The sequence below is a fragment of the Chenopodium quinoa genome, unplaced genomic scaffold (genome assembly GCF_001683475.1).
Source record: "Chenopodium quinoa cultivar QQ74 unplaced genomic scaffold, ASM168347v1, whole genome shotgun sequence".
In the NCBI taxonomy this organism is placed as follows: Eukaryota; Viridiplantae; Streptophyta; class Magnoliopsida; order Caryophyllales; family Amaranthaceae; genus Chenopodium; species Chenopodium quinoa.
The window spans coordinates 7,097,544-7,241,004 of NW_018742205.1; the positions used below are offsets into that span (position 1 = coordinate 7,097,544).

Here is a 143,461-nt window from a genome sequence, read left to right on the forward strand (position 1 = left end):
TAATTAACTATATTGTTAGTCAAATTTTTGCATTGGAATACATAGCAGTCAATCTGGACATTTATTTTGAAAACAGAGGGAGTATGCTATTGGAAAAGGGATTGAATACTCAGAGTATTCATCAAATTAAAATTCCGGGTTTTTTTTTTTTTTTTTAACTTCCTTTCATTAAACTAGAATATTAAATGTGTTTTATTGAAGCATAGTTTCTAGAAACACCACATAATTACCTAATCATTAGGTATGTCCGGATCTCTTGTGATTTCTATATTTCAATATAAGTGTCCCTTCTAGTTTCTCTTATCTCGCTTTTTTTAAGTTGACGTGATAGAGTAGTGGCATCGCTCTCATCTCGTATCCCTGAAATCTAGGATTTAAACCTTATGGGACTCATTTGAGGGATTTCCCTTATCATTAAAAAAAAAATTATATACATTTCCAACATGCATGATGTTTCTTTTAATGATTTGTATTGATAATGGGAAGATTTAATGTGTTAAGGTATGTTGGTTATGGATCCATGTATCTTCATTGAAAAGAATGTTCATTCGTATCGAAGTAAATTATTTTTGTTTTATTTTGCTTACTAATTCATGTGTCCGCTCTTTACATGTATCCTTTTCATTCAACACTACAGTTCAATGTCTTTCCACGTTCCTTTTTTCAACTAGTTTCCTTTCCCTTTCTAGGTAAGTAACAAGTTAAACTAAATCACACATGTATTTTGTCCATCAAATTAATCTTATTGTAATTTTTCAAAATTAATATTTATAAAAGAAAACAAAAATAGACCAAGTACTAATTCACCACACCAGTCATCAACTCATCACATACATTTTTTGATGTATACTCATGCATAGTTCGAGCCAAAAACTAGTAGTAATTGTTGTTTTGCTTTGAGTTTTATTAACAAAAACAACAAAATAAAGTATCAAAATGTACATTGGTTTAACACTTTGTTACTCAACCTAAGAAGTGGATTTCAAAGAGATACATATCATGCACTAGGCACGTAAATCTTGAGGAGGAGGACCTTCAACAGTCATGGCAACTCTTCACCTCTAAGGATGACAAGGCCAAGGGTACGGCGTTCTTCTCTCTCTTTGTCAGGGTTGGTTTTGCTATCTTTCGCGGGAGGCAGCTTTCAAAACTCCTCACAATCGCCAAGGATAACGTTCATGTGACGATCAAAGGCCATGAGTTTCCCGACGAGTTGACGCCCATCTTCCGTAGTGACCCGCATGCGATAATTGATACTCTGGAGCATCTTCGAACCCTTAGCCTTAGACATCGTCATGTTGATTGATTTTCTAAGCTCTAAACACCAATTATATGACCTGCACATATGCGTCATATCCTTAGAAATTTATACAAAATAAAGAACATTTCCTTCAAAGTAATTTCATTGACACATTGACACAAGAATTCACAAATAACAACAAACTTACAAAACCAAATTTATTTATCTCAAGTGATTGACAAGAATGACAACCTTATCATACATAACAAGAAATCAAACTTCAACAAGAAGTATAACATATATATTATCTAGTTATCTACATAATACTAAGTGAGTAAGTGCACTATCATATTCAACAAAGTAAACGAGGAAATAAAATGCAAACAATTAAGAGAGGTTTAGGGTTTTAGGCAGCTCGACTCGAGTTTGAAGCTCTACGAGCCTCGAATAGCCTTAAAATCTTCCTCAAAGCTCGTAGGCTCAATTAGGGTCGAAAAATGCAACTCATTAACAACCAAATTTGACTCAATCATCAAATTATCTCGAAATATCACATAAAATTTTCTAGCTTAAGAATATCAACGTAATTGCACACATCAAAATTGCGGCGACAAATTTGCAGGTTATAATATTTCATAGCTTTAGTAATAATGAGCGATAGTTCAAGAATCCTCCTAATATATATGAACCCTAATATTTTTTTGTTTTGATAACAAACTGACAATTAGATAAAATAATGGTATGAAACTAAACCCTAGATTGTGAAAAAACAACTTACCACAGAATCTGGATCAATGGAATAGAGAAAGCTCAAAAGCCGCTTCAATGGCTGTACGGCAGTACGAAAAAAAATATTCCTTTCTTTTAAAATGGGAATAAATAATCCCACTTTGCTCTATCTTTCGAAAATAATCCCACCTTTTAAAAACATTTTAGTCTTACAATTTTCTTTGCCGTGGCTTTTTTATTGGTACACTTTTTTTTTTTTTTTTTTGCAACATACTACATGTCTACTTTTTTTTTTTTTTGAATGAGAAGTAATAATTTCATTAAATAATAGTCATACGACATCTACAATAATAAAGATCTGTAAAACACAAATCTAAAGAAAATACCATAACTTTACAATAAAAATCATAACTAAATTGCATATTTGGCATAGCTCATACTCCACCGCTTCAAACTTGACGCGAGCAATGATTTTCGATGTCTTTGCAATCTTTCCAAATAGAGACCTTCGCAATTTGCGCTGACATTTTGATCAAAAAGTTGATGACAAACCCCAAACCCATAAGAATCCAAATCACCTTTCCAATTATTATAAGAACCCTAAAAATAAAATTCTCATCCATGGATGAAATCAAAATCCCAGAAAATTGGGGCAAACTGTCACAGATGGAGAGAACAAAACAAACTAAAATGTAAAACAAAGCAAAAAAACTAAATTGAAAAAATTAGACTATTTCCGGCCTAAACAACCAAGAAAACTAAAACCCTAGAAGAGAGAGGAGAGAGCGAAAAAGAAAAGTGGGGCGAGAAGAGTGGTTTGTTGTTATACTACCTGTCTACCTTCGTTTGAATCGTTTCTAAATAATTAACACAGTCAAACTTATGAAAAATTAGTAATATATATATATTCTATTTTTTTACAATATATATATTTTTCATGATAGAATTTATATTTTTAATACGTTACTAAAACGATGGTCAAAGTTAGTATATGAATAGTGAAAAAAAAAATTCAAACGTGTCAATTATTTGGGAACAAAGGGAGTTACTCCGTAAATGTTAGAACAATCTTGAGCGTCTCCTTTGTTTTTATAAACCGGGAGTGCTCTTCCTCCAATCTTGCGAGATCCTTGTAACCCTCCATATCTTGTGAAGAGAGGTCTATTAACCAATCAATACCAATCTTACCCAAAATCCTCCACACCTCTATCAGTATAAATACCATCAGGGTCAACCGCCTTCTTAGGCTTCATCTTCTTCAGTGTAATCTCCACCTCTACTCTTCTAATCCTCTGCACATACTCCACGTTGATTTCTTCATCAATCACAAGGGTATCTCCTGTCACAACTCTATGACTTCCATTAAACAATTCATCGAAATACCCCTTCCACCTGTCCTTGATGTCCTTGTAATAGAACAATTTGGTTCTTATCTTTGACACACTTTATCGTGTCAATATCCTTCTTTGCCTACCTCTTGTCTTCTCTTCACCATCTTATAAATGATCTTTTCTCCCTCCCTGGAGTCAAGCTCTTCATAAACCTCCTGATAAGCCTTTTCTTTCGCTTGGCGAACAACCAATGGCAGATCTTGAAAAAAATTCTTTTGGGGGCGGAATAAAACTTAATATGTGACATATGTATAAAAGTACACAACTAATTTATGAAAGTATTGAAAGAAAAATGAGAAAATTGCCTAATTTATTATAATGAATTAAGCCAAATACGAAGCCAAAACCCTTAAAAAAAACAAGTGTCACAATCTCATTCTTAAAAAACAATTAAATTTTGTAGTGTGTATAAAAGCGTTACTTCGTAAAACTTATCTATGAGTACTTGATAAAAGAGAAAATCTTTTGATACAAAAGTATTGTTCATAGCTCCCCAAAAAGCTCAATTCCCAAATTGATGGTAAAATGACTAAAATCCAATTAAATATTGTAGTTTTAACTTGCAAGTTACAAGCCTCATATTTGCTACATCCTACGTTTCAATATAAAAATAAAACAATATTAAAGGAAGCTAGGTGGGTATTAGACTTGTAGGCTATAAAAGCACGGTAGAATTGTTTTAATATGGGAAACTCTATAAAGTTGGGCTACATGTGTTTCTTTTTGCTGGGCTTGTCTAACACCTACCCTAATTTATTTTGGGCTTGTACCAAGGGTCGTGTCCCATATGGGCCCCCTAATGGTCCGCCATTGCGTACAGCTACCTTTGCCTTACTCTTAGCCTCCTTATACGCTGCAAATGTTTTGTCACTCCTACATTTTCCCAAGGCTTGATATATAGCATTCCCTTTTTTGCTTAATTACTGCTTTCACCTCTTCAATCCACCACGAAGTAACTCTCTGCATCGAAGTTCTCTCACTTAATTCCCCGACCTCCTTGGCCACTCTCTAGAAACAACTCTTCATTCGTAACCAAGTCATGTCTGAATCCATCCCTCCATCCTAATCTGCCTCCTTGATTACTTTTAGTGTAAAAACCTTATTTTTTGCATCCCTTATAATCCACCATCTTATCCTTGTCTCCTCTTGTTTTCCTGTTTTCTTCGCCTTCTCTTTCAAGCGAATAGTCATAACCAAAAGTTAGTATATGAATAGTGAAAAAAAAAAAAATTCAAACGTGTCAATTATTTTATTTACTCCCTTAATGTTAATTCTCTCATGGTTGTCCCCATTAGAATCCATTACTTTTTTCTTTTTTCGTAAAAAAAAAAAAAAAAAAAAAAAAAAAAAAAAAAAAAAAACTATATTCTTTCCTTCTCATATCCCTAACTTTTCAATAAAATATTAACTCTACTGTACTATTTTTTCAATTATGTTCCGGTCGAAATGTAACACTTAAAAAAAAACCAGGGGGAGTGAAAAAAAAAAAACAAAACAAAAAGGCTATGTAGAATCATAGACGTTCAAAACCATAGACGCTTGTCCAAAACTATACACTCTTATTAATTTTTATTTTTTTTTATAAAGGTAAGAAAAATAGAGGACATTAGGAGACCCTCCTCACGAGGGGAATTCCTAATGCATCAAAGGAGAGAATAGTAGAAAGACTAGAGTTATTATAAGGAGTAATGTCCATACTATGACTAACTAGATGACCTACATGCTATCCAATTAGCTACCCGATTTGCCTCTCGAAAAATTTGTCGTATGCTCCAATCATCAAATTTGGTGAAAAGAGTGCAAATGTCTTTAATGATGCGCTGAATCTGCCAGGAAATTGACCAAGTGCCCTTGAGAGAGTTGATGGCCAGGAGATTATCGCCATCGATTTGAATATTTTTTATCCCAAGCTCAAGGGCCAAAAGAATACCTTTGTGAAAAGTTGTCGCCTCAGCAATGAAAACTTTGGTGTGCCGAGATTGAAGGTCTCGAAAAAACTATACACTCTTATTGACTACTCGGTTGTATTAACATAGCGGTCCATACATGACCTATACGTCTCCTTATCAATGGTGAATGGTCACAATTAAACTCACAACTCCCGAATTTATCAACATCCAAACAAAACTTCCATTCATAATACGTTAGCAATAGATTCAGAATTAGTTATGTGTACAACGTTAATTACAATAAAATCTGCAAAAATTGACACGTAAATGCCCACTAATTTAGCAAAAATAATCCCTTAGCATTAAATTATAGCTTAGCAACGTCCAACTACCTAGATCAACTCTATAAAACCATGCACGTATTTACACTCATACTACACAACTTCATAGAAAAAATATATATATATATATATAAATATATATACAAAACAATCAACAAGAAAATTAAAAAAAAAAAAAAAAAGATTTGTGAAAATGGCAAGTGTAATGCTAAAGAAGTTAGTATGTTTCGTGGTGGTTTGCATGGTGGTGCAAGCCCTTGTCATGCCGAATGGAGTCGAGGCGGCCTTGACAACATGTGGTGCGGTGACCAAGTACCTAGGACAATGCATGCCGTTCTTGAGGGGCACGGCTGGGGGTGTACCATCGCCTAAGTGCTGTGCCGGGGTTGGAGGTCTTAAGGCCGCGGCTCAAACCACGGCTGACCGTAGGATGGCTTGTAATTGTATGAAATCAACAGCATCTAAGACTAAAGGTCTAAATTATAACTTTGCTTCTAGACTTGCTTCTCTGTGTAGGGTTCCCGTCAGCTACTCCTTTAACCCTAAAATCAACTGCAACAGGTAATATACTTCGTATTACTGTTTTTTTGCAATTTGATTTGTACACCCAACTTATTGTTTTATTGGAATATTATATATTTAAAAAGTAAAGTAAGCTATATTTAGAATTACATCGATTTCAATTTACTAGTAGTTCAATTTCAAATATTAATCCATTAAAATAGACACTAATTAAAATAATTAACTTGCAGATATTACTTTAAAAATCTAACAAAATAAACACTATTAGATGATATGAAGTAGATATTACTTGTGTCATAGGTAGGGTGGACAATTGTAAAATACAACGAGATTTTAAACATACTCTACATAGATTGATACTTTAATTAAGTTTTCAATCAATATCTTAAAAATGACCCCTAATCAAAGTCGTCTTATTATTTTCTAACGAAAGGAGTAATCAATATTTATATTTCAATACGTCTTTAATTTTATAACGGAAGAAAGCGAAATAATTTAATGAGTATGTACCATTTGTTTTGGCGTTTTGCAGCATACAGTGAAGCCTTGTGGAAGTATAACCAGGAACGAATTATGCGGGAATAAGAAAAATAAAGCAGTCTTCAGATCATATGTAGTTACATCTTTCTGAGATGTCTCATCAGTCATCATAGTGTTGCTCTAGTTGTTACTCTAGATATGCAATCATGTATGAATGATGCATGTCTTGCTTATATGTATTTTCAATAAGCCTTTTTTTTTTTTTTTTTTTTTTTTTTTTGGCGAAGATTTTCAATAAGTTATAATGTTGTGAAATCCTTATGAACTCACCTATATGTGACGCTATATTTCACTTATTGACATGGTTCAAAATACCTCTCCATGAGTTATGATTCTAGTGACTATTATACGTGAACACGTATCACTATATGAGATACGGAAGTACTTAATATTCATGAAGACAATAATTCAATTTTAGGTTTAATATGGGAATTCAACTTATGACTTTAAGTAGCACTGTCAAGGGGACTCGACTTGTGGGATGGACAAAGACTGTATTGCAATCTTAACTTCTGTTGCACATCAAATTCGGAGATTATGTTGATGCACTGCTGTACAGAGGCAAAAGTTGGCTACAGACGGGTATGCCTAAGAACAATAATGCCAAAATAACATCATCAGAGAACCATGATCACATTGTTATTATGACAATTACCCTACAAAGTTCAAAGCATATGCCCCTTAGGCCCTCACAGAAACTTTCCTCCGGTCTCAGATACACATACACTGATACACTGCAGGTCTGCAGCCTCCCATATATTTTGATGCACCAGTTGATACAGTGCAACCACGCAATTAACATCTGTATGATTCTCTTTGCTACAACTGACGTGATTCAAATCTATTCTGTGAAACATACGCTACATCCAAGATGTACCATCATGGCAGGTATATTATCGACTCAAATATAGAGCTCCGGCCTTCCTAGCCAAACATTAACACAAAACCATGCACGCAAACTGCAATTAATTCTTCCTAAACTATATACTCATTAATGACTATAATGGCATTAATTAGATGATTATATACCTAAAATATTCATCAATACACACTCTCTAATTTACCATGGACTAGACCACTAGACCCAAATCCTTTTCCTAGACAGGACTTCCTCTGCACCATAGAGGCTTTTGATCATGCATCACGACATACCTGTGCTTTGGCATACTCATTAACAACGGCTATAATCTTCTAACTCTTTGTCTACTCATAGACTCCAAAAAATGGCCAAGACCCTAAGACAAAATGTAAAGATTTGATAAGTGCTATGTACGTTGAATGTCTTTTACTCATCAGGGTTAACAATCTTAATTACTTCTCTTTTCTTTTCTTTTTTTCCTTTACTTTTTAGTTTATGTATTCTCATATTTACATTTAATGTTATGAAAGTTAAAATTAAGACGGATCTAATAAAATCACACGTAACACAAGAAGTATACGCTTGTGTTTATCTTTATAGCTATATACCAATGTTTCAACACTTGGGATCATAAATCTACAGTTTTTACTTTTACAAATTTTTACTTAATTGAAATAAGAAATTACTACCGAAATTGGAAAACAAACAGAAATGGTGACACCATCAATATTAGAAATTTTGTAAAATTTCCATTAAAGATTTAAAGGGATTTTGACACCAAGCTTGCATTTCAAATTTTGTGATGCGTCTTCTCAGTATTTTTTTATCTAGAAATCAGCTGAGAATGCCGACTTTAAGATGTTGTCTCAAGTTTCCAACATTAATGTTCATCCAAAAAGTTGTATTTGACAGACAGGACACCGAAATGGATACACACAAAAAAAAACATACTTCTCAGCATTAAATCTGATCAACCCTCAAGTCCCCAACCATATCAACCTAAGCCAATTCCTTCTCACGCTTCTCATGCTGATGTATATATACACATACATTTCTAGCAGCAATTCCTTAAACCAGTTCCAACAGCAAAAATGTGTACACTGACCAGGAAATGGCAGCTATCTCACTTCTCAAGCTAGCTCGTGTTGTTGCGGCCATCTGTATGGTATTGGGAGCCTCCTCATGTGCAACAGAGGCAGCCATATCATGCAGCGGTGTCAGTGACACTCTGTCACCCTGCGTGCCGCACCTGAAGAGCAGTGGCCCTACCCAGGCAACTCCACCAGAAAACTGCTGCGCTGGGGTAAGGTCACTCAAGGCCACAGCCCAACAAACAGGCTAGCATAGGGCCCTCTGTGAGTGTATGAAATCAACTGCAGCTAGCACCAAAGGACTCAACTATGACCTTGCAGCTAAGCTTCCTGCACATTGTGGGGTTAGCATGTCTTACACCTTCAGCCTCAGCACTGACTGCACCAACGTGTATGCTTTTATGTCTCTAAACTCAAAGATTTCTTAAAATTTGTTGCTTGATTAGCTTGTACAAGACATCTAATTTCTTTTGTTTTCTTATGTTAATGCAGAACAGGTTAGACCTTCAAGAAAGATGGAAATAGGTTCACTAATAAAGTTTGCGGATGAGACTCTACCAAAGAGTCTCCTTGTTTCATTGCAGTGAAGTTTATATTTCTCTGTACTGGAGTTGGATGTCATGTTTGTAAAATTTATACCTATCAATAAATTGCAGTTTGATGAAATCTTAATGATAATTTGACAACTTCACACAAATAAACCTTCCAAATCCCTAGCTGATGAAATTGTTTCACTTTATAAAAAAATGTAGTGAGATTTTAGCCTTAAAAAATGGATTTCCTCAACTCTAAAACTACATATCATGTTATCAAGACCAAATAAGCATCCTAGTCCTTTTCAACTAACAAAGAGGCGAAGAGACTTAACAGTGTAAATCCGATATAAAAAATGGCCCCAATTATTCTCCATAAAGACCCCAAATGGTGACACAATTACAAATACACACATGTATATTAGAAAATTTTCTTCAAATTATATACACTACGCTCTGCTACTGCAGCTTATACAGACTAGGCTATGTAAGTATGTAACAGAGTTTTGCCAGACTTTCATGCCTCAAGTTTATTTTACTATAGATAATGTGGGGATAAAGGAATTGCCTATAAGGACTATAACAATCTCCAATTGTTACACTCGTAAGTTGGATCAAACTATGAACTAGTACTTACAGCATGGGACTACAGTCACTATATAATGCAATCATACCAGTACACATAATTACTTATACCAGAGAGCAGAAATCAGATGTTGAATATATGCACGCTTATCCAATGATAAACAATCAGCTGATGCCGCTTCTATGGTGAAGGAAGTGAATTCATCTGCCAAAACACAGTGATAATATAATGAGGGGAAATGGTGCACATTGCTAAGAAGATGACAAAAAACTGACTACACTAACTTTTATCAATTAATAACGCCATAGCAGTTCTAAATATCAATGCACATCTTATCTTGTTCCCATAAATATTTTTTTATGCTTAATCGCACTATAATATAACCAAGTCAATCAACCTAAACCTTCTGCTGTATTCATATATGCAAGGAGAAGGAAAATAAGGAAATTACTTCTGATAAATGGAGAAGATTTAAGGAGTTTGTCGTGCGAGGGGAGGAGATTTCATAATTTGTTATGCTTTTTACTAGAAGAATCTTTAGTAGCACTATTAGAAGTGGTTTAGTGGTTTAGTCTGTGTAACAAGGTATTCAGAAAGATAGAGAGGAAATACTCTGGGAGAGACTTTTAGTGAGTATAATTTGGGAGAGACTTCCTACCTCTGAGAGACTTCCTACGTCTTGGAGTAGGGAATTGTGTTGATTGGATTATCCTGATTTGATCAATTCTACAATCAGTTGCCTTAATTGTGTGCTTTTTATTTGATTTAGTGCCTAATCTATCCGTTTCACAGCATAATGAACTACTATTAACTAATTGATGAAGATTAGCTGGTTATGGCATCAAAAAAAAAAAAAAAAGCCTGGGACTCAACATTAGACACACAAGGATAGGGAGTCTGATAAGTGCATGACTTCATGATCTTACCGAAAACAAACAGCTTCCGAAGCATCCTAAACTCCATCAAAGTATTCATCAATAAGCCTTTCTATATTATCAGCAAGTGTAGGAGGAGCCCTCAAGCGTTGGATATCTTCTTTCAGCTCAGCATTTTCCTTTCTTAGGTTTTCTACTATCTTCCTCATAACAGCATTTTCTCTCTTGAGTTTAATAACATCATCGTTTGCTTCTGATTTCTCATTCTCCAAAACATACTCTTCCTGTACAGTATTATGATTGTCAACTAGAAGTTCGAAAAGTACCACATTAATTTGTTTTAAATTTACTTTTTTAGAAACATATTTCCAATCTCTAACCTACTCCTTCAAAAGATGACAAATAAGATCATAGTACCAATATATATAAATCGACAACTTAACAGTAATCACCTTAACATTATGGGATGTCTCTGCACTCTGGTCCTCTTGCAAACCATACAATGAGGAACATTCCGCATAATCTTCGGTTACCACTGACACGTCCATTGACTGCCTAGAATCCTCTGGTAAGTCTTGATTATCATGCTTGCTTCTTCCCGTACCTTTGTCTGGTTTATCCAATATAGCATGTCGGCTTAAACTCTATTTAGCAGACAAATAAAAGATTAAAATTTAGCAACATAAGTCATTTCAGTAGAGCTAAGAACCTAACATCACAATTGTCCACTAGCTGCCAAAATCAGAATTTCTCTACAATTCTCAAACACATGGAAGTTTGTGCATGCTTAACAACCTTAGGTGGGAGCCCAATAGCCGCAGAAGTTGTGGCTCTTGCTCTAGTTGACAGAACCTCTTCTCTCTCGAATTCTTCTGATGATATTTCTGATATTCCAGAATACTCTGGAATATCAACTCGCTGATCATGCTCAGGTGGGAGCCCAATAGCCGCAGATGCTGTGGCTCTTGTTCTAGTTGATAGAACCTCTTCTCTCTCGAATTCTTCTAATGATATTTCTGATATTCCAGAATTCTCTGGAATATCAGCTTGCTGCTCATGCTTAGGTGGGAGAATAGCCGCAGATGTTGTGGCTCTTGTTCTAGTCTTCATAACCTCTTCTCTCTCGAATTCTTCTGATGATATTTCTGATGTTCCAGAATTCTCTGGAATATCTGCTCGTTGATCATGCTTGCCTCTTGCCACCCCTCCCTCTGGTTTCTCATTAAATACAGCCTTCTGGCTAAAACTCTGCAGAGCAATTGACAAAAGAATCAAATTTCCGTCCAAAGAAATGACTTTAATCCCATACCCTGTCAGTATTGATCAGTAACATGATAGTATGTTTCCTTTACTTGTACACATAAGCAGATAATATGCCAGAAAAATGTGGCTTTGCATGCCAATCAAGTTCCACTCTAAGTTGCAGGCTAGTTTCATTATGTCTAACCTTAGATGGGACCTCTTTTGTCATGGATGTTGTGATGTTTGTACTAGTTGAAAGAATCTTTTCTCCTCCCGCAGCTTCTTCCATTAGTAACTCTCGTATGTAATCATTATTCTTCTCAGTTGCTGTTGGTTGCAGCTTCCATATTACCTGAAGGTACAATGTTAACACCAATATGCCATCGAAGGTAAAATACCAAAATTTTCACATTGCTCAACATATTGATGGTACTAGTTCATGGAAGATTGAAACTTCTAAATAGTAGATATATTACAACTACTAATGGCATAAAGGCAATAGAATTTCCTCACCTGATTCTCTTCAACCTCATTGAACTTGGAAGTGAACCAATGCCTTGGGCTGTTACACCTACTACTTTCCCAATGGCAAGCTCGAGGGAAGTCCACCGAGCAACTTATCAGAATTGGACGCCCAATGTCTATATGTTCGTAGGACCAAATCTGCTTACATCAGAAAGTTGAAAACCAAATCCTATCATTAGAACAGAAAGTATATGTGGTCGATATGTAAAATGCAACTGCAAGTCAAATAATTCATACTTTGAAAAGTCCAGTAGTTTGTAAAGCATATGATAACGTGTATGATTAGAGCTTAAGGGCAATATCACTAAAAGCATATAAATTCAAGCTGGCTATCCAGCATAAAGATGACAAGAACTTACTTGGAGAAGAATAAGGCAACCTTCCATGCTTTTTATTTGTTCCTCTTTCCTTTTAGATAACCAATTGAATAGGTCCTTAACAACAGCCCTACCCCAAGCATACTTGGACACTCCCCCAAGGTCTTGAAGAAAGGAAAGATAGCGCGAGTCTAGTTTAGCATTTGAACTTGGGAATAGAATTGTCCCAAACATAAATAGCAAGAAATTCCTTACAAAATCTTCACTAGCATCATCACCAAGGGATTGTAACCTTCCCTCAATTGCAGACATACTGATCTTTCGATTACTTTTGGTAGCTCCATACTCCTTTTCCATTTCAGATAATGGATCTTCTTCACTCAAACTTACAGGGTTACCAACAGTACGCAACCCCAAGATCAATGCAGCATCCATATCAGTAATGGTAAGCTCCTTATCATGAAGTACAAATGCCCTTTTCTCACAGTCCCAGCGCTCCATCCATTCAACTAAAAGATTTTTTCGTAGGGTATGATGAGGAACTCGAAGCAAGTTTCCAAACCCGACTTTTTCAATAGCAGTTCTCTGATCATGTGTGAGCTCTTCCACTTTCTTTACAAACGAGGACATTGAAAATTTGGTGGTAAAGTTTCCAACCTGCCAACAATAATAAGAAGGATCTTGTTAAAAATATACAAAAAAAAATTCAACACATCCAATCTCTAGTTCTCAATCTATCTCAGTACTTAAAACTACACATTTCCTCTTATAATATAACTAAGACTAGTTTAACATAGCCGTACACTCAAATTATTTGTTCCAACCTTCTAGGAGTTCTTCCTATTTTTTTAACAAAACCCACAAATCCTTAAGAATAAAACCTTTTTATTTTTTTCTTTGACATGCATCCTTTGACCTACAAACCATTGAACTGACTCAGCCTTTTCACATAACCCGATTTTCATCCTACACCCAGGTGTAATTTTAAGTCTAAACATCATTCACATACTCATATCCCATTTAAAATTAAGTAAAAGGCAACAAATCCCTTTGTTTTTTTTTAACAATTTCCCCTTTCAATAACCTTTCTTAGTACCTAATAACTTTATTTTTTAACAAAAAGAAAAAACTTTTTTGAATTTTACTCATTCTGAGTTTATCACATTGTTACATGAACTACTACATTTCAGCAAATTAATTTTTTTCTAAAAAAAAAAAAAATAAGCAACATTCAAGACAAACTACTACTCGGTGAAAGTTCATAGGCCGCTTCCGGGGAGAAACTCAAAACCCGTGTTCAAATCCCGTCTACATCATTACCCTTTATCCGAATTCAAAGTTCAGAAACCAATTTCTAAACAGGACACCATGAAATTAAAACCCGAAGCAACAAACAAATCAGTAAATCACATTACTGAATTACAATGCAAGATTAAATTAATGCTTCAAAAAAAAATGCAAGATTAAATTAACAACATATTCTGCATTATAAAATGGAAGAACTGGTGTACCGGATTACGGGTTTCTTCGGATTGAGGAAGAATGGAGGAAGATCTTCTGGTACTTATTCTGTTAGAGTCGAAATCGAGAGAACTGTGAATAGAAACCGCCATTGTTGACCTCCTTGTGCTGCGTCTCATGATTGCGAAGATATATTGTAAAGAAAAATGGAGGAGAGAGAAAATTTGTGAAGATGAAAGAGGAGAGAGAATGAAGAAAGGGAAGAGGATGAAGAAGAGTTAAGCTTGCGAGGGAAGCTTTGAGTGTCTGTGTGAGTGAAGGTAAAGAGGCGTCAAACGTTTTTTAAAAAATAAATAAATAAATTATTGGGGAAATTAAATAAATAAATGGGTAAAGCGGGAAATGGATAATATACTTCGGATTACGGTTTTGAATTTACTGTCTTAAATGAGTGTTTATCATTATCTTAACTTTTTTTTTTTTCTTTTTCTTTTAATACATTTATCTAAGACCACTATCAGCAGTGAGGAAAAAAAAAAAACCTCTCAATCTCTCTCTACCCACTTTCTCACTCCTCCCATACAATTTCTCTCATCAAATGTTTTTTTCACTACATCAATGAGGAGAAAAAAAAACCTCTCATCACTTTTTCCTCCACTATTTACTATACCCCACCATAATACACATCATCTTTTTATTTTATCGTTATTTTGAAATAATGTTTATACTACATATTTAATTTTCCAATACAATTAAAATATGTGAAAATAATTTATTTTTTAATTACGTTTAAAAATAATTTAATAAAAATGTATAATTTAATAACAATTTATAAGTTTTTTTTACGAATAATAATAATAATAAAAATGATGAAAATAACTCAAAGAAATTGGGAAAAGAAGGAAATTTGTAGTATTTATGGGTTTTTTGAAAGTATATCAAAATATATCAAAATGCATGTCTATTTATAGAGAAAAAAAAATCTATCCGTTGGTGAATTTTGTTTTTTTTTTTTTTATAATTACAACGGTTATATTTACCTTACAAAAATATAAACGTTGTAATAAAAGCAAAAAAATCTGATTGGTTGGAAGGACAAAGCCTGACGCGTGTCGCATCCCCATTGGCTGGGTCTGACGCGCGTCAGGCCAGCTGCCCCCTTATTTTTTTTCCCTTTTTGCCCCTCAAAACGGCGTCGTTTCGCCCTTCTTTAAGGCAAAACGACGTCGTTTTGCAAGCCAGAAAGGAAAAAAAAAGGAAAGCAGCGTGTACATGTGGGGCCCACCGGTTACTGTTCACGAGTATTTCCCCTCAACTCTTGTGTGTTTTCCATAGCTCTCAACGGTGAGGGTTTTTTCCCTCACTAACGTAATGCTCGGGTATTTTTTTTACACCTTTATTTTTACTCGTGAGGGCTTTTTTCCTCACTGCCGGGAGTGCTCTAAAGTCCTTAATTTTGATTAAACATAGCCACGTGGGTATTTGTTACTGTAATGTTGATATATAGTTTTTAAAATTTAAATTTTTATAATTTTCAATTAAAGATTTCATAAGTCAAAGTTTCGCACTAATAAATATGTTGATCTAAGAGCATCTACATTCATTTACCTCCCCTTCACTTCTCTCTCCTCACCTCATTAGTCTTAATTACTTCCCACTAACTTTATCATATATCTTTCTCTTCTATAACGTTATTTATTAACCTCCCCAATTAGCTTCTATCTCTTACTTATCCATACCTCACCACCTTTTCTCCCTCTTACTTCTGTCAAGGGCTCACTCCTTGCTTTTGCTGACTTGTTTTCGAATTAGTGCAGAACTTGGCCGAAAATATTAGAGGGATCGGGATTTAAATATTTAAACTCTTGCTCAAAACTAATCACTATACCCCAAATATTTTATAAGGATCTTGCTAACGAACGCTCACCGAGGCATTAGATAACCTTTTAATATAGTTTTTAAAATGGTGTTAATTTGGGAATGCATGTCAAAATCACGCGTCAATCGGTGTAATTAATGCTTATTTCAAATGAATCTTACTACTTTTAGGTAACTTATCCAATGTTCCGGGGGCATTCGTTAGCTTTTGCCTATAAGTAATTAATTAGTACTCCCTCCATCCCCGAAACTTCGACCCTTATGGCCTAATTTTAGTCCCAAAATGTTCATCCCATTTGCATTTTAATACCCTTTAATTTGCAATAATATTTGTGCAAAATTAGCTTCCCCATGCAAATTTTGCTTTTTCTATATACTTTTATTACTTTTTCTCTCTACTTTTTTTGCAATTCCAATGTAAATTTCCCTTTTCAATGTACTTTTCTTAGTTTCCCCATACACTCTTACACTTCCAATTTAACTTCTTAATACCCGCGAAATCAAGCCAAAAGGGTCGAAGTTTCGGGGGCGGAGGGAGTATTTTAGTTTATAAACTAATTAATTACAATAATTTACGAGGAGTTGGGCCCCAAATGACCCCGGTAGAAGTTCCCGTCTGTTTGGGATGGTTTCTTATTTATTTACCTCCTCAACTAAATTAAACTAAATTAATTATATGAGAAGGCAAAAATATTGGTGGGAAGGTTCCCTTTTTTCTCAAATGAGGAACCATAATTCCCACCAATGTGGATGCTCTAACTTGTTAAGATTAAGCTCAAAGTATGTACTCCCTCCATCACTTTAATCTTTACACTTGGATCACAAATTAATTCCAAATGTAAAGATTAAAAAAGTGACAAAGGGGGTGTTATTATTTGAGAACTGTCAAAGTAAATGTCAATGAAAACAAGGAACAATATATTTTTTTTCTTTAAATTAAAATCTCGGTAAAACAAATATGCTGATAAAGAAGAATTCTACATTCACAATTTAAACAATTTCTATAAACAGAATTTTACGTATTGGTTTTCAAGCATCCCCTCTACAACAAAAGCAATCGTAAATTCGTAATCAGCTACATGTATATATACTCGTATATGCAACAACATCCCTCTAACGACTCAATCGTGTGGATCAGTCACCCATATTCATTGTCCTAAAAAAAATTGAAAAAATTGAAAGAAAAACATTACAAAACCCCTCCCTTTACAGAAAAATGTGAAAATAATAAGACATAATATCAAATGATGGACACAGACACAAGGCATTTACATATGTACACCGTCATTGCCTATATAGCAAGCTTATTAACTAGCCAAAGCCTCCCTGGAATTAATGGACTCTATTCCATCCGGCTTGAAATTTACATGGGGGCTAATGAATGTGCAGCAGAAAAACCGAACTCCAAAAGCCAACCTCCACAGCTCCATTATACTCGGTATGAGATCATAGTGGCATGACTAATGCATCACCACTACCAGCATCTTCAACATAGATTTCAATCAAGTCCCCATGTTTTGTCTTGTACACATGTTCATCTTGTGGGATTATTGTCAGCGGCATATAAGGAAACAAAAGGATTGGCAGCTCCAGCAGCAAGTAGCACTTGATAGGGATGGAAAGTAAGACAGCTTATAGATCCACTCCTCTGAGCCATGAATGTTGGATGACATCGAATGGTGCCTAGTTGCTCACCTTCTAAACTGAAGATTTTAATAAGCTGCTTTGCAGAAGCACTGGCTATAATTGGAGCATGCCGATGAACAGCTAAGGCTGTGAGTGTGCCCCTGTGGGCATTAATTGTGAGGTATGCATCGCTGTGATTTCTAATATCTAAGAACTGAATATCACCAGCCTGAGATGCACTGACAATCTGGAAAGAAGAAGAGTGAAAAACACATGGTTAGGCAGCACTGTTTAATCTAATTTACAGAGTTTTTTCCCCAAAATAAACTCGGATTTACAACAGTATATATTACTACCCCCGTTCCATATTGTGCTTTACACTTCTACTTAATACCTTTTTCCGCAATAATTTTTTAAAAATTAATCCTTCCTTACCCTACTTAATCATCACTTGCCATTAATTGGCCAAATTTTTATGTTTTGTCACATGTTTCCCACTTCGTTAATCTCTCTTCTTAGTTCTTACCTTTACATGCAAATAGCAACTATTAGGAATAGAAGTAGTACTAATTTTCACATTTATCTAATTTATTTATTCTATTTGCAGCTACATAAACAATTATTTGGCAAGTACTCACCTTGCCCACATCTAGCCCTGGTTGAAAGTCGATTCCCACAACTCTTTCAATTCTCTGGATATGCGGGCGGGCAGCACAAACAAGCCTAGAAAGGAGAAAAACAACAATTAGAAAAAAGTCGAAGAAGGTTACATATATCCCTAGACATTAGCCATGAAAAGAGGTTTGGGAGAAGAGAGACTTAATCTCACCAAACATATGTAGAGTAAAGAATATCAAGAGCAGCAGAAAATAAATGTTTAGTATTCTCATGCTTGAAATTTGTATCTAGCTTCTAATATTACATTTCATTTAATCATCTATTGGATTTGATCATTAATATTTGTCATTGTCAATCATAGATATGAGTGTAGTATGCAAGGAAAAGCTTTAAAATTAGTGAAATAATCGATATAGAGATAAGATTCAACCAGTCCCTACCATGGCTCTAGTGAATATCTAAACCTTGATGTACTCGTTTTTTCCACTATAAAACCCCTTCAGTCATTCATACGTCTTTTTTTAGTTCTTAACACATGTAGTAAAAAATATAGTATTCCTCAAAAAAATAATATAGTAACACATAATACAGTTATCCAAACTAAATTTCAAGGGCCAATCTTCAAGACTGCAATCAGTATTATTTAAGTCTTCCACAAAGTAGCAACACTATTGACATGTCAGATGCACTAATCAAGTCAATTGAAACTCCAGAAAAGCACAAGTATGACAAGGCAAGCTAGCAATATGTATAGCTTCGACAACATACAATGCAATTCATAAGAAATAAAAGACAAGAGAAGACCCCTATTAGCTCACATTTCAGGTGTTCTAATGTCAAAGATTCTGACTGAGCCATCAGCGAACCCAGCAGCAAATTGACCTCCATGAACTTGAGAAGCAGCCTGCAAACCCATTTTACAGTGTTAACCAGACAATAGAATCTGATCAAACAAAGAACAAAAGGACAGCAGCAAATCATAAAGAGTATGGTAGGCTAATCACAAAGAAGAAACAGCTATGCATTTGTGATTAAACAAAGAACAGATATTTAGCCTTTGGGAAATTATTTCACATGTGTTTTACTTAAATCTCCCCTTTAATGAGGTTCAAGATAATAGTTCTCGCATTTGTTTTTGGGAAGAGGTTTGGAGAGGAGAGCAACCATTCTATATGTTTTGTCTCAGGTACTCTTTGGAGAGGAGATTTAAGTTAAAAACAGCAGGTCCAGTAGTTACAACAGTAGGTCCATCTATTAAATTGATAATTAGTCTAAACTCTTAGATATTTCCAAGAACTTTATAGAATGCTAATGCAGGTTTTTTTTTTTGTGTTTTTTTTTTCCCTTTTTTCTTTTATTGTAAAATTCTCTGAAGTGCCTAGTGGCCACTCTATATGTTTGGCCACAGGTACTCTTATGGGATCGGTCAATGGGAAGTGCCAAAGTGCTAGTGAGTCATATATTCACATGTTTTCCTTCACTATGAAATGGCAAGTCACCTTTGGAGAATATATATATACTTTGTATCAAGAATTCTGGGTTTGCCCTTTAATGGAGGTGAATTGGCTACAAATTCATTCTCAGGGTTTGTTAAGGACAAGGAGAACACAGTGCATTTTTATGGCAGCTTTGTGCTGTGTTTGGTTGGATCGAAATTCCCAGGAGCTTCTTTATCTTCTGATTTGGTCGGGGACAAAGTAACTTATCTAGCATATTATGGGCTAAGGCTGCAGGGACATAAAAGAGCTAATTGATTGGAGAAATTATGATAAACTGGCATAATCTGTAATTTAAAATTTTGATTCAAGGACAGACTTCTCTCTTACTCATTTTTTCAGCAAATAATACTCCCCTGTTAATTTTAATGGTTACAATTCCAATTGGATGATCCAAAAATGGTTACACTTTACCTTTTTTTACATATCCTTACTCTTTCGGGTCGACAAGGTTTACTTTTTCACCATTGCTTCTCATTCCAAATCCCAATTTTTCCATAACTCTCTCGCAGTTCCAATATTTTTCTTGGTTTAAAAAGTGAACTAGTGAAGTGTAACCATAAAAGTGTGTATTTTTCTCATCAAAAAAAAAAAAAAAAAAAAAAAAAAAAAAAGACAGAGTAAGATAAGAATTGAATGAATAAACGAAACACTAAAGATTAGATCCTAATATCAATACAAATGCAACAGGCAACTAAAGTTTTTTGCAGGAGTAGGGATTAGAAGAGATACCAGTGCTGATATACTGTTATCAGGGGATGAAGGAATGGAATGCAAAAGTTGTTCTTTGTCAAGATCCCAGACCTTAATTGAAGGTACATCCCCAGCCACAAACTAAAGAAAAGTAGATGGAAATATTTTAGAGTTTAGACTAATTATCAACTTGTATAAAGTTCAAATGGCTTACTTAACAAGTGCTTACTAGGTATCCAGATTGTTGTTGCCAATCCACATTAGCATTCAAATTACAAACAGTAGGTCCATGAACAGGCAGAGAAGAGAAGGCAGTCACAAGCTTCTGTTTCCCCATTTCCATGTAGTCTTTCCATATTCGAACATTTCCATCACCTTCATGAGGAAGATATGAGTTAAAATCACCCTTGGTGCTAATAATTTTGGTGTGAATTTATTGCTTAATGTGTGAGTATTTTCAGACTCAGTGAAAAGTAAAGAAACATAGACGAGGAAAATTTACCAGAAGCAACAAGAAGCAAGCTATCAAGTTCATTCAAAAGGCAGAGCTTAGAAATTCCAGAGTCAGGAAATTCATGATTGTCAAAAGTATTCAAAAGGGCTGGTTCCTCGTAGTTCCAAACCCTGACAGAAACAAATAGTGAAAAGACACATGTAGGTGAGCAAATAAAACGAGCACTTCGTAAAAGATCAGCTGCCTTCAATCAGCTGATAGGATAATAATAGGTACCACATGCCAAAAAAAATAAATATAAATAATGCAAAAAGATAATTATGTTTCAATATTCAAATCAAGGTTACCTAATTTGCTAATATGAGATCCAGTACAAGTTTGTATTCCACTACTTAATTTGTTAAATTGAGCCAAAAGTTACCAATTCGCTAGTATAAATTGCCTTTGTCAGCTCACGGTAAGCAGGTGTGTGGCGAAAAAAGCCAATTGGTAACACAGGTTCAAAGTTTTTTCATCAACTTTAAATGCAAAGCCTCTCAATCTTTGCCCAATATGTCTAAAAGCCCACTTGCACAATATGTGCAGACGACCAAACCAATTGCAATAACTATAGCCCAAAAGATACAAACTAAGACACAAACCAATAGCAGAAAAGAAAATTGCCATGAACAAGCTTAAAAAATAAGCCGGCTGCTGAAAGCATAGTGTCCAGAGGTGTATTATGGTGTATTTGACATTTAAATACCAGACGTAAGCAAAACAGGCAGCATTTACAAGACAGTTCAGCTAAGTTTCCCACTTTATGCTCTAAAAACCCTCCAAATATTATAGACTATTGAATACCAACACATCAATCATCAAAAATTGAGCACAAACCCAAAAAACAATCACCTAAGAAATACTCGCTCTATTTCAAATAAGTTCATTACTTTGACTGACACACATGCCAATGCAAAATTTTGACCATTAACATCTTTAATTGCATATTACCAAAGATTATACTCCCTCCATTCCGTAATTATCGCAACACTAGGCATTGCACAAAGTTTTATAAAAATTTAAGGGTGGGGGCCAAAGGGGGAGATATAAAGTATAGTTAGTGCAGATATATTTAATTGCTAGTAGAAGAGAGAAATAATATTTAAAAAAAAAAAAGTAGTGCAAGTGGGGTTGGTAGAAGAGAGAAATAATACGAATTAAAATATTTGTAAAAGTAGGGTGAGTAGTAGAGAGATAATAAAAGTAGTTAGTCTTTACCAATATTGCAATTATTAAAAAATAAATGCAAAGGGAAAGTATTGCGATTATTACGAAATGGAGGGAGTAAAAAGACTTGATATTATGAAAATATGCATTGTGACTAATCTAATAACACTTTGCAAAATAACAATTACATCATATATATGGTCAAAGTTAGTGTAAGAGTAGTGCAAAAGGCAAAGTGATACACTCAATCTGAAATAGAGGAGGTACATTTTGCAAAAAAAAACTTTCAGAAAGCAATTGTTCCATTCGTATACGCCCTCCGTTTTTTTTTAAGTCTTGCACTTTGACCAACATAGAGTTTTAAGGTAACTTAATTGATAATAATATATTACTTTCTCCGTTCTAGTAATATTGCAACAACTGGAATTTTACACTATATATCACGCTTGTTTGACCACATATTATGATTTATACGTAAAGTAAAATATAGTCATGTCGGGTCTTGTTAGATTCGTCTCGTAAAATACTTTCACAATATCAACTTTTTATAATTTTTACTCTTATATAATTAAAGATATTTAGCATATAAAATGTGTTTTGGGATTCGTAATTTCATCCTTGTTGCAATATTTGTGAAACAGAGGAAGTAAGATGTAAGTGGGGTTGAGGTATTAAAAAATTATAAGAAAAGATAGTGGAGTTAAAAGTTTATTGAAAAGAAGGGATGTAAGAGGGAAAAAAAAACAGTTGTAGCGGGTTAGAATTGAGATCATGAGAGGAAAGAGATAAAATTAAAAATTTAGAGTGTAATAGTTTTTCAAAAATGGAAATGGAAGTTTAACACTTAAAATTATGGCCGCTATTAATAAGTGTAACACTTAAAAAAACGGAGGGAGTATGAAATGTCACTTGTACACTTAAATTGAGAGCATCACATGTATACATTACGTGCATACAGAACTGTGTCACACAGAGATGGGCAGCAAGGGCACTTAGTGCACAAAAATAGCACAATAACATTAACCCTGCGATATTGGCAACTATTTTGTCCATATCTTCCAGAAATAACCGGTATTAAACTTTCCTACAGCCAGAACTCCAGAAGTGCATTTAATGATTTACAATAAGAAGCAAACCACAACAACCCCCCTCACAGAAACCTCTACACTATTAAATATCAATATGAGGAAACTAATCACAAATTACCACTTGTTCTGCTGAGCTTTTGAAAGAGAAACACATTCAGAAGTCTCAGCAATGGAATAAACATCAGATATTTCACTACTTTACATTCTATGTACCCAGAACCTAACAAAAAATAGACTTTGAAATAGCATATATTTAAATGCAAAAACCTACAAATTATAACCTTCTAGATGTTAACCGTAAGCATTTTAATAATAAACATAAATAAATACTCCTTCCGTCCTTTTATAAGAAGCCTATATTCCTTTTTGGGATAACCAAAATTACAAGCCTATTTCTATTTATAGATTGTATTTTATGACAATATGTCCCTCTTTTTGATGATTTGTCATTCTTTTTCTTTTTTGTACTATTGACATCAATTCCCAACACTTTCTATCTCTATCTCTTCAATAATTCCCAACCACTTTTTCCTTCTCTCTCTCTCTCTCTCTCTAACCCCACATGCATATTTGTACTTCCTTAATTCCCATGAAAAAACCCAAATAGGCTTCTAATAAAAGGACGGAGGGTGTACTAAATTCTCAAGATTCAACTAAGGCATTGGAAAGTAAATAAATTAACAAACATTATCATACCTAATCTGTTCCTTCTCATCCGCTGCAATCACAACAGGAGAGAAAGGTTGTAATAAGGTGGTTTTTGTACCATTTTCAAACTTGGTATCCCAGCTTGCAATCTGATTATATAGCTTGCTAACTGCTGCAAACCAAATTTTTTAAATATAGGATCAGCATGTCAATCAATGACAATCAGAAGAAGTTCAGATCACAATCAACACAAAACAAAGCCAACTTACAATAATTCTGGCATTTCACTATGAGGTCCAAGGTTGATCTTTCCTTTGCTTCCCTCTTAGCTAACAATTCTTCAGCATCATCTGGTGGCGTAAGAAGAGGTTTTGAGAAGTGCCCACAGCTCCAATTATATATGTTTGACCGTGGAAGAAGACTGCACTCAGTATTAGCATCAGACCCACCATAACCTAATGGATCTGCCAACCCTAAATCTGGAGAGTTGAGCAAGTGTGGTCGAAACTCCGAGGAAGAAACTCTTCTTATTCTTGTCAAGCAACTCGCTCTAGGAATGCTAATAGGTGGAGTTCTGAAAGTTAATGGAAAATGACCTGTAAAGCCACCACAAAGTCAGCTCAATATAAAAAATCTTAGCAAAATACCAACTACATCTGAATACAGAAATTGTCCAAAGAAGACACTGCACTGCAGCTTCAGAGTACACAGCCAATGATACAATCAATCAACAGCACCAAATATTGTCGCTAACACATTATGAAAATTAATCAGGGTGTACGTTTGTTAGCACAACAGAAAATATCCAAGGAAGAAACTGCACTGTAGCTTCAGAGTAAACAGCCAATGATACAATCGATCAACAGCAACAAATATTGTCGATTACATTATTAAAATTAATCAGGGTGTATGTTTTTCAGCTTATAAGATGATTCATACCAGATCTCAATCAACATACCAGAATTCATATCAAACCATGATGATGATCGAGCTAGTCCAGAAAGCCGCACAGCAGCAGAAGTGATAGGCTCACTTGGCCGAGCATTGCTAGTGGAGGGCATGTTGGGTCTTGCAACCTGTTCAATGCCAATGATAGAGAGAACTCTCCGCCCAAGTCTTGCAATGCGAGGAGATGGGTCCTTTGCTAATGTACACATGGATAATATGCAATCCAAATAAACACTAGTATCAAGAGGTCTAGGTCTAACATGGTTCATTATTCCATTGCCGACACCATCATTTGATGCACCAGAATCAGAATATTGAGATGAATCATCTAAAAGAGGAGACCCGTGCATTATTCCAGTAGTAGCCAGTGGATTACTTGTGGAGACTCTCCCATCTCGAACAATTAGAGTACTGTCACCCCCAATCCTCAACATACCAATTTGAGAAGTAATGATACTTCCCGGAGTACTGACCCCAGTGTTTGGCTGTGATTTCCCATACATTGCAGCAACAGATTTGAGATGCTTGTTATGGCCAAAAGCAAACCGAGCTAGAGCTGATCAAATAGCACAGGGAAACAGTTAAAGGCAATATAAAAGTTGAAAAGGAACAAGATATTCATATTATGAGGGTGCACATGTGGCAAGGTAGACACAGCTTTCAGCAACATGAAAATTCCTGATATATCAAAATATGTTTCCTCGATTATTAGCGTAACAGACTAGTTTCAATAACGATAGTCTAATATAAAATGTCATAGAACATAGTCTTCCTACAGACCTACACCACATCTAGCTAATGAATTTTCACCTCATATATCAATAAATATCAATAAATTCAGAAGGTGTAACACGTTCACAATCCAAAAAGATGTAGAAAGTTTGATTCAGTGGTGTTAACATTAAAATAAAAACATTTGTTTTCACCTCTTTTATGTGCAGTGCATAAATGAACACCCAAACTCCATGGATCATACCAATAACTCCACCAATATAAAGGGAAATTCGAAATAGGGACCAAAAACATTTGCAAATTACACGTGGTAGCACTCTGATGAGGACTGATGCTGGTCAGTACTCAATGTGGCCTTAATGAACCATTAAACATCGGGTTGACAATAGATAATGTTGATTTGGGGTTTACTATATTAACCATGGATGCAAAATAAATATATGACGAAATAGCCCATGGTTAATTGTTCCATACAACATTGAAAGATCTTCCCTCCAACTATAGCTCAAAAAAACAATTCATCCTATCCTCTTTTTATTTTATTTTATTTATTTATTTTGCGGAGGAGCCATGGAAGGGCCGTGGGTCAAACTTAATGTTTGTTAGTACCACTCTTACCCTAAAAATTATACATTTTCCGATACAAGAAGCAACCTTAGAAGGGCATATTATAAGTGCAACATTTGCTGGTTGTTCGTGTGGTTAATGATGCTGAATACATTATTGTTGGTGTGAGAAAAAACTAAATTTTGATGATGATTATTTAAAAAAAAACGATGAACAATCACTGAAAGAGAAAAGGAATGGGTAGTGATTAATCATGGAAGAGTGAAAATTTTTAGGGGCTGTTAGTAAAGCTTCCACCAATCCAAATAGTTAAATACTTAAATTAATTTTTTTTAAAAAAATTGCCACATCAGAGAATAAATAGCAATAGATGCAAGTCTTGCAACCATTGAGATTTCCAAAACTTTTTAGTTACTAAATATTGTACAAAATTTAGGGTCACAATTGAAGCTGACATAAGTTAACCTGATACAACTACATGATAGAAACCAGACACAATGGCGTTGAAATTTTGAACAAGGAAACCGACTCACTCCAACCAAATATATAGAAATTTTTGATATATTAGCACAGTATAAAGGCATGAGCATGCATAATTTGGATGGAATCTTCGAATACTAAATATGTAGTTACAAATTAAGGGATAGCTTTTATATAGTGATATAACAAATCAGGCATACAAGTTAAGGGATAGCTTTTATATAGTGATATAACAAATCAGGCATAATAAATTAATTTATAGTTAATAAATTATTGAGATTTTAACTTAAACATTCAAGAATCAACACAATTAGTCAAAATGGGTTAGGTTAATGTCCAGGGTTTTCAGCACATTTATAATGCTAATTTGACACGACACAACCCGTTTGACACCCGTAATCATCATTCAGAATTTTCCATATTTTATATTGCCCCTGTTCTTTTGATTGCACAATTTGGACTTTTATACGATTCACCCCCCCCCCTCCCCCACAAAATTTGTGAATTATACGTAAAAAGATTATATGCCATTAGTTTTTTTTTTTTTTTTTTTTGGAATATATACTTTCACAGTATCAAATTCTTTATAATTTTCCAAATAGGTGATAAGGATATAAATGTTATAACTCCAAGTTGTGCAGTTAAAAAATGAACAGAGGAAGTGTACCACATACCTACTGCAACCTCAGCCCTGACAAGAGGACTTCCATCTGAAACAACACTTAAAAGGTTTCTGATAATAGTAATTTCAGCTTTTAGCTTTTCATCATCATCACACTCATCCCCTCCATATCTAGAAGAGTCAAATCCAACACCAAGAAAAGTTCCCAATACAAATACAGCAGAGGCTCTAACCTGAAAAGTAGGCATTGTTTGCTTTCATACATGGGAGAAGATAATATTTTATTTTTTTATAACAAAACACATTTATTGCTATGAAGTACGATAGGCAAACCTCAGATTGGGGCTTAGACAGTAGAGACGCTGATATCACAGCAGCACCTGCCTGTAAACCTAGTAACTGAGCCTCTGTAAAGCCCTCCCACATCTTTCCCAGACAGAGACAAAGCCACTGAAGAAATAAATGTTCAGACTGAGCATTGTTCGGAGTTGAATCTTGAAAGTGCTTAAGGCACACATCAAGTAAACCAGCTTCAATACAAGCCTCTTGTCCCTCTTTATGCCCATCAACAATGACGGCTAAAACAAATGCAGCCATAGCACGCTGCTCAGGAAAGGCTTTCAAGCTGTCAAGAAATCTAATAAAATATGTATGACCTCCAACTTTCACTAGATCAACCTGACATGACTGACATTCAAGCAAAAGAATATCTTTAGAAAGAATCCAATATGAATGGATAACTTCATACAGCATCTTCAAATGTGTGAAGACAAAAGCAAATTGACAGCGGACTACTGGAATAGTAGATTATTAGACACTATGTTTCGTATTTACCTTATCATGAGCAAGAATTTTACTCCAAATGAAAACAAGAGTTTGTTGTAGTTCAGGCGCTGCAGTTGGCAACAGCTTAAGAAGAGTTGGCAAGTTACCAACAGACAATGCCTACAGGAAGCAAAAACTCCTTATTGCCAAACTTGCTGTGAGCATAAGCCATAAGAGGAGCAACAGGTCCCAAAAATAAATAAGTAAAAGGAGATTCAAAAGCAAATGTGCTAGTCTCGAATAACTACCAAGTCAACAGCCCAGGGACCCATATCAAGGAATCTCGCAAGAAGCTCCAGCGCCCGGAAACGATGACATTGACTAAATAGGGCCTACATTAAACAATGAGATTAGTCACTATTGTCAAACCAAATGCGATGGTCAAAGTATAAATAAGGTTAGGACCAAAAAGGTACAGTAGTTTTAACTTGAAAGAAATGAGAACATATCTAAATAATAGACTCCACTCTCCACCTCTAGCACATCTAAGAAACCTCTTCATTTTTTTTATGGCCATAATCCGAGCAAAAATATCTAGTAAACTGTGACAGGGGGGAGGGACTTATGGAGAATTGCAAGAAAGCCACGACCGAACGCAGATATTGCAATCAAGATACAGGCTTGGCAATCAACTCTATCCATATTGTCTTTATCTAATGAAAAAAAAATATGATCTCATGGTCAAAAAGTGATTAGCCTCGTTGAACTCATTAGTACATCAATTAAGAAGACCAATATATTCACCCACTCAAACATCCATAGTTGGCCTTGAACCAACCCCAAGCCTACATCATAAGAATAATGCATAAGCTGGCTACCACTTAAATCCAAACAAATTCTTGCTTTTACTTGTCAGTTGGACCCCAACACTGCTTTTGAAAAAACAATTATGGTTTTGTAGCAGATAGCTGCACTAAATTCCTGACAATGCAGTCAAAGCTTATCCAAAAGTGTAAAAACAATAGTCCTTACTGCAGTAAATAGAGCACCAAGAGCAGAGACATTAGGTTGTATCTTCAATTTATAGACATGTTAATTTAAACCTAAAATCTCTTTTCATAAAGTCAAAAGAGGGCTTTCACTCAGAAGGTCGTTCAGTTCTGTCCCTTCACTTGCATTGTAAACCTCGGAGTACTAAGTCAAAACTGAAAACACCTCAATAACATCATATCCCACATGTTAGGGTTGCAAGCCCAACAAGAGGAATAAGTTTCGTTGGTACATGTGGATGTTTGGTAAGTTGAGTTTAAGGGAAGGTTTGTTAGGAAATAAACTAAACTTACCAAATACCAACGAGATTTGTTTTGGGAAAAGATATATTGTATCTTTTATTTATTTCTATCTTTTACGCTTTCCGAGTTTGATGAGGGTTGTAATTAGGAAACTAGATAGATTTTAGGTATGCATAATCAATGTAGGATTATTTAGGCTTGGGGAGCAAGTAAAATATCCTAATTGATGTGGGTTTCTTAGTTAGCCTGTATAAGAGGGGTTAGGCTTACTAGAAAATTAAGATGGATCATCAATGATGGTTTATTGAAGAGGAAAATCATCAAGAGGGTGAAACAATGATGGTTTGTTGAGGAGGAAAATCATCAAGAGGGTTAGTGTCTTATTTTGTAGGAACTTAATAAAACAATATTTTTGTTGAGGTGAGGAAATCTACACTTGTCTCTTTTATTATCGTATTTTGCTATTTATTCTATATTGTGTTTGAGGGTGAGTTCCCAAATCGTTCCACTGCAAACATCTATTATAACAAATTGGTATCAAGACCTAGGTTGGGGCATGGAGGATTTTGGGAACAAATACAAAGTAGAATTATTTAACGGGAAGATGAATTTCTCGTTATGGCAAAGTACAGTGAAGGTATTGGTCGGGACAATGGTTGAAAACACTGTTGGAGGAAATACAAAGTAGAATTATTTAACGGGAAGAAGAATTTCTCGTTATGGAAAAGTACGGTGAAGGTATTGGTCGGGACAATGGTTGAAGACACTATTGGAGGGTTTGTAGCTTTGTCCTTTAAAAAATTACATGTTGGAGGGTTTGTAGTTTTGTCCTTTAAAAAATTACATGTCGGAGGGTTTATAGTTTTGGCCTCAAAAACTAATGATCAGTTGGATGGTTTTCTTGTGATTTTTCCGGCACATAAAATCACTAGTTGGAGTCTCCAAAAAGGAACGCGAGAAATCACTTCATGGATGGAAGAATGTTCGAGTTCAAGGGAGGCGTTCAATCGCGGGTTGATCGAGTTGGAAGCCATGTTGGGCTTGAGGGGAGGTTTGTTAGGGTTGCAAGCCCAATAAGAGGAATAAGTTTCGTTGGTACATGTGGATGTTTGGTAAGTTGAGTTTAAGGCAAGGTTTGTTAGGAAATAAACTAAACTTACCAAATACCAATGAGATTTGTTTTGGGAAAAGATATATTGTATCTTTTATTTATTTCTATCTTTTACGCTTTCCTAGTTTGATGAGGGTTGTAATTAGGAAACTAGATAGATTTTAGGTATGTATAATCAATGTAGGACTTTTTTAGGCTTGGGGAGCAAGTAAAATATCCTAATTAAAGTGGGTTTCTTAGTTAGCCTATATAAGAGGGGTTAGGCTTACTAGAAAATTAAGATGGATCATCAATGATGATTGATTGAGGAGGAAAATCATCAAGAGGGTGAAACAATGATGGTTTGTTGAGGAGGAAAATCATCAAGAGGGTTATTGTCTTATTTTGTAGGAACTTAATAAAACAATATTTTTGTTGAGGGGAGAAAATCTAAATTTCCTCATAAACACTTTTCTCTTTTATTATCGTATTTTGCTATTTATTCTATATTGTGTTTGAGGGTGAGTTCCCAAATCGTTCCACTGCAAACATCTGTTATAACACAACACTTACCCAAAAAAAAAAAAAAAAAAAAAAAAAAAAAAGATGATGCTCGTGAGAGAGAGAGAGAGAGGGTTACATATTTTCTACACCTGAAGAACAATAGCCAACTGCTCCGGTGGCTTCTTTTGCTCAGATCCATGGTCAAGCCATACTTCAACTGCTGTCAACTGCTCGGTGAAGAAAGGGCTAGGCTGAAATAAATAATCACATTATAACTTGTGACAAATTTATTCGAAAACAGATTCCCAGAGTCCTCCAGGATACTAGGGTTATGTAACTAAACATTGTTCATCTCAGCTTAAAGTAAGAGATCCATATTAAATGGACAACAAGCACAAAAGGCACACACCTGGAACTCCACAGTTGGATCATGAATCAGTGATGGAAGTTGAGAAAGACAAATTTCAGCAGCCATGTCCCATGCATCCCTACAGTCAATTTAACAGAAAAACATTAACAAACTTGTTGCGAGGAAGAATAGCTCGAGCATGGGTTGCAATTACGTAACAAATGCCATTGTAATTTTTACAATTTTAACAAACAGAATTGTTTAGAAGGTAAGCAATAAAAGGCCAAGTAGGTACCAGTCTTTACATAAAGACTGCTTTATACAATTTTGTGGATGACTATAAGGAATAATTTCATGTAGCCAACCCCACTTATGGGATTAAGGCTTTGATTGATTGATAGGTACCAGTTTTTATGAAGAGACTACTTTATACAATTTTCCTCCCTCCATCCTTTACATTGCGCCATTTGACTTTACACGGTATTCAAGATACATCTTTGTTTGTTGACACCGACATTTTTATGCGTAAAAATAATAAAAACTTTATATTTTTAAAATATAAGTCGTATAGAAGTCTAACAAGACACCACTTGACTATTAAGTCTATAATATTTCTAATAGATTAGTGATTAGTGATTTTTTTTCCAATTAAAATATGTAATTGATTAGCAAATAAAAAAAAAATAAGGTCAAACAACAGTTAAGACTTTAAAATAGAGATATCTTTACAGACTCAACACACTAAACTATAACAAAAGTCTACTCCTCATCTATTCAGTAGCTCTAACAGAGACTCCAAACACAGTTTCTCTAAGAATCATTACTCTTAGTACCTTAAGCAAAAATAATTCTATTTCTACAACACCAAATTGAATAGATGATTTCTGTGAAAAGCAACAAGTACAAGAGAGTAAAACAAAACTACTAATATCATATTTCATCTTGATAATTCTCATTGCTCACTGTATTTCAGCATCAAAAGCCATTACATTCCTTGAAAATTCTAACAGTAGCAACTAGCAAACACTTCCTCCAAACAGCATGAAAAAATTGACAAATCAAAAACAGATGGTGAAAACTGAAAAGTCTTCCACATCACATCAGCTGCCAATTATTCTACAGTCAATATGCCATTTAGACAATCTATTTTTAGCGGTAAGATGATCTTATATTGTAAAGACAACCACAGCATAAATAAACACTCCAAGGACTAGTTTCGCTACATCAGTTCCTTGCAGACGAATGGTGCTGGAAAAAGCTCAAGTTTATATACTTACCACATATGATGCTGATGAGTTGGCGGCAACATTGGGTATGAAAATGGAGAGCAGTTGGCTGAACGCATTATTCTCTCTGCTAGTAAGAAGTTGCGGAACAGACTGGCAACTAACTGATCTTGTCTGAATAACCTCTGAAAAAGATCTGTCACATGAAAAACATATCCAAGCATCCTAAATTTTTAACCAAAACACAATCACACATCACAAATAAATCCCAAAAAAAAAAAAAAAAAAAAAAAAAAAAAAAAAAAAAAACCGAGCTTTTACCACGTGGGAGAACATTCCATGCAATTGTGTCAGTTACTGCTGTAAATATCCAATTAAGCTCACCAAGAAGTGTTTTACGATCACTTAGATGACCAGGAATATTGTCTATGAGTGAATGATCAAGAGATTCGTGAAGCAAGGATCGTTTGCAGAGCCTGATAAGCAAATTCAAACAAAACAAATGAGTAACTACAGAAATGTGACATGACAAGCAAGAATATAAGATTGTTATTAGGATTGAAGCATGAAAAACTCTATAGGCATTGTTATAATCCCAGTTATTTGAGATACATATAGCACTACATTTAAAAGCATATGAAGTTTACAAGGGAGAAGTTTTTGGACCCCAGATTATCTAGACATAGGTGACCTATTAAATACTATGAAGTTATGTTCTAAACTTCATCCATCCTACTATTTGGCCCTACATAAGCAGTCTTTTCTTCACCAAATTTGATTGACGACATTGACACGGCTTGCTTCTACACAGTTCAGTGCAGCAAGAGTCAAAAGTTTGCCCTATACCCAGCACTGTCCCTTTTCTCACACACATAAGCCCAAGTTTAAAAAAAATAATAAAATTTAAAAAAATAAATAAATAAATAAATAAAAAAAACATAAAAAGCTTCAATTAGCATGAAAAGATATCATGTTCAAGATCACATTCAGGTTTAGGACTCAATTATGTATCTAAGAATCAGACACGGTAAATTCGAAATTCAATTACACATGAACATGTTTAAGAGCCGTCCATAATTTTAAGAATGTGCTTATAAAGAGGACAATCTATATGTAAAAAAAAAAAAAAAAAAAGAAATCTGTTAAAAGTTAATCCATTGCCTTTTACAGTATCAATCTTATTTTAAAGTTTATTCAGAAAATAGTTCTTACAGGATTGACAGCCTACATATTATTTACGCTGTGTTTGGATAGAAAAGAAGGAAGGAAAGGAAGGGGAGGGAAAAAGGAGGAAGGGAAGGGAAAAGAAAGAGAGGGGGAGGTGAGCTCCATTTTCCCTCCAAATCTCTCCAATTTTGGAGAGATTATGCTTATTAAAGAGAGGGAAAATGGATCCCTCCCTCTCCTTCCCCTTCCTTCCCCCAATCCTTTACCCAAACAAGAGAATTTGTCCCCTTCCCTTTCTCTTCTCTTCTTTTCCTTCCATTTCTTTCTATCCAAACAAAGTGTCAGAGAAAGTAAACAATTAAAGATATTCAAGGCAAAGAAAAGCAAAACAGGAAGCAAGAAACACTTAGTAAAAGTTAGTCATGTACTTGATAGCCATTCTCTCCTATCTAAAACTGAAACCCCTCCCTGTTATTATTACATAGACATAGCAGAGATGCAGAGCTACCGCCACCACCCACCAAAAATCAACCACTTCTCTGATCGTTCTCAGACAACCACCCATCCACCAGCGATAAGGATACCACAATGAGGTACGCCTCTCTCCAGTGTTTCGTTCCATTTCCATGCAAAGTAATGGTTCAAGCCCTTCAAGGTTTAGTTCTACGTTGTCCATAGTAAACTCTACTATGCAAGATAGTATTGATTTTGCTTGCTGAAGTCAAAATTTAGAAACAGAAAACATGAATTAACTGAGACATCCCAGACCTCAGCATTACATGTCCACACCCGGGTGAAGTTGCACTGTCATATGACAAATCCATGCATCACAAAAGGGAAAATATGGCTTGAGTGAGCCCAATAGATTGACATATTCTTTCACCAATGTAAACGTTAACGAGGGCCAAAGAGGCATGCCAGATAAATCATTTTCTAACAAAACCAAAAATGATATTTTTTAAGTGAATCAATTAAATATCACACATATCTCTAACAAGTAAACAGGTAGGTAGTTGGCAACCTTGACTTATAAAAATAAAAAGTAAAAAAGATTATTACCATCTCAAGGCCATCTGCAAAGGTGTTGTAAGGCAAGAAGTGAAAACATCAGCAGGAAACTCAGCGCTCTGAGGAAGGGTCTCATGAGCTTCACAAGCTGCAAGCAAGATGCAATCCTTTGCAGCACCAGAGGAAATAGAAGCATCGATAAGCTGGCAATAATCAGAACTGACAATATCATCTACCAACAATTTACCTTTAGGGTCATAAGGAAAAGGGAATTTTAAGCACCAATAAAAAGGTCTATACTACTATACCTCTATGAAAGCATTAACTATATTTCCAGCAGCAGAACAATCAAACACATAGATTGAAGGTGATTTTAGCCAGGAATCCAATTCAGTGGCTCGCAAGGGGATATATTGCGTATAACTCTGCATAAGTGCAAATTGAAGCAAAGAGTCAGCTCCAAGAGTTAAAGCTAAAAGGGAAGTGGGACACTCAAGAACCAATTTACCCTATTTAAGAGCCACATTACACCATCACTCGTTGGTTTTGGTACTCCATGTCCATTGTAGTGAAACAAAATTCTCTTTTTCTTTGCAAAGCTACGATAAGTATTACAAAGTCTCTTCACTTCTTCTACAGTCGGATCAAGCTGGTACTTATACTGAGCCTGTGAAGAAACCAGAAAATTAATATCGAGCAACATCATTCCGAAAACCAGCCAGAAGAGGAAATGAATATGATGATGATAAAAAAAAAAAAAAACAAAAACAAAAGTGTGCTACGGAAAAGATAGATAGTAGTCACCTTGGGTTGCCATCTTTTATATTGCAACTTAAGGGCCATTCCAATGGCTTCCAGTGCTTTTTGACGTGGCACGGCCAATGGGTCTGACACCATAGAACACAGGCTAGAATGAGTAAAAAAAATATTATACAAGCAGCAGCAACAGAGAGGAGATAGAAGCCTCAAAACAACACAGCATAATATCACACTAAAGAAGAAGAGATCAGGAAGAATATGGAAGAACCTACTAAGAATATAAAGTCATCAAGATTCAAGAAAACACAATTCATTCACCAAAAATGCCCCCATCAATCTTTCATGGATTCTTGCTTAATAATTGTTTTTGCTTTGTTTGATTCGATTACACTTGAATTGATCTTTCAAGCTAAGTGATAGAAGCCATGTTTATACCATGATCTTTTTACTTTTAACATCACAAATCTGTAGATAAGGGCATGACTAATTATAATTGAGAAGTATTTTTTTGTTTAATTCATGTAATTGGCCAATAACATGAGTTAAATATCTACCTAAAAAGAATTAAAATTGAAAGATGATACTATTTCTAATTTCTAAAGGCTTAACTACATGGAAAATTGCATTATATAAAAAGGTGCGAGGTGCACCAAGGCACAAAAGTCCTTGGAGCCTCAGTGCAAGGCGAAGGCACACACAAGTCTAAAATAAGAATTTTAGGAAAAGGTAAAAGGGTCATGTTTCCAATAACTAGGGTTCTTCGAATGGAGTTGGGGATACACTCGATACAGCGGTTTATCTCTCCTCAAGTATCAATGTAAAACTCACCATTGCAAAGTCACATGGGTTTTTAAAACTAATCATCTTGCACTAAAGTTATTGACACCTTAAAACATAAGGCGCAAATAGCTTTGCATACCAGGAAAAAGTACACATGCACGAGCCTTTTTTAGGCATTTGTTAAATTGTAAGGGTTAATACAAGACTATAAAATTAACAAATACTTCAATTACATAGTTTAAATATAATCACGGTGCAACAACAAAGCATCACTGTTTCACATTGTATAGGATAATTTATTAACCCAGCAAATATTGTCCATATCAACAAAGGGTATTTCAAAAACCCGCGATCTTATCCGAATCAAATGTTTCCCATATCACCCAAACATTATATCTCGTATTTCAGTCAAAAGTTACTTCCTATTTAAAGATACAGTGAAAGATTCCCCAATCTCTCACCATTAATGACTCTAATCTTCTACTAATCTACTCTAATTACTCAATATAGTACAATTATTATAAATTTCAATAGCATACAATGGTGACACGGTCTGCTTTCAACTCATCATATCCGTTCTTGTGACACCGCAACAATTTCCACAATTATAACTGAGACCACATTTCGAACCAAGCTTATAATTTAACTGAATTACGCCATAGAATTGCTACAAGCATGGTACAAACACCTTAAGACTTGTACAAAAATGAATACAACTCCTTTTACTTTAAAGTTTTAGTTTAGTTAACAAATCAACCAAATCATTTATCCTACCTTTTAAAAAGTATGAGAAAACACTTATCAATAGTGTGAGAACAATTATATCCATAAAATGTTTATTTATATGATGTTCATTGCTTCTAAGCTTTTCCTTGTGTGATTTAATGATTTAACTCTTATGAATAGTGCTTGGACAATTATACCATCTAAAATGTATATTTACTTATTTGCCCTCATTAACGTTATTTACTTATTTGCCCTCATTGACGTTAATAGTCTTTTTTTTTTTTAACTCTTAAGAATAACGTGTGGACATTTATATCCCTAAAAATATTTGTTAACATATTTTCCGTCGTTATGTTATGTTGCCAGAGCTCTTAGTCTTTGCTAACAAAAGACAATGAGCACTTGTTGTATTGTATAATTTAAAATCATCATAGCCGACCCCACTTATGGAATTAAGGCTTTGATTGATTGATTGATTGATACCCCCATTCATGGATTTCAAAGGTTTTCTTTTTCCTTTGGTTAAGCACCATACATCAGTAAGACGACCTTTTCAAAGTTTGATGACATTCAGAAATGGCAGCAACTTAACAGCAATCAAACTTTTCAAACAATCTTTTACTTATTATTATCTTCATCAGATATTTCAATAGATATATTCATTCTGCCATTATCATTTAGGACTTACGATTAAATAATCAAAACTATGCCATCTTCAATATAACATTTTAAACTTAGTATCATGTAATGTTGCTAAGAAAATTACAACTACATACTAATCAAATAATCAAGGAGACTATTTTCTAATAAAAATAAAAATAAAAATTGACCATAAAGATGCTAAACAAGCTTGCTTGCCCCTAAAGGAGTTCCCAATTTTCAGTAGCGAAATTATATAGAATAAGTTCAACTTAACACAAAAACATTAGGAGCATCTCATCTCCATTTCCATTGAATCGTCATTATCAACAAAGGGAATTTAGCCTTAAGGTTCTTCAGGTGCACAATGAGCATTGTGCACCCGGGACCACAATCCAATAATTAGTCTAGCCGAATCTAAGTAACATATGTTACAATTAAATAAACATGAAAGAAGTAAGACGTACCTATCCAGCACTCCAACCTCGCACATGGAGATATCTTAATAACGTCAGGTGGGTCACAATTGATATTTAGACATAGAACAAGAGCTGCCATTTCTGTCATCGTCTGCAAAAATATATTGGTATTGTAAGAGATGGATCTACTGAGAAACACTTAAGTGGTAAGCATTGAACAACCAAATCTCATCCTAGGAAAAATCAGAGTCGTGACAGAAGAAAAAAGAATGACAGCAGTACGCATCAAAAGCCAATATACATGTATATCTGATTCAAGATCAATTTCTGAGAAATTTCTGAGACCTAAAACATTGAAAATATAATAAAAAGGTAATGTTTGAGTAAATATTCAACAGCCAACCCGATGATTGGCAACTAGGATCAATTTCAAAGTGAGGATCAATTTCTAATTACTAAATGAGCAGAAACCACATTATGAGCATAAATTTCTATTTTGATACTTCAAGATTGACATAAAACCTAAGCCATTATGAATGATAAAAACAAGCCAAGCCCCTTGTCCATAAATTCCTGAGCCAGCAGTTAAGGTCAGCCATCCTTATCCTGCCTCTTCGTTTACTTGAATCCACACAACCAATATCCAAATTACACAAAATCTAGCTTTCTCATTAGTTTCTTCACCTATATGATGTCTGCTTTCCAGAAGATATCTTCCAATGGCTAAAGCACTAGCAAATCACCTCTTCTCCAATCTTCAACCATTCTCTCAAGTCTACGTTGAATTGACCAAAAAAATGCAACTCTTTGCGATACATGGAACCAAGCATCCTAGGAAACTACTAACCAGGGAAGAATGAACTACTGGACACATTATCTTACCAACAAAAAATACCAGAGCGCAATTCCAAAGCTGATTTGTGCCTAAGACAACAGGAGAGCCCAGAGAATTTTCCAATTTCCAAATGATAAATACTTCGGAGTATTTCCAAGCTCTTTCTAGGCTAAATAGTCAATTTCTATAATTGTCTTCTTAACAGCAAATTATAGACATTTAAGTATTTAATTTAATGAGTCTAAAAGATTCAACAATCTGTGGTTTTCAAAATAGTTCATCTCTCCATTTATTTATTTATATCATTTTTCACACAAATCCATACAGCACTGTTATGCACTCCATTGTACATAGAAGTCGTACCACATTGCATACTCAATGAAAATTAATTGAAGATTGTCTCAGCACGAGTAATGTTCACTCTTCACAAATTTGATTAACTGAAGATAATCTCAACACGAACAAGGTTCACTCTTCACAAATTTGATTAATCGAAGATAATCTCAACACAAGCAAGGTTCACCATCCACAAATATGATATATGGACTTCCTAAAAGTATCACACACAAATAAGAGTATATCTTGTAATCCTCTAATTTGGAAATTCAAAGCTCAAAAACTCATTAACCAACAACAGATTTCTAAAATCTCAAAGAAATACACCCAAATTCTACTCAATATTAATACAAAATCAACATTCACAGATTTTCATACATTATACAATTACCCAATTCACATATAATATTTTTCACACAAGATAGAAGCAGCAATTACAACCAAAACAAAGCTACTCAACACTTAAGATCAAACCCCGTCCACATCATTGTCCTTGCGGCTCTCTTCACACCCAAAAATCAAATAAAAAACAGAAGCAAAGCAACTCAACACTTGAGATCAAACCCCGTCTACATCATTGTCCTTGCGGCTCTCTCTAAATAAATCAATCAAAGCAACAACCAAAACAAAGCTAATCTTGGAATATAAATAGGAATCTTACTCGGTCTTTAAGCCGCCATTTCGAAACAAACCCACTCTCAGAGGGGACGGAATCCTCGTAAAACTCAATACTTGGAGGAAAGTACATCGTACCACCGCCGCCACTGACGCTAGCGGTGTCGGAAACTTCCTCGGCACGACATCGATACAACCCGACTTCGGCAAGAGGGGTACTCGACCAGGGTGCAGACCTCATGGAGTAAAGGTCCATTTTCTTGGTTGGGTCCTAACATTTAAGGTTCCATTAACAAAAGCTTGCAACATATTAGCCACCAAATTTGACTCTCTTGAAAGTATGCTCGAAAATATACATTAAAATTGACTCGATAGTCAACTAATTGTAGTAGGTTGACAGGTTGTAGCTTTATTTGGTAACAGAATAACATAAGCATAATTACAATGTTTTATCAATAGTTAGGTGATAGGTTGTACACTCATCCCACAACAAAAATCACATAAAGGTCATTTTTTTCCACTTTATTTTAAAAGGTCATTTCTCACAAAATAGGTAGCATAAAATTAAAGGTAATTTTTGACAAATTTTCCAATAAACTATGCTTTGTAGCTAAAGTTGTGCATTGCATTTTGAGACAATTGGTAACATCGAAACATAGCTTAATGTCATAAAAATGTCAAATTTCCATCATGAATTGCACTTTAGTTACAAGTTGTACAATTTCTTAACATGGTTTTAAGGGAAGCTGGAAGCAAGAGTAATATGAGTAGTGTCACATTGTCACACCAATTGAATGATTTCATAACAATCTCACATGCACTCTTATTGCCACCCTACATCAAGTGCAATGGAAGCTTTGGTGTATCCTATATTAAAGGACTGAAACTTTATTTGAAGCTTGAAGGCGTTGTTTTCGAATGGTCATTTGATGCTAACCATTGTTAAGTGTTGTTGCATTACTGATGAGTTATTCTTTGTGAAGTGAGATTCAAGAACTATAATTTAATGGCGTTTAAACTGATTCTTTATTAGGAATCACATTAATGTTTAAATGGTTACATGATGGTGTATGCTTTGTTATGTAATTATGTTAGTTGAACATCTATCATATATACTTGTACCGGGTGATCTTTTTATACCTTAAATTTTGATGTTTTTGTTACATAGTACTGGCATAGTGAATGAGTTGGACAGTTGGTCATGCAACAAGCCAGCACTTTTTATTTCTAGAAAGTTAACGAATTTGCTTAATACGAGTTAGAACTTGCATCTTTCATTACATACATGAAGTTTATCATGTATACTTTATTAGGTGCTTTCCTGTAGCGCATGCTTGATAATAAGCACGTTAACTCTTGGTCTGCATTGTTTCTAGCCTTATAGGTGAAACTTTGCTTTGCTCACACAAATATGAATGAAAAAATAAAAGGTAAATATTTTGGTTAATTGTAAATAGTAGGTTCCATTCTTGTGTTAACTCTGGTTGTGTCTGTATGCTCAGTAATGTGAAAGCCTTTAGTAGTAGAGATGTAACTTATTGAATCACTAGAAACTGATGCACGGTGTATAAATACGTATATGCACCTCTCCAGATGCGTTCCTGCAGCAGTTGATTACACCTTCCTCAGCCTCAGTGAGTGTGGAATACTCATGTGTGCCGCCTGCTTGTGCTATTAGAAGAAGTTGAAATGAGTTCAGTTAATTATACCTTCCTCAGCCTCATGCGTGCTTTTGTTAAACTTACAATGTGCAGGAAGCTTTAGAACGGTTCAAAGTCTGCAGTTATTTGGTGCATCGTGGATAATTCTGTAGCACTTGTTATCCGTGACAATTGTTCTGGACTCAAGCTGTTCAGGCTGATCTCTTGTTCTTTATAGATCAATGCCTTGTCAATAATAATAGACGGCTGGATACCTACCATAGTGTTCGTGTTTCTGACTACAGACTAGTTGAAATTATGAGGAGATTCGCGACAAGGCTAGCTGCTGGTATATCAATGTGCACTTGAGATGTGATCAGCAGCATTGTGCTCAATGTGCTGGAACTTTAAGGCGCTGCTTTGCTTTGCAGAGCGGATCAATTCATACGGCACAAGAACCAGCCTATGCAAAGTAGCTAGCTCTTTGAATTTTGCCAATTTTAGTAGACTAGTTTTACTACAAGTTGGTAAGGTCAATAATATTCCCTCATATATATAGCACTTGTGAATTGCATAATTAACTTGTTAAAGTCTTTTCTTCAACTAAGTTCACTTAAATTTGGACTAGGAGCTGTCATGCATACTCATATATACCCCTTTTGACTTTTGAGAGTTAGAGACAAAAGGTAAAGGAGGTAATTCTCTTGTCAAAACGGATTAATCTCACAAACAATCCTCCTATTACACTCAAATATACATTATTTGGCACTAATGCCTAAGGATCAATGTGACCACAAGACAAGACCTGTAGATGCTCATACCATCCATCATCAAATTACCTACTAGAAGAGTTGCCGTTGTTGATCCTTCAAATCCTGAATTTCATCGCGGGTTCTTTGGAAAAGTTCTAGAACGTCCAATTTGCCCAAAACAAGAAATATTAATGGTTAAAGGTGTCTATCAAAAAGAGATGACGTATTGATTTGCCGATTCATTCTTTCTCGTTCTCCCCTAAGAAAATTCAATAAAAATTAATACGACTATTATAGAAAAATATTACAGGTAATTAAGTCAACCTTGCTATATACTGTACTTTGTATAATTGGTAGACACAGCTAGTACGAGTAGTCTGGTAGACTATCCTATAGTTTTGAAGGTAAATGTACAAAACTATGGTAACCTAAGTAGTTCTAAAACAGATAAAAAGATATGAAGATGTGATCCCATAAACTTTATATTCACTTAATTTTTTAAAATTTAACTTATTTAAAATTTACAATACATTAAGGATAATAATTAGTTTTTCTACATACATAACGAACTAACGATGATGGGTTGATAGCCATGAGTTATGCAATGTCTTCTCGATTTTAAGGATATATAGTGTAGACGTGTATCTTTTTATTTCACTTACTTTTTTTTTTTGTTCTCTCTTTATTATTTTAAATCTAATATGATATGATGTGAACGAAATTTAATTGCCAATATTGAATTCAACCCCCAAAATTTTACCAATCATGCATCAAAGCCACTCAAAATCTCAATATACTACGTATATTACAAACATCCTGAAAATAATAATATAGGACACATCATTTGAAGTGTCCGATACCGTATTGAACACGTGTCAAGTCTGATTATCGGGTACAACATACACCACCAGGAGCCACCACCTATTGGAAGTACACCGTAGTACTCTTACACCAAACGAAGGCACACATGAAAGGGCGCAATGCCGGAATTAAACCCCTATAGGACGTGGGTCTGATGAGTCACGGGCAGATGCGTCTTATGTCTCATGGCTCGATCACATGACTTATAATAGTAGGGGTTAATAAAGGTCGGACCCATTGCAATGAATTCTCCCTTTTATCACTGACTAAACCATTTTTGTAACTTAGTAATAACTAGTTTGCCTATGTCACATGGACCTTCTTAAATCTTCTCAACATCATTGTTTATCATCTATATTTGTATGCAATTATATGTTATGATTGGCCTCATGATTCTTGTTTTTGGTACTCTTCTACTCCATGATTTCTTCATCTATTTTTGTATGACACACTTTTTGTTCCTTAATTATTATATTATCTTTAAGTATTTGGGTACAGATAAGTAGACTTTATTAATCTAAACATACTACTTCGTATTAAATTAAACAAGAAATTAAAGGCATTGACTCTCTTCTCTTATATATATATTATATAAGTGCGTAATTAATAACACAATTCTTACACCAATACACTTACAATTAAAAGGCTTTTCATTTTGTTTTGAGTACATACAAGATATAACGTACTTATGAGCTCATTATTCACTCCAAGCCAATAATAGTTGGGGTACGATTACTTTTTTTTTTTTTATGTACAGGATTTACATCATATTGAAATTACACATCTTGTAATAATGATCGAACATAAACTAATTCAGCTTGATTAGAGCTACTTGACCTACTTGATGTGTGTATATTTTAACTTTATTTGTCTAATTGTGTTTAAGCTTTACCCAAAAGTTAGCTAAATTGCATATAGAAATGGACAATCCTAATTAAAAAGTTTAAATAGAAAATAATGGAGAAAGGTAGTCCGTATAACTTTTAGACTGCATTGGTTTAAAATTATATATGATTAAGATCGTGTAAAATAAACACATGATAATGCGTTACTTAGTACTTAAATTTTTTGGTAGAAGTGGTGTATCTAACATAATTGATTCTCCATATTTGTTTGGCAAAAGATAAGACCAACTAGCTAATTCCAATTTGAATTGACGTTGAAAGCCTTAATGATCACTTATGAAAACAAATTCAATTCTTTATAAAACCGTACACATTATGGTATATACTCTTTTCGTCTCAATATATAAATTAGTAAATTACGTATTGCCTATATATATATTGTTTGATTAGTAAACATTTCGTGCTCACTCTACTGTTTTTTCTGCTACTCTGCTTCTGAAACTTTGTACCACTTTACTTTTGATCGCACAAAAAATACATAAGGAGTTCATATAGATTGAAGTATTGGGTAGTAAGAAAGAATGCAAGGGGCATGCGTACTGGCATGGCTTAGAAATAGTTACTATAATGACGATCCCAATCCATGGCTCCCTACCTACTACACTATACATATATGTATATGATATATTTCCTCCGTTTCATAATGATTATATATATAAAGTTGATATTTAAAAATTTATATTGAGAAGTTTTCACAAGACTATATATACCTAAATATACAGTCAAAGTTTCTAAATTTGACCTCTAAAAAAGAGAAATGGTACGGTGCAACTTCATTATTCGAAATGTATAAGTACTATGAAATCAATAGAAAATCCAACCAAATTATGCAATAATATAAATTCACTTTAAAAGGGAAAAAAGTATACTGCTGGCGTATTTCAATTTGCTATGAAAGATCTCAAGTCTCAACAATGATAACTAAAGCAAAAAGGTTCTTGGAAGATATTTATGTAATCAATAATTTTAAACTTTCTTATAATAAAAAAATTAACTTTCTAATGATGATATTTTATATTTGTCCCTACTCGTAATACTCATCTCTAATGATGTGGCAAAAAGTCACTAATTAATCAGTCAATATGAGATAATTAAGGTAGGTTTAATTCACCTAGTTTCCCACTAAGTATTTCTTTTTGTACATTATTATTATTATTATTATCTTCTATATTATATACTTTATTACTATAGCTAGCCTAACAAGAAAGTTCTACTCTTGTTACTTCAAGAGGAACAATAATTCCAAGAGGTAGGAGTTAAGGTTTGGTATTCTAGTATTTAAAATCTAGAATAAAATAAAGTATAATTTCGATGACTAGGTTTGAAAGCAACCGAAACAAAAAGATGCTTAATCCATATCTCATACATGGAAAATGTTCTTATCAAATGATAGATCTAGAGAGCACGATCTCCTCATTTTCGTACATTCGATAATATAAAGATTTTCATCTAAGCTCAAATGCTCAATAATCAACAGAAAGGACATAATCCGTACTACACTAATAAATTATTGAAGAAAATATTGACCATCTAATAATATAGAGTATTAGAGTATGTATCTAATAATATAGAGTATTAGATTATGTTAGTTTTAATACGACGCCGATATATAGAAAATGAACCTTTGTATATATAATAATAGTGGTTGCTTCCCAATTTCATTGCATGATCTCCCCATGAACATCATAAAGAAATTTAAACTAATTATAAAAGAGCAATACATATTACATATATATAATAACATGTTATGGTTAATTATATGGTACTGTAATTAGTTGTCTCAAAAAAAAAATATGGTAATTAGTTTTGTAAGACCTTAACTGAATTGGAGCTCTAAGTTGGAAATGTAACTAAAGTTGTATAATATTTTGTGCCTTCGTTCTAAGCATATAAAATATAATCTTAGAAAAATACTTATAACCAATTATATCATTATTTTTCTTAGTTGATAGATACGGTCCAATATGGAGCTATGAAAGTTAACACTTAACAGATGTTGAAGAATCTCTTACAAAATTTCTTAAAAAGTTTTGGGATAATCTAATAAAATACTTGTAGATTCAAGCTTTTTAATTCTGATCTGAGACCCAGAATAAATTTGTGAAAATTGAATAATATCCCCCACTTAACTTTCCAAGATGTTCCCTTCTAAAAATCAAGCAAGACTCTTTGGATTTTTGTAAGTGGAAGTTTCTTTCTTTAAAACTAAATAAATAAAATTAGGAGAGTTATAAATATTGAATGTTGTCAATCTTGTCACATAGCTCCAAATCCTTCTTAGAATCATAGGCTTCAATTACAACAACTACAAACGGGAGAGATAGTCTACACGAATTTAAAATAAATTATCATGAAACATTAAAAATTATTTTACAAAAAAAACAAATGTCAGCTCCTAAAAAAAAATCATCTAAATCTCATTATACTTCTATTTTGTTAAGAGTTGGCCTTAAAAATTTATTGTCAAAAAAAAATCTAACATGCGAAGCAAAGTTACAAACAAGAATATACGTACATATATATAACTATATAAGTACACAGTTTTACAGGAATTTTATTAGTTCGACGGTTTATCATCAATTAAGAAAACAAACTCTATTAAATTGTTTTATAAATCCCAAATTTCCTATAACTTCGAATTTAAAAAGAAATAAATAAATAAATAAAAAGTTATAAAAAAAAAAAACCTTAGTATTGGTGATAAATTGTGTCAAAAATCTCAAAGTATTTTTTATGTTCTTAATCAAATTTTTTTACCCACAACTTCACATTTGTTTTTCCTCCCGCTCTTCTCTCCTTTTTTCAGCTTTGCTCTTGTGATACAAGAAATTGAATAACAAGCTATTTATTTAAGTATTGCCATAAGTCAACTTTGTCACCAATAAAGAATGTAAAAGAACATATCAGTTTAAATTCCATTTTCGTATATAACTGAAAGCATAAGAACAATTATTGTATGCCAAATTTACGCAAAATGTCTACTAATTTGCTAACAAGAATCAACGCCTATACACTTGTTATTGTCTAAACCTTTAAACTGTATCGCTTTAATTAAAATAATAAAATTGTATCACACGTTCACTTTATTCTTGCATAGTCCGTCCTTCATATGTCCTCAACTGCTTAAATCACTCCACACCTTCTCCACAAAAACAAAGAGGGACCAAAAGTTTGGTAATATTACCCCATCTAACCCGCCCTTTTCCCAGCATAAAGGAGGTCACACTCTACTTGTGTCTTTTACTAATTTCATCATCTTGATAAATAAATTGTTTTGTTAAAAATAAAAAATTAATTGACATCCATTGTTTTAATTAAAAAAGAGTAATCAATGATTCTATGGTTGATTTTAAAAGAAAAAACATTTATAATTAATTTTAACATAAAAATAAATCAAATATCAGTCAATAAAAAATTAAGTATTATGGTAGTCATTCTAAGGATGACTACCATAGAATTTTTATAAGAAAATAGAAATAAAGAAAAGATTAATACTCAAATCACTCTGTATAAGCATCCCTTACTACGATGTATAAGAAAATAGAAATAAAGAAAAAATTAATCCTCCGTATTATTAACACCGACTAATATATACGTGTTGTCATCATATTTCAGACGTCGCGTAACTATTGAAATGCATTTAATGCTTATATACAGCCTAAAGGACTACTGTTTTATACTCCAATTTGAATACATCATAATTGTTTTTTAGATAGAAAATCAATTGTCTACTACTCACAATAATTAATTAATATTGGTAGCATTCTAGCTTTCATCAACTTTTAAATATTCTAGTAACCACAAGTATAACCGTACCACTTGACATCAAAACAAACAAACGTAGGTAAACCAAAAAATCTCATACTATAAATTTAAATTATTCCTCCTATAATTTTTTTCAAGAATTTTCACTTTCTAGAGAAAATAGAACTACTACCCCAAATTTTAAGGGAATCATCTAATCATACCTACAAAAACTAGCCTCTTGGTCCCCAATTTGGATAACAATTAACCAACCTTTCAACTATACTACCTTACAAATACACATACAACCCCTTTTTTTTTGGCCTTTTTTATATTACACCTCTATTGTTATCTCCCTTTGCTTAGCTTAGCTTAGCTTATCCATTTCTCTCCTTGTTAAGTTCTCTCTTGTTAAATATGGCTATGATGATGCACCGGAAGTTGTCGGAGATGGCAGTAGCGGCACCGACTACGACGAATAACCGGACGGGAGCACCATCGAATATGGATACTCAGCTGACTCAAGCTAACTTTGACACCAACATGGTGATCATCTTGGCTGCTTTGTTGTGTGCTTTGATATGTGCTTTAGGGTTGAACTCTATGGTACGGTGTGTTTTAAGGTGTGGGCCACGGTTCGGGATGGAGACCGCGGAACAGGCTGCCGCACGGATGTCAGCCACTGGGCTTAAAAAAAGCGCGTTAAAGAAAATACCTGTTGCCGTCTATGGGGCAGACGGGAATAAAGGAGGGTCATCAAACATGAGTATGGATCCAAGCGATGACACAGAGTGCCCCATTTGTCTAGGGGAGTTTATTGATGGGGATAAAGTGAGAGTGCTCCCTAAGTGTAACCATAAGTTCCACGTGTCGTGTATTGACACGTGGCTTGGGTCCCACTCGTCGTGCCCCAACTGCCGCCACTCGTTACTAGAGACTATTGGCTCTACGTCGAAGGCAGCAGGAGGGGACATAATAAACGAAGGGGGTGGCCTACCAGCGCCACCGCCACGTGACGGTGGCGATAGCAGTGACAGACAGGACCACGTGGTGGTTGAGGTGAGTGGTGGGAGTTGAGTTAGTATTAATTGTGATTTTTTTTTGTTTATGTTTTGTGTATTGGTGGAAAAAATTAGTGGTCCTGTAAAAAGAAAGTTAGATTGTTATGTATTACAAAAAGAGGGAGAAGCTTAGCTAAGATAGCTAAGTCAAATTGATCAATTACACCAGTCTTTTTTTTGTTGAGATGCCATTTTGGAAGGTACAACCATTTTCCTTCTTTTGACTATCATCTTTCATCTTCTATTTGGTGTTTCATTTCCTTTTGTGTTTTATTTTTTTTTAGCTTTGTTACTCCTTGAGAATTTTGGATGCTTGATATAAGCAACACTAAATTTGTTTTGTACATAAAATGGAAAGTTGTAATACATGAAACAATGTATGGATTGGAGTACAATAATTGGTATGTATAACTATACTTCATATAGTAGTTTTATTTTGTAGGTCGATGACTCAATCAGAATTCTCTTGTTAGGTTATTGAGAGAATAATTGGAGAGGTGTTTTTGAAAATAGATATTATAGTTCTCTTCAATTACAATCCGGTAATGTGATGGTTCAATAATAGAAGAGAATCATCCCGACATATTACGATCACAAAAAACTTTAATAGAGTTATAACTGACTCGTTTTGGATATTTGCATTTGGGTCCATTATATATATAGAGATTCATATTCAAATTTTTGTTTACCGACGAAAATTCATAAATTTTTCTCTTTCTTGTGTAGTTTTCTCAACGTATCCCATTATTTAAATAATTTGGTTATGTTGTCACATTAGAGGGTAAAAATACATTAAATTACGCAATTTGTTAGTCTTTTAACTTCGAAGTGAACATTTGAAAAACTAACCTTTTCATAGATACAGATGGGTTGGGTGAGATAGTGACTGGTGAGAGAAGCACTCTATTATGTACAAGTACAATAATGGCTTTTCATATATTCTAAAGGAATAGTTTTGCAATAGGCATTTGATTAAAGTATATGTTCACTTTATCTCTAAATGTTTCTCTATATTATGAATTATTTTTTCCATGTTTATGTTTACAATTATGTATTCGTAAAATATACGAAGTATATGTTCTTTAATTCGCATTTTAAAAGAGTTTCATATTATTATGTTTTAGTATGTTTTTAATATTAAAGGGAATTTTATAGTGAAAAATTTATGTTCAATACTGAATGATGTACGAAATATTTATGTGAAAACACAGGAAGTCAATCAATATACCACAAACCAATATATAACTCTTTGTAGGTGTAAGGGGTGCGTTGTACCTACTTGAAATTCAAACACATAACAAGCAATTAGCATTGCAACACGCATATTCTACACAATTTTGATCTTAAACGTAAAAATTAGAGTATACAGCTTTTCAACAACTTTTATATATAGGCAAAGTATACTTCTTCCGTTTTACTCATTTTTGGGATGTGTTATTAATTAAGTTAGAGCTACTAACAATAATTGATTAAATACACATTAGTGGAGTAATTAGATAGTAGTGGGTCCATGTCCAAGCTGTTGAGATAATTGAATTTGGCAGTTGGAGATACAATTGACAACTTTGGAATATGCAAGTTTTCTGTGAGTTTGTCACATACTTGACATCTTTTGGCCCACAGAAATATGGTTTAAACTAGTGGTCACCAATTTATCTCTATTAAATTTTGATCTTTATGATTTTATATTCATTTGTAGGATTTTTAGTGTATATTGTAGAATATATAGGATACAAAAGTAGATCTGTAGTTTGACACTGATAATTTTAAAAATAAAATTATAAATCAATTTAGTAGTCATGTCATTCAAGAACAGAATTTTGTTGCACACTTGCATGCATATAGCCAATTAGCCTCACCAATGGGCTGGCTTTGACAGTTAGATCAATCTAGTCGACTCGAAGATTAGAAAATGTTTATTTCATCGATAACTGCCATTACGAGTAATTATTGCATGATCTTGAAAATCTTGTCCGTCAAGGACTTAGACAGGGCTCAAGATAGATGTGCAATTTGTTCCAATTGAGGGGAGGTAATATTGATGAGAACGAGTAGATTTTACCGCTAGCAATTGCTACTACTCAATTTTGATTGTACTTTGATATTGTTTACTATCTTATAAAGTGTACTTTAGACTTGATTGGTTCAATTGACACAATCCAAGTTTGAACTAATTAACCTAGTCACGTGATGACAAAGAAGTCCAAGTTGTTACTGATTATCAACTGAAATTAGCATGTTAGCCTCAAAAGATTTAAGACATTATATATAGTTGTTAGACGACCACATTATTGGTGAAACTTTTTTACAACCTCATTCTATTATCCGAAGAGTTTTTGAACTTTTTTCCTCAAATTATCAAACTTTATCTGAATTTATTTTCTGGAAATAAATGAATGTAAGGTGAGCAAATTAAAATAGGACCTATATACATTTATTATAAAATTATACAAGTTATTAAAATGAATTATTTGTTGCACATGGGTAATAATTAGGATTTTATCACGCGACTATCAAAATTTGATTTATTTAGAGATTATATGGACCTGCAGGAACAAAATCATTCAATAGTTTTTGTTTCAAGAAAAAATTATTTAATAATTCTATCTCTTAAAATTTCTTATGATGGCAAATGAGTCATTCGACACCAATTTGGAGCAAACTTGTAATTCTAAATTTTTAGCGATAAGTTTATTTTATTTTTGTCCATTTGAGTCACATTCAAGTTTGATGTAAACTCATTCTCTTAATCGTGTGATAAACTATTAAATTAATTATACTATTATGATACACTTGTATTAATCAAATAATAGTTGGATTAAATTTAGAGCCACATACGTTGAGATCGGGTAATTCAGATTGGATATCATGTTTAGTCAATTTTAAATTTTTAGAGGTGTACTTATGAATGACCCATACTAGACATATAAAACTCCAAAACCCTCAAGTTTAAGACATAGATTTTGATGCATCTCACCATCTTCATTAATGGATGTATGTGTCTTCTTCTCATATGCCAAAAAACTTCAACTTAATTATAGCTTGGATAGTATGTAGGCAATGTAGCATTCAGCATGGGTGTGGCCGATGCAAGGTTTCACAATTGTTCGGAGGAGAAAGATCAAGTGCCAAATTAAATAAATAGTGTACTTGTATCTATTTTTACATATTATAATAAATAAATCTACTTTTTATATTAGTTCCAGACTTCAACTATTGATATCTTTAGTTATCAACAATTTAATTATAATTATAAAATTATGAAGAGTAACCATGCATTAAAGGCAAATATATGTTTTTTTCTTAAATATAAACCATTAAAATTCAAAGATATTACAGTAAAATATGTGAAGGCAAAAGCTAATGAGCGCTCGGGGGCGTTAGATAAGAGAACTAAATGTGGAAATATTATAGTAAAATTAACATTAATTACACCCGATCGATGCGTGATTTTGTCATGCATTCCGAACTTAATATTATTTTAAGTAATATATTAATCCCTTATCTAACGCTTCGGGGCGTTTATTAGCAAGATTCATATGTGAATAGTGTTAAAAAAAGTATTTCAATGTTCTTATTTCCACTTATTTCAGGAAAAATAAATTTAAATAAGAGCTATTTCGTATTCCGTGATAAATTATTGCAACTTTAAATAAGATAAACTAGGGAAAAATAAGTTTGTGTAAGGATTAATTGATTAGTGTTTCTAAGTTTAATACAGTATACGTACAATTAGAATAAGGATATTGCTAACGAACGTTCCCGAGGCGTTAGATAAGCATTTATAATATTTTCTAAAATAGTATTAATTTGGGAATGCATGCTAAAATGACATGACAATCGGTGTAATTAATATTCATTTTAAATAATTTAATATTCTACTTTTAATTATCTTATCCAATACTCTCGAGAAGTTCGTTAGCTTTTTCCTTAGAATAATTCTACAGTGTATAAGTTTTCACTTTTAACAAATTTAAATTAGTCCAAAAAATATAAAATAAATAAAATCGGGTGAATAAATACAAGCTAAACAGAAATGAAAGAAGTACTATGAAAAGTACCCAAGGAGCTACTGGAAAGTATTCTTTCGTGTTGATATAAATACAATTCGAGTGAAAAAGGCAAAATTGGACACGTAATTCATGTCCAAAAATTAAATGAACGTTCATTAATAAATAAAATATATTATGGACCACCTCTTATTAATTCATATCTACCAGCTAAATGAATCATTTAATTGACCAAGTTAGTAATCTCAGTACATAATCATACCACGGAGCATCAATGACAATGACCTTACGTTTTAAAGCATTTCATATAGAGTAACGTAGTTTTCTTAATAAAAATGTGCGACCTACATTAATTATTTCTTAGTTGATCATCTGATACCCGTACACGTTAATGAAGGCAGAATGCTAGTACTATTAGTCACTCTTATGTCCTATCTATAGCCACGGTTTATTATGACGATAGATGTCAACTAATTTAGTTTATCAAATTTTTGGATCAGGTGTATACCGAATTGAATTGGATGTTATGTCTTAATTCTTTCCCCATGAACAAATGAACAACTTCAAAGAAAGTGAAGATTGGTTGAAAGACCTAAAATAAAGTAGAGAGAAAGTAACTTGCCATAATTAAGTAGAGAGAAAGTAACATGCCATTACAGAAATGGAACAAGTTATGCATGGGGAATAATTAATAAGAGATGGATTGGAAGAATATGTGATTTATAAAATTTATAATCCTAAGCTAGTTTGATTGACATCTTAGGTCATCCATTAAGAAGTCTTAAAAAAAAAACGTACAAGAAATCACTCAATTTATTGAGCATATACAAGTTGATCTTCATGATAAACAAAAAGTATTATCTAGTGGCATTTCTGTATAAGTTAACAACTTTTATTAAATACGGCCTACATAAATGTTGATTTATTTACGAAAATGTCATGCTGACTGTGATATTTTGTTGATTTATTATACAGTATTGTCACTAGATAAACGATTTTTGTTTATTTTGAAGATTAACTGGGGCTCCCACCACTGCTTAATCTACTATCACTAATACTACCTCCGTTTCAAATTATTTGCAACGATTAGACATTTTCTCATCACATTTTATGTCAAGTCGTTAAAATAATTTGAAACAAAGGTATCCCATCAAATTTCAAAAGGTAGATTTACAAGAGTAGCTTCTTCTTAAATGATAGTAAACCATAAACTTGGTCACACAATTAAATTATTCCTCAGCTAAAGTATCTCCAATCGTTATAGCTAGAGACTTGTTTGTAATTTGGAAAATTTAATTTCCTGGCTAATAGCTTGATCATTAGAGCTAAAAAATGAAATTAATTAGCTTGGTCGAGCTAATTTGTTTGTGTAAAAACTTGCTAAAAAGAGAGCTTGATGATATATTAATATATAAAATTAAATTTTTAAGCTAATTAAGAAATTATGGCTTAGATAAATTACAAGCTAATAACTAACCATTGGGATACAAACTAGTTACAAAGATTATATGCCATAACAAACTAATTTACTTATCAGTTTACCATTGGAGTTAGTTGCTCTAGCTAACCAATAATTACTCTGTACTTTTCTTGGGGGTAATTAATCTGTATTTAATTAGCATATTCGCTAAGAACGATATCCCTATTTTTGAGTTATTCTACTAGTCTACCATGTTGATATGTAACATATCTCGAGTTTAAAACCACTCTTGATTGTTTTATTCTAGTTACGATAGAATTTACCCTAGTTTGCGTACTAATCAACAATTAATACAAACTACCTCAAAGACTTGCAAGAAATACAATCACTAATAATTAAAGAAAATCTTAGTGAAATAGATAGAAACGCACTTATAGTGCGTGTCACAAAGTTATTTCAATGATCTTAACATTTATACTCAAGCGTGTGACTACGTGAAGGTCATTTTAATCATCAATGCATACCTTATACCTACTATTTCTTAATAATAACATCAATTTTATTTAACAATCACTACACAAAATAAATTGTCATATACTATATACTCAACTGTAAATGCTAATATCCATTCGCTTTTGGTATATTCAAATTCTTGTAATCTTGTCACTTTATTACGAGGTGATGGAGGTGGCGACATCAATATCCTGTGACTTTTAAGAAAGATTCAACACCAAGGTTCGTCCTTTCATCAATGCGGTATTTACAAGGCAGATAGACAACGCGTGCACATGGCTCACCATACTGCAGGAGAAGCAGCAACTCATTTAATTTGCTTTAATAGTAATGTGTAATTTAATTTTGGTTTGATGTTTTTAACCTTTGTCAAAAAAAAAAACAAAAAACTTAAAACTCTTAAAAATTAAATTTCTTTAATTAATTAATTATAAATTTCAAAGGTACCTACGTACATACTTAATTTGTTATGTAACTTGATCATTTAGCATTTTAGTAAGTCTAGTGTATTTCTTAATTAGGACAAAGTAAATTAAATGGTACCTGCATAATAAACGGAATTATGGAGTTCAGGAAGTCAGTCAAGGGACCTTGTCAATTGTGATGCTGCTGTTTGAAACTATGCGGCTGACCTATGGCTTCAGTCTTAAGGACCGCCCGATCACCTTTGCTGCTACTCTCTGCAAGGATTCACAGGATATGATGTTGAAACTCGGACTCATAGCAATATTCTAAGATTTCATTTGCAGCAGATGTGCATGCACAACATCCATAACAGCAGCAGCTGATCTTAATTCTTAAGAGACTTGAATTGGCATCAGTCTAGACTTCGAGATTAAATACTTGAGAGTATTGACTGTCTATCGATCTCTTTTTGGTGTCAATGTCGAACTTGGTTGTGTTGCACTGTCTGTAACTTGGTCAAGTTCAATAATCAATACGGAGTAGTAAGTAAAAATCTTTTGGTTATGTATGTTGTTTTTATTTGCCTCTCTGCCTCCAATCTGCCATTCTGATTTCTGAAACTTGTTGGTCTTTTGAAGGCGAGATTTACACAACTCTTTGATTTCCTTGTCTTTCTAAACCTTACCCATGTACTTTCATCCCACTTGACTAAATGCCCTGGATTAGGCGGATCCTGCTCTTTATTCGTTGCTAAATTGTTCAATTTCGCTGAATTTCTGAGATTGTGTTTAAATTATGTGAAGAAGCTTTGGCTTGTGCAAATCTAGAACTGTTAAAGTTTAAATTGAAAAATATAAATAAAGACTCTTAAGAGGTTAAACATGGTGATCATGTTTTAGCAAATTTGTAGCTAAAGTTTATGGCTGCAATAAATCAGCGTTCTTTGTCCCTTTAACTAATGGCCATCTATTTTTTGATGAACTTTCTAATACGAAGTAGTCTGTAAAATGATTTTGTTTTTAATAAAGACATTACGCGCATTGGGATAGCATCATAGCATCACTTTTGTTTATACTGTACTGTATTTTCAAAATAAGTGTGTTTACTCAATTGCCATAATTTTTTAGTTTGAAAGTACAACGAAGTTGAGATTGGCCATAAACCCATAATCATCTATTTTCGAAATTTAAGACCTGTATAAAAGACGTGGAAGATATTACTGTACAAAGTATTTCTGATTTCCTAGAATTTTCATTTCGTTTACAAGATCGTCCAACAAGCTAGTTCATCAGGTGCTTAAGCATGGGTGACTGGTTGAGGGTGGTCAAATGCTCAAATCTCAAGGTCCGTGTTTAGGTTGTGGGTTAAATACATAACCAATGCATTCCAAATAAAACATTCATTCCACCAAGAGCTTATATATGTATCAAGATTAGGGATGGCAACGGATTCATTTTCTTTCAATCCAGTTCATTGCATACCCATACTTTCTATTAGTCCATCATGACAGTTCACTAGTAACTTCTTTGGTAAGAGCGCAACACAAGGCAATGCATTAGAACAAATTTAAGACAGTGATCTGAACAGCAATAGAGTCTGTTTTAGTAGGAAGAAGGGTTTGGGTATTTCAATCAAAAAACAAATGCCAATAGTCAATATTACTACTAGCTCTTGTTGTAGTTACACTGAAAATAAAGACAAGGATACAAAACAAAGGCCACGCCCACTAAAAGCGCTTGAAATTGTACTCTTATAGCCTAATAAAGAAACCACTAAAACAATCCAGCCTGGGTGCCATACGTAAGCCTAGTCCTGATCCTAAGCAAAAGAACCTGAAGCACCGGGAGCACCAGGTGCACCGCCACCAAATCCTCCAGCTCCACGACCAAAGCCAGGCCTCCTGCCACCCTGCAGATTCAGATACAAGCAAGTCAATATACAACGATAGTAGATGGTCAGTGTAGTCAGGCTTAACACATAATTTAAAAAAATGGAACTAAACCTAGAGAGAAAACTTCCTAACAGTATAAAGAATGCAAGCTACAGTTTCATGAAGGATTGAAGTTAAGTATGACAATATAAACAGATGTCTTGTAGAGCTATCCTCTGGACTACAAAATATGTTCAGCTTAAAGGAAGCATACACTTTCAATCCATCATACAAACATACTCGGTATACCGCACATGACAATTGTTAATTTCACAACATTTCATCCTTCTTTCATGTGGGGAGCTCTTTCTCCTTGTGGTTTACGCAAGGGACGCATCAGCAAGTCAGAGCATTGAGGTAAAAACCAATCATATATACTCTTCATTTTGAACTCAATATAATTAATCTTCATATGGTCCAAAAATAATATACTACCTCCGTTTCATATTTTTTGCAACTTTGGGTATTATTTGTGAGATATAAAATATTCCAAAGTAGCAAAAATATGAAACGGAGGTAGTAGATAGTATAAACTAATTCAATACTTGTAGATCTAGTACAACCAAAGGCTAGGCAATTTCATATTTTCAAAACACTTACACTAAATGAAGGCTGGTAATCGGCTGGAGCTCCACCCTTCTCACCACCAAACTCACCGGGTGGACCACGGGGACCTGAACGGTATCCCTCACGGTCACCAAATCTTGGTCGGTCTCCTTCAAACCTGGGTGGTCCACTGTAAAACAGACAGCAAGCCATTAACTTAAAAAAAAAACTCACATCAAACATGAAAACCTTTTCCCGCAAAGGGCATAATACAGAAAAGCAACGAGTAATATCATACCGTGGGCGATCACCACCAGGACCCATGGGACGACCGGCAGGCTTGGTCTGCTTCTTCAAGGTAGCAGGAACAATTTCTGATGGCAAGTTGAGGTAAGTCCTCAAGAACTCAATACCGTCATTTGTCAAGTACCAGTAGTAATGCATCCAGGCAAAGGTCTCACGGACATACTCCTTTGACTTAAAGCTCTGCATGAGCTTAATCACTTGCAGATTTGGCACATCGATGTCGGGGTGTTTTGCAAGATTATAGTCCTTCTTAGCAAAGCATACACCCTCTGAATTTACAAGGCGGCAATTTCAACAAGGCATGTATACCATCAAGCATCATTTGCACATAATACTTTGTATAACACTAATTTTGAAACAGAAATCGCCATTCTAACTCTTACATTACACAAATCTCCATAATTGGCATCAAAAATCAATTAGGGGTATAGTGAAATTAACTCCTAAATGTATCCCAAAAATTCACACCACCAAGAAAGTCAATAAGCAAGTATATAAACAACTAGCAACAAAATTCAATCTCGAAACTGCTATTAGTTAATCCAATTAAGCTCAAATTCATACAAATTAAACCCAAACTGCAACATAAATATTCTATAGCCAATTAACAATTATATGCACATTTCCTGAACAAAGTTCATTTACAACCAAATCCCAATTAAATACATAATCATCAAATTTTCGGAGAAACAATAATTAACAACAAAATAATCAAGTAAAATTAAGCTATAAACACATACAAGCATACAAATTAATAGAAAATTAAGCAATAACAGGACTAAAATTAAATCAAATTGACAGAATAATTTAGATAAAATTCCATACAAAATTTAAGAAGGATAATAACACATACCTTGAAAGAGGTACTTGCAGATCTCCTTACGATTCTTCTCTGGGATAATCTGAAAAAAAAAATCAAAACCAGAAAATCAGCAATGAAAGTAAATGGAAAATGATAAGGTGATAGAAATTTGCAGAAAAATTAGGGTGAGGAGAGGGAAAGAGATGAAGAACTAACCATGGCTGCGCTTGAGATTGAAGAAGCGAGGAAGATGAAACAGAGGCGAAATAAGACTCAAGCAGCAGTGTAAAAGGATCTCCTTCAAAACCCTAATTTTGATTGCGGTTTTATTATGCCAAAATTATTCAGGGCTTTTTAGGGTTGGGCTGGGCCTAGTTGTTTTCAAACCTTTTTTTGTGTGTTGCTACTTGTACAGCTTACTTGAGCTTGTGGTCAAATATTTGGGTCCAAAGATTTTGTTGTTTTTTTTTTTTAAGGATTCCACCCAGTTTATTCTTTGGACTAATCTGGATTCAAGGTTCAATTCTGAGTGGTTAGTTTCTAGTCCCCTTTCAATTGTTGTTACAGGGGATCGAACATGCGGTCTCCCTTACCAAATGCAGCCCCAATCTCCACTGCACCAACAGCCAATTGGTTAGGTCCAAAGATTATACAATACATTATGCATGTTATGTTGGCATGTACTATGTAGCATACTATCTCCGTTACAAGAGAAAGATGTAAGTAGGGTACTTGAGAATATATGGGGTATCCCTATATATATACGTTATAAAAGTGTAAGATAACTCTTATGAATAGTGTGCTACCAACTATACCCTCAACAAATATGTATAAAAATGTGTACAAATATGTGTATTTATATTTTTAACCTCATTAATGTATTTACCTCATTAATGTATTTAATATTTTCTTTTAATAAAACATATCATCAATTAATTCAATATTTTTTTCTTCCCTAAAAAAAAATAAAAAATAAAAAAACTTCTAATGCTTTATATACTTCATAATTCATTTTTTTTTTTTTTTGGTTAAGGTTGATTAGGTTTTGAAATTTACATTGTTAGATAGCACATAAACAACATTATGGAATTATGAATGGGATTCATATTAAATAGTGATATTTGAGCAAATGTTATCAAGATAAAAAAAAAATCCTAAAAAGGGAAATCGATGATGGAAAAAAAAAATTGGTATTAATTATGGGAGAAAAAAAAAATGAAGGAATTTAAGAGGAAAAATGCAACTAAGTGGTTATTGCTTACATTATTAAGTTTTAGCTGTAACATTTCACATATTATTACTCCGCATGACCTAAGTTCACAAAAAAATCATATGTAAAAAAACGCGCTAGAAATATTATACGAATTACTAAGTATTTTTCAAACATGCAAATCAATTAAGTGTTCTAAATTGTACTAACTATTGCCCCTTAATATATGAAGGGATAATAGTGTGATATGAAATGATGCAAATTAGCTAGTTAAATATTATTTAATAATAATTTAGGAATAACACTGTCAAACTTTAGAAGGTTTTGAAATATAATTGTCATAAAAGACTTTGGTGGCTTTCAATCCCTTATACAAAGCCACCACATAAGCAAACCAAATAGTACTTACTAAAACTACAACCCAATTCAAAGATGTAAACACACGCCAATATAACTTATTCGTAAGAACTAGCCCCTCCACGCAATGCGCGCGTAGGCCACCCTGGTTATATGTAAAGATAGTAATGTTAATATTTTATTAAAAAAATGTGAGAAATGTGAAAGGAAAACAACTAACAAGAAGTAGTAGTGGATTTTGAGTGATGATTGTGAGAGGATATAGAAAATTAATACTTCGTATTTAATGAAGGACGGTTAAAATATAAAGGACGTATAATACTTAAAAAAAGGTTGTACAATAAAAGTGTAATACTAACATAATGAAGAGAGTAAAAGTAATTAATTGAAATCTTGTTAGATTTGTCTGGATTTTAATTTTAAAATCAATGCAAGATTACCTCTCAATCCCAATTACATATTTTAGTTAATTTTAAGTCTAAACTATAGAGTGATATGCTAAAAAGCCTAAATTAGGTAGGTTGTAAAATATATTTAAAATCTTTTCCTCAAAACAAAATATATCTAAAATCTTTGTTAAGAAAGAGGGTTTATTATAAACCTCGGTTTTTTTTTAACTTTTAAGGGTATAAAGCTATAAATTAGAGGTGATCAAAGTTGGCCGGCCCGACCCGATTTTAGGTGGATTTTTTGGCCCAAAATCGGGTTCGGCCGACGCGAATTTTTTTTTTTTTTTGGCGGGTTTGGGAATGCTTTTTTTGCATATTTAGTTGATTTTTTAGGCCCGGCCCGACCATTTTGGGCGGGTTTGAGCACAAAAAATTCGGCCCGAAGCTTGGCCCGGCCTGCTCTGAGACATGTGCAAATTTTTTAGCTTCAGCCCGGCCCGGCCCGCCCAATGATCACCTCTACTAGAAATCTATTTGTTTTCTTATTTTTGATTCCATATGCAAGTAAGATAAACTTAATTATCCTCAAAAAAAAATAAGATAAACTTAATTACTCATTTTTTTATTAACAGGAAACTTAGAGGGAAACCTCCACCGGGACCATTCGGGGCTCAGCCCCCCGTAAATTATTGTAATTAATTTTGTTAATGAACTAAAGTAACCTATATTTACTTATAAAATATTGGGATATAGGGATTAGTTTTGAGCAAGAGGTTAAATATTTAAATTCAGGCCCCTCTAATGTTTTCCGTTACTGGAGAAACTTAATTACTCTCTTGCCTTGCCTTTCGGTTCAAGAAATTCACAAAATAAAATTGAGGCTTTTGATTCAAGAAATTTACAAAAATAAGTTGATCAAGGCTTATAAATTTACTGAATCGTACTGATATTTCAACCGACTAGTAAACAATATCATGCATGATATCTTATCTCATCCTAATAATTAGGAAACCAAGATCTATCATAAATTTGGTAATAATTTTTTTTTTGTAAGATAAACTTCCTCCTAACTTGCTAGCCAATATTCTCACCTTTTTACTATATAAATAAGCTCTTCTCTAATCCCCTTAACAAGATACAAATAGAAGTACAACTCTCAAATTCCAAAAAGCAAAAAAAAAAAAAAAAAAAAAAAAAAAAAAGAAAAGAAAAGAGATCGAACATTATTGATCGTAATTCAACATCAATAATGGAAGGAGTAGTCGATAAGTCGTTCGAATTGCTCCATAAGTATGGCATTAAGATTTCTTGTGACCATAATAACCATGATAATGATACCATACCCTCCAAAATTATCATCGAAGCTATTCTCATCTTTGATTATTGTCATGAACCCATGATTTGTTATCGTACAAACGGTCGACGATTGGTGAGTAAGAGAAAAATACCTATAATACCTAATAACGGTCATACATACAACCCTTTTTGCTCTTCATGTAGAGCATCTCTCTCCTACAATTTGTTTGTCTCTAATAAACACGTGCCTAAGAGCCAAGTGATGAAAAAGTTGAATGACATACGCGAAAAGTTATGGAACTTAGCTACGAGCATGGAACTAACCGATGGCATATATGTGGTTGAACTTCTGAATCATGGGATGGTTCGTTTGGGTCCTGAGCGAGTTTGCAATGAAGAGGAGTTCGAGGAGTGGATTGCGGATGGAAACGATGTTGAGGAGGAGGAAATACCATTAATCAACGGGTTGGAAAGGGTTGATATTCATCATGAGGATGATAATAATGGCGAGCTCTTGGAAAGGGAGTGTGTTATATGTCTACAAAGTTTAAAAATAATGGAGATCAAGGAAGGTGACAATGAAAGTCTAAAGGTCGATGATAATGTTGCTACTGATGTTGGTACTATAACAAAGTCTCTTGTGAGGTTGCCTTGCAAACATGTGTTTCATGAGACTTGTGTACTTAGATGGCTCCATACAAATTATGTTTGCCCATTCTGCCGGTTTGACTTGTCTCAACTCGACGCTAGTGATGATTCTGACGACGATAGTGATGATGATTCTGATGATGTTAGTGATGATTCTGATGACGATAGTGATGATGATTCTGATGACGTTAGTGATGATTCTAATGTCGTTAGTGACATTCTGATGACAATAGTAGTGATGATTCTAATGACGTTAGTGGTGTTCCGATGACAATAGTAGCGATGATTCTGATGATGTTAGTGATGATGATTCTGATGAACGATAGTAGTATGATTTAAGGTGTTGATTTTTTTTTTTACACGTTATGTGGTACTTGTATGATTTAGGGTGTTTTTTATTATTTAGGAAACAATTGATAATAGTGAATGAGCTTATTTTTAAAGTGCTTTATTATTTAAATAATAATTACTCAATTGTTACAGAGTAGAGGTGATCAATTGATAAAAAAAATCGAGCCAATGTGGATGCTTTTTTTTCGTTCTTACTCTTACACCAATTTGTATACGGAGTACCAAGTACTTGCGCTATGAGTAACACACTTATGAATGCACAAAATAAAAATAAAAATTTGTATTTTTTTTTTTTTTTTTTTTTTGGAATTTTTACCCATCTACTGAACGTTAGCATAATATTGCAAGTATGCATTTTTGCAACGCACTTCACTCAACTGTTGAAACTGCAACAATGCAACAACTGCAAACTCAAAACCAAATTCATCAACAAAAAATTCCATGGAAATTAAAAATTAAAACCAAAAATTTTCTTCTGAATTTCAACCTTAATTTTAACTCACACAAATCTCCTTTTTCTCTCCTCCTTAATCTTAAATTCCCAAATTTCCATCTCTTCCTCTGCTCAGATTATCAATCTTTTTCTTCAACAAACCCTAAAATTAAACACAAATTTCTCCGATTTTTCAGTAAATTACTACCAAAGAAGTTCAAAAATACCCAAAATTATTCCCAGAAATCCTCTATTAAATCCAAATTCCTCCGATTTTTCAGTCAAGTAGTGCCAAAGAAGTTCAAAATTCCGTCAATTTCTTCCCAGAAAAGTGGCGTCAAATTGCAACCAGTTAAAAGTTTGTGTGTCGCTTTGCTTGCTGCAATGTTGGTATCTTTATTTCGTTATCCTTTGCTCAAGTTTTTAGATTTTGATGAATGTGGGATTTCTGAGTTTCTTGATAATTTTTGGAATTTAGTTGTAAATTCAATGTAGTATCCTCATTAGTGTTTGATTATGATTTGATGCTGTTCTTTAAATTGTTGGTGAATTTGGAGTAGTGTGTGATGTATATGAGAAGTTTCAATGTACCATTTTCGAGTAGGGTTTAAGCTCAATTCTTTAATATCTTAAAGACTGTTGATTTTTGTTTTTATTTTTTAATCTGAAATGTATGCTATACATGATTTTTAAACTATGGTTTTTCCATTGATCGTATGATTTGTATCCTTTGATAATCGTTGTTGCTAATTAATTGGAAACATGAACTTAAAGTGAGGATTTTAATGGAAGATTGAGGCAGGTTTTCTGGAAAAGATTGACATTGCATTTGACTTCTGAGGTTGATGAATATTGCAAAATTACTGAATGGAGTATTGCTTTGCATCACCTTTGGGTAGGGTTAGTGTTTGATGGTTAAATTCCTGAGTGTCCGAGAACGGGGTTTGGTACAAGTGTGCCACATTTGATACTGACCTACTATAGAAATTGGCCACTGCCCAGTTGGTTAAGCATTGGGTATTTGGGTTAGACACCGCTTTCTTATAACTAGGACTTAGTCGAGAATACATTAAGATATATGACACAATATTGATATGAACCTGCTTGCATTGCTGAGTACAACATGGAAATTATGATACTACAAGCCGAATAGCTGAGGATCTTCCTCAAAATTCAAGAGTTGCCTTTTGCGCCGTTGCTTCTTCACCAATAGTACCACCACAGCGCCACTTAACCCATCTCTGCCTCCATATGCTAGCATGGTTTGTGATTGCCTATCTCCTCTGCCTTCATTTTGGCCAACCACACGGCTTCCCTTCTTCCCAAAAGCCAAAAAATTTCTCATTTGCAGCAAAAGTTATGCTGTTTAGTCTTTTCTGATTTCTGACAATTAGGTTGAGTTTGGGAGCAAAAATTATGATACTGTTCCAGCATGATAGAAAGCAGAGAAAGAAATGCATTCTTTCTGCAGATTATGATCGCTTTTTCGTTGTCACTTTATGTGTCTTCTTAATCTACAAGGCCACCATTGAAAACTTCTGCATATTAAACTCCTATATTCTTGTGTTGAGGCTTTATCTGCAGCCAAATGTCAGACATAATTTTATTAAGGCTCAATGCTCTTTTATTCAAGGCTTTTGACTCTATATTTCTGTTTAATATCACTGCCTATTTATGGTCGATTAATTGTTGGTAATCTTACTTCATGGTTGAAATTGGCAGAGCCAACGAAAACATCCAAACTACTAATGCTAGTGTTTTTTCGGTTCAGTTTCTTTTTGGTTTTCCAATGATGCAGTCAAGTTTTTGGTGTGGATTGCCGCAGAATTTAGACTGTAATTGGTTTTATAATTTCAAATTGATTGGTAAAGTTACCTTCGGGTTAGGTTTAATAGTCTAACGTCTAACATATGTATGTCGACGTATCACATATTCACATATGTACTGATGTATTCATGTTATTGGGGTTGAAATGTTATCCTGTTGCTAATGACCCTTCCAATCATATCAACAAGGCCCAGCAAAGTGAATTGATTAAGGGATGGGTGACATCTTCTCCCCGTGGGTTTAAATATCAAGGCACATACACGTCGAGTTCTTCTGTCAATAATATAGTATCTTGCCATGACAGTGACCACATCTGTCATAGTGAAAGGTTCAGCCAAAGTGGTACATCAATGTCTTGACTTGTACGAGTTTGGGGTTCCAAATGTTTGTAACTACATTATATGAATGTGGTCATCAGACAAGACAATAGTTGTTATGAGCTTGATTACTTTGGATTTGTGGAGAAAGCTTTAAAGAATGACTAACCAATTGCAGCACCTTTTGGTTGAAAGTAGCAACTAGCAAGCATATGGAGCAATTATTTGTGAACCTTAAATGTATTAACTGATGATGTTTTTGACCCTTTTTGAGTGATATAACCAGTCAGATTTGAAGCTAATGAGTAATGAACTTTTCTTTTTTTTTTTTTTTTTTTTTTTTTTGGTTATGAGAAAAAGCTAATGAACTATTGAAGCGTACTGTAATCAATCAGCTGATCACCTGTCTCATACTATGTCTCATTATCTCTTATCTTACCCCCAACACCATCATCTGTGTTCAGCAATAATATTGTACTCTGTGTTCTAGACTCCTAGGTTTGTGTCTTGACTATGTCTCAAAATTAAAAGGGATACAGGACGGAATACATTCAATGTAAGTAGGGACATATAATCATGACTCCCAACGTAGAGGTGGCAATTAGGTCATTTTTATTGGTTTCGAGCCATCACCTATTGAGTTTGAGCAGTGTCCAAACGGATTGAGTCGTGCCAGGATAAGATATGTTTGGGTTGATTTTGGTTTCAACTCTAGCGTCAATATGGCTTTCAGGATTAAAAATGATTACTATTATACTAGACACTATGATTGTCGAGTCAATTATAAGTAGGTTGGATCTCTAGTCAAATGATTTCTTGTTGGGTTGGATATATCAAGTAGTGATCAATCTTACCGAGCCTACTCTTAAGACCTAAGAGTCTTAACAAGTTGTGTTTGCAGTGTGCACCTACAATCCCAAACAAAAGAGTTGGATTATACAAGTAAATTGAAAAGGCCACATGGTCCTCGAGGTTAAAAAAGGCCCAACTGTATTTGCAAAAGTTGGTTAAAGCAGAAGAAGAGAAAAAAAATGTCGTCGCCTGAGAGATTCGAACTCTCGCGGGGAAACCCCATGTACTTAGCAGGCACACGCCTTAACCACTCGGCCAAAGCGACTTCATGTTTATTTGAGTATCTTAAATTATTTATTGCTTATGAAGTACAACACTGTGTCATTCTGTGTTCGAATATGTTTGAGATTTTTCATGAATGGCACAATCAACATTCAACATTGCCTAGTAGGAACTTAGGATCTAAAACAAGTCTTTTAAAAAAGTGTAAGTTGAGGAATGAATGCATTATACTCCCTCTATTCTTATTTTTTTGCCTCATACTTTATTTTAGATGTCTCTTAAAGATTGCCCCTTTTACTAATATAGTTACACACATTTACCACTAAACCCACTTGCACAAACTCAAAAAAGTGAAAAAGACATATACACCCTAATCTACTTGTAGTCTTTTGGTTCATTTCTTAATAAAGCACATTTTGCCTATAGGGCAAACAAATAGGGATAGAGGGAGTATAAAACAAACATTAAGAGATGGAGGAAATAAGATGATACTATCTTCATCCCTTCTTGCATGCCCCATAATAGCATATTCACTTTATCACGTTATGTATGGTAACATTGATGAGAGTGAATGTTGTGGGACTAAAAATATACTTTCAAGAGTGAATGATAAAAAGGCCTAAAATAAGGTGCTAAGTCCAATTTCAATAAGCCTTGAATAATTTTTGTCTACGCTAACTTGATTTAATTTTGGCAATAATAAGTTAAAGAGAATAATAAGTCCATAGTCATACCGAGCACATTCAAAGTGAAAATCAACTAAAAAATATAGAGTCAATTTTTAAAAAGGCAAAAGCTAACGAGCGTTCTCAGAGCGTAAAATAAGAGAACTAAAAGTGAAAATATTAAAGTAAAATTAACATTAATTACATTAATCAATGCGTAATTTTATCATGCATTTCAAACTTAATATTATTTCAAGTAATATATTAAGTAGTTATCTACCCATTATCCAGAACATTTGTTAGCAAGATGCTTTAAAAACACGGTAGAAGTATTAATTTTAATGCCGAAGGTAACTAAAGATTTGAATAACTACAAGCCGTCTCAAATTCACAATGGCGTCATGCTCAAGTGAGTTGTACATAAAATCCAAAGACTATGTAAAACATCTTAAACAAATTTTGAAATTTAGCACGAAGTGGGTCCCACTTTTAGAAGAGGATCATACTACTTCAATTGGGGCCGACTAACACTTTCGTCTACAATCAGAATATACCTTGCACGCGTGCTACCGCGCGTGAGGGTACATATAATATCATTATAAAAACATTAATTTAGTAAATGTGGGTCCATCATACTTATTTTAGACCGTCGATTGATTATCTTTCTTATTCAGCGGCTGATATTAAGAGTCAAAGACCTCTTTCGATGGGTTTCTTTGACTAAATATACTGATAATGAGTGATGAAAATAGAAATAAAAAACATATGCTTTTATAATTTTTTATTTATTTTGGATTTGCCTTTTCACATACTATAGTTTATTTATTTATTAAAAAAAGAAAAAAAAAATAGTTTTTTATATCTCCGACCTTTGACTGGATTGTCACTTCAATCAAGGTGCTTTTCTTTGAAAAATTTAGACACCTACTTAATTGACATAATTGGCCATCGATCTCACTATTTTATTCTAATTTCATCCAATTTCTTTGATTGTCTAAAATGATCTTCGTGTCCTTATGATGATTACTAGATTATCATTGGTAATACTCCTTCAGTCCTATCTTAATTTTTATTAGTAACCGCTTTAATTGTATAGCCCCTTTTTTTTTATTTATTGTTTTATTTTTGTAATTAAAATTGTTAAATGCAATACGGAGCTCTTTTTATGTCTCGCTCTAAATTTTTATTAGTAAACGTTTTAATTGTATGGAATAGATCTTTGATTAGAATTGTCAAATGAAATCTCGGAAAATTTTGTGAATTTCATTTGTGAAAAGTATAACAAGTAAAGTAATGAAAAAACGATGATGTAATAGTCCGTAATTAAATAAAATTATGTTGAATTTAACAATATATGAAAGGTGAGGCGAGAGTGACATTCATGTATGAATACATGATTTTGTATAAATTTAGACTAGTAAAAACTATTTGTAAGGTGTATGGCATGTCACATGTGGCATGATACATACTTTGTATATGATTTAAGAATTAACGGCACGTACAAAGTTTTAATAATTTAGACTAGTAAAAACTAATTGTTACATGCACTTGTTGTTTCGAGGTTTTTTGTACGTACCCGAGAGGAGGGTGTGTACGTCCTGCAAGAGACAGATCTGCAATGCAATACTCGAACGGCCTGGCCACCTACAAAACAACGAACCTCCGGTGTGTCGAAGGTTCACCTCCGACGATCAAATTAGTGACCTGAAAAAAAGGTATTTTTAGAGAGAGAAAGTGTAGAGAAGGGAGAGTATTTTTGGGAGTCATTGCATTTGGAGGATATTGATTGTATCCCAACTGATGTAAATGATCAGTATTTATAGTGCATTGGGACATGTGCTTTTTAGGTTATTTAGCCTAAGTAGATAGGCTTCCCACCGTCTTACGGCTTCTAGGGTTATGGTTTTGAAGCTCGTTTTTCCTCTTCTATCATTGAGTGACACGTGTCACAGTGGCATTGGTCCACATGTCAAGGGTATTTTTACCCTAAACACTTGTCATCTTTGTATGTACACCTGCTTTTATTATTCAAATTATGAAATTATAAGTTGATGTACTCCATGATTGATAAATACTCCGTATAAGACTAAATAATATTTACACTTGTTATATTTGATTACTATTCGGATTCAAATAGAAGGGGATGAACAGTCAACATCGGGAAGTATTTGGAATAGTCGTTTTTGTAACTACATACCAAAAAAATAAAAGAGAAGGTTTGAGTTGATCATTCCAATTACAACAATATTTATACTTCAAATGACTACATTTATTACTAGACAAGGAAAATATTTGATAATGAAAGCAACTTAAATAAATAGAACTAATAGATCTTAACATTCAAATGTTAATCATGTCTTTAGACCATTCAAAATGAAACTTATTCAACTCGTTGTAAATCATTTAACCTTTCAAACTCCTTATAACTCCTTAAATGATGATGGGGATGTTACTCAAGTACAATCATCCCTTTAAGAAAAAGTCATATATTATGTGTTTCGGGGTTTTCTGATGTCCTGCGGGAGAGTTACAATTCCGAGACTGGAACCGGACGCCTGTACCTGCAAAATAACGGAGACTCCTGGGAGCTCCGCCTCCAACGGTCAAGTTAGTATCTGATTAAGGAGTAATTAATGCGGAAATTAAAGTGATTTGGTCTCTCTAGGTGAGAGTGTTTAATGTAGGTAATCTGCTTTGTTAGCGAGATCAGCCGGTTATTACTGTGTGTAATTAATGTGTTTTTTCCGTAATGTTTCTATTCTCCCCCTTAATGAGGATTAAGGGAGGTATTTATAACCTTGGAAAACGTGCCCATCCTAGGTTTAGGTTAACCTAGGGCCGGTTGGGCTTCCCTCGGAAGTTGGGCCTGGGTGGCCGGTTTCTCCATTAGGCATGGAGTATGCCACATGTCATGACATAATAGGTCCAAGGTGGACGAATAAGCGCGTGCCACGTGGCAAGCCCTGACAGTTCCAACTGGGGGACACTTGGCAGGACCTGATTGGTCCACGTGGCGCATTCCGATTGGTGGGAGCGAAATCCCCTAATCATTTGCCCCTCACAGGTGGCACGTGATTGGTCACGTGTTTCCTGTGACAGGTGTCGCACTGTAACAGGCGACGGCCTGCTACAGGTGTCAGTCGGCGAAAGGACGAGAGATTTTCCCGCCCAAATTTTGAATTCTGAAAGTGACCCTTCGCCTTCTCACTTCGCCTATATAAGGGAGAGTTGTCTTGAGTCATTTTCACACTTTGAGAACTTTTTGAGAACATTCGGACCCCTGAACTTGCTCTGACATTTTGGACCTTTTCTGCCTACCGCCTATTCTGACAAGCCGACTGCACAGGATTTTCAGAACTTCATCAACCGTCACTCGTTCAGGTAACTCAGTTCTCTTACTCTTAATTTTCTTTTTATTTTCTGAAATGGCACCACGGAAGCACACGACACGACCTAGGTTAGTGATCAGCAGGTCACCGGGGACGGCTGAATCTAGGACTAGGAGTGTCGCCTGCCCTTTTCCGGACCCATCTTTGCCCTTTATACAAAGTCCGACTGTATCTGTGTCTATGCAGAGCAGGATGGCCAGAACGAAAAAGACAGCTAGGATCTCAAATTCAGACGGCTCCTCCCACAGGGTGCCGCTTAGTGAAACATCTGACCAGGCGCCAGATGTGGAAGTGAAACAAGGCGGCCTGGATGCCGGCAATTCTGTGGGGGGAGTCATAGTGACCCCTTCCCATTTAACAGTTAACAAATCTGCTCCTTTTCAAAGAGAGGAGGCGGGCCCCTCCGGGAGAGGGGAGGAGTCATCCTCTTCGGACTCGTCGGAGGACGATTCCGAGTCAAGCTCTTCTGGCCATGCTTCTTTGGGTACAGAAGAGAAAAACAGCCGCCTGCAGGAGGCGAGACTTTCTCACGCAGTTGAGAAGGGGGACAATTGGGCGGAACCATCCGTCTCTTACCGAGAGCTAAATACCCCCTACTACTGCACGGTACCTCGGGGCCGAATCACAGCCATGCAAGAGAAAGTGGAGAGCTTTATTGCAAACCACACCATGGGCCCCGATTTTCTAGTGTTTGTGCCGGATCCAGAAGACACAGTCGTCTGGCCGGCTGGTTCCAGTTATGATAGCGCCTGCTTTGGCTGCTATGAGGCGGCCATCAAGGCAGGGCTTCGCTTCCCATTACATCCGGCTGTTCAGCGGATTTTGGATGGGTATGAGTTGGGGTTATGGCAGTTAGCCCCAAACTCCTGGGTCAACGTACTCGGCTATGTGGCCGGGTGCGAACTGCACGGGGTGGAGTCGAACTTCGAGGCTTTCGCCCACATGAACTACCTCAGCCGGACCCCTAAGGCAGGCGGTACCGGCTGGTATCAATTGACGAGCCACAGGGGCTACCTCATGACAAGAGGTAAAGCAAACAAATGGAAGGACTGGCGGAGCACCTTCCTTATCATTGAGAGTTCAGACACAGAGCTGAACAAGCGCTTCAACAGGTGGAACAGGAATCCGCCCCTTCTTGCAGGCGGCCGCAGCATGCCGCCTGTTCCCCCCAAGGCTAAGAAAGAGATCCTAGATAAAGGACTCTTCAAAGTAGAGTCGAAGGTGAACTCTACTTCAGGGGTACGAGAGCAAGTACCCCTGCACTGCGTCCCGAGCTTCAAATGGCTCTACGACGAGTACTTTTTGGCCGCCTGTGGCCTCAGCAGTTGGTGCTCAAGAGGTAGCCGACCTGTCGAATACTCTGTTGTTCCGTGCATTTCTTGTTATGACTTTTATTAACTTTGCTATTTGTTTTTGCAGCGGACGCCATGAGCAAAATTACCGCCTCCAAGACTGCGGCGGCCATGTTGCGGGCCTCCATCATGCAACAGTCTTCAACCGAATCCCCCAACAAGGGGGCACCCTTGGTGAGCTCCGAACCTTTCACCCTCTTTTTGGAGTGTTTATGCATATACTGACTTTTTTCTTCTGTTTTAGACGGGTGCTCCAAGAGCTTCATCTTCCCAACAGCCGGACCCCAAGGCCCGGAAGACGACTGTTGGGAGCTCTCCTGGTTCTGCCAGGAAACAGGTGGCGGCTGAGAAGCAGCCGGCCACTTCTTCTAAAACTCGAACTGGGCCGCCTAGAGGTATGAAGTTGTCCTTGTAAATTTTAGACTTGCTCCCTTTTTTACTAAGTCTAATCCGTTTGTTTATGCTTGATGCAGCCGGCCCCCAGGACCCTGACTTGGTAGAGATGGCCAAGTCTATGATCAGGGCAGTTCCTCCAGCTGAAAGGGAGGCGGTCAGGGGTGTCGGCACCCTTGACCTTGACGGGATTGCAGGGGTCCTTGCTGAGGTATACTTAGCATATTTTTGAGTATTTGAATTTCTGGACGCTTGTTTTATTTTTTGTTTGGAAACTGACGCCTGTTTCTTTGTACTTAGGCCCTGCTCCGAGTTAACGGCCTTCGCAAGCCGCTTGATCGGAAGAACAAAGAGGTAAAGGCTGCAAAAGCTATGGCCGCCTCTGACTGTGATAAGGCAATGTTTCAAATTGCCCAAAATGAAGTTCTGACCATTGATATTCTTTATTATCAGGCGCAGGCTACCGCCGCTGTTCGGGCTCAGTTAGAGGCGGCCCAGAAGAAGAATGACGAGCTGGAGGCGACCATCACAAATCTCAAGGCCGAGCTGAAACCTCTTCGCCTGAAAATGTACTCTTACGAAGCCATGGAGAAATCCTTGGCCAGCGTAAAGGAACGCCTGGTGACCTAGGAGAAGAGTCTTACCCAAGAGCTCTCGGAAAAGGCCGAGCAAGAGAAGAAAGAGCTCGTCCGGGAGATGATGGAAGACTCCGCTCAAATCCAGCGCATGACCTGGGGTCGCCTCTTCCCCAGTGCCGACTTTGCCTCTTGGGAAAGAACGTACCGCCAGTGTTCGGATACATATAATCAAGAGATCCTGGCGGCTGCTGAAGAAGAGGCGTTGGAGTAAGCGTTGGAGGAGGAGGAGCCGGTAGTGGCTCTTGTGCCGCTTGGGGGTAAGGCATCAAAAAAGGATGCAGCTGAAGCCGAGTCCAGCAAGAAGAGTGCTGACCAGGCGGCAGCTGCTAATACTGAACTGCCCCCTTCTTAAGCTTTATGTATTCTTTCCACGGCCTGCGTGCCGTTTGCTTTGTATTTACCCGGCCAGAGGGCCGGGGCTTTGAATATTTTGCTGGTCTTTAATGACCGGCTTATTTTTAATGAATTTTTGTTTTGCTTCAAATTTGTCTAAGTATTCCATATCTAATATCCAATTGTTCACTAGACCAACTGTTTTACATGGCCGAACGTTGCAGACAGGTACGGATAGTTAGTACGCCGCCTATGCCCCTGGACGACTGGTTGTCTGTTTCCAGGATAGACGATCAGTCGGCCATTTATCCAATCAGTATTCGAACTATTTTGTCTGGATCCTTTTTAGGCAGGTGGTCCTGTCATTTGTAAATTTAACCCAGTAGGAAAGTGGTCTGACCAAGTAAATAGAGTATTACCTAGTCGCCAAGGAACTGAGTAGTAGAGATAACAAGCGGCGGGTACCGGTTGTTTCCCTTTATTGCCAATGTTTATTGGCTTTTAACTCATAATTTGTTAACCTAGCACGAGTAGTGGTTGAGAGCCCCTGTTTGTTAAAAACTGGCGGACGACTCATACCTTTTAGGCTCCATACTAAGTTTGAGTGACTATAAGTTAACATAGGAGTTACTTAGTCTTCGTCACAATCTAGATTGAGTAGTAGAGGTACCAGGCGGCGTAGGCCGGCTGATCCCCTTGATTTGCCAATGTTTGTTGGCTATTAACTCAATAGGTTACCTAGTAGGAATAGGGGTTTGAGTGCCCCTGTTTGCCAAAAAACAGGTGGTCTACTCAAACCTTTTAGGTTCCATACCAAATTTGAGGGAGTGACTGAGTTAACGTTGGAGTTACTCAGTCGCTGTCACTTTTGCTTGAGAAGTAGAGGTACCAGGCGGCGTAGGCCGGCTAGACCCCTTGATTCGTCAATGTTTGTCGGCTATTAACTCAATAGGTACCCTTGCATTTATCCCAAGTAATACAGGCGGTCATCTGACTCAGATGTCAACTGCTACCACTGGTTTGGTTAGTGATAGAGTTATCCTTGTCTCAAAAACGGCTACGTGGTTGCCCTTGGGGATAGTCGTATAGGTGCCGTGTAATTAGTTTATAGAACAATGTTCCACCCAAAAGGGAGCTTCTCTCTGCGATGAATTTCATCCGGAGGGATGCCGTCGGACGCCTGCTATGATGTTGGGACAGGTCGTATTAGTTTTGTAGATTTGATCAGTTGGCTTGGCGCCTGGTCTGATCATTCGGCCTGTGGCCTTGGTAAGTTCTTGGTGAACGTAGGTGCTAAGTAAAAGGAGGGTAGCCGCCTGTTAGACACAGGGTCGGCCAGACCCTAATCTTTTTAGCTAAGTATTAGGGGGGTGACTATGTGTTTGGAACCAGTCGGCCATCTTCTTATGGAGAGTAGCCGACTATATGCCCAGACGACATGCCCCTATTGTGAGTAAAATACTCAATGGAGAGTAGCCGACTGTAAAGGTACAGACGACATGCCCCTCTGAAGATAGAGTGAAAAACTCAATGGAGAGTAGCCGACTGTAAAGGTACAGACGGCATGCCCCTCTGAAGAGAGTAAAAATACTCAATGGAGAGTAGCCAACTGTAAAGGTACAGACGGCATGCCCCTCTGAAGTAAGAATAAAAATTAAACATGGAGAGTAGCCGACTATTTGTTAGTAGGCGTGCCCCTCTTAGTACGAAATTGAATAGTAAGTGCAAACTTTTATTAAGTAGCTCTTGACTATTTACATCATTCAAAAGAAATATTTCTTAAGATTATCTACATTCCAAGTTCGAGGCAACGGTTGTCCGTCTGGTGTTTCCAAACGGTAGGTACCGTCCCTGACTTCCTCATAGATTCGGTAGGGTCCTTCCCAGTTGGGAGTTAGTTTGCCAGACTCATTAGCCCTACCAACTGCTTCCATTTTTCTAAGTACAAAGTCCCCTACTTTGAGTGGACGCCTGTGTACTTTTTTGTTGTATGATCTAGTCATTCTCAGGCGATAGATCTCATGGCGCAAGACAGCATGGCTTCCCAGTTTGCCTCTTCGTCATATAGCATTACTCGAAGAGTCGGCTCGTAGTGTTCTATTGGAAGAACAACTTCCGCACCGTAAGTTAGGAGGAATGAAGTTTCTCCAGTCGCCCCTTTTTCAGTCGTCCTAATGGCCCAGAGAACATGTGGTAGTTCATCCGCCCATAGGCCGCCTGCTCGTTCAATCTTTTTCTTGAGACCGTCTGAGATGATTTTATTAAAGACTTCTACCTAGCCGTTTGCTTGTGGACGGCCGACAGATGCAAAGTAGTTTGCAATTCCTTGGTCACCCAACCAGCTTTTGAGAACAGGCGTCTCAAATTGGGGACCATTATCAAAAACCATAGACATGGGAACCCCGAACCGAGTGATGACCTTTTTCCAAATGAATGAAATTACATCTTTCGTCTTGATTCCCTTTACAGCCTCCGCCTCTACCCATTTAGTGAAGTAGTCGACGGCAACAAGTATGTACCTCCTTCCGCCTGTAGCAGACGTATATGGACCCAGAATGTCCATGCCCCACTTAGCAAACGGTAGTGGGTTGTGAATGGTAGTGAGGTCAGTAGCCGGACGGTGAATTAGTTTGCCAAACCTTTGGCACTTGTCACATTTTTTTCACCATCTCCATTGCATCTGCTTCCAAAGTAGGCCAAAAGTAGCCCTGCCGCCTTGCACTTTGAGCAAGCGTCCTACCGCCTATATGAGAAGCACAGTAACCAGAGTGAAGATCGTCTAGTATCTCTCGTCCCTTTTCTGGAGTAACACACTTTAAGAAGGGTTGAAGGTACCCCTTTTTGTGAAGTTCTCCCTTTATCATTTCAAAACAGGTGGCTCGTTTTTTTCAGTGCTGCCGCCTGTTGAGGATCATCCGGCAGTGTACCGTTTGTAAGATATGCCCTGATTGAATCCATCCAGGTTGAGCTTCTGTCTAGGATTCCAATAGGGTTTTCCTCGATGCTTCTCTTCTCCATTACTTCCCAAAAAACAGTTCGAGGAGTATCAGAGGAGGCGGATGATGCTAATTTTGACAGTGCATCCGCCTGGTTGTTTTCTGATCTCGGCACTTGGATCAGATGGAAATCCTCAAGGGAGCCGACTGCTTGTCGGACCGCCTGTAAATACTTGATCATGGCCGTATGGGTTGCTTCTTATTCGCCATTGTACTGACTCACTATCAATTCGACATTTTTCAGTACGTGACTGACAAAGTAGACCGGGAGCTGACAGCCGTCTCTTTCAGCAAGGAGAACAGCGCTTAACGCATGATCAGAGACGGCCAGGTACATGTAGAGTACCTCTTTGGGCAAAGGACTGACCAGCCTCGGCAAGGAATGCAAGTGAACTTTTAATTTCTGGAAGGCGACCTCAGAATCCGGCCCCCATTCAAACCTTGCCTTTTTCTTAATTGCCTGGAAAAAGTATAGGCATTTGTCGCCTGATCGGCTTAGAAATCTTCCCAAGGCCGCCAGACAACCTGTTAACTTCTGAACCTCTCGGATGGTACGAGGCGACTGCATGTCAATGACCGCCTGGACCTTCTCAGGGTTCGCCTCTATTCCTCTCTGATTGATAAGGAATTCGAGAAATTTCCCAGAGTCAACTCCAAATACACATTTCTTGGGATTGAGCATGACATGGTGCCGCCTGAGTGTGGCGAAAGTTTCTCGGAGGTCCGACAGATGATCTTTCTGAAGTTTAGTCTTGACAATCATATCATCAATGTATGCCTCGACGTTTCTCCCAATCTGATCAAAGAACACAGTGTTTATCATTCGTTGGAAGGTAGCCGGGGCATTCTTAAGACCAAACGGCATGACCGTGTAACAGTATAACCCCTGATCAGTGACGAAGGCCGTCTTCTCCTGATCTTTCTTCCATAAAGGAATTTGATGGAAACCAGAATAGGCGTCCATAAAACTCATCAAGGCATGGCCGGCTGTTGAGTCGACCAGGTTATCAATTTTAGGCAAAGGGTAACTGTCTTTGGGGCACGCCTTGTTTAAGTCTGTGTAGTCTACACACATTCGCCAGGTGCCATTCGGCATTTTAACAAGCACCACATTTGCAACCCAGTCTGGGAAGTAACATTGCCGAATGAACCCTGCATCAAGTAATTTTTTAACTTCGGCGGCTGCCGCCTGACTTCTTTCTTCGCCATGGTTCCGCTTCTTTTGCCGTACCGGCTTCTTTTTCGGATCCATTGCCAGTTTATGTACCGCCAGATCAGGACTAATGCCTGGCATTTCATGGACTTCGAATGCAAAGATGTCCTTGTATTCTTTCAATAGTTTATGAAAGTCGTCACCAAGGTCTCTCAGTGCAGTCGTCCCAACTTTGACTGTTCGATCAGGACGTGAGTCGTCTAAGATCAGGTCCGTATGCTCACCAGCCGGCTGAGGGCGGAACTCATCCGACCGCTCTTCTACCACTGATTGATATTTTCTTTCTTTTCTTGCGGCCCCTGTTTGGGATGCCTTTCTCTTCTTGCCGCCTGCTTCTTGAACAGGCGCACTCTCCTTGACATTGTTAAGGTCTGTTTTTTTTACCGCTTGACCCAGTGGCCATAACAGTGGGCTTGACATCCGAGAGATAGCACTCTCGGGCCATCCTCTGATCTCCCCTTAGGGAGCCGACTATTCCATTATCCCTCTCAAACTTGAGCAACATAAGAGATGGGATTATAACAGCCTTGGAATTATTCAGGGTAGGTCGACCCAGAATCATGTTGTAGGCCGAGAGTTCCTCTACTACCAGGAACCGGACTACCATGTGTCGTCCTTCCCCTTTTTCGCCCAGGCGGATGGGTAAATCTACTCGTCCCAGTGGGTGGACGACTCCTCCTCCAAACCCTACTAAAGGGTGGGAGGCCGGATGTATGCAATCAGTCTGATATTTTAGTTTCGACAGACATTTGCTACTGATGAGATCTGAGGAGCTTCCGGTATCTATGAGGATTCGACCAACTCTCTGGTTGGCCACATTACATTCAATAACGAGAGGGTCGTCATGCGACCCCCTTACCCCTCCTAGATCTTCTTCAGTGATGACAATCTCAGGAAATGAATATTTGGACGGCCGTTCTTGGTGAACGGAATTTACATTTAACCGCCTGATATTGTCTTTGTTGCCCCTAATAGTGGGGCCGCCTCCTGAGAAGCCGCCTGCAATGGTGTAGACGACTGCATCATCTGTATCAGAGCTGTCGGCCTGCTGATTCTTTTTGGCCGACTGCTTTTTTGAGGAAGTGTTCCCCGTAGATTTCTTGACATAAGTGTCAAGATCACCTTGCTCAGCCAGGCGGTCTAGGTACCGCATGAGACTGATGCAGTCATTGGTGTGATGACCATCATCATCATGATAAGCACAGAATTTATCTTGGTTCCGATTGTTTGCAGAACCCTTCATGGGGACCGGCTTCTCAATTGAGATCCGTCCCTTGATTTCTTTTAGGATAAACTGGTTATCCTTGTTAAACGCATACTTTGGGGAGTATGGTTTGAATTCTTTTTTCTTTTTCTGGGCCGGCTGTTTAGAGGAATCAGCCGCCCAGACCTCTTTTCTTTTCTCAACTTTGTTTGACGACTGTTTCTGTCGTCCTTCACTTTTGTCGAACCTTTTCCCGTCCGACTGTTTTATCGTACAAAGATCAGTCGCCTGTATATAGGCTTCTGCTTCAATCAAGGCCTCTTGAAGAGTCGCCACCCTTTTTCGAACCAAATCAAATTTGAAGGTAGACCCGTCTTTGAGACCTCTGAAAAAGTCAGTATAAGCTACCTCATCCGGTAACCCTTGAATCTGTATTCTCATCAGGTTAAACCGCCTGATGTAAGAACGAAGCCCCTCCTTCTCGCCCTGCTGAATTGTTCCCAAATCAAGGGTCGTTTTCTTCGCAGGGATGTTTATGGCGAAGTTGGAGGTAAATAAGTAAGCAAGCGTCCTGAAGCTATTTACACAACCAGTCGGCAGGTTGCCGAACCATTGCTGTGCGATTCCTTTGAGAGTCGCTGGGAAACACTTGCACCAAGTGGGATCATCCAACCCTTGAAGGTACATCAGGTTGGTGAATGCCATCAGATGGTCTTCTGGGTTAGTAGTGCCGTCATAGGCACCTACTAGTACATTTTTCACTTTGGCCGGCTGAGCGGCTTCAGTAATTTCCTTGGAGAAGGCCGACGGCTGTTCACCAAGTCTAAGCAACCGTAGCTGCCAGTCCATAGGTTGGACGTTTTTTGCTGCAGGTCCACCAAACGGAGGTGGCTGCAAAAAATACTGTTGTTGCGGCACAAATGGTAAGTTTGGTACCGCCTGGTCACTATGAAAGCCGGACTGACGGGAGGTGCCGCCTGACTGACTCTCATGGTACGACTGAGTATGCCTCATCGAGGCATTTCACAAACTGTCTTGAAAGTTTGAAGTAGAGGCCGACTCTAACAATCGGTCACTCTTCTTCTGCTCTAGCAGTAGCCGATTATCTGTGAATGTTTGCTTCGACCCGTCCGCCTGAATATGACGAACATGTTTCCTATTTCCTGTAGGATAACGGAATTTTGTGAAATTAAGGGCAGGTGGCTCCCGCTTCCTAGATTTAGGATGAGGAGTCGCCTCTCGCCCTTGAACTGGCTTCCTCTTCAGTGAAGTGGAGGGTTTCTTGGCCGACTTCTCCTTGACTGGAGCAGGCGGCTTCTTGTTGATCAACTCTTGAATCTCTCCCTTGAAGTCCCTCATGAAGGTCATGAGTTCGTTCCTTGTGATGGGAGCAGACCCATCAGTCGGCTGTTGCCGAACAGGCGGTGCACCTGCTGGCTCGCTTCCTGTTTGAAGATGCTCCCGTTCCCTCCTGTCGGTATGACGGGTACGTCGGGCCCTTAGGGTCCCGTCTGAAGCTGTATGAGCTTCAACTTCAAATTCACTTTCGGTATCATGGTCCGACTGAACTTGAGGGTCGTCTAGGGGACGCCTCTCTTCAGGAGTCGGTACAGACTTGGATGCCATCTCAGAAGTACTCTCCCCACAGACGGCGCCAAATGTTTCGGGGTTTTCTGATGTCCTGCGGGAGAGTTACAATTTCGAGACTGGAACCGGACGCCTGTACCTGCAAAATAACGGAGACTCCTGGGAGCTCCGCCTCCAACGGTCAAGTTAGTACCTGATTAAGGAGTAATTAATGCGGAAATTAAAGTGATTTGGTCTCTCTAGGTGAGAGTGTTTAATGTAGGTAATCTGCTTTGTTAGCGAGATCAGCCGGTTATTACTGTGTGTAATTAATGTGTTTTTTTCCGTAATGTTTCTATTCTCCCCCTTAATGAGGATTAAGGGAGGTATTTATAACCTTGGAAAACGTGCCCATCCTAGGTTTAGGTTAACCTAGGGCCGGTTGGGCTTCCCTCGGAAGTTGGGCCTGGGTGGCCGGTTTCTCCATTAGGCATGGAGTATGCCTCATGTCATGACATAATAGGTCCAAGGTGGACGAATAAGCGCGTGCCACGTGGCAAGCCCTGACGGTTCCAACTGGGGGACACTTGGCAGGACCTGATTGGTCCACGTGGCGCATTCCGATTGGTGGGAGCAAAATCCCCTAATCATTATGTATGGGACAATTACGATCGAAACAACTAAATATGCTAATATGTTAAATTTGAACATAAATTTAGATCTTCAACTTCAATCTTGTTGCTTGTAACACTTGATAGCTTAACATATTTCGTCAAAATAGAGAATGCGACTTTCACAATCTATTTTAGTTTTTGTATAGATAAATAAAGAATGCACAAATATTGATCTTAGCTTTTCAAATCTAACTTAAATTCAATTCCAAATATAATGAATTGAATGAACTAAATAATTAAAACACTAGAGATGAGTACATAAAACCCATAAAGACAGGAATAACACCATCAAATTATAATCAGAGGAACTTACTAGTTATTATCATCAAATTTATTAATGATAAATTCCATAAAATACAACAACTATACAAAGAATAGAGATTAGAGCCAAACAACGCTAGGGTATTTGGAATTTATCGTCACAATGTTATTCATGTGCATCACCTACAATCCACTTTTGCTTATGCTACTCTCAATTTTACCCAACTCGTCTCATACACCAGCCATTACACTCAAGCTTAAGGTTGATAAGTTAGGGAAATTTATTTTTGGCACACCTCTTTGTGAGAGATGTAAACCGTGCTCTCATAACAAGTGACCCAAAATCATTTTACGTGATTTAATTTGTTATTACCGATCTAGGAATGTTACTAAAAGTAGAGTCCAAAATCCAATAATATAAGGGCAAAACCGTCATTTCACATAGGGGTAAAATCATCTAAAATCTATAATTTCTAAAAGGGAAGTACAAAAATCTGTTGTGCTTCATTTCAATATTTTGATTACTCAACCTCCCTCTTTTTACAGTATCAAATTTAATGATGCCATCACACTAAATTTATTAGATACACAATACAAATCCTTCAAAATTAATATTTAAAAATTTCTTAAAAAAAAAAATCAATTTTATAAAATAAATTAAATTAATTTGAAAAAAGTATTTAAAAATCCAAGTTCTTATGGTAGGTTTGACCACTGCCTCATTGGGTCCGCCTTTTCTCTCTCTACTTTCTCTCTCTATCTTTCCTCCACTCCGAAACTTGTTCAATTCATAGTATTACTAGTACTTGTATATTTTTCCTTTATTTTTTTCTGGCATTTGGAAAAATCTTTATGACCTTTCCTCATTTCTTCTTCAGCTTTCATTTGACTTGCTGAGTTTTTAATTTTTCATCGCATTTTCTACTTCCTCACCAATAAAGATCATAGCTTTGATTGTATAAAGTTAGCTAATTTCAGGTATATTTTTCTTCTAATTTTCCTTGTATTTTTTTGGGCTAATTTGTTCAATTAAAGTTGTGCAATTTGCTTACATCTAATTTAATTAAATTGAGCTGTTAGTTTGATCCATTATACTTATTGGGGTTTTTTTTTTTTTTTTTTTTTTTTTTTTTTTTTTTTTTTTTTTTGGGAGTTCATGTTTTTCTTATTTTTCTTTGAATTTGGGGTTTTGTAGTAGATTAATTCAATTTTGGGTTTTTGTCATTAATCTTGTTTTCCAGGATGATTTATGGGTGTATTTTGGATCTGGGTATTCTTAGTTTCCCCCTTTTTTGGTTGTACATAGAGTTGCAAAGGGCAGTGACATAGACGGGATTCGATCTCGGGTACCGGGTTAAGTGTTAATATTGATAGTGTACTTGCTGTAATAATCTACAGGTGATTCAGATTCGTTTTAACTTTTTGCTGGCGGATTTTCAGGGGGAGTTACAGTTGAATGGATAAAAACTTTCTTTGACAATTCTAATTTGGAATTAATATGCTTTTTGAAAGAGTACTTGTTTGCTTGTGATACTTTTCAATATCTATTCATGGATGCTTTTTGTACATTCAGTTCATCTTTAAATCAGAGGTGAGTGGGGCAGTATGGTGTTAAGAAATAATGGAATAATTTGGTGTTAAGCTCCTTACTTATTTCTGGATTCTGTTGTAGTTTAGTACTATAAATTTGAACCTACATGGAGTTTTAATCTGGTTGAGTGGCTGGTGCGAATGAGGTTGATCGAGTTTTTCGAATTTTAGGTTCATCTGGAGGCATAGGAATGTTTAATTGGTTCTAATTTGTTGTCTTTTAGGATAGGTGATATTATTGATTGAATGTAAGTAGTCTATTGAGATGTGAGAGGCAATGCCACTAGCTTTAGGTTCCTTGGCAGTAGTTTAGGAGCTTTGGTTATTAGATAAGGCATCATTATCAGTTTGACTTCTTATTTTACATTTGTGTAGCCGACTTCATCTGTCCATCCTATAGGGATTAAGGCTTTGATGTTATTGTTGTTTGTACCTGTATGCTGTAAAAATGCTTTCAATTATGCTGTTGTTTGGTGTGGTGAGATTTCAGTAACTGATACAGCAACGGTGTTTTTTTGGCTGATGCTCATTTTCTGATATCGCACGTGTCACAGGATTTTAGATTGAGTTACATGCTTGAAGAGTTGTGAATAAAATGGGTTGTTTCACAGTGTTAAAAGGTAAAAAGAAGAAGACTGATCATAGTGTACATATCAAACGTGTACTCCCCCAGGAAAGTACACCAACAACCCTTCCTGAACCACAAATCCGCAGTCATGCCCTGCAATCAGCCCCTCCAAGTTTTCGCACGAGAGGGCAGCCTGCTCAACCCACAGAAAAATTGACTAGTAATAGGATGCGTGCACTTTCTGCGCCATCAAGTTTTCATGGAGATAGAGAGTTGTCATCAATTGAATGTGAAGAGAGAGAAGAGCCGAGATCCCATGTACTATTACCACAAGAACAAAGATCGCCTAGTCCACAGCCTCTCCCGCTTCCTTCGCCTCATGTTTCTGGTTCCCTGAAAGGTACAGGAAGCTTCAAAGTGAGAAATTCCAGTGGCCCCTTATGTACTTCAGGTCCACTGCCTCTACCTCCATCAGGAACACTTCGAAATTTTTCCTATGAAGAAATTACATCTGCCTGCCACAGTATTTCATCAGAAACTTGTACATCCGAGAGTCTTTCTTCAACTATGTTTAAGGCTTCCTTCTGTGATGCTTCTTCTAGTGTGAGAAAGATTGAGGCCACTGTTACCCGGTTTTATCCTACAGCTCAGGTAACTTGTTTTTGCATTGTATTATATGCATGCAATGAGACTATAATCGTCAATATTTTTGAGAAATTTTACACAGCAAGTTCATTTTGAGGATTAATACTAACACAATACATGCTGTTGTTTGGGTCTTATAGGGTTTAAGGGATTTTGTGAATGAGGTGAACACACTTGCATCTCTTCAACATCCCAACCTATGTAAGCTGCTTGGTTATCATGCACGAGATGGCTCTGACCAGAGGATATTGGTCTATGAAAGGCTACACCATGGAAGCTTAGATCGGTTATTATATGGTAGATCAGATGGCCCTCCGATTGATTGGAATACCAGAATAAAAGTAGCTTTATGTGCCGCTCAAGGACTTACCTTCTTACATGAGCAAGGTCCATTCCAGGTAATTGCTATTTATATCCATGCCTTTCTGGCATTATATGAAAATAAGCAATGTTTGCTGTCTATTTGAGCTTATTATATACTCATAAAAACATCTAGCCTTGTGACAATAATGCTTTGAAACTTTCAAAGAAAAGTTTTGTATAGCACAGCCTTTGGGGTATTTGTCTCTATTTGTCTGATCGTCTCATTGTTGACAAAATCAATTGCTCTAAGTTGTGAAAGAGAGTAAAAGCTTGTATGCCTGATGAAAACTATCTTCCTACTTCTGCAGGCAATGTACAATGAGTTTACTGCAGTAAATATTCAGATTGACAAGGATTTTAGTGCAAAGCTGTCAGGATATGGCTGTGTTGGCCTCCTTCCAGAAACAGATATCTCCAATACCTCTTCGGTGAGTAATGCTGCTATTGCTCTTGGTATAATAGGTCATAATCTTGTTGTTGATGATTACAGATTTGCGTTGAAAGTGATAAACATAAAAATAACTTATTGTTTGTCTCGTAATGCTATACAAACCATTTTGAAATAGTCTCTAGAACCATGAGATTGAGTTGAGAAAATACTAAATATACTAATCATTTGCTCCCTAACCGACAACTCTTGGATGTTATTCTCCCTAATGAATACATAATCAAGATTTTATAGTGATGATTTTTTACCTATTATATTCTGCTTGCCCTCTCAATAACCCTGCGTACTAAGGATGAACACAAATAATATCCCTAAGTTTGGTTGAACCATCATCGTGTAGAGGAATGTGGTTTTTGTTTTACGAAACCAATCATCTAAAAGCGGTAACAAGTTTTGCTACCTGATTTTCAGGCACTAGGAAATCTTTCTGTGGAGACTGTGGAGAAAGGGTTACTTACACCTAAAAGCAATGTTTACAGCTTTGGAATAGTTCTCCTAGAAGTTCTCACTGGACGGAAGAATATGGATAGTCGACGATCCAAAGAGGAGAGGAACTTGGTCAAATGGAGTTGGCCATTCCTTGCCGATGAATGTAGGCTCTCCTTAATAATGGACCCTCAGCTGAAAGGGCGATTTCCCATAAAAGCAGCAAAAACAGTTGCTGATATAGCTCAAAAATGTCTTCAGAAGGACCCTTCAGAGAGACCCACAATGAGAAAAGTAGTGGAGAACCTTAAATCAATACAAGATATGAAACATTCCTGCCGGTTTCCTCTTCAAGAACCAGGAACTGTTGCTGGAAAGCAGATGTTTCGATCACCCAGTCTACCATCTCGCCAGAGTTTTTCTCACCCCTCACCATCCAGGGCCAACACCTCTTCCGTCTCTCCAACAAGGCCATTCACTTTGCCCTTATCACTTCCTCCTCGTGCTTGTTCTTCACTTCTTTCATTGGATGACATTGAACGCCAAGAGGCCCGAAAATCATCATCATCAGTGGGATTCCGAAGATCTAGTGTTGAAGGGTTCTGATTGTTAATATCTTGAATTTTCCCCCCATTTTCTTCGTCCCATATGTTTTTTTTTTTTTTTTTTTTTTTTTTTTGGGTTTTATCTTTTTTTTGAGTTATACATGATTTATTATACAGTATAAATATGGTGTTCCCCTCCTTTACCACATGCCTCATGAATAGCCTTAGAGGATAGTGGTTTTGTAGATATCGAGTTTGAGTGTAACCCCTCTACAATATGCTGCAGTTTATGAGAGAGATGTGGTTTTCTTACGATTTTTTCGCCCTCATTTGTTTCTAGCTTGATCACCCTAAGCTCTTGAGTCAGTCAAGTCGGCCTTAATAATCACACTGCAAATGTTATACTCCCTTTCAATTTTAAGTCCTTTACTTCATTTAGCAAAATTCATATGGTAAACAGTTGTTTCATACGATTTCTATAAAGCTGAGGATGACATATTTGGAGTTTCAGATAATTTAAATCAAACACATTTCTTGAACTGATCTACAAATATAGGAAAAATACATTTTAATTATCGCAACTATTTCCTTAGTTGGGATTATTAGAAGTTAATTGCCAAGTGTTGGGATTATTAAAGTGTATTTTTCCTAACTTTTATTAAGCTCATGTCAATGATTTCTCCAGCTTGATAACCCAATGGTTAAAGTGCAAAATTTGATGAAGGACTTTTTTTGCTGTTCATACTAAGTACTTTGTATAATTTAAGAGGCAACTTATATGTTTTGTAAATTTACTAAGTACAGTGTACAATATGCTGTTTTAGGGTTTGTGGTCAATACATGAACGTCACTCTAGAGGACGTTTTGTATTTGAACGGTTTGCCCAGTTAACCCCGAAAATAGTAAGGACATGATGGCTTTCACCCAGGTATTTGATATACCTCAACCAAAAATCAAATTTTTGTGTATTGCTGAAGGGTCATTGTCAATTTGTTAGGCAATTAAAGCTTTGAAGGATGTTATGGGTAATTGATGAAAATGTAATTCCTATTATGAAGAAATCACATTGGAATTTGGAAGTCACTTAGTGGTATGAGTAACAATCTGATATCTAATGTTGCTTTGTTGCGGAGTTATGGAGTCTCCATTGACTTAATTCGTAAACGCCTTTTTTATCAATCACAGTCTTTATTGAGGAAGACTGAAAAGTTAAAGGGTTTCTTGATTAGGGCTGAAAAATATATGGGTATTCCTCGTGATTCGCCGAGGTTCGTTCTTCTGTGAAACCTTCAAATGAAGGAAGAGCAGGTGACAAGCCCTGAAGATGATATCAGCTATCAATTGCTGTTGGTTGATAGGTAAAAAGCATTGTACAATATATGAAGTATGATTGATTTTTCATTTGGGCCATACCTTCTTTTTATTATCGCAGATGAAATTACAAAAATAGATGATAGAATTAGTTGTTCTTGGTAGTGATTTTTTCTGTTGAGGAGTCTTTGTTGTCAAATGCTAGATTTCTCTGTAATAGCTGATTACTAGTGTTTCTTGAATATGGATGTAATTGTTGGTACTCATAAAAGTACTCGAACTTTCAAATTACAATCTTTTATAGCATTGTCTTGGCTACAAGCCTACAATTGCTACATTCTCCTGTGCTTCATTTCTTTTTTGGTGTTTCCAACCGGTTCACTCTTTGGGCTAATCCGGATTCGGGGCTATTATAATAGTTCGTTTTTTTTATTGACATACCTATCTACTGATTTCATATTTTCTTTTTCCAGGGGAAGGGGGTGTTTACTTGGAAAGTATTGGCAGACGTATGTAGTTATGTATAGCATTTTGATCAATTAATTTGGTAACCCATATTCAAACCTGATGCAAATGAGGCTGAGAGGTGGGTGGGTGAGTTTGGGGTGGGGGGGGGGGGGGGGGGGGGGGGGGGAGGAGGGGTTAAGTATTAGCTGGCTGGGTACATAAAGTATATTCTGTTGCATGCAATTGAAAATTGGGTTGTTAAAGAAGCTTGCTTTATTGTACCCGACTTACTCTCTTTTCCTTCTAACTGGCCACGTTTCCAGTTTGGTATGTCTCAACTCTCAAAGTAATAGGCCAAATTTCCGTACTAAGTAGATTAAATTATGAACTTTCCCATATTATCCTTACTACCAGGCTCTCGTCACTCTATTCACATATGATCAGTGCCCAACAAATTACTTGGTGTGCTGACGTGATTGCTTTAAGGTTTTTTGTGCTGTATTGTTTAACTACTTGAAAAGAGGCAAGATACGATTGTTGTATACTAGTAGAGGTATTGCTGATTCTTAGTAAGTATGTGTTTTCGGAAATTTCAGCATGGAAGAGAGGCATGATCAGTTAGTATTTTGTAGAAAATGTAAGTTGAGTCTTTTTACAAGATAATCAGAAACTGTTTGTGTGTTAGTGCTGAGATCTGTTCCTGTGCTGCTGTGCATGATATATGTAATACACTGCTTATCTGACTTTGTATTTCTGATTTAACAAGGCAAATAAATATAGATGAAAGCTTGAAGTTTTGATTGATAATGGCAAAAGAGGTTACAAATGATAGGTTAATAGCTTTAGGCTATTATTACTCTCTTTGATAACTTAAGGTTATCACTCTCTTAGTTACCCGAGGTTACCATTCTCTCTCATTCCACAGACCACAATACAAGGCTCATACCTTTCTACTGCTATGCTAATTCCCTTTATATTCAAGCAAAACTACAAAATAACTTAATATTAATAATGTTTGTCCCCTACTGTTCAAGAGTATCAAAATTCAGTCCTATGTTGCCACACTCCTTAAGTCCCTAGTGCTTCCTTAATTAGTTTTGTCTCATAGTGCTGCTCCTTGTACTGGGTTTATTACAAAATATAATCAGATATACGCTTATTCTCAAATCTTCTTGAATAATCAAGAATATTGTATCTTACTACCCGATTCCTGAATAATTCCACTAACCAAATGAGCCCTATTATTATAGAGGGATGGAGGGAATGTTTAACTTTCTATTCATTCTGTTAGTCAGTTGCCTCATCAGCAAGGTGGCTGTGATTCAATTGCGTTTTACAAAGACACCATATTTTGTTTGGTTTGCTTTCCTGGAAAAGAAATGTCTGCAATTTAGTGATATTTGCTTAAAGATTTGGAAATCACTGTGGACCTGTGGCTGATCTCGCCTATTTTTGCAGATATTGGTTTCTATAATCTGTGACTGTTTTGCTGGGCTCTTCTTGCCTATTTTTCCTTTTTGGAATGTGGTATCACTGTCCTATTTCTATTAGAAAGTGTGAGCCTTTGCTGGTTTTCCCTAGTTGTTTGTAAAAGGACCAATTACGTATACTTTTAGTAAGAGTTTTTGCTAGAATAAGCTAGCTAGCAATAAATCATAGTCAAGGGAGGATTCAAAGTCTTATCCGAATGTACTGAGGAAATATTGTTTCGTTTGTGAATTTCTCCTGTTAGAAAATTCATTTGTGAAATGCTCCTGTTTGCAATCTCGTTTATGATTAGAAATTGGCAAATTGAACCTATTTTTCTCTCTCCTTATTTGCAACCCTATTCCAACCTAAGCTATCTATAAATGGCCTAATTGCTTCTTGCAGGCTGTGTTCCTGTGTAGTTCTAAACTTCTAATGTACTGCTAGATCTGCCTATTTACCATCTGTATTTAATATTTTAAAGCTGAGGGTTTATATTTTTTGTTGCATTTAGAATTCAAGTTACAATTATCAAGAACTTGAAGATTTTGTTTGATTAAGGCCTGGTGCTGAATTGCTGAATCTCTGACTGTGTTAGCTTTCTCTTTTTAAGCTTTATTGTTTTTGTGACTGTTGCTTCTTCTGCACTTTCAGTTTTATTAACCTTCTCTCTTTTTGTTTCTGTGTGATGCTGTATGTTGCTCCTTCAATTAACTTAGATTTCTCTTTCATCTCTTGTATACAGATTAAACTGATGCATATGATCTAACTGACCAGTTACAATCCAAATTTCGTCAGGGGTCAGACTGTGGGAGAAAATCATGATATGTAAGAATTTTTTTGAGAAGGCTGCTAAGGATTGAGTCGTGATCATTGATTCCTTGATTAAAGATACTTCAATGGTGCAACGATGCACCTTTAACTTGATTAGATTTCTTTGCCTAACAAGTGATGCTCCTAATTTTTTATGTTGAAGAATTTGGTAAAGTAGATGTGGGCTTTGGCGGAGAATTGTCTAAAACTTGTCTAGGAAATTTCTCCTTTAACTTGATTAGATTTCTTTGCCTAACTTAACTATGAGTATTGCAAATTATACGAAGTACTTTCTTTGTTTTTTTTTTTTAATTACACTTTTGACTCTTTCAAAACTATACCTATCGGTTAGGGGAAATCATAACTATTTCAAAACAATATCTTATCTCTTGTAAATGATCTCAACACCACATTTCTAGCAATTTGTTTTGTTTGACATGCTTATTGGTTAGGAAGATGTGTAAAACACTATTCAATTCGTTTCATAATAATCCGAACTTTTTTAACATCCATTTTTATACTTTCTCCGTTTTTTTAATTGTATCATTTTCCTTTTTAGAAGTTGCATATTATTTGTACCATTTTTCTCTTTGAAAAATTTCATATTAATTACACCATTTCTTATGACGGAGTATTTTTTTTTTCACTTTTTGGTCGTGTTAACACACGAAATTCCCTATTTATCCTTATTCACATGTTATAACAACCTCTCTTACTGTTTTATGATACTTTTATTCCACCATTTCTATCTCCCATTTGTCTTTTTTTTTTTTTGACATAAACACTTTTAACATAGTCCATCTTTTACGCTTTTTCTTAAATCCCGCCCCAAACCTAGGTAGTATTTTTTAAGAAAGTCGGGAATGTATATAAAATAACATACTACTTTCATTACATATTATATATATACTGCTTAAAAGTTACACGTAACATATAACGGATGTAATCGAAGCAATCCAGACTTCCAGAGTCCCAAAGCCCAAACTCCAGCCCTTAGGAACTACTCCCTAGTCAATACTCCAGTTACAACAAACACAGGAAGGGATGCTCAAAATTCGCAGCAACTTCAATGGCTACCAAGCTCTCAACTTCATCCATGGATTCCGTCATATTCTACTCTACTCAACTTCAACATCATCTTCATCTTCAATCTCAACAGAAGTCAACTCTGATTTCGCCATTTACTTGGTTGATTTTCTAGGGTTTTCCAAGCAACAAGCTCTTTCCACTTCCACTAAGCTCGCTCAAAATCGCTTACGTCAAGGTAGGAAAAAGGTCAGTGAATTCTATTTCGTTGAAAATGCCAATTCTGTTATCACATTCTTCAAACAAATTGGATTGGAACAATCTCATATTCGAAATGCCGTTATTTCTCAACCCCAAATTTTGCTGTGTAATGTTGATAAAAACCTAATTCCTAAGACCCAAGTTCTTCGTAATTTGGGGTTTTCTGTGTCTGATTTTTCTGAGCTTTTAAGGTTGAATCCTTCTATATATTTTATGGGTTTACATTCCAATATTGTTCCTGCAATCCAAGCTTTGAGAGAAATTATGGGTTGTGAACGCCTAGTGATTAGATTTCTGAAGAAAAAGTGTCGTTGGAGGCCTTCTAGTGTTCCCAATTTGTTGGTGCCTAATATAAATTTGTTGCGGAGTTATGGAATTTCCATTGAATCAATCCGGAAATTCCTTGTTAGGTCACCATCCCCGTTTTTTCGGAGAATTGAGGTATTGGAGAATGCAGTGATTAAGGTTGAAGAGAAATTAGGGATTTCTCGACTCTCTCCACAGTTCTTTTCCGGTGTCTATTTATTGACCTGTAATAGTGAGAAGACTATTGAGTCGAGACAAAAAGTGTTTAGAAGTTTTGGGTGGACTGAGTCTGATGTTGCAACTCTTTCATCATCAATTCCTTCTCTTTTGGCACTCTCTGAAGCTACCATCAAGAAAAAGTTGGATTTTTTTATGAACAAGCTGGGTTATGAGCCTAGTTTCTTGTCAAAGAGGTGGAACCTGTTATCTTATAGCCTGGAAAAGAGGATTTTGCCTAGACATAAGACTCTCATTGTATTGAAGGAGAAAGGTTTTATTAAGATGGATTACCTTCTTGAATCTTCCGTTTCAATGACCGAGTCTCGATTCTTGAAGAAGTTTGTACTACCATTTAAGGAAGTCCATGGAGTTTATTCCCAACACGCAGGTATTAGTTTGGAGTTGCTGACTCTAGGATCATCGAAAACAAATTCCAAAGCTGCTTGATGCTTGGTAAGCCTGCAATTTAGCATGTAGCATTTAATTTATTAAGTTCAGTAATCTCACCAAAAACACTCTAATGCATCCTCCTAGCTGCTGAAAGATTGATGGAATAACTTTGTTTTTTTTACTCGTCTTGGTGATTCTTGTTAATGTATCATGTTGAAAACTGCTATGATGGGATTTAGAGCTTAATCCTTATGTTATGGTTTCCTGAATGTACCTGTATTAACTTTTGGTCTGTGGTTGATCTTGCCCTATTTTTGCAGATGTTGGTTACTGTAATCTGTGATTGCTTTGTTGGGCTTTTCTTGCCTATTATTCCTTATTGGAATGAGGAATCACTGTCCTATTTCTCTTAGAAAGAGTGAGCCTTTGCTGGTTTTCCGTAGCAGTTTTAAAAGGATCAATTATGTATACTTAGTAAGAGTTTTTAATAGAATAAGCTAGCTAGCTATAAATCATAGTCAAGTGAGAATTCAAAGGCTTATCCGAATTTATTGAGGAAATATTGGTTCGTTTGTGAATTGCTCCTGTTAGAGGGTTCATTTGTGAATTGCTCCTGTTAGAAGGTTCATTTGTGAATTGCTCCTGTTAGCAATCTCATTTATGATTATAAACTAATTTTATTTCTCTTCTTATTTGAGACCCTAAACCTAAGCTAGATATCTATGAATTCTTACTTGCAGGCTGTGTTGTTCTAAACTTCTAATACACTGTTATATCTGCCCATTTACCATCTGTATTATAATATTTTTTAGCTGAGGATTTTGTTGCATTTAGATTTCAAGTCACAATTATCAAGAACTTGAAGATTTTGTTTGACTCCTTAAGGCCTGGTACTGAATTGCTAATACAGTCATAAAGGAAGCTGGACTTCCCTGACTTTGTTAGCTTTCTCTTATTAAGCTTTATTGTTATTGTCATAGCAAATACTGCTTAGTGTTTTTGTGACTGTTGTTTCTTCTGCACTTGCGGTTTTGTGAATCTTTTCTCTTTTTGTTTCGGTGTGATGCTGTATGTTACTCCTTTAATAAAGTTAGATTTCTCTTTAATCTCTTTTATTCAGATTAAACTTATACATATGATCTAACTGACCAGTTATGATCCAAATTTTGTCAGGGGTCAGACTGTGGGAGTAGATCATAATGAGGAAGAAGCTTTTTGAGAAGGCTGCTAAGGATTGCATGATTCGAGTCATGATAATTGATTCCTTGATTAAAGATACTTCAATGGTGCAACGATGCAATTCGTAGCAACGACTTAAGAGGCAAGATAATTATTTTAGATATGATGATGGAGACCAATAGCGAGGACAACATTTCCATTTTTGCTGGATGTGGAGATGACAGTTAGTATATCATTCCTCATGGAGATGAAGAATCTTACCATTGTAAGGAGTGAACTGTATAGAAGAGGAAATTGTCTCTTATTTGCCTTGTTTTGTAATGGAAATGGTTTTAACTATTTAAGTGTAATTAACATCTATATTAATCCAATCTCATCTGATCCAAGTGATGTTCCTAAATTTTTATGTTTTATAATTTTGTAAAGTAGAGGTGGACTTTGGTGAAGAATTAACTAAAACTTATCTAGTTATCTAGCTAATTTCTCCCTTAACTTGATTGGATTTCTATGCCCACCTAACTATCGATTATTTCTAATCTATTGTAAACAATCTCAAAACCCCAACCCCGAGCAATTTGTTTTGTTTCACATGCCCATTGGTAAGGGAATAGCTGATAAGTGTAAAACTAACCTCATCTGAAGTAATTAACACATGGCTAGCAACAATTCAAGGCGAATTCTATCATGTCTCGTCAAGTTTAACAAATTTTATTCTTCTTAAATACAGGTAATAGTTTAAATTGTTTGACCTGGTTTTAACTCTATCTTAGTTATGTAGCTTATTAAAAACATAACAATGCCTTGTTATAATTGTTTCTCTTTGTAACTATGTAGTAAATTGATTGTTTAGGTCGGTCATATGCAAAAATCTCAATACAATCTAAAAGATATGTATTGTTTTTCATAAATTACATCTTCATGAGCCAGATTCAAACTCATTAAGTGCTCGAACGAATAGTATAGAGTTCGATCTTGTCTATTTGAAGCAACTCAACTCAAATCAAATACTGCATTACGAGGTACTTAATAACACAGTATATGTTAAGGCGTCTTTTCGAGTTAAACAATTCTCCCAAATCTAACTCTAAAAGTGTAATATTTCACATTTAATCTCACAAACACTCGCACTTGAACTCATAAAATGTGCTACTCAATCACTAATCTCGTAGTTGATTTAAATCCAAACCATTCACGAACAGCTCGGTTTCAACTTTCCGGGCAATCCAGAAACCCCAGCCCTTAGGCCCTAGTCAACACTCAACACTCCCCCGAAAGAATAACAGATCATAGTTAGAACTAAACAGGGAGTTTGGAAAGGATGCTCAAAATTCGCAGCAACTTCAATGGCGTCCAATTTCTCAACTTCATCCATGGATTCCCTCATCTTCTACTCTACTCAACTTCAACATCATCTTCATCTTCATTCACAACAGAAGTCAACTCTGGTTTCACCAATTACTTGGTTGATTTTCTAGGGTTTTCCAAGCAACAAGCTCTTTCCACTTCCACTAAGCTCGCTCAAAGGCGCTTACGTCAAGGTAGGAAAAAGGGCAGTGAATTCTATTTCGTTGAAAATGCCAATTCTGTTATTACATTCTTCAAACAAATTGGATTGGAACAATCTCATATTCGAAATGTCGTAGTTTCTGAACCCCAAATTTTGTTGTGTAATGTTGATAGAACCCTAATTCCTAAGATCCAAGCTTTTCATAATATAGGGTTTTCTGGGTCTGATTTTGGTGAGCTTATAAGGGTGAATCCTTTTACATTTTTTCTGGGTTCACATTCCCGTATTGTTCCGGCAATTCAAGCTTTGAGAGAAATCATTGGATGTGAACACCTAGTGATTAGATTTCTGAAGAAATCGCGTCGATTGAGGCTTTCGTATGTACCCAAATTGTTGCAGCCTAATGTAGCTTTGTTGCGGAGTTATGGAATTTCCATTGAATCAATCCGGAAATACCTACTTAGGGATGTATCCCCGTTTCTTCAGAATGTCGAATTTTTCGAGAATGCAGTGATTAAGGTTGAAGAGGAATTGGGGATTTCTCGAGAGTCTCCACAGTTCTATGCCGGTCTCTATTTATTGACCCGTAATAGTGAGAAGACTATTGAGTCGAAACGAAAAGTGTTTAGAAGTTTTGGATGGACTGAGTCTGATATTGCAACTCTTTCATCATCAATTCCTTTTCTTTTGGCACTCTCTGAAGCTACCATCAAGAAAAAGTTGGATTTTCTTATGAACGAGCTGGGTTACGAGCCTAGTTACTTGTTAAAGAGGTGTAACCTGTTGACTTGTAGCCTGGGGAAGAGGATTTTGCCTAGACATAATACTCTCATTGTATTGAAGGAGAAAGGTTTTATTAAGATGGATTACCTTCTTGAATCTTCCCTTTCAATGACCGAGTCTCGGTTCTTGAAGAAGTTTGTACTACCATTTAAGGAAGTCCATGGAGTTTATTCCCAACACGCAGGTATAAGTTTGGAGTTGCTGACCCTAGGATCATCGAAAACAGATTCCAATGCTGCTTGATGCTTGGTAAGCCTGCAATTTAGCATGTAACATTTAATTTATTGATTTCAGTAATTTCACCAAAAACACTCTAATACATCCTCCTAGCTGCTGAAAGATCGATGGAATAACTTTGTTTTTTTCTTACTCATCTAGGTGATTCTTGGTAATGTATCGTGTTAAAATTGCTATGATAGGATTTAGAGCTTCATCCTTATGCTATGGTTTCCTGAATGTACCTGTACTTAACTTTTGGACCTCAGCTTTTTTTTTTGGTTATATTAACATTGCTCTCTAATGGCTGAATTTCTGAAAGCTTGCTTTGTGATTCATAATATATATATCAACTCATGACACACATTTCCCTCCAAATTGTACAGGTTATCAGAATTAGATTAGACATAAACTCCCACACTCTAACTAGTCTTATATTCTCCATTCATTTTGTTTTTCATTTTATATTTTTCTCTCTCAAACTATTTTGTCAATAGCTTTTCCTATGGGAGACTTCTGTTACTTTAGTTATCAGTAATCCTTTTTCTTGTTGTTGTGTCATTGTATTGTGTATGAATCCAACAGACACAAAAGATGAGGTTGTGTTGCATGTGCTAAAACCCAAAATTTCTTTAGCATCTGAGATTAACAACTCCTTTGAAGTCTGTGACTCTGTTATTAGAGTTAACTCCTAAGGAGTCTAGTCTCCACCTATAAAAATTAATATGAAGTAAATATTATGCACTCTTTTAAAATGGTTGTCATACATATTTTTTGAATTTTGAAATACGCATCCAGTGCATATAGATCTAGTTCTTTATATGTAAAGGTGGATTCATTATTGAGATTGTGTAAATACTTGCATACCTGCAAATTTCAGAAAGAAATAAATATGGGGGTCTAAGTATAAGTGTACAACCTCGCCCTTGAGTCTTAATCTTTTGTCCCACCATTTTGTATCACTATATTTTTTCATGAACAAAATTATGGCCGTATTTTCATTTTACCATATGTAGATAATCAACCCATGAAACATTGTGAATTAATTTGACCATTAATGCACACCACATAAAAGTTTTGTGAGCCTGGCAACCTATCACTCTATCTTTAGCATTTAACTTAAACAAAAAGTTTATTTTACATTTGTCAGAAAGTTTTGTGTAGCAGCCAACGAACCAGCAAAGAGCTACTGGGTGCTCAAACTCATGTATGGAATCATATTTTGTCTTATCTAAGCCCCATGGCATTAAAATGTGCAGCTATGCTTCTTAGATGCCATTCGGAAGCATTGCAAGCCTATGACTCTTAGGGAGCTAGCTGTTTCAATGTCTCTCCATCCATACAAGGCTCTTTCTCTAGGTCGATTAACGTGCCTTCTTGTTTATTCCAACTTTTTCTTATGCAAATATTATCGAGTAGTAAAGAAGCCTTTGATCTTACCGTAAATTCCCCAGTCTCAACTTTTATTGAAGGAACACCCTCTCACGCTAGCTCCTTTCATACTTATTGTTCTTGTTCCAATATATGTTGAATCGAACATAATTTCTCTAATTGGTTTCAAAATCAAGATGATACTCCTATTCTTGTTGCTAATAGAAAGACTATAGGAATATACCTCTTGTGTTCTCGAGTTTAACAAGATTTTCTACGCTGCTATGGCAAGTGATACTCAATATGTTATGAGTTTGTTGATGTCTAACAACGAGTTCAAGGGCCTATTGGAAGGTTTGAGTCATTAGTTGATGTTGGTGGCTGTAGTGGAACCATGGCTATGGCCATCACTCAGCTCTTCTCTGAGTTAAGGTGTGTTGTGCTTGGTCTCCCATATGTGGTTCAGGGATTACTAGGGTTTGCAAGAACTTAATATATATTGGAGGTGATATGCTTGAGGCTGTTCCTCCTGCTCAAGCCGTCTTACTCAAGGTAAAATCTCTAGTTTGTTGATTTCTAACAATGAGTTCAAAGGCTTATTGGAGGGGTTGCGTCATTAGTTGATGTTGATGGCGGCAGTGGAACCATGGTCCAAGGCTATGGCCATTGCTCAGCTCTTCCCTGAGTTAAGGTATGTTGTGCTTAGTCTCCCACATGTGGTTCAGGAATTAATAGGGTTTGGCAAGAACTTAATATATGTTGGAGAAGATCTGTTTGAGGCTGTTCCTCCTGCTCAAAATGTATTACTCAAGGTAAAATCACTAATTGTCATTTAGTTTTCCTTTCCTTGTTAGATAACTCCGAAGTTCTTCTGTATATAAATAATAGGTTATATAAGTTGGTTTTGTACTCAACTTCATCCTATATGATCTTATGTTTTGTATGTTATAGTATAATTTTCTAACCTTAACTGATGTGTTATACTCTTGTTTTAGAATATTTATATTAGTTTCATCGACACACCTATTACTGCATAAGTTTAACCATAATTATATGTTATTGTAACTTTTGTAAGATTACGGTGAGACCAATTAACAACATATAGTGTATTGCACAATAATATTTGATTTTTATATAGTAATTGTAAGAGTAAGACAACGTTATACTTTGAGAAAAATAAACATTATTGGAGTTATAGTATGAATAGAAAAGTCCAATTGCTGCAAGTTTTCTGTAATTATGCGTTGTAGTTTCTGTTCAACCTATTTCTACATAGTACTCCGTGTTAAGATCACCACAATTTAAAAAAGGAAAACAAATATAAGCTTTAGAATTTCCTAGCAATACGTGAATGATTTCCTACGAAATGTGAAGGAGAATAGTTTTCTAAATTTAAAAAGTCATATTTAGAAATATAGGATCTATATAAACTTAAGTTATGATTTGTTATATTCATCCTAAATCCCAAAAACAAAAGAAAACATAAAGTAGAGAGAGAAGCTTTAAGAGAATTTTTTAGAGAAAATTCTCAGGTGTGATTGAGGTGCATATGGTTGTGAGTTATAATAAGTGTTGTAAATACTTGTGTATCATTTATCTTTTTCAATAAATTTTGCAGCATAATTAGAGATACAAATATTTGTTCATTTATTTGTATTATTCATATATATTATTATTCCCACTAATCTGATTCTAAAGGGAATTTGCATAGTATTTCCTAACAACTGGTATTAGAGCCGAGTTGATATTCTGTAGAAATCGTCAGAAACGATCCTAAGAAGTCAGATTTGAGTGGGAGCAATGGTTGCAGACGAAGGAAGGTAAGACTCGAAAAATTTGATGGTGCAGATTTTGGGTTTTGGAAGATGCAGATCGAAGATTATTTATACCAGAAAAAGCTTTATGGACCTCAGGTTATGAAAGGTGAAGATTGGAATCTTCTAGATAGACAAGCCCTTGGAGTTATTCAACTAACTTTATCATGCAATGTTGCTTTTAATATAGCAAAGGAAAAGACCCCGGCAGATTCGATAAAAACTCTCTCTAGTATGTATGAGAAGCCATCAACTTCTAATAAAGTTCATATAATGAGGCGGTTATTCAGTTTGCAGATGACAAATGGCGGTTCGGTAGCTCAACATCTTAATGAACTCAATTCAATCACAACCCAATTGAGTTCAGTCAAAATTGATTTTGAAGATGAAGTTCGAGCATTGATATAGCTGGAATGCATGCTACAGTCACAGCTGTGAGTAACTCGTTAGGAAGCAATAAATTGAAATTTGACAATGTTCGTGACCTGGTTCTTAGTGAAGAGATCCGACGGAGAGAGTCGGGTGAATCATCAACCTGTTCAGTTTTACATACAGAGTTAAGAGGAAGTAATTCAACCAAAAGAAACGAACGTGGAAGATCAAGCTATCGAGGTAAATCCGGAGATAGGAGATCAAAATCAAGGACTCCCAATAATTCCCAAAACTCGAAGTCTATTGAGTGTTGGAATTGTGGGAAGACAGGGCATTATAAAAATCAGTGCAGGAGTACATCGAAAAACCAAGAAGTAAAGGCAGAGGCAAATGTTACTTTTACCGTAGAAGGAGATGATGCATTGATATGCTCTTTAGAGAGCAAGGAAGAATCTTGGGTGTTAGATTCTGGAGCATCATTCCACGCTACTTCAAAGAAAAAAATTCTTTGAGAAGCATGTCCTCATAAACCTTGAAAAAGTATACCTTGGAGATGACCAACCTTGTGATATTGTTGGTAAAGGTGTAGTGAAGATAAAAGTAAATGGGTCAGTTTGGGAGCTGAAGAATGTCAGGCATATTCCCGACCTAAGAACAACTTGATTTCAGTTGGCCGTTGGCCACCGAAGGCTACACTACAAACTTTCAAGATGACAATTGGAAGATTTCAAAGGGAGCAATGACAATTGCTCATGGTAAAAAGAGTGGCACTCTTTACATGACATCAGGGGCGTGTTGTTCAATTTCAGTTGCAGTAGAAATTGAAAATTCCAAATTGTGGCACTAAAGACTAGGCCACATGAGTGAGAAAGGGATGAAACTAATGCATTCTAAAGGGAAATTCACAAGTCTTGAACCTATTGATATGGACTTGTGTGAAGAATGCATACTTGGAAAGCAGAAGAGGGTAAGCTTTCAAATTAGTGGTAGAACCCCAAAGAAGGAAAAGTTGGAGCTTGTTCACTCTGCTTTCTCACTTTTATCGATGATCACTCCCGGAAGGTATGGGTTTACTTCCTAAAACCAAAATCTGAAGTTTTTGAGCATGGGATCAAGATGGAGAGAACAGTCGGAGACACCACAACATAATGTAGTTGAGCGTATGAACCGAACGTCGATAGAAAGAGCTAGAAGCATTCGTATAAAGTCAGGTTTACCGAAGCACTTCTAGGAAGAAGCAGTCAACACAACAGCTTACTTAATGAACTGAGGACCATCGACTCCATTAGACTATAAAATACCAGAGGAGGTATAGATTGGAAAAGATATAAATTTGTCTCACTTAAAGGTTTTTGGTTGTGTAGCATATGTGTGCATATTAGTGATCTAAGGCAGGAATAAACTTGACCATAAATCTAAGAAATGTACTTTCATTGGCTATGGCGAGGATGAGTTTGGATACCGCATATGGGATGATGGAAATAAAAAGATGATTCGTACTAGAGATGTGATTTTCAATGAAAGAGTCATGTACAATTGAAACTAGTGACTCCTTGCAGAGTGGGTCGATGTTTGTAGGTGAAGATTATATCCCCGATAGTATTGTGAAAGACTCACCTATAAGAGAACCTCAACTAGAAGAATCTGTTGGACAGATCCTTACACCACAATCCAACATGCCACAAACTTCTAGTCCAGCACCAGTATTGAGAAGGACTACTCGTCCACATGTACCAAATAAAAAATACGTGAATTATCTGTTATTGACTGATAAAGGGGAACCTGAATGCTATAATGAAGCATGTTAGGTAAGTGATGCTAGGAAGTGGGAGCTTACAATGAAAGATGAGATGAATTCTTTGATTTCAAACCAGACATGGGAATGACCGAGTTACCCTTGGGTAAAAAGGCACTTCACAACAAATGGGTATATCGAGTGAAAAAGGAGCATGATGGTTCCAAGAGATACAAAGCTCGATTAGTAGTTAAAGGATTCCAACAAAAAGGAGTGGACTACAATGAAATTTTTTCACCTGTTGTGAAACTTAATACCATTAGAACAGTGTTGAGTATTGTTGCCATTGAAAATCTTCATCTTGAGCAATAAAATGTGAAGACTGCATTTCTTCATGGAGATCTAAGAAGAGGAGATGTACATGCTTCAATCAGAAGGTTTCTTAGAAAATGGGAAAGAAAATATGGTGTGCAAACTTAAGAAAAATTTGTATGGCCTAAAACAAGCCCCGAGGCAGTGGTACAAAAAGTTTGATAACTTTATGCACGGTTGCTACATCAAGAGATATAAATCCAGTTATATCATTCTACTACTTTATGTCGATGATATGTTAGTAGCAGGTTCAAATATGGATGATAAAAGAAGGCTAAAGGAGCAGTTGTCAAAGGAATTTGACATGAAGGACTTGAGTCCAGGAAAGAAAATTCTTGGAATGCAAGTTACAAGGGATAAGCATAAAGGTACTTTGTAATTATCTTAATCAGAATACATCAAACGTGTTTTATAGAGATTTGATTTAATATGAGTGATGCCAAGCTAGTTAGTTCACCCTTAACAAGTCACTTTCGATTATCCAAGGATCAATCTCCTCGGACAGAGGAAGATAAAGATTATATGGCTAAGGTTCCATATGCCTCAGCCATTGGCAGTTTGATGTATGCAATAGTTTGTACAGATCGGATATTGGACATGCAGTGGGAGTTGTGAGCAGGTTTATGTCAATTCCAGGAAAAATTCATTGGGAAGCAGTGAAGTGGATTTCGAGGTATCTACGAGGTACTACAGAAAAGTGCTTGTACTTTGGTAAAGGTGACTTAACAGTACAAGGTTATGTCAGATGCAGACTTTGGAGTAGAAGTCGATCGTCGTAAAAGCACCACAGGTTATATATTCACGGTTGGAAATACAACGGTTAGTTGGATGTCGCAACTACAAAAGATTGTCGCTCTATCCACTACAGAGGCTGAATATGTAGCGGTAACCGAAGCTAGTAAGGAGATGATATGGCTTCAAGTTTTATTAACTGAGTTGGGATTCAAGCAAGAGAATAATGTATTGTAGAGTGACAGTCAAAGTGTAATACACTTGACAAAGAATTCAGCATTTCATTCTAGAACTAAGCATATTGGACTTCGCTATCATTTCATAAGATCTCTATTAGAAGATGAAGTATTAAAACTGGAGAAAATTAAAGGAACTGAGAATCCGACAGATATGTTAACAAAGACGGTGACTATTGACAAACTGAAGTTGTGTTCAACTTTAGTTGGCCTACATAAGTAACATACGAGAAAGTTGAGCTGAAGTAAGATGTGAAGACAAATTAAAATTAGTCTTCAAGTGGGAGATTGTTAAGATCACCACAATTTAAAAAAGGAAAACAAATATAAGTCTTAGAATTTCTTAGCAATACGTGAATGATTTCCTACGAAATGTGAAGAAGAAAATAGTTTTCTAAATTTAAGAAGTCATATTTAGAAATATAGGATCTATATAAACTTAAGTTATGATTTGTTATATTCATCCCAAAAACAAAAGAAAACATAAAGCAGAGAGAGAAGCTTTAAGAGAATTTTCTATTCTCGGGTGTGATTAGGGTCTATTTGGTTGTGAGTTATAATACGTGTTGTGAACACTTGTGGATTATTTATCTTTTTCAATAAATTTTGCAGCATTATTAGAGATACAAATATTTGTTCATTTATTTGTATTATTCATATATATTTTTTATTTCCACTAATATGATTCTAAAGGGAATTTGCATAGTATTTCCTAACACTTCGGAGTAGTAATAATGAAAGAGGAGCCCACTGTATAAACTTATCTATTGTAGATTGTACTGGTTCTATTTCTCTGCTACTTCCTGCATTTCATAATACAAAATTATTATTGTTTTTTCTACTTGGAAACTTTTTTGTGACACAAAATCGGTCAAAAACTGAGGCAAAATCTTTTTTATTTTAGTCAATTTAATCAATAAATCTATCAATTTTTTTTTAATTTTTTTTTAATTTTTATTTTTAATGAATAAACCTCATTTAGCACTTTTGTTAGTTACATACTTTTGATTAACCAAACTCCGCAATTTGCTATTACCTCTCTTAATTCAGCATACGTTGAGTATATGAAAGACTTTTATTTTAAAAAGAGAGGGAGTATTTAGTCGTTGTATCCATGCACTAAGTGAAATAATGCAGTGGATATAGCATGATTGCAGTGATGATCAAATAGGCAATTCCGAGCAAAGATGAAGGTGGCAAGGTAATTGTCATTGATACGTTGGTGTAGAACAACAATGATAACAACATTCCCAATTACTTCAATTCCCAAATTTATTGGATGTGAGATGATGAATCTTACCCTAGGGAGTATGGAAAGAACTAAAGCGAAATGGAGAAAGGTGTTTATTAGTGTTGGTTTTAATGACTAAGATTTTTTTTTCTTATACTAGGATCAATGACTGTTACTGAGGTTTATCTCTGATAATGCGCATAGTATATTTAAATAATTTCATTTTAAGTTGTTTTGTTTGTATAGTTAAAATCTTAAAATTATTAATTTGAATCCAGGTTCTATAAAACGCATGTAATTTTTAAAAGATTATTCTCCCATAAACTCTCTCCCAAGCTTGAACTCTAACTTCATCACTTGTTCACCACCTAGCTTGCTTGTTGGTGGCCTCAGCATCCTTGCTCACTCAAGGTCTTTGAATGGTTCAGCCACGTCTTAAACATACAATCATTATAGGTATTTGGTTTTAACCGTAATTAGGAACCAAGCGTCATACTAAAGAGAGTTTCTACTTCCTCTTAGTGTTCCTTTCTTCACGCTTGAAATTTCTTATGGGCAAGTTGTGTTGCCATATTTAGCTACGCCGTGTTTATGTGAAAAAGATTTAGTCATTTTTGTTTCCTCAATCTTGGTGTCATACTTGCAAAGCTTTCTTGAACATTGTTGTTTATAATTTCAACCCTAATGTTTAGGGTGAGGGTATCCAATTGGGATAGGAAGTACTATATTTTAGGTTGATTGCTAACATGTCTCATCAAGTTTAACTAATTTTACTCAGCTTGAACTATAGCTAGTCAATAGTCATATACTCCGTAGTTTATAAAAAACATTGAAAAGCCTTGTTAGGAAAAATAAGAATTGCTTCTCTTAGCAACTACTCGTACGACATTTAGTCCATGAGATTTAAAAAAAACTTATATATATCTCAATAAAATTTTAAAAGAATTGTATGGTTTTTCTTGAATTAATGACTGATTGATTGAAATTCAAACTCGTTTATAGCTTGAAACTTGAAGGTTTAAGAGTACAAACTTGTTAATTTGAAATAATTCAAACCAAACAAAACCTTTACTCGATTGAAATCCAAACTATTTACGAGTAGAGGTATCAAAAAGTACCAGATTGATCCAATCCGAAAAATACCTGTTTTAGATTTTAATTCTTATAGACACAATAATTTAGGATAAAGCCGACTCGAGTATCCAAATTGACACATCTAATCACGACAATAGGGCTGTTCATCGGTACAAGACCGAAGTGGATCGAAAAATTGAATTTTAAGAATCGAAGACCGGACCGATTAAGCTAGGACCTAACTAAAAAATGGTCCAAAACCCGGACCAGACCAGTTTGGACCGATTTTATAATTTTTATAAAAAAATTTCCTAAATTTCAAATAATTTATGGAAAACTCGAAAAAAAATAAAGCCGTCATTTTTTCGTATGTTTAGTATAAAAAAACTTATAGGACTAAAGTTTACCAAGCTTGTTAAGGATAATCTTAATTATTATTAAAGATTTTATGTACGTAGTATAATTTAAAGCAAAAAAACGGGTCTGAGTCAAGACCGGTTTTATAAGATTTTGGACCGGACCGCATTGAAGACTGAAAAATAAATTTCTCGACCTGGAGATCGGGCTGAATAAATTGATTCAGTCCGGTCTGGTCTGGGGTCGGTCCAGACCAAATTTTGAACACCCCTAATCGTGAGTGACGCGGTTCACACTTCCTAGCCACCCCCGACGGCCAGAACCCAACCCTTAGCCCCCAACTCAGTATCAGTATCAGTATCAGTGTAATTGTGTTATATTAGAACGAGCATACTAAGAACAAAAACAGAGTTTGGAAGGGATGCTTAAAATTCGCAGCAATTTCAATGGCGTCCAAGCTCTCAACTTCATCCATGGATTCCGTCATCTTTTACTCTATTCAACTTCATCTTCAATACCTACTCAAGTCAACTCTGGTTTCACAAATTACTTGGTTGATTTTCTAGGGTTTTCCAAGCAACAAGCTCTTTCAACTTCCTCTAAGCTCATTCAGAATCGCTTAGGTCGAGGTGCAAAAAAGGTCAGTGAATTCTATTTCATTGAAAATGCTAATTCTGTAATTACATTCTTCAAACAAATTGGATTGGATCAATCTCATATTCGAAACGCTGTAGTTTCTGAACCCCAAATTTTGTTGTGTAATGTTGATAAAATCCTAGCTCCGAAGACCCAAGTTCTTCGTGATTTGGGGTTCTCTGGGTCTGATTTTGCTAAGCTTATAAAGGTGAATCCTTCTATATATTTTATGGGTTTAGATTCCAATATTGTTCCTGCAATCCAAGCTTTGAGAGAAATTATGGGATGTGAACACCTAGTGATTAGAATTCTGAAAAAATCGAATGGTTTGAGGCTTTCGTGTATTCCCAAAGTGTTGGTGCCTAATGTAGCTTTGTTGCGGAGTTATGGAATTTCCATTGAATCAATCCGGAAATGCCTTCTTAGGGATGCATCCCCGTTTCTTCGAAACGTCGATTTTTTTGAGAATGCAATGATTAAGGTTGGAGAGAAATTGGGGATTTCTAGTGTGTCTCCGCGGTTCTTGTCCGGTATCATGTTACTGACCTCTGTTAGCGAGAAGACTATTGAGTTGAAACGAGAAGTGTTTAAAAGTTTTGGGTGGACTGAGTCTGATATTACAACTCTTTCATCATCAAGTCCTTTTCTTTTGGCACTCTCTGAAGCTACCATCAAGAAAAAATTGGATTTTCTTATGAACGAGCTGGGTTACGAGCCTAGTTACTTGTCAAAGAGGTGTAACCTGTTAACTTGTAGCCTGGAGAAGAGAATATTGCCTAGGCATAAGACCCTCATTGTCTTGAAGGAGAAAGGATTTATTAAGGCAGATTACAACTTTCAAACTTGCATTTCAGTGACCGAGTCTCAGTTCTTGAAGAAGTTCGTGTTACCATTTAAGGAAGTCCATGGAATTTATTCCCAACACGCAGGTATTAGTTTGGAGTTTCTGACTCTTGGATCATCGAAAACAAATTCCAATGCATCTTGATGCTTGGTAAGCCTGCAATTCAGCATGTAACATTTATTTTATTGAGATTAGTAATTTCACCAAAAACACTCCAATGCATCCTTCTAGCTGATGAAAGAACGGTTGAATAAAAATTTGTTATCTTTGAGTTTTGACTCATATTGGTAATTTTTGTTACTTTTTCTAATGCAATGTTGATGATTTAAAGCTGCATCTTTAAGTTTAGGACCTCTTCCTTTTTTGGTTTAATTAACATTGAAAGTTCTGGAAGTTTGCTTTTTTATGCCTAACATAATTTTTTTTTCATGACAAACATTTCTCCTATGGATTGTACAATTAGATTGGACCTAAGTTCACAAACAGAGCCTTTACAAGACTTAGATTGGACCTAAGTTCTCAAACAGGGCCTTTACAAGCTTTCTAACTAGTCTTATCTTCTCCACTGATCTTTTTTTATAATTGTATATTTTGCTTTCTCAATCTATATTATCAATAGCTCTTTCAACCTTCTCAATTATTAACTCCTCTCATCTCTTTTATATAAGGTACTCTTACAGATTTTGTTGTCCACCTACAATTAAAATGCCCTTAATATTAGGAAATTTTGTATTTTACCACCCACAAATAACCCACTTGAAATTACCATCTTTTTTTTTTCTTCTCTTTATATACCACCCATAAAAGTCAAAAATAATAATTTTGGGTGGTAATTTCAAAAAATAGGTTATTTGTGGGTGGTAAAAAATGGGTTATTTGTGGGTGTACTTATTGAAATAGTTTCCGTACATAATCTTTGAACGCTGAAACTCGCAAAGGGGGATTCATTACTGAGATATTGTAGACACTTCATACCTGCATATTTCAGAAAGAACAAAATAGATATGTGACTCTGAGTCTCTAAGTGCAATTGTACAACGTCACTATTGAGTCTTAATCTTTTGTCCCACCATTTTGTATCACTATATGTTACTATTTTTTCAGTGTACAATAAACGGACAATCTACCCACGAAACAACATGAGTTGTATTGACTGTATTGGTTGATGAATCAACCAATCCTGGCAGTTTGTCACTATATCTTTGGCATTTAATTATATATCTTTATGTTACATTAGCTAGATAGAATATATATATATATATATATATATTTTTTTTTTTTTGTGTTGAGTAGCACAAATGGATCCCATGAGCATTGCCATTGAACCAGTGAAAGAGCTACTGGATGCACAAACTTATATATGGAATCATATTTACTCTTATCTAAGCCTCATGGCGTTAAAGTGTGCAATTCAGCTAGGCATACCAGATGCCATTCAAAAGCATGGTAGGCCTATGACTCTTGTGGAGCTAGGTACATCACTGTCTTTCCATCCAAATAAGGCTCTTTCTCTAGGCCAGTTAATGCGCCTTCTTGTTCATTCCAACTTCTTTTCCAAGCAATTATTATCAAGCAGTGAAGAAGCCTTTGAGCTCACCTTAAAATCCCAACTTTTATTGAAGGATCACCCTTTCTCTCTAGTTCCTTTCGTGTTGATGGTACTTGATCCAATCTTTGTTGAATCCTCACATTATCTCTCTAGCTGGTTTCAAAATGATGATGACACTCCTTTTCATACTGCTCACAGAAAGAGTTTATGGGAATGTATCTCTTGTGTACCTGAGTTTAACAAGCTTTTCAATGATGCTATGGCCAGTGATACTCAATTTGTTGTGAACTTGTTGATTTCTAGCGATGAGTTCAAGGGCTTATGGGAGGGGGTCGAATCGTTAGTTGATGTTGGTGGTGGCAATGGAACCATGGCTAAGGCCATTGCTAAGCTCTTCCCTGAATTAAGGTGTGCTGTGTTTGATCTCCCACATGTGGTTCAAGAATTAACAGGGTATGGCAAGAACTTAATATATTTTGGGGGTGGTATGTTCAAGGCTATTCCTCCTGCTCAAGCTGTCTTACTCAAGGTAAAATTACTACTTGTCATTTCCAAGTATATTCTACATGCTCTACTATATATCTTATTTTCATTCAATCAATTAATACCCAATTTTCGTCTTTTTTTAATTACTTTTGAATAAATTTACATCGAGCAAATGAATTTTTTTTTATCTAGGAATAGAGGGAGTAATATAGTTGTCGTCATGTTGATGCACTAATAGAAACAACTTTTGCAGTGGATATTGCATAATTGGAGTGATGAAGATTGCATAAAAATACTTGAGCGATGCAAAGAGGCAATTCCTAGTAAAGAAATAGGAGGCAAGATAATTATTATTAACATGGTGGTGGAGAACAACAACGAGAATAACATTCCCGATTATTTGTATTCCCAGTTATTGTTGGTCTTGCAGGTGATGAATATTACCACTGGGGGCAAGGAAAGAACTGAAGAGGAATGGAGAAAGTTGTTTATCAGTGCTGGTTTGAATGACTATAAGATATTTCGTAATATTGGGTCAAGGTCTGTTATTGAGGTCTATACCTTAAATTTTCTAGATGCGTGTGATATCCGTAAAATATTTCACTGTTAAGATAATCCAAATTAATGATTACATTATTAAGTTGTAATGCTTTGTGTATTATGTTGACTGGCTTGTATATTTGAGTCAAAAATTTTTCATTATTAAGTTGTAATGTTTCGTGTAATTAAGTTATTTTTTTTGTACAATTGAGATAATCAGATTATTGTGGTGTTATGTTTTGTGTGTGCATGTACTTGTAACAGAAATTATTGAATAGTTTCATTTGCAAACTATGTTACTTTATTCTATAGCCCAGACTTATACTTGTATGAACTTTATTATGGTGTTATGGACTTTATTTCTTCAATTCGAAGCTACTTATTCACCTTTACCATTAAATTTGGTATGTAATCAAGCACTATATTCTATTACTTCTTAATTCATTGAAATTAGTTGTTTTGATTATATTTGCTTATGCATTTTGATTCTCTCTTTTTGTTGAATTTGGATTTTTCGTGATTATTATTCACTTATTTACATGTATTTCTTGAATTTGTGTTTGTTTTGGTTTAATTTTTGAGTCAATTAGAGCGATTTGTGCTTAATTTTATGGAAGATTTGATTATGTATAAGACAAGTGGACCGAATTGCAAAATGCTAGGAAAGCATTTGAATTTGTTTAGGGTTTTTGTTAATTTGTCATATTTTGAATAATTCATGTACGCTTCTTGTTGCTGAGCTGGTTGATATTTGCTCATTTGATGTGATAATGTTGATGTTGTCTTTTGTGAGATTGTGTTTAAAGTGGCTTGTAGGTGTGCTGAGGCTGAGAGACATCATCTTGTTATGTGATGAAGCTTTGTTGATGGCCTGTTTAGTTGGGGCTGCTGCTTCTTTTGTAATCTCTGCCTGCTGCTCTGTGTTTTATGCTGTTGCTTACTTCTCTTTTGCTGCTGCTGGTTATTGTGCTACTGCTGCTTGGTTAGTGTTGCAAGTTCTGTTATGCTTGCTGCCTTTTGGCTAGCTCCTGCTGCTGCTGATGGGGTCTGCGTGCTGCTGCCTCTTGTTCTTAAGGCTGCTCCCTAGTTGCTGGTTGCTTGCCAGTCATTTCTGGTGGGTAGTTGCTGGCCTCGGTCTTGTTGGTCTTGCTGCCAGATGCCATCTTCCTTGCTGGTGGTTGCTTGTGGGCCCCTTGTTGAGCTAGTTTATTTTTGTTTGGTTTTCTTGTTTGGTGTTTCTCTGGGTTGTTTGTTGTTATTGTTTAGGCTATTCTTGAACTTGCTCCGTTCCTTGTACCCTATGTTTAGTTGTTTTGTCATGTTCCTTTGGTCAAGAATGACCCTCCTAGAGGGTAGTTCCTCTCCTCTTAGTTCAGAAGAGCCTTCGTTTTGAACAAAAATCTTAGGAACCCTTCATGCTGGTGGTTGCCTGTTGGGCGTTGATTTTTGTTTCTTTGGCTGGTAGTTGGTTGCCTGTTGGGCATTGATGTTTGGGTTGTTTAGACATTTTTGGCTTCATGCTGTATTCTTTGCTGCTATTTGCAGCTTCTTTTGGTAATGCAAAATTTATTTACCAAAAAAAATAAAATACCAACATAAACAATATATCCATCAATATACAAATTATAATGAATATCTGGTATGTCCTTGTCACAATCCTGCAGTGTATGGAATTGTCTTTTGTCATGGATAATCAAAATCTCGGTCCATTAGATTATTGGCAGTTCTTGTATAGATCATAACAATGTAATAATTAATAAGAAACATATGTAACAAACACATTTATCCCAAGCAATTAACAAGATTTAAGTTACCTGATCTTTCTTTGTTTAGAATTAATCACTTTACTGTAAGTTTTTAGCACGAAAAGAATAAATCAGATGTAAGAATGCAACTGGTAGACAAACTACAAACAAGAAAAATCCTATATATATCTAATATAAGGGCACACACAATGAATAAATAACTATTTTTTTGGTAAATAAAAGTACACTTAAAAGCAGGCCTTTAGACACAATTTCAAACACCATTGGTAGTCATACTAGTCAAAGAAGCAAACACAGTGCTACATCTCTAATAACCCTTAAAATATGGAGCTCTAATGTACTGCTTCTTCTTAGAATTGACTATCAATATTAAATTAGCTAATAATTAATAACGAACCAAAAAAAAACATGGTAAACTAACATGAGACATGCTGAATCAGCAACCCAAACCCCAAAAGGTGATCCCCCCTTCCCCCCCAAAAGAAAACGAAGGGCAAAACCGGAACTATATCGTAGATTTGAAACAGTAACACAGCTTCTGGTTTTTGAAAGGGTAGAGATATACTTTTTTTTTTTATTTTTTTTTATTTTTATAATCATATAAAATTGTCAATAACATGCTATTTAGAATCAAAATGAACAATTAGTAAACAAAAATTATGGAGTAGCAAGCTAGCAACTCATGATCTTAATTAGGTCTAGCATTACAATATACTTATATACCCATGACTATTTTAAAATGAAGCAAAAGTAAAATAAATAAATAAATAGAAATGAGCATCACGAAGTACATCTAGTAGTTGTTTTACTCTTAAATCGCTATTGGTGTTAACAGTTTTACAGTTTTGGGTCATTGGTGTTAGCAGTTTTACAGATTTACCCCAATGACCCAAAACTGGCCTTGATAAACAAAAGGAGATAATCTAAGGCTCACAAAATAAAAAATCGGACTTAAAAGCTCTGCCCAAAAACTTTCAACACTCTTTGCTCTCCCCTTTCTTCAATTCGAAGCTAATTATTTACCTTTATCATGAAATTGGTATGTAATCAAGTACTATATTCTATTACTTCTTAATTCAATGAAATTAGTTGTTTTGATTATATTTAATTTGCTTATGCATTTTGATTCTCTCTTTTTGTTGAATTTGGATTTTTCGTGATTATTATTCACTTATTTAGATGTATTTCTTGAATTTATGTTCGTTCTGGTTTAAATTTTGAGTCAATTAGAGCGAATTGTGCTTAATTTTATGGAAAATTTGATTATGTATAAGACAAGTGGACTGAATTGCAAAATGCTAGGAAAGCATTTGAATTTGTTTAGGGTTTTTGTTAATTTGTCATATTTTGAATAATTCATCTACGCTTCTTGTTGCTTAGCTGGTTGATATTTGATCATTACAGATTTACAGCATATACAATATGCTGCACGTTTTTGGTGCAATTGCTATTTCAGATGGAGCCCATTTAGGTTGGAAAATGGCTTAAAGACAATGCTGGACATGGCTGATTGTGAGGTGGAAAATTACAATAATCGTGTTGGCGTAATGTTATCGACGTCATAGGGTGAGTTTGTTTCTGAAAATTGAAATTTTTTTATTGCTTATAATTAGAAATATTATGTTTGGTGAATTGCTAATTTAGAGTCCTAGAGCCCTTCAATAATGCAAGCTCATATGATCCTGATACTGATTGCTCAAGATCCAATGCGTGCATTTTAATCTTGTATCTTTGTATGCTAAGGAGGATTCATTGTTAAGATGCTTTAGACACTTGTTGATTTCAGAAAGGAAGAAAAAAAAATGTGTGACTCTGAGTGCAATCGGACAACCTCACTACTGAGTCTTAGTCTTTTGTCCCACCATTTTGTATCACTATATGTTACTCATCAACATACATGTTACACGAGTCGAGGACACGTTTCCTTCAGCTGCCATCTTATCACTGCACCACAAATTGACAATCTACCCACAGAATTATGTGAATTGTATTAACCATTAATGCACACCTAATAAAAAGTTTTGTTATTAATTGATGAATCAACCAATCCTGGCAGCCTGTCACTTTATCTGTGGCATTTAATTAACTAAAAAACTTTATGTTACATTAGCTAGATAGTTTTTTTTTTTTTTTTTTTTTGTGTGTGTGTGTGTGTGTGTGAAGCGCAAATGGATCCCATGAGCTTTTCCATTGAACCAGCAAAAGAGCTACTGAGTGCACAAACTCATATATGGAATCATATTTACTCTTATATAAGCCCCATGGCATTGAAGTGTGCAATTCAGCTAGGCATCCCAGATGCCATTCAAAAGCATGGCAAGCCTATGACTCTTAAGGAGTTAGCTATTTCATTGTCACTCCATCCAAACAAGGCTCTTTCTCTAGGTCGGTTAATGCGCCTTCTTGTTCATTCCAAGTTCTTTTCTAATCAAATATTATCAAGTAGTGAAGAAGCTTATGATCTCACCGTAAACTCCCAACTTTTATTGAAGGATCACCCTCTCACCCTAGCTCCTTTTGCGCTTATGGTACTTGATCCAATCTTTGTTGAATCGTCACATAAATTCTCTTGTTGGTTTCAAAATGAAGATGACAATCCTTTTCATACTGCTCATAGAAAGAGTATATGGGCATATATCTCCTGTGTACCCGACTTTAACAAGCTTTTCAATGACGCTATGGCCAGTGATACTCAATTTGTAGTGAGCTTGTTGATGTCTAATGATGAGTTCAGGGGCTTATTGGTGGGGATTAAGTCGTTGGTTGATGTTGGTGGCGGCAATGGAACCATGGCTAAGGCCATTGCTAAGCTCTTCCCTGAGTTAACGTGTGTCGTGTTTGATCTCCCACATGTGGTTCAGGGCTTAACATGGTATGACAAAAACCCAATATATGTTGAAGGTGATATGTTTGAGGCTATTCCTCCTGCTCAAGTTGTCTTACTCAAGGTAAAATTACTAATTGTAATTTCCAAGTTTTCTATTCCTTGTTAGATAACTCAGCAATACTTTATTATACAAATAATAGGTTATATACGTTGGTTTAAACTCAACTTCATGTTATATATTATCTTACTTTTTGTATGATATATATATGGTCTAATATTTCTAACTTCAAGAGGTATGTTATACTCTTGTTTTAGAAAACTGATTGAAACACCTGCCAATCCACCTCCATAAATATATGAAATTATTATTATTTGTAAAACAATAATAAAATGATATTTGAAAAGTATACATTTAGACTAATTAACAACATACCCCCTCTGTCTCACGAAGTTCTTTCTACTTTTTGTTTATGTAGGGTTTTTCCCAATCTTACTTTATTGATTTTTTCTACATGGAAATAATGTCATTTTACCTTAATTTGACTTGCTTGTATTATTTCTCTAACATCATGAAGTAATCACATGTATTAACTAACATTACTTCTTTTTTTTTACAAAAAAAATTAAGAATCTTACATTACTTTCCTTGGTGAATGAGAAAAATTACGTGAAACAGAGGGAGTATTTTTCAATAACATCTGATTATTTTTATATATATTGTGAGAATGTAATCAAAGTTATTGTATGAGTATAAACTAGAAAGTCTAAGTGTTGCAAACTTGCAACTATTGTGACGGAGGGATTATGATGGAATAATATACTACGTATATAAAGAATCATGCATTGTTCTTTATGTTGGTTCTTTTCTTTTTTTTTTTTTAATTTTTTTTCCTTTTATTGTAGTAGCTATAGATATAATTAGAGAAGAGCTCATTGTATAAACTTATCTGTTACTTGTATAATATTCCAGCGTTATACAAGATCTTTAGGAATGCCAATACTAGGAAATACTGTGAAAAACTGAAAATTGATTTAATACAAGATTATTAACTGACTCCTTTTTTTTACTCCATCCATTCTAAGATAAAAGTTTCATTTCATTCAACAATCTTGTCTTATCTTGTTTATAAATAAAATTATAAAAGTTTTATTTCTGTTAATTTTGTTTTCTAAAGTCAGTTTAATTTACCAAGCTCTACTACTATATTTATTTTATTTTCCTTTAGTTAGTAAAACCCAATTTTCATCGTTTGTTAATTACTTTTGAATAAAAGTACATTGAGCCAATGAAACTTTTATCTGGGAATAGAGAAATTAATATAGTTGTCGTCATGTCTATGCACTAATCGAAACAACTTTTGCAGTGCATATTGCATAATTGGAGTGATGAACATTGCATAAAAATACTTGAGCGATGCAAAGAGGCTATTCCTAGCAAAAGTGGAGGTGGCAAGATAATTATCATTGATATGGTGGTGGAGAACAATAATGATAATAACATTCCCAATTACTTGAATTTGCAGATTTTGTTGGACTTGCAGATGATGAATATTACCGCTGGGGGCAAGGAAAGAACTGAAGAGGAATGGAGAAAGTTGTTTATCAGTGCTGGTTTGAATGACTATAAGATATCTCGTAATCTAGGGTCAAGGTCTGTTATTGAGGTCTATCCCTTTTAAGATTTTAGACGTGCATGATGTTCGTAAAATTATTTCATAGTTAAGGTGCAATGTTTATGTTGTTTAATTTTTATAGTTAAAATAATCCAAATGATTTCATTATTACTTTATAATGTTCTGTGTACTTTTGCGGTTTGGTTTGTATAATTAAGATAATCAAAATTATTTAATTATTAAGCTGTAATGTTTTGTTTAATTAATGCTGTTTTGCTTGCATAATCCAGAGTCCAGCCAATATGAAAAGGAGTGTCATCTTCATGTAAATGTAATAGAAGTGATTGGCAATATTTATAATTAAGATAATCAAAATTATTCAGGTGTAACGTTTTGTGTGTGCATGTAATCGTAATTCTGTCGGAAATGACCTGTTTTCTAGTAGTGGAAGTCATCCACAAAATTGCAAATATATAAATAAACATTCAAAAATTAATTTCTCTAATAAATAAGACAGTTAGAAGTTGAAAGCACTCCCTCTGTTCATAATAAACACATTAGAATTCAAACATGGACAAGAATATATACATCAAAATTAAGATAGAGCAAAATGGAATGGCACTACAGGTCGTAATTACAACTATTTTATTATATATATCCTAAAATTAAGATAAATACTAATTCATGTATGAAAGAATCTACAGGCACTACATGTATGAAAGATTGTTAGAGAATGATAATTATTGAAGCTAGAATTGCTCAACAGCTTCCCTTATCTTCGGTGATTATCTTACTCAATATTGTTTAGCCTAGTTCCTTTATATTAGGGATAATTATTCTAATTATCTTTCGTAATTATCTTAATACTCTTGTAACTCTATTTATATGGTTGTATATTCTTTAGTAAACATCAAGTAAATACAATACACAATTATTCTATATCTTACAACCGTGCTGAATTCTTTCTCAAACATTGTTACTCGGTTGTTGAGAGGTTGAGTTGTAGCTGATTGGTTGTAGTAATTGTTTTTATAGGCGAGCACTTCATCAGAGGCATTCGATTTCAAAGAATTGTGTTTCAAAATCAATTCATAATCAACCACCCTTCCATCTCCAATCTGTTCATCATATCAAAGTCAACACATTTTTTTTGGTAAAGTCAACACATTTTTAATATTTGTAGACCTTGCTTGTAGTTCTTAAATTGGATGCAGACCTTGTTCCAGCAAACATCAAGATCCCTACAACAAGAGTTAAGTAAGCAAAAATGAAATTGTACGAGCTAAAAGAGTAAGCAGTTCAATTGAGCAAAATAGGAAAAAAGTTTAGGTTGAATCAGAAAACATAATCATAAATTGTATGAGCTAAAGCCTAGATTTCATTGAATGAATGTAATCATGGGTTAAAGGAAACAACACTGACAAGAGGATTACCTTTCCTAAGAAGTAAACCTCCAAACCATCTTACCTGCTGGAAGTATTAGTTGTATGGATTGACTTTTTAAGTTAGTTGTTTAAGTCAGCTGTTTACAAAAGTATTTGTTAAAATTATTTATGGTTGTTAGCTGTTTATTAGTGATAAAAGTGGGCCAACAAGCCAAAAGTCAATAGAAAAAGCTACTCCTATTAGCTTTTGGCGGAAAAGCCAGCTTAAAAGCCAACAAAATAACCAACTACCAAACATATTTTTTTTTTGCTGTTTGACCAAACTAAAAAGCCAAAAGCTAGGCAAAAAGCCGCCAAACACTCCCAATAATTTTCTTCTTTGAGGGGAGGGATAGATGAGGGAGAAGACGGCTAGGGTTTGACAAGTTACGGGAAAGTGGGTTAAGTTTACCAAAAAAATTACTACTTTTGTTATATATTAGGTGCGTATTATTTGTGAGATATAAAATATTCAAAAGTTCCACATAATATGTAACGGGGGTAGTATTATTTTTGCACCAAAAAATAAAAGGAAAATTTGTTAGAATAGACTTTTTAAAATATTTTTTTCCAGAAAAACCTTAAATATCTTGGTAATATGAAACCTGTTTGAAATTTTTTTTTTTTGAAAACAACCAAACCCCACTTTTCGATGTTGACTTGTCATTTTCCGGTGTTGATCCATCATATGCATGTCACGTGTCCTTTTTTCTTTTTTCTTTTTCTTTTACTATTTTCTCCCCCTTTTCTAATCCCTCCTTAACCTCCCTCTCTCGAGAAATTATGTGTTGCATGCTTTAAAACAATTGATTAGGTTCCTTTTGGTGTATTTTTATGAGAATGTTATTGATAATTGCTTGAACTCAATTTCATTTTGTTGTACTTGTTAAATTAAGATATTGCTATGTCTGAATTAAAGTCCTTGTAAGGCAATGCACATTCAGATAAGCCATTGTAATTATTGCCCCAAACTATAGTTGCCTTTGTAATTAGCGTAAATATTAAAAAGGGGGCACCAAACCCTAATTTTTTGAAAACTTTCGTAAACATAAAAGAGTAATAAATTAAGCATAACTAAAGCAATTACCTTGGTCAAATTTTATTGGAAATCAATTGCAACAAAAGCAACTACCTTCTTCAAATTGAATGAAGTTTGACCATGGCCAAGTATAAAAAGAGATGAGAGAGAAGGGTTTAAATTAGAGGGGTTAAGGAGGGAATTAGACGGGAAATAGAAGAAAGGGGATGGGAATAGTAAATAAAAGAGCACATGACATGCACATGAGTGGGTCGATGCCGCAAAATAAGGTTTGGTTGTTGTCAACAGAAAAAAATTTACAAATAGGTTTTATTTTGCCAAGAAATTTTTAAAAGGTTTTTCAAGATAAAAGTTGTTTTAAAAGCTTTTTTCTGACAAATTTTCCTCTTAATAATCAAAAGATACATCTCGACAACTGTGCCAATTAAACTGTGCATTTAAAAAGGGGGGGGGGGAGTATATGACTATATAACTACATTTGATCTCATGTAATTGTATTAAGAATAAAAATTGGTCAAACACTCAAAATGGTATAATTGATGAATATTGCAAAAATTGAATTGAAATACTACTTCAAGAAAAGAAAAATTTGTCAATTACAGCCTTTTAAAGTTTTGATTTTTCCAATTGCAGCCATTTAAATATAAACTGTACATTACGGCTAAAAAGTACTACTAACTTGTTAATTGATATCTAGGGCTTGTTCTCTTCACCTTTTAAAAATAAGTTTTTGGTCTAATAAATTCAGATTAGTTCATATAAGTAACAATAAGATCCAATAAGTTTAATAAGGTCTAATAAGTTTCAATATGTTGAATAAGGTCTAATAAGTTCCAATCAAGAACACTTAGGAGGGTTTCTAGAGTATTATGACTTGGATCCTCTTAATTGCATGGGATGAATATTTGAGGGTAAAAATTCTAGTTGGCACTAACAAACCTCTATCTAGGGGTATCAAAATTCCATATGATTCACAAACCTTGAAATGGTAGTATTTAATATGAACAACGTCTTGCTGATTTTTGTTACTATTAACCTATTGTGGGCGAAAGGACCACACGGACAATACATTGAATGTCAATTTTTAGAAAAAGAAACTCCAAAGAAAGGGGTAGTATATGAATACGAGCCGTGGTTTGGTGCTTCACTAAAAAAAATTGCCCAATTCTCTGCTTTTGGGAGGGAGAAGGAGAAGGGGTGGTTGTCCAAGCTCAAGGGCCACAACAGTGCAAGAATACCGAAAATTCCGTAGAAAACACTTTTCCGACGGAATTTTCGACGTAATTCAGTCATCGGAAGAGGTTTTCCGGCACCGGAAAAGTCCGTCGGAAATTTTCGACGCATACAATTCCGCCAGAAAGTTCCGACGGATATGCTGAAAAAAAACCCACAGTACCAGCGCTACCAGCCCGAGCCGCCACTACGCAACCAACTAACCCGCCTTAACCCAAAAGACCCACCACCTTAACCCACCTAACCTTAACCCACCAGACCCACCACCGTAATTCACCACCTTAACCCAACAGACCCCACCGACCATCACTACAAACCTCCAAGCCCGGTTCGCCAAACCTCCAAGCCTGATTAAACCCCAACTAACCTCCCTCCCTTCAGCCCCTATTTAAACCCCACCCACCCAAACTGAACCGACATCGATTTTCTACCACCACGACACCGTAACCCAAAATAACATCAAAAAAATCTGACCACAACCCAGATCTACCCACCACAACCTCGCCAACCCAGCCACCAAAATTCGAACTCCAACGTCCACCACCACCACCACCACCACCACCATAAATTTTAAAAAAAAACCGAAAACAACAAATTAATTTAAATCAAAATTAAGAAAGAAAAAAGAGATACATACCTTAATTTGACCAAACAAAACGTCAAAATTGGGTTTATGAGGCCAAATTCGACCATGGAAACTCTACATCTAGAGTTTTCAAGGTCGAATTTCACCTAAAAACCTTCGTTTTTTGCCGTTGATGTTCATGTTTGTGTTGGTGTTGCGGTTCATGTCAATGTTGGTGTTGTTGTTGCGGCGGTGGTAGTGGCTAGCAGTAGGTGGCAGTTAGAAGATGGGGAAAAGAAGTCGAGAGAAGGAAGAGGAGAGAAGGAGAAGAAGAAAGGAAAGAGAAGAGGAGATAGAAAGAGAACGAGAAGAAGAGGAAACAGAAGAGGAGAGAGAAGGAGAACGAACAAAAAGAAGAAGAAGTGGAGTTAGAAGGCGAAGGCGAAGAAGAAGAAGAAGAAGAAGAAGAAGAAGAAGAAGAAGAAGAAGAAGAAGAAGAAACGACAGAAAGAAGGAGAAAGGGAAAAAAATAGAGAAAGAGAAGGGGGCAAGGAAAGAAAAGAGACGGATTTGTTGAAGGAGGTATGTTAGGGTTTTAAAGCTTTGTTTTTCTTTTTTAAAAAAAATTATAATCCGAGGGATAAAAATCCGTCGGAATTTATGTACTTTCCGACTGAAAAATCCGTCGGAAGGTACATAAATTCTGACGGACTTATTTTCCGTCAGAAATTTCCGACGGATTTATTGAATTGAGTCACATGAGGCACAGTAGGAACAAGACCTGAAATCTCCGAAGAAGGACCCTGCGGTTTAGGAAAACCATAAAGAACAAACCGAACAATACCATCCCCCGAATCAGGAGGGTCCACAATATCATCCAAACTACGACCATGTTGACACTTCGTACGCAGCAAAAACGTACAAAGTCAACTAAATTACAAGAAATTAGTGGGGAGCCGATATACAATAGGGCCCCCACCCCTTTAGCTATAGCAACCCCGATCCTGTTGAAAATGTAAGCAGCTACACAAGTACCAATATCCTGATAGCGAACGCCTAAAACCGATTATGCGTAATGTCTTTATTATGAACTCAACATTGAATAGAAATCATGCATTGGACTAAAATTATATATCTCATAATCAATACGTGGAATAATTTGGTGGAGCTTGAAAGAGGTGACATTTCTACGCAAACTATGTATTTGAATGACAGTCTCCTGTATACAATGGTGAGTAGGGGAGTCCATTCGGGTTGGAATTGTTGGGTTAACTAAACTGTCTGTGCTTGAAACTAAAATAACTTGAACTAAAAAGTGAAAATGACCTTTAACTTGATAATTATCTGAATTGAAAGTGATATGAATTGTTATTGATCTACAAAACATTAAATTGAACTGAATTGGACCTGAATTGCACTAAACCCAAAATAAGAGCCTGTTCTAATTTACTGAACTGAGCTGAACTGAATTGAACTAAACTGAACTGAATAAGAGCTGAAATGAATTGTTTACGAGAGAAGGAAATTAGGAACTGAACTAATTGGAGCTAAAGTGAACTGAACTGAAATTAAGCTGAAGAGAACATATCCTAAAAATGACCTGAAATTTGTTTGGTTGAAAGATATTTACGTTGAAATGAAAATTACTAGACAATAGCTTAAATATGTTGTGTTTAATTAAAAATTTCCTAAGAAATGAAATTGCCAAGGGGGATGTAAATTAATTCCCACATAGCATAGGAAATAACTCACCAAGCCCCTTTTAAGTGAGTGAATTTTAAAATGCATAGGAAGTTATTTCCCAGGAAATACTAACTCTCGTGATGTATTTCTGCATAATTTTTATGCAATTAGCAAAGGAAAAGACTTCCATGGTATATGATTTCATGTGGGAATTTGTTTCCCACGTTGAAGCAAACAAGCACTATTATTGTTGGTCATGAGTTCAAACACTACAAAGATCATTTTTTATTAGTAATAAAAAAAGTTGATTGTGGATGATGTGGCATATATGTTTTTATTAGTGTTTGAGAAAGTTGCCAAGTGGAATATCCGAACATGTGTGCTCGACCTAATTATTTGTTGTATACTCGTCTAAAAAAAAATGTAATACGACTCCATTATTTTAGTTGACACGTCGACTTTTGAGTTGTGACAAAACATAATCATGACAAATTAGTTTGTGAATTTTTATTAGACTATTCTCAAACTCAATGTATATTTTAAACAATAAGCTTTCCATAAATAAATCATTAAATTTGTGGGTTGAAAAACATGATATAAAAACACATGTCTATTAAAAAAAGAATGGGGAAGTAATAAAGTTACTTATGTTATTGCAATCATCTAAAGGGATTCTTTGTTGCTACTCTTGAGACTCTTGAAAGGATTAGTCAAGCTAGCTTATGGTTTAGAAATATATATAGTCATGCACTTTGCACTAAAGCTATAAATCCAATGTAACCTACTTTCCTAGAGTTTTCTCATTTTTAATTTGCACGAAATACTCAAATTACATTTTTTTTTCTCCAAAAACATCACCCTAATTTATGTCTAAAATTAACACATGTTCTATAATGAATCATATTATTCAAACAATTGTTCCAATTGGAACTTGAAAATTCTACAAATTCAGAGCATGAAAATAGAGATGAAAATGGATTGGGCCAATACAAAAATAATCACGGCACAAGCTCATCATTATAAACCTAACACGGCACAAGCGACACGTGACGAGTTATACTCGCTGCATGAGCCCATTTTCAAAATGAGGGTTTTTCTGTGTGGTTGGCCACACTCTTGACTGAACCCCTCAAGTAACTCCTGACCGAGCAACCCTTGATCGAGTAACTCAAATAACCCCTGTCACGCGGTGTGGCCAACCATATACAATGACACGAACCCGTCATCAGCACGATGAATCGACCCACTTTTCTTTTTCTCTCTCTCTTTTTTTTTTTATTTTTTTATTTTTTTATTTTTTATCAATTTACCAAAAAATTTGTAAATCATTTTTAAGCTTGTGCTAAGTACCACTAACACGACATGTGGGCGTACACGACATATGACCGGTGCCCATATTTACATGAAGAATCGAAGATTATACTCTCGCCGAACACTCTCTCAAGTCTCACACTTCTTGCTCTGTCTCTGCTTTCTTCAATTCGAAGCTAATTAATCAAATTTAATTATTCTGATTATATAATAATTGAAATTTGGTATGTAATCAAGTTTTTTTTTTTTTCTTTTTTTCTTTTTTTTTTGAGAAACATGTAATCAAGCATTATTACTGTTATTTGATTGAATATTTAATTATTCTAATATATTTGTTTATGCATTTTGATTCTCTCTAATTTTTGTTGAATTTGGCTTTTCGTGATTGTTTTTCGCCTAATATAGAAATATATCTTTGTGCTTATGTTTGTTTTAGGCTTAAATTATGATTCAATTAGTGTGATTGTGTTTGAAATTTTGATTATGCTAGAAAAAGCATCTGCAAAATGTTTGGAAAGCATTTGAATTTGTTTAGGGTTTTTGTTGAAACGAGATTTGTTGAATAGTTTATGTATGCTTCTAGTTGTTGAGGATACTTGCTCATATCAGTCATGTACTTAACAGTTTGTGTAAATGTGCAATTGCTATTTCAGATGGAGGGTGGGAATTGACAAATCAGGAAATGGGCGATTGTGGGATGGAAGATTACAAGAATCGTGTCGACGTAGTGTTGTCACATGTCAATAGGGTGAGTTTGCTTCTGAAATTGGAGTTAGGTGATAACTTGCCTAATTATTGCTCATTTTAATGGTTATATTTGTTTGGTGATTGCTAGTTTAGAGGCCTAAATCCCTTCAATTATGCAACTATGCAAGCTCATATGATATTCGATAATGATTGCTTTGGTCTCTTAAAGTAAAATAAGAATTGTTAGCATTAAAAGCATGCTCAATGTAGTTTCATTTCACTTTAACTATTGGTTTGGTATAAGGTAAATCTACTAAGCAGGAATATATTCATGTGTAATTTGACGCACAATGTCCCATGTGAATATCTGTTACATTGCATTTGCACCAGCACGCCATATGATTTTGTAGTGATAATGAATATTAATGAAGATATATACATATGTGTCCTATGAAGTTGCGCTTATGCCCTCACCTCAATATCCATATGGGATTATTTATGTAAAATCATACTTAATTTCGTATACACTTTCTTTTAAGTTATTCTCTTATACCTTACAAGCCACGAGGTAAAGCTAGAAGGCCTTTTTGTGGTTCCATGATATAGGTTGCACACATAGAACCCCCTATTCAGCATTCCAGCTACTAGTGAGAGTTTTGTGATTGACAATGAGCTGATGAAATGGTATGATGCTTAAACAAATCACAGATTTAATATGAAATCATGTAATGGAGGCACTGAATAATTCTGTATGACACCTATTCCAACCTCTAGTTGATTGATATGTGGCTTGACTACAGTTGTATCTGAAGTCTAAAGTTGGTATTTTCTCAGTAAAAGAATTTTATTGGCTAAAACTTGAAAGACTTAGGCATATGGCTGCATGATTTATACTCCATCTTTGTTGAAATGTCTTAACTATATGTTCATGATTGTAAGCGTATTGATTGGCACAAATTGATGTGCCTCATACTTGCTACAATGCTACAGTCCTAAAAAATGGTTGTAAATAATTGATACTGAAATTACTGATATATGGGTCAGGTTCCCTCCTAAAATAGTCAAACTTGTGATGTTTCATCTTATTTCTTCTTGCATTTTTATTTTTGTTGGCATCAATTTTTAATTTTTTTTTTTTAAGGATTTTGTTTACATCAATTGAATTTGCAGTATGTGTCCTATGCTGAACTCCTGATATAAAATGTGAAACCAGGAAACGGTTTGTTTTGGCTTTTGAATGTAACATAGATAACTAGTGAGGTAACATGCAGTTATAGATTGTTCCATTAAGATTCTATCTATCTCATAAAAATTTTAATTGAGCATGCTTTCTTTGTTGAAAGTCATTTTTGCACTTGAACGGTATTCCTGATGTTGACTGTCATCTAGACCAGTCTGGGAGTGTTGTTTTTCTTTATCTTTTTGTTTTTATTGTTTGTATGAGATAGAATAACATTTTATATATACATATATGCAGATAGAGCAAAAAGTTCATGAGATTGAGCAATTCTACTTTAACAGCAGTAAAAAGCAAGCTAACAGCTCGAAAGGTGGCTTGGCTTCCAGAGACAAAGACAAGGATAAAGAGAGGCATGTTGCTCTCACAAAAAAGCAGCAGCAGGATGCAACAAGCAAGGAAACAGATGCCACAAAGAGAATGCAGGAGCTGATATGTCATTTTGGCAAAATATTACATGAGGTCATTTTCTTTTCTTCTCATTTCTTTTAAAGGAAATTCGAAGTACCTTTTAGATTGTTCATTGTCGTAACACTAGGATTTAGATCAGAATTCTGAATTCAAATTGATTATAAATGAGACAAAAGGGTATTTTAGACTGCTCAATAGATGAAATGCAAGATTTTTGTGTGAGCTATTCAATTTGAATTAAATAAGTTTGACTTTTATCAGATCATAAAAACCCACTTTCTGCAAATCTCTTCCTTGTCGTCGGCACCGAACATCAATTGCAACGGTTCGATAGACTGCTCATTGGGATAGATTAGATCAATAACACTCCCCTAGAAATGGAGAGAGAGAGAGAGAGGACAAATGATGTAAATGTGGGAACCATCCCTAAGATTTTAACCAACTAAGCTAGTAAATGTGGGAACCACCCCTAAGTTTGAAGCCAACCAAGCTAGTTGCATCCATGTGTTTTTTTCATTGGAGAGATACAATTCCTCTGATAGTTGCTCTTCTCCCATTTATTCAGAACACTAGAATTCATGTACACGTTAGGGAAATGCATGGAACTTTTGTGATTTTGCTTCCCGTGCTTGACTGAAGTCAGAACTAATTGATTATATTTAGTCTTGTGAGAATTTTAGAGCATGATGACTTGGAATTAGCAGACTCTAACAGATATGTTTAGCTAAGGCCTGAGGGATGTAAAAGTGCACGGCAGCTCAATGGTTTAACCCGTAAAACAACACCCTCAATTCTAGCCTCTTTGTCCTTGGGGGAGGGGGGGGGGGGGAATTCATATGGCTATAAAATTTGTAATTAAGAGCAGAATGACCAACAAGTGGAGGGAAATTTTCAATTAATGGAGGGGTGTGCATATCTAATTTAACTCATTTCACTTAAGTTCTGGTGTCTATACTCATGGACTAAGATCCGCAATCTAGATTAAACTACTAAAAGTCCACATTGTGGGTTTCGGTGTCTGGTTTGAACGGGTTGGGTGAATGCTCAAGGGAACTGCTTTAGGTACATTTTTCAGCAGAATAGGAGCATGGGACAATGGCTAAGGTGCTCTTTTTTTTTTTTCCTGAAATTAATGCAGCAATGTTAGTTAAAAGACAAAATTTGATAGAATTGGCTTGATATGCTTTATTTATTTATTTATTTATTTTTGGCTGTTTTGTGGACAACTTGTCCTCAGTTACATGGATTAAACTTGTAGTGCTGGATAACTGGGAAGTTTTACTTTGACCCAGCCAAACATTTTTCAACCTCACTATCAGATTAAACCTTTGAAATGATCTTATCGAAAAATTAATTAAGCTGATGCCTTTGAGGTAGCTAAGAAGTTGTAGGCTGCTGTAGGATTAGAGTTATAAAAGAAGAATAAGGCCTCTCCTAAAACATCTTTACTTGATTTTATGCTGATTCAGGAAAAGTTCTGAATGTTTGCTGTGCTTTGTATCTGTGGACATCTTCAAAAGCTGCCTATGGCTTTGTACATTTGTACATTTGTTTTCCTTGTTTTTATGGTCTTGATCAATTGCCACAAATTTATGGGTTATTTAAATTGTCCTGATATTCCCCTTTTTTTCTTTGCTTTTTAGATCACTAAACACCCGTGCGCATGGCCTTTTATGGAGCCTGTAGATGTTAAAGGCCTTGGTTTGGATGATTACTATGAGGTAACATAAAGTCCTTATTTCATTTTTTTTCACTGGTTTAGTTTCGTTATGTTCTGTTAACACTGTATCACAAAAAAAAAAAAAAAAAAAAAAAAAAAAAAAGTTGTGTGAACACTACTCTGCTCCATCCTATCACCTTTCGTTTTGATCTTTTGTGGTCAATGTTTGATATTGTTCACCAATAATTTGTTAGAAGTTGTAGGAATATTATTGTTAGATTTGTTTCAAGCTTTATCTGCTTTTGCTGGTCATTTTGTGTGCCTTATGAGTTATTCCTCAACATTTTTTGCTTATACCAGATTATTGAAAAACCTATGGATTTCAGTACGATAAAGAAACAAATGGAAGCTAAGGACGGTAGTGGCTATAGACATGTACGGGAGATATGTGCAGATGTGAGGTTGGTTTTCAAGAATGCAATGAAATATAATGGTGAAAAGAATGAATACCATGTCATGGCAAAAACTTTGCTGGCAAAGTTTGAAGAAAAGTGGCTACAATTTTTGCCTAAAGTTGCAGAAGAGGTGAGATTCCAGTGAAAAAGGCCCTTGTTTTTGTGTGAATAGTAGTTAGCTCTTTGTTATATGTGATTTGCCATATTTTATCCTTTTTTTCACATGGTTCTAAAAAAGGCAGGCTGCTGTTGCAGGAAAAAAGGCGAGAAGAAGAGGAAGCTCATGTACAGCTTAGTCTGCAGCTAGCTCGAGAGGCTACTTATGCCAAAATGGCAAGGGATGTCAGCAATGAGGTTTGTGAGTTATTGGGCTTTGTTTCATTGAAACTTTAATCTTTGGCAGTCATGCAATTAACGATCCTGTCAGACGTGATTTATGAGATATTGAGCTCACTGAGGTATAAAGTCTTTTTTTTTTTAACAAAATACTTCTGAAATCACTAGTAAAATACTCCAAATATGATAAACTTGATGCAGCTAAATAAATTCCACAACCACTTTTTGAAGGTTACACGACTACCTATTTTTAAAGCACCATATTTACTTTCACAATGTCTAATAATAATAATAATAGTACTCTGCATATAAAACGTATCAGAAATTTTCATTACTCTCGTGCTCTTCTTTTGTGGAGTAGACTAATGGGTGTTTGGTTTATTGTCAAGTAGAGATGTACAAATTCATTTTTCATAGAAAGTTTATCAGGGTAACTGGCTTTTATATCTTAACAATTTTCCCCTTCAGGCAATGTTTATGCATATGCTTTAATCCATTATGCAATGCTATTCATTGAATTATCACACCTAAATTCGTACTTGACCCTAATATATTTCCCTTGAACTAAATTATCAGCTTTTCGAGGCAGACTTTCACCTTGATGGTCTTAGGGAACAGCTGGTTCAAAAGTGCAGGTAAATGATGATTGTCTTATGTGCAGGCAATGTTTTTTTTATTTTTTTTATTTTTTATTTTTTTTGTTGAACACCGGACTATGTGCTCCCTGCATGTTTGAAACTGAATTTGATTCACTAAATTTCAGGAAAATGTCAACCGAAGAAAAAAGGCTGCTTGGCACAGCTCTCACAAGGCTATCCACTGATGATCTCAGTAGAGCTCTAGAGATTGTTTCCCAGAGCAATCCTGGGTTTTTAGCAAATGCTGAGGAGGTGGACCTTGATATTGATGCTCAGGTATTCTTTTCCTTATCCAGTTTAGTCAGGATATATTGTCTGCCGTATAGGCTATTATCTTGTCAGATCATGTAATTTTTGTTTGTCCTTTGACATTGCTTTCGGTTGCACAGAGTGAATCCACACTATGGAGGCTAAAATTCTTTGTAAGAGACGCGCTGCAATCTCAAGGCAGCTTGGGTGGCAACAACAATAACGACAACAATGAAAACAATAACAACAATGTCAATAGTATTAATAATAACAATTCAAAACGAAGAAGGGAGACCTGTGATGCCCTTGCCAAGACTGCCAAAAAGCGTAAAAAGGTAGCATCGTGATTGTTAGAATAATGTCCAATAGATGAACTATGGTCTATATGATCTGCAACTGTATAGTACTATCTTGAAGGAAATATGATTACTGTTTTCTTTATATAATATTTTAAAATAATTATTATTCCCTCTTTGATGCTGTATATAGGCTGTTTGGATGTAGGATGTAGTCTAAACTTGGGGTGTTTTTAGAAGAGAAGGGAATGATTTGATGAGTATCATTAATAAGATGAAACATTACCGAACCATTTTTTAAAGTGCCTTACGAGACCAGAAGTGACACCGAACTACAGAAATTTCACACTTTAGAATGGTATCAATAGCCCTCACATGTCTAGAACAAGCGTTGGGTTGTTATCGATTAGAACTCGAGTGTATGGACTATGGAGTCTATCCCTAACTATATACTATGTATCTTATATCCTTTGACTGGCTAATATCACTGTCACTGGGAGGTTTTTCAAGGGATGAGTAATCATTGAACTTCATAATTCAAATTTTTCAATGCAAGGAAATTACATCTCCTTTCTCCAAAGGGGAAGAAGGTGTACGAAGAGTTGAATCTGTGAAACCACCAAGGGACTATGGCTATAGCCAATAGGAGGCAGTGGGAACTCAGTGATCCATCCCGATATCTTTGTGAGTTGTGACAACACCATTATTTTCTGTTAACAATCAACCTTTTTGATAAACTCTGTAGTACATGACATCAGTGTGTAGATAAGTATAGTCCATGATATCATCTGCAGTCTTAGTTACATACAATTTTGTTTCTTACATGTAGTTTGAATTGATTTAGCTGCTCGAATATAAATTACACAGCTCTTACAAATTTATATACACCAATGGTGATGAATTTAAGCACATGAGAAATTTTGCTTTGCTAGCCTAACTTCAAATGGATTGGGAAAACACTATATAATCACAAGGAATATGAGTTTATCCGAGTAGAGAAAAGGCAAGATGTTGGGCTCAACCGAATCTCTCTGTTTGAAGCAAAAGTAGCCTATGGTAACGGGGATCAGACACTTAGGCCTTGTTTGGTTCACCTTATTTTTACTGATCTGGTCTGATCTAGTTTGATCTAGTCTGGTCTGATCTGGTCTGATCTGATCTGATTGTCTGATTTGACCAAACTTTGACCTAAAATGTACGATAATCTATAAGGAAAAAATATATCAAGTGGGATCTTGTTAGATTCGTAATAATGTGTAGTTTATTAATATGTAATTTTCACAATTTTTTTCATTGCGAAATTAAGAATATTTAGCGATAAAAAATCGCACATAAAACGATGTTCTGATCTGAACTTATTTTTTCTGAAATAAGTAAAAATAAGTTGAACTAAACAAGGCCTTAGCCGGGATATCAAGGTTGGGTATTTGAGTATGTGACGTGGCGTAATGAAAAATGGTCTACGTGGCACATTGACGTTCTTAGAAATGCCTTTTTATATATTAGTATAAAAATAAATAAATAAATGTCCTTGCATGGTGCAGAGGGAGAAATTCCAAGTTTCTCATTTAGAGAATTTGTTTCTTAAATGTCAAAACTATAAATAATTACATGTTATTTTAGTAAAAATGCTACTTCATGTAGTGGTTTAGATAAATTAACTAGGGTTAAACATATCACGGTATCTTAATAAAAAATTTTGGAACCAAAACTATAACTTGTTGCAACCAGTTTCTCATAATAGAAATCGGAACCTGTAGTCCTGTTCCCGATACAATTCAAGGTATCCTACAAGTTCTAGATCGAAAAACTGTACCCAGAATCAAAACCTCTTGTTTAGGTTCCGACCATGTCCTGTGATTTCTAATGAATTGTGGTTTTGATTCAAGATACCCTGATTTTTGCTCACCTCCAGAAGTTCATTTCTAACTAAATTCTAATCCAATTCAGAATACCCTGATTTTTGTTGCTCACTCCTAAAAATAACCGGTTTTTAAGTGGTGATTTTACCAATATTACAATTTTACCCTTTTGAGAAGTTTCTCTAAATGAGACACAGGGGCTCCTCGAGCAAAGATAAAGATCACCCGCAGTGAAGATGATGAAACTGAAATGTGGGAGCAACTTCTTCAATGGCGTCCAAGCTCTCAACTTCATCCATGGTTTTCGGCGCTTTTTACGCTATTCAAAATCATCTGCTTCCTCAACTGAAGCTATTCCATCTATTTCCTAAGTAGAAATTTATTTCCTGCCTAGATATAAAAAAAAGGAATTTGATTAAAATTGTGATTCTTATACAGTTACCACTTTTTCTACTGTCCTTTCATATGCTGACCTCTTCTCCAGGGGGTTTCCTGGGGGAATTTGAACAAACTACTTAACATCACCAACCGACAACTTTTAGGAATAATGGAGAACTCTTCCTTTTACGGCTTCCTTAATCCGTGGCACAGTATTCTCAGCAGGAACTTACTTATTTTTATATCCTTCATTGCTTAGTTTCCTCACTTGAATACTTGATAGGAAGAAGCACCAAGTAAAGCATACCTTCTTGAACTTGAACATTTGCTGCCTTCCGATCCCCCTGCTCAGAGAAAAACTAGGTTGCATTACTTGCATATAAGAGAAGGCAACCCTTAATAGTTATGAGTAGACACACACATACAATGTACTAGAAGCACAGTCGAAAAATTGGCCATGGGTCTCAGGAATTTGTGTACAGATGCAGTGCTGTAAGCACAGTGTAAAATAAGTGGTCACTTGGAATAATCACTGACCACAAAAGTAGCAAGAGTAGTTTTCTTAGCCTGTCAACACATCTGACCTACGGACGCAGTGTCTGAGATTTGGAAATGGTTGTTTATTTTAGGTGGAAAGTGTAAGAAACTAGTATAAGGTGGAAGTTCGAATTAGGTGAAAATTAAAAAGGAAACTGCTACTTGGGGTCCATTGAGGTGGAGATTTTCATTAGAAAGGATTATTATTAAAGCACTTCATTTGAGGCTGTAAATATTTGTTGGGAAAAAAGTCTTGAGGAGCATGAGGATTAATCTCCTTTTAAAAAAATGACTAGTGGATTCTGCTTATTTGTTTACTGGTCTAGTGGAGAGGAGAGAAGGATAAGGGGGGGAGGCAAAAAAGGAATGGGATGAAATTTTGATGAAATCTAGTGTGCTAACTGCTATGTGTAATCCATCATAGTGAGAGAAGTAATTCTCGTGCTTCTTCTCATACTTATTTTAATGGTGTTACACACACTGAGTAAAAACGAGGAGTCTGAGGCTTGGGTAATTGGATTAGACCTTTGGGTTTACAGATTTGCTGTATGATTTGTTTGGGAAAAGGAGAAAAAGTTGCTTTGAGGAATTGCAGTGATGGTCGTTTGATGTTACGTCTGGATTGAGCATAATGCCCGTATATCTAATGGTGTGGCCGTGTGGAACCCTAACTTTTGGTAGCATGAAGAGTGAGGTAATGAAATATTAGAGAGTCCATGCTATAAAAGGAAGTGGACGATTAATTTGGGATGGATGTAAATGGAAAGTGTGCGATTAAATCAAGATAGAGTTAATACCGTTGAGCAATAAGTTTATTTGGTTGCTTTTTTGAAGTCTATTCCCGAGGTAATGTAATATGGGATACAACTCTTAGGCTATATACATAGCAATTGTTTTATATTTGTGAAACTAAGTGTTTCGTTTCCCTTATTACCAATCTAATTCGTTCTATATCAAATGAATTGATGCTGCCTACTCATTGCCTTACAATGTTATTTGATTAATTTACCTATTAGATGTTCTAGATCCTGGTTTGTTGGATTTTGGCTTGTAGGGTTTGCATTGACCAATGTAGAAATTTAGCGGCCTGTGCTATTAGTTTATTTAGTATTAGATGCAATATATAATTTCCTTGCAATTTTATATGAAATCTGTAGTAGTCAGTACATTGGTGTTCTTTTGCGTTCTATATGAAGTTAAGCATAGGTGTTTGCTCTCTCTGTCTCTAGAAGTAAAGCTAACTTTGCTACACTCTACAGGATATTCAAAAGATTTTCATGGTAAATGTCAACTATCAATGTTAATAGTAGACAGAGACTTCAGTTATTCTAGAACAGATTTTGCAGAGCAGAATAACATTAGCTGGAAATCCAGAGGGGAGCAAACTAGCAAAGTACGACAGATCTAACTTGAGCAAATTTGTTGATCTGCTTAAGATTTATGTTTCTGAAGTCTTTTGCCAGTCCAGTTGCGCTCAAGGGACTAAGAATAGCTATGGCTTTATGAATGACTGCATTCTCAATCGCTTGTGGATGTTCAGCATGGCAAGGATTGGCAACACACAAAAAAAAAAAAAAAAAAAAATAGAAAAAAGGATTTGCGAGTACAGGTTCAGTCGTTCAGATAGTTGCTGACTTATTTCCTCATCTAAATATTCTCTGATGCTTGCATAGTACGAACTATGAGTAGTATTTATGTAAAGGCTTCAAGTTGGCAAATTCCTCTGTAGTTGACTTGCATAGGTCTGTTAGTTTTGACGAATTCAGTTCAAAAGCTTCATTATGATGGTTGCAATCTTGACTTTCCTTAATATTGTTCTATTTAAAATATGAGGCAAATATTCTATAAGACAATAGGTAAGGCTTAACGTTTTTGCGATATTCTATTAAAATGCTGGTGATGTTTTCATTATTTTAGAGGTGCCTAATTAGAGATAACTTATAGGGCATGCCTGGAATTCCAGAAATTATGAAGGGGGTGATATCTAATGGGGTAGATTCTACTAGAGTATGATTTAGAGAGTAATAATATTTTCTAAGGTTTGGCAACAATCTTGGGGCAAAGACCACCACTTCATGGTAATCGGCAGCAACCACTATGTCGTTAATAAATTTGAGACCACCACGAGCATTGCCTCACTTGAAGGATCAAAAGCCCTAACATTTTGTTCAACCATCTCTTCAACCAATGGCAGCGATTCAAAATACCTGTTCATAATTCGCCGGAATTGATGAGCTATGGTCGGCGGCAAGCAGCTTTCAATGGGCGACTATAATGGCGGCCAACATCTTCTATTGGGTGGAGGGATATGGAGGTGAAGGAGATAGTATGTAGCAGGGAGAAGGAAGATATAGTATAACAGAGGAGAGTTATTTTTACGGGGGAAATAGTTATGCTAGGGGAGAGATGGGTAATTATTAACCTCTTTTTTAGGAAAATAGGTTACCCCACTGATTAATTACCCTAGATCCAAACTTTTAAAAATTCCAAAATTATTACTTATGTTACCCCCCCCCCCCCCCCATTACACCCATTCCAGGCAGTCCCTTAGGTATTGATGTCTCGTAATAATCTCATCTACTACTATCAATCGAACCACAATGAGTATACTAATACTCCCTCTGTTTTTTTTTTTTTATTTGCATCACTTGGGAATGCACAAAGTTATAGGAGAGTAATATAATATTTTGAGTGGGTGAATAAATTATTATAGTAAAAGTAAGATGGGGACCATGAAAGAGAAAGTATGTGAGAGAAAATATACACATTTATTGTTTAAGTGGGGACCATGAAAGAGAGAGAAATGATAAAATAATTTGAGTAGGGTTTAAAGTAAGAGAGAGAAATGATAAAATATATTATAAAGTTACTAAATATAAAAGTGATGCATTTAAAAAAAATCCATAAAAGAAAAGTGATGCAAATAAAAAAAAAAACGGATGGAGTACTTGATTTTTTTTTTTGAAGGAAAGAACTAATACTTGATTGTAATGTCAAATTATATTATAACGACTTGTGATATTGTTCGGGCCAAAAGTTAGTTTACAAATCATATACATATAACTAATATACAAAGCTAAACTTTTAGGCAAACCACGAGACAGCGACACTTGCGTTTCAATTTTTCGCCAAGTGTCGTGTCACATAGGCAATGATTGGATATAGTTAAACATGTAGGATTTATGTGAATGTATATTGTAGAATAAAAAATTTTCGATTTTTTATTATTAGGATAAAAAATTGGATAGATGTAGTTAGATTTTATAGGATAAAGAAGTTAGTTTAGAGTTTTTATTCTCAATAAAATGGATAAATTTTGGAGGATAAAATGGTTGGTTTAGAGTTATATTTTCGATAAAATACCAATATTTCATATGTAAAAAAATAAAATTACAATTGTGTTAAAAAAAATGTTAAATTATAACTTTCAATAAGTATCATATGAACCTAATTTACACTTGGCATTTTAATTTTTCGCCAAGTTTCACGTTACATAGGCAATAATTGGATATAGTATAACGCGTAGGATTTACATAAATATATTTTGTATAATAAAAAAAATTTGGATTTAATGTTTTGTCTTAATTCTTTAAACAACCCGGGTAGCGCACGATGCACAAAACTAGTTTATATATAAATGTCCCCAAAGATGATATTGAAGAATGTTAAACTAGAAATTTGTAAGGGCACAACATGTAAATGCTAATTAAAAAACTCAAATCATGCATAATTTTCTTATGAAATTGTACCTTTATTTTTATGTATTTTTTTTTTTTTTTTTTTTTCTGAGGAATATTAAATTAGATTTTAACACTCCATATAATAATACTTTTGCCTTCACTTATTAATCTTTACACTTATTAAAAAATTTGTTATTAATACAACATTAAACGAAAACGAAAATGTTTACCCAGAGAACAACCATCTTTAATATTCCAGGTTATCCCTTGAAAACTGACTAATCTTCACAGCAAAACATAGAGTTTTTGCTGAGATGCTCAAATCTTCAACAGCATCCAAGGCTCCAAGCCCTCAAATTTATCCATATATTCTTTCTTGTTTTTTTTGAAGAATATCCATATATTCTTTCTTATTCACCCTCAACAGATGAAATGTGGAAACCACAATAACCAGCAATTCTCAAACAAGGTCACCCCTTGCATGAAAAGACACAACTACAAGCAACATCACATCTGGATGGATTAAAAATTAATACAAGTTGACGATCAATGCTACCATTCTCACAAGTTGCTGGGAATGTAGAGCATTACGGACATAGCTGGGAATCATCATCTTCCGGAGTCTTCAGACCTTGAAACTCATCTTCTGAAGTTTTGAGTCTTTTGACCAAAGAACATACAGCTTTCACTTATTAAGGTGAGCTTTTGAGCACCTAACATACACAAATTTGGCTCGAGTTAGCATGAAACCATCAAATGCACATGGTATGTAAAGTAATGTGAACAATTGCACAGCAAAGGATTGAAAAGCAAACAACTACTGGAAACATCTTCTCCTACAGAACCATTACCAGATATCGGTTTTATTTCCTGGTTATATTGATGTTCCATATATAGATGAGTAGGACATGTGTATCTGAGATATTGAATGAGCTTAAGAGCTCCTTCACCAGATGGGATCATTAAATTGAATTGTGAATTACAATTCTTAATTATCCCGAATTTAAACTTTAAGTTTAACAAATATGCTAGGAACTAGTTCTAGCTACTGGAAAATCAGAAGATTAAGGATTATAAAACTTGATATTTGTATTGAAAAGCTATTAACCGATCAATACAATGGTGGATTCCTTCAATTCGAGAAGGATAGTCTCCCAAAACAAGCCTAAGCTCAACAATACTGATTTCTGGATATCCTACTCTATGCCCATGCACCTTTATTTATACTGCTTAGAGCTTCTACACACTTCCATTCTACACTCTTCCCCTAACAAACTTAGATTCCCTTAATAACAGAATTATTGAATTATAAACTAATTAACTAAACAGAAAATGCAATTTAACAAAATAGTAACTACTTATTTCTTGCATGTGAAGCCACGTAATGGAGATCTAGGGCCGTTCCTTGCAAAATATTGAACTTTAATTGACTTACCAAAAGATAATATTTGATATGTTAAATAATAAATAGTACATGTGTGCTGAGATCTTTAAATTACGGCTACGTTTGTACATATAGGCTACATGCCTACATATAACATATCCTAGGGGGTGAGTGAGAGTAAGTAATCCATTACAATAAACATAACTATACCTGCCATAAGAACTATATCCATTAAACTGATCACTTTGACACTTATAAGAACACAAACTGCTCATATATAGATAGTACGTTGTCAAATGATAAAGACTTGTGGTTTAATGAGCATGATAACATAGTAGAAAGATAATAAGATGCAAAACACATAAAGTTTTGATCTTTGAAAGTCACAGAGTAGAAAGAGACAAATGTTAGAAAGAGACAAATGTTGTCTAAAGTAATGAAGCCGAGAGATAAAAAAAGAGACAAATGTTCGAAAATCGGGTGTAAAATAATTTACTATGTGGCGGGGAAAAAAACGAAAGAAATATGGGTAACTTTTGATAGTTTATGGGTAACTTTTGATAGTTTAAGGGTAATTTTGTGAGAATAAAAGTAGCTGGGTAATATGGGCAACTTTTAATAGTTTAAGGGTAATTTTGTGAGAATCAAAGTAACTATGTAATGAGGATAACTTTTGTGGGACTAAGGGTAACTTTTGTAATAATATGGCTAGCTTTTGGTATACAATAACCGAATGTACATTAAGTATTTAAGTTCGATGCATGCAAAAACTTCTGTTAAAAATACAAGCTGAAGCGATCCTTAAGATTGAGCATAAAAAAGACTAATCCGCTTTAGCAGCCTCCATTTTGTAGTTAAATTCGAAAAATAAGTGTATGAAACAAAAGCAGGAATTTTGAGATCTCCAGCTTAGTTACTTACGGTGTATCAACTCCTAAGTGTTCAACTGTTCACAGATAAAACTTCCTTTACCTATATCTCCAATGACAAAAGACTTAAAGAAGTATTAAAGTTCTCTCCAAAGAGGAAAAGAAGGGAAGAGAGAGAAAAATAAATAAATAAAAGAATAAGAACAACAAAGATCAAGCATTAAGGAGTATTAAAGTTCTACAACACAAGACAAATAAAAAAAAAAAGGTTTTGTTCAGAAGTTTTATTTCTATAGCTCTCAAATAAAACATTTAAACAAAAGGAGGTGCCAGAACAAGCATTCTGATAAAAGTCATAAACCTTCCAATCATGTGCTTACAAGAAGAAATATTGAATTTCAAGCAGTACATCTTGCGTATGAGTCATTTCCTACTATGCGCTCAAAAGAGCCAAAGTCCAATTACACTTCATTGAATGTTTGATCAACTAAAGATCTATAGAAACATGCTGTCAAAAAATTTCAAATTATATTTTACTTCATCTATTTTTCCTTTTTCTAGCAGCATTATATATTGGGACAGAATTTAAGGAAGGGATTGATAAACTTAATGATGAGGTAAACCAGTGCCAAATAGCTAAGAGCTATAATATCTCATACTAAAAAAGGACTAACAAATAGAAACATTACATAATACAACAATGCAGAGCATCCAACAAACACAAAAAGCAGCCGGTACACAAAATCTAGCTTTAACAAGTAAAGATACATCAACACTGTTTCATCATATATTATCAAATGTACGTGCTATCAAGGTAACCAATTATATATAGCAGCTACATTGAGCACCAGTGGACTTACCTTTCATCAGGCACGATCAGGATTATTTTCCAGTAGTGTCTGAGTTAGCACCTCCATGCTAAGACCTACATGTTTGGAATATTCATGGACTTCCTTGAATGGAAGCACAAACCTCTCCAAGAACCGAGACTCAGACAAGGACGTGGCACTATGAAAAGGGTAATCCATCCGTATCAAACCTTTCTCTTTCAAGGCTAGGATCACCATATGTCTTGGAACCATTCTCTTCTCCAAATTATAAGTTAACAACAAGGACCACGATATTAAAGAATCAGGCTGATAACCCAGTTCAGTCATAAAAAAAGCTAACTTCTTCTTGATTGTTGCAACAGATAACCCAAAACAGGAAGGCTGTCTTCTGAAAAGAGCTAAAACATCAGACTCAGTCCACCCAAAGCTCTTAAACATTTCTATTTTCGAGTTAAACGTCTCCTTATTAACAGAGGCTAGCATATGTATCCCCAACAAGAATTTAGGAGAGTCTCGAGCAATCCCTAAATCTTTCTCAACTCTAATCACTACATCCTCAAAAATATCGGGTTTCCGGGAAAAGGTGAATGGCATTCTAAGCATGAATTTCCGGATTGATTCAATGGGGATCCCATAATTCTGCAACAAAGCTACATTTGGCACAAAATTTTTAGAAATACCATGAAGCCTCATACCGCGCAATTTCTTCAAAATATCAATGACATGGGAATCACAACTCATAATCTCCCTCAAAGCTTGAAGTAAAGGAACAATAATAGAACCGGCGAAAAAAATAGAAGGATTAACTTTGACTACATCAATAACATCGGACCTAGAAAACCCCATTTTTAGAAAAACCTCGTTCTTAGGCATAAGGGTTTTATCAACATTAGAAAACAAAATTCTAGGGTTAGAAATTATAACATCTTGTACATGAGATTGTTCCAAACCAATTTGTTTAAGAAATTTAATAACTGAATTAGCATTTTCAATGAAATTGGAGTTACACTCACAAACCTTCTTGAAACCTCGGATATGTCGATAACGAGCGAGCTTAGCGGAAGTGGAGAGAGCATGTTGCCTGGAAAACCCTAGACATTCAACAAAGTAATTCGCGAAATTAGGGTTGGCTTCTCCAGAAATTGATGCTGAAGTTGAATAGCGTAGAAGGAGATGAAAACCATAGGAGAAGTTGAGAGATTGGACGCCATTGAAGCTGCTGCGAAATTTAAGCATTCTCCCGCTACTCTGCAGTTTTAATCTTCAGAAAGCAGAAATTCACAGCAATATAGAGTGGAGCTGAAAGTGGCAATCGGTCATTTAGATTCAAATTGAGCTCTTTTCAATTGAGTGGAGGTGATAAAAAAATTTGGATCGGGTCAGACCCGGCCTTAACACTAAATCTCATGTTTGCTAAAAGTCCATATATGTCGATTGTGTGAATTGTCATATAAGGGGTCGAAGCAATTTAAGTTGTAGGCTATGTTGAGTTCAACTTTAATCAGGTGACTTTAATTTATAAAGATTGCGTAATAATTAAGTATTTGCTTATATGAGAGAGTGAGGGAAAACTCAAGTGGTTAGAGCTTTATCCTGAGATTGATTTTCACCCCGACCTTGTTTCTCTCTAGACACCAAAAAGAAAAAGTATTTGCTTATTTCAGATCTGATACAAATAATGAAGTATTTGTTTTTTTTCAGATCACAAGGTTTTTTTAGTCCAGCATTTACGGGCTAGGTATTTAGGGGTGGAAGGAAGGATAAGTGAATCTATACCCCCAAGTACCCTCACTTGGTAGGATTTGAACCTGAACCTCTATGGTCTGACTTTGTATGTTAGGGCTTGATCGGGTTATAAACAAATACGAAGAACACATAAACGAGTTGTTTGCAAGCCTATACGTCTTGGCCTGGCCTGGCCCAGCTCAGCTCAAGGTCAAAGCCTAAAAACAATCGGATCGGTTAACGGTTCGGAAAAGTTACTATTACACACTGAAGATTATGAAACTGAAATGTGGGAGCAACATCTTTAATGGCGTCCAAGCTCGCATCTTCATCCATGGTTTCCGGCGCCTTTTACTCTATTCGACATCATCTTCTTCCAAAGCTGAAGCTAATCCATCTTCTTCTTTGACGAATTACTTGGTTGAAGTTCTAGGGTTTTCCTCCCAACAATCTCTCTTCATTTCTACCAGGCTTGCTGCAAAGAATGTAAGTACTGATTGGTGTAATTGGGCTAGTAATGCTTATTTAGTCTCTAATTTCTTCAAACAAAATGGTTTCGATGAATCCCAGATTAGAAAGATCATCTTTGTTCAACCTCGAATTTTATTGTCTAATGTTGATAAAACCCTAAAACCCAAATTTGAGCTTCTTCAGGGAATTGGACTTTCTGTGTCTGTTTTATCTAAGACTATATCCATAAGTCCTAAATTGTTAGGTTTGCGCTTGAATCCTGTAATCCAAACTTTGAGGCAAGTTTTGGGCGGTGATGAGAATGTGTGTAAGGCTCTTAGCTCGTCGAATGATTACTGTCACCGAGGAAGCTTGTGGAGTTATCATAAGAAATTGATTCCAAACGTTGAATTGTTGAAAAGATATGGCATTTCAGATAATATAATCAGGAAGCATGTTATGCAGGAACCTGAATTCTTTTTTACTAGTCCTCTATTGTTTATGAATTATTTGATTAGGGCTGAACAGAGATTGGGGATTTCTCGGTACTCAACCATGTTCTTGTATGCGGTCCGAATCCTAAGGCACCATAGTGAGAAGAGTATTGAGTCTAAATTTCAAGTTTATAAGAGCTTTGGATGGACACAATCTGATTTCTTGGAGCTAATAAGGAGAATTCCTAGTTGCCTAGGACATTCTGAAGCAATGACTAAGAAGAAATTGGGTTTTTTCATGTGTGAGCTGGGTTACCAGCCTGCTTACCTGATGTCAAGCAGTCCTGTCATGACTTGTAGTTTGGAGAAGAGAGTAAAGCCGAGACATCAAGTCTTGCTGGTTTTGAAGGAGAAAGGTTTGATTGAGAAGAATATTACTCTTTGTACTGCTGTGAAGTTCAATGAGTCTCAGTTTGTGAATAAGTTTGTACTACCATATGTGGAGGTTCATGGAATTTATGCAAATCATGTTGGTGTTAATGCAAAGCTGCTTACTCAAGGAAGAGTAAATTCCCATATCAAAATATGAACCAGGGTTCCGATGCTAGTGGGTGATGATGGGTAAGTGCACAATGCTTTTGTTGCCAGTCAGCTAGTTGAATTCATATTGTCACAAATTACCATAACCGTTTCCCTTAGCTTGAAGTAGATTTATTTTTACTGTAAATCTTTAAAGGTTTGTTGCTAGCAGATTTATCATGAGGCATCAGTTACCTACATTGTTAACTTTAAACGAACTGAAATGCATGCTACTTTACTAAGACGAATTCACAAAACAATCCTCCATTTAGAGGTTTTTGTTTATAGGGTCAATAGGGAGGGTTGTTTTTGTTCTCTGCAGTTCTTTATGCTCATATATGTACAATGGAATAATTTCTTTGCTTGTAAGTGAGTTTCTCCTTAAAGCTCATGATACATCTCTTTTTATATCTGAACTTCTCACTATTCAGATTGCTTTAATTAGTATACCATCCTTGTTTTATTTTCAGGCAAATGTTTGCAACCTGCTTTATGTTTGTGTAGTATGCCTGTTCTAATAAATAGTCTTACCTCAAGGTTTACACTATTCTGATCAATTTGTTTTTGAGAAACATTCTCAAAATGATTCGAATTAGGGATAGTGTAGCTTTTTCTTACCTGCTAATAGAAAAATGAAAAAAACATGTTGGAATTGATGCTTTATATGCCTTGTAGAACTAGTTTCCTTTATTTAAAAACCATAGTGACCAGCAATTCTCAAACAACGTCCTCCCATTAGATTACGGCTATGTTTGTAGCATAGTCCCTTTGTTTTGGAACATTTGGCTTCTTCGTAATGACTGCATATTTGGAAGAAATAAATGTGAGCCAAAAGCATTCTAGCGTCAAGCAAATCATGGGCCGGTCGCAAGATAGGAGGATTAACAGCAGTGTAAACACTATCCTAAGGACTACTATAATCAAGAGCAACAGCAAGCAGAAAGAATTTTATCCTCAAGTACTAAAGAACAGGGTTGGTCCTTAATCCTTGCCATAATAGATGGAGCATGGAAAAGCCTGAAGGGAAACAAACACGGGGAATGGAAAGCAGGTAAAGATCAGCTTCATAGGGGATCAGGTTTTATCACAACGCTCTAACAAGGTTTTTGCAATTTCCTCGATTACAAACCAGCAGAAGCTATAGCAGCCCTCGACGCAATCAAAAGCATTGAGGATCTATCAGCAGAGCAGTGGAGACGGATTCCAGCAACCTAATCCAGATAAATGCTACGAGCCTACGAGAAGAAATTGATGCATAAACGGGGTGTAAAACAATCATTGCTAATTTACAGCAATTAGCCTATAATCTAGCCTCTTGTACTTTTAGGAAAGTTAGTAGAGAAAGAGTTGGGAAAGCTCACTCCTTAGCAGTCGAAGCTAGTAAAATAAAGCTGCTCACAAATAGATAGTCCGTTGTAAATAAGAGCTAGGATGCAATCGAACACGATAACATAGCTGATAGAATAAAAGAATAACAAAAGACTGAACAACAAAGAACAAGCTATTATAAAACTATATCACCAAATAAACAAACAAAAATGTTTGTCAACTCACAAATTAAACATACAAACAAAAGGAGGAGCCAGAACAAGCATTCTGATAAAAGTCATAGAATTTCCAATCATGTGCTAAGTATGAATTTTGATCCCATAATTCTGCAACAAAGCTACATTTGGCACCAAATTTTTGGAAATACAATGAATTCTCCTTTTTTTCGCAATTTCTTCAAAATTTTAATGACATGGTAATCACAACCCATAATCTTCTTCATAATTGGATTGTAGGAACAATCTGAAGACTAGCATATAAAACGAGTATATTGTCTGAGAGATGGCGATGGACATGGGCATCAATGACTAAACTCGAATTCCTTTATGACGAGTTTGATAACTCTTTGAAAAGATTTAACGAGATTTGGAAATAGTCATGATGCTTCATAGGTCTCACAAGATTTACAAGTTTGTCTTGAACTCACACATAAAAGGTTATGAATTCGACAATTACATTATGTCTTCTTCTTTTAAAAATTAAGCAAGTAGAGGAAACTTTGGATTTCCTTATTATCATCCTACTCCATACTTGCTGCCTCTAGAAATTCTCGTGTGAATCAATGAAAAAATTAAGCTTAACTCTTTGCCAAGTCTCCCCTATTACTACTGTGAATTGGAAATCACTTTAAACGACACAAGATCCCACTCTAGGATAATTGGCTTGACAATTTCTTTCATAAGATCTCTCACCATGCCAAAAAAAAAA

General features: G+C 35.4%; 14 protein-coding genes and 1 non-coding gene across 17 annotated transcripts; 10 read left to right on the forward strand and 5 right to left on the reverse strand.

The window, feature by feature from the left end:
* Positions 1–9,485: 9,485 nt before the first annotated feature.
* On the reverse strand, positions 9,486–14,839 carry LOC110731158. The gene is made up of 8 exons (XM_021910992.1): positions 14,192–14,839; positions 12,723–13,337; positions 12,352–12,501; positions 12,044–12,190; positions 11,392–11,844; positions 11,049–11,240; positions 10,648–10,880; positions 9,486–9,925 (listed from the first exon to the last, which is right to left on the reverse strand). Exons 1-7 carry the CDS (start codon positions 14,318–14,320, stop codon positions 10,674–10,676), a joined length of 1,893 nt encoding a protein of 630 aa, XP_021766684.1. The 5' UTR covers positions 14,321–14,839; the 3' UTR covers positions 9,486–9,925; positions 10,648–10,673.
* A 2,142-nt stretch (positions 14,840–16,981) lies between these two features.
* LOC110731168 (regulatory-associated protein of TOR 1-like) lies at positions 16,982–40,053 on the reverse strand. Of its 2 annotated transcripts, none has more exons than XM_021911008.1 (23): positions 39,754–40,053; positions 37,970–38,072; positions 35,403–35,485; positions 35,107–35,265; positions 34,907–35,023; positions 34,650–34,801; positions 32,745–32,899; positions 32,475–32,619; positions 31,258–31,336; positions 30,998–31,099; positions 28,271–28,354; positions 28,032–28,142; positions 27,531–27,884; positions 27,250–27,430; positions 24,807–25,352; positions 24,118–24,444; positions 23,897–24,017; positions 20,955–21,076; positions 20,682–20,827; positions 20,492–20,593; positions 19,082–19,167; positions 18,284–18,368; positions 16,982–17,892 (listed from the first exon to the last, which is right to left on the reverse strand). In XM_021911008.1, the coding sequence occupies exons 1-23, from the start codon at positions 39,961–39,963 to the stop codon at positions 17,554–17,556; spliced, it is 3,909 nt and encodes a 1,302-aa protein (XP_021766700.1). In that variant the 5' UTR covers positions 39,964–40,053; the 3' UTR covers positions 16,982–17,553. The 2 variants fall into 2 exon arrangements, with proteins under 2 accessions (XP_021766700.1, XP_021766694.1); XM_021911002.1 differs by having other exon boundaries at positions 23,897–24,020; positions 39,754–40,052.
* A 7,578-nt stretch (positions 40,054–47,631) lies between these two features.
* Positions 47,632–48,900, forward strand: LOC110731185 (RING-H2 finger protein ATL74-like). The gene has a single exon (XM_021911016.1). It carries the CDS (start codon positions 48,027–48,029, stop codon positions 48,684–48,686), a length of 660 nt encoding a protein of 219 aa, XP_021766708.1. The 5' UTR covers positions 47,632–48,026; the 3' UTR covers positions 48,687–48,900.
* A 7,698-nt stretch (positions 48,901–56,598) lies between these two features.
* On the reverse strand, positions 56,599–58,943 carry LOC110731194 (40S ribosomal protein S10-1-like). Its single transcript, XM_021911029.1, has 5 exons — positions 58,819–58,943; positions 58,654–58,702; positions 57,793–58,069; positions 57,549–57,684; positions 56,599–56,926 (listed from the first exon to the last, which is right to left on the reverse strand). The coding sequence occupies exons 1-5, from the start codon at positions 58,819–58,821 to the stop codon at positions 56,837–56,839; spliced, it is 555 nt and encodes a 184-aa protein (XP_021766721.1). The 5' UTR covers positions 58,822–58,943; the 3' UTR covers positions 56,599–56,836.
* A 3,224-nt stretch (positions 58,944–62,167) lies between these two features.
* LOC110732844 (E3 ubiquitin-protein ligase SIRP1-like) lies at positions 62,168–62,773 on the forward strand. The gene has a single exon (XM_021912848.1). The coding sequence runs from the start codon at positions 62,168–62,170 to the stop codon at positions 62,771–62,773; it is 606 nt and encodes a 201-aa protein (XP_021768540.1).
* A 3,692-nt stretch (positions 62,774–66,465) lies between these two features.
* TRNAS-GCU lies at positions 66,466–66,547 on the reverse strand. Its single transcript has one exon. It is a non-coding gene; the product is annotated as a tRNA-Ser (tRNA).
* A 15,271-nt stretch (positions 66,548–81,818) lies between these two features.
* On the forward strand, positions 81,819–86,161 carry LOC110731201 (probable serine/threonine-protein kinase PBL1). The gene is made up of 5 exons (XM_021911041.1): positions 81,819–82,166; positions 83,333–83,997; positions 84,132–84,389; positions 84,663–84,782; positions 85,214–86,161. Exons 2-5 carry the CDS (start codon positions 83,374–83,376, stop codon positions 85,832–85,834), a joined length of 1,623 nt encoding a protein of 540 aa, XP_021766733.1. The 5' UTR covers positions 81,819–82,166; positions 83,333–83,373; the 3' UTR covers positions 85,835–86,161.
* Positions 86,162–88,585: 2,424 nt separating this feature from the next.
* Positions 88,586–93,592, forward strand: LOC110731209 (transcription termination factor MTEF1, chloroplastic-like). The gene is made up of 2 exons (XM_021911053.1): positions 88,586–92,076; positions 93,187–93,592. Exon 1 carries the CDS (start codon positions 90,856–90,858, stop codon positions 92,068–92,070), a length of 1,215 nt encoding a protein of 404 aa, XP_021766745.1. The 5' UTR covers positions 88,586–90,855; the 3' UTR covers positions 92,071–92,076; positions 93,187–93,592.
* Positions 93,593–94,325: 733 nt separating this feature from the next.
* LOC110731219 (transcription termination factor MTERF9, chloroplastic-like) lies at positions 94,326–98,800 on the forward strand. The gene has a single exon (XM_021911064.1). The coding sequence runs from the start codon at positions 94,511–94,513 to the stop codon at positions 95,723–95,725; it is 1,215 nt and encodes a 404-aa protein (XP_021766756.1). The 5' UTR covers positions 94,326–94,510; the 3' UTR covers positions 95,726–98,800.
* A 6,529-nt stretch (positions 98,801–105,329) lies between these two features.
* LOC110731230 (transcription termination factor MTERF9, chloroplastic-like) lies at positions 105,330–106,754 on the forward strand. The gene has a single exon (XM_021911075.1). The coding sequence runs from the start codon at positions 105,414–105,416 to the stop codon at positions 106,614–106,616; it is 1,203 nt and encodes a 400-aa protein (XP_021766767.1). The 5' UTR covers positions 105,330–105,413; the 3' UTR covers positions 106,617–106,754.
* Positions 106,755–106,890: 136 nt separating this feature from the next.
* Positions 106,891–109,358, forward strand: LOC110731239 (trans-resveratrol di-O-methyltransferase-like). Its single transcript, XM_021911085.1, has 2 exons — positions 106,891–108,550; positions 108,761–109,358. Exons 1-2 carry the CDS (start codon positions 107,771–107,773, stop codon positions 109,115–109,117), a joined length of 1,137 nt encoding a protein of 378 aa, XP_021766777.1. The 5' UTR covers positions 106,891–107,770; the 3' UTR covers positions 109,118–109,358.
* A 3,027-nt stretch (positions 109,359–112,385) lies between these two features.
* On the forward strand, positions 112,386–115,427 carry LOC110731249 (trans-resveratrol di-O-methyltransferase-like). Of its 2 annotated transcripts, none has more exons than XM_021911096.1 (2): positions 112,386–113,761; positions 115,005–115,427. In XM_021911096.1, the coding sequence occupies exons 1-2, from the start codon at positions 112,982–112,984 to the stop codon at positions 115,317–115,319; spliced, it is 1,095 nt and encodes a 364-aa protein (XP_021766788.1). In that variant the 5' UTR covers positions 112,386–112,981; the 3' UTR covers positions 115,320–115,427. The 2 variants fall into 2 exon arrangements, with proteins under 2 accessions (XP_021766788.1, XP_021766796.1); XM_021911104.1 differs by having other exon boundaries at positions 115,164–115,427.
* Positions 115,428–122,371: 6,944 nt separating this feature from the next.
* LOC110731266 (transcription factor GTE1-like) lies at positions 122,372–128,653 on the forward strand. The gene is made up of 9 exons (XM_021911113.1): positions 122,372–122,732; positions 123,162–123,256; positions 124,673–124,894; positions 126,487–126,564; positions 126,864–127,088; positions 127,214–127,312; positions 127,871–127,929; positions 128,058–128,208; positions 128,322–128,653. Exons 2-9 carry the CDS (start codon positions 123,191–123,193, stop codon positions 128,526–128,528), a joined length of 1,107 nt encoding a protein of 368 aa, XP_021766805.1. The 5' UTR covers positions 122,372–122,732; positions 123,162–123,190; the 3' UTR covers positions 128,529–128,653.
* A 6,105-nt stretch (positions 128,654–134,758) lies between these two features.
* Positions 134,759–139,427, reverse strand: LOC110731277. Its single transcript, XM_021911122.1, has 2 exons — positions 138,048–139,427; positions 134,759–135,647 (listed from the first exon to the last, which is right to left on the reverse strand). The coding sequence occupies exon 1, from the start codon at positions 139,251–139,253 to the stop codon at positions 138,054–138,056; it is 1,200 nt and encodes a 399-aa protein (XP_021766814.1). The 5' UTR covers positions 139,254–139,427; the 3' UTR covers positions 134,759–135,647; positions 138,048–138,053.
* A 470-nt stretch (positions 139,428–139,897) lies between these two features.
* LOC110731288 lies at positions 139,898–141,615 on the forward strand. Its single transcript, XM_021911133.1, has one exon. It carries the CDS (start codon positions 140,019–140,021, stop codon positions 141,213–141,215), a length of 1,197 nt encoding a protein of 398 aa, XP_021766825.1. The 5' UTR covers positions 139,898–140,018; the 3' UTR covers positions 141,216–141,615.
* Positions 141,616–143,461: the final 1,846 nt, after the last annotated feature.

Bases quoted from the DNA above. Each gene is read 5' to 3' on its own strand.
- LOC110731201 (XM_021911041.1), top strand. From the start codon at position 83,374: ATGGGTTGTTTCACAGTGTTAAAAGGTAAAAAGAAGAAGACTGATCAT. The intron at 83,998-84,131 runs GTAACTTGTTTT...TGGGTCTTATAG, and splicing joins GGTTTTATCCTACAGCTCAG to GGTTTAAGGGATTTTGTGAA. The intron at 84,783-85,213 runs GTGAGTAATGCT...CCTGATTTTCAG, and splicing joins ATATCTCCAATACCTCTTCG to GCACTAGGAAATCTTTCTGT.
- LOC110731266 (XM_021911113.1), top strand. From the start codon at position 123,191: ATGGGCGATTGTGGGATGGAAGATTACAAGAATCGTGTCGACGTAGTG. The intron at 127,089-127,213 runs GTGAGATTCCAG...CTGCTGTTGCAG, and splicing joins TGCCTAAAGTTGCAGAAGAG to GAAAAAAGGCGAGAAGAAGA. The intron at 127,313-127,870 runs GTTTGTGAGTTA...CTAAATTATCAG, and splicing joins CAAGGGATGTCAGCAATGAG to CTTTTCGAGGCAGACTTTCA.
- LOC110731239 (XM_021911085.1), top strand. From the start codon at position 107,771: ATGGATCCCATGAGCATTGCCATTGAACCAGTGAAAGAGCTACTGGAT. The intron at 108,551-108,760 runs GTAAAATTACTA...CAACTTTTGCAG, and splicing joins CTCAAGCTGTCTTACTCAAG to TGGATATTGCATAATTGGAG.
- LOC110731219 (XM_021911064.1), top strand. From the start codon at position 94,511: ATGCTCAAAATTCGCAGCAACTTCAATGGCGTCCAATTTCTCAACTTC.
- LOC110731249 (XM_021911096.1), top strand. From the start codon at position 112,982: ATGGATCCCATGAGCTTTTCCATTGAACCAGCAAAAGAGCTACTGAGT. The intron at 113,762-115,004 runs GTAAAATTACTA...CAACTTTTGCAG, and splicing joins CTCAAGTTGTCTTACTCAAG to TGCATATTGCATAATTGGAG.
- LOC110731185 (XM_021911016.1), top strand. From the start codon at position 48,027: ATGGCTATGATGATGCACCGGAAGTTGTCGGAGATGGCAGTAGCGGCA.
- LOC110731277 (XM_021911122.1), bottom strand. From the start codon at position 139,253: ATGCTTAAATTTCGCAGCAGCTTCAATGGCGTCCAATCTCTCAACTTC.
- LOC110731288 (XM_021911133.1), top strand. From the start codon at position 140,019: ATGAAACTGAAATGTGGGAGCAACATCTTTAATGGCGTCCAAGCTCGC.
- LOC110731158 (XM_021910992.1), bottom strand. From the start codon at position 14,320: ATGAGACGCAGCACAAGGAGGTCAACAATGGCGGTTTCTATTCACAGT. The intron at 13,338-14,191 runs GTACACCAGTTC...TATTGTTGGCAG, and splicing joins CCGAAGAAACCCGTAATCCG to GTTGGAAACTTTACCACCAA. The intron at 12,502-12,722 runs GTAAGTTCTTGT...TGATGTAAGCAG, and splicing joins GTTGCCTTATTCTTCTCCAA to ATTTGGTCCTACGAACATAT.
- LOC110731194 (XM_021911029.1), bottom strand. The intron at 58,070-58,653 runs GTATGTGTTATT...TTGTAAATTCAG, and splicing joins CTGCAAGTACCTCTTTCAAG to AGGGTGTATGCTTTGCTAAG. The intron at 57,685-57,792 runs GTATGATATTAC...TCTGTTTTACAG, and splicing joins CCTGGTGGTGATCGCCCACG to TGGACCACCCAGGTTTGAAG.
- LOC110731168 (XM_021911002.1), bottom strand. From the start codon at position 39,963: ATGGACCTTTACTCCATGAGGTCTGCACCCTGGTCGAGTACCCCTCTT. The intron at 27,431-27,530 runs GTTTGCCTATCG...CCTACTTTTCAG, and splicing joins TGTCTAAGCCCCAATCTGAG to GTTAGAGCCTCTGCTGTATT. The intron at 24,021-24,117 runs GTAAGTTGGCTT...TTTGGTTTGCAG, and splicing joins AGTGAAATGCCAGAATTATT to CAGTTAGCAAGCTATATAAT.
- LOC110731230 (XM_021911075.1), top strand. From the start codon at position 105,414: ATGCTTAAAATTCGCAGCAATTTCAATGGCGTCCAAGCTCTCAACTTC.
- LOC110732844 (XM_021912848.1), top strand. From the start codon at position 62,168: ATGGAACTAACCGATGGCATATATGTGGTTGAACTTCTGAATCATGGG.
- LOC110731209 (XM_021911053.1), top strand. From the start codon at position 90,856: ATGCTCAAAATTCGCAGCAACTTCAATGGCTACCAAGCTCTCAACTTC.